At 34.0% G+C, this 144,179-nt stretch overlaps 1 protein-coding gene, 1 long non-coding RNA gene and 1 pseudogene across 2 annotated transcripts; 1 reads left to right on the forward strand and 2 right to left on the reverse strand.

Moving 5' to 3' along the window:
* Positions 1-13,917: 13,917 nt before the first annotated feature.
* Positions 13,918-23,710, reverse strand: LOC141493012 (uncharacterized). The gene is made up of 3 exons (XR_012470100.1): positions 23,614-23,710; positions 21,582-21,660; positions 13,918-21,141 (listed from the first exon to the last, which is right to left on the reverse strand). It is a non-coding gene; the product is annotated as an uncharacterized LOC141493012 (long non-coding RNA).
* Positions 23,711-26,244: 2,534 nt separating this feature from the next.
* Positions 26,245-97,110, reverse strand: LOC141494158 (uncharacterized). Its single transcript, XM_074195284.1, has 15 exons — positions 96,824-97,110; positions 75,837-75,951; positions 75,514-75,687; positions 69,313-69,419; positions 65,036-65,173; positions 64,003-64,133; positions 59,792-59,821; positions 49,129-49,138; positions 48,807-48,879; positions 41,641-41,791; positions 40,838-40,899; positions 38,782-38,878; positions 28,080-28,178; positions 27,279-27,324; positions 26,245-26,385 (listed from the first exon to the last, which is right to left on the reverse strand). Exons 1-14 carry the CDS (start codon positions 97,036-97,038, stop codon positions 27,293-27,295), a joined length of 1,434 nt encoding a protein of 477 aa, XP_074051385.1. The 5' UTR covers positions 97,039-97,110; the 3' UTR covers positions 26,245-26,385; positions 27,279-27,292.
* Positions 97,111-131,770: 34,660 nt separating this feature from the next.
* LOC141493841 (SIN3-HDAC complex-associated factor pseudogene) lies at positions 131,771-132,444 on the forward strand (annotated as a pseudogene).
* Positions 132,445-144,179: the final 11,735 nt, after the last annotated feature.

Below are 144,179 nucleotides of genomic sequence, written 5' to 3' on the forward strand. Positions count from 1 at the left end.
CAGGAAAGTGGACTGCCTTTATGTAAATAAATTCTGGCTTTTTAAATTTATAATGAAAGAAGATCTAAGTGGAATAAAAAAGAGCATCATGGTCATCTACTTCACTCTACAACCCATCTTCTTTTACAGCAGGTTCTACTTACAGGAGGACAGTAGTGAAGAACTTGAACTGTGTGTTAGTGTCTTAGTGAATTGGGGTTTCTGCTACTTTGTTGCAGCTAAGTCCTTTAAGTAATCTTTCTTATACCCATCTTTTGGGAACTATGTAAATAACTTTTATAAATGTTAGATATAAACCAAATCACTGAACACTGATCAAGCTTAGTCATTATAAAAAGAAATATAAGACAGCTATTTGTTAACGTGAAGGAATATCAGTGAGAAATACTACTAGAAATACTAGCCATAGCAATGAGATAAGAGGAACATAAATGACCCAATTTGCAGATAACATGTTGGCTAACTAATAAGACTCCAGAGAATCAGTACTAAAACTGATAAAGATTAATATTTTTGCTGAAGAAGCAGGATACAAAATAAATTTTAATAGCATTTCTATACATTACTAAAAATGAAAAATGGTATAAATTCTATTCAAAGTAATTATAAATTACATAAAATAACCAATTCTTGTCTAGGATATAGGTTAAAAAAGATCACATAGCATTACTTACAAAAATAATTTAAGAACTAGCAATTTCTTTTTTGCTTGGCTGAATATAATGCATGTATTTCACTATACATATATATATATGTATATAAATTCATTGCTCTGAAAATTAGTAAAGAGCTAAAAAATGAAAAAATATAAATATCTTAGGAGAGATCCTAAATCTGCTCTAATTCTGGAACTAAACTCAATAGAGCCAAAAGCACTTCTGCTTAAAGGCCTAGACTAGTCAAGTCTTAGGGTTGTTCTTTCAAAAGGAGACAGTTTTGGTTTTAAAGTGATCCCTCAAGACATAGATTCACATTTCAGTTGATGTAATGACAGATAAGTTGTTAATGTGCTAATGAAGTGCTGGCATCTGGCTATTCCTTTACAAAGGGTGCACAGCTTTCTCTTAATAGAATGGAAAGATGTGATACCATTAGTTGGGATGAAAGTTGGTAACCCTTCTGGAGTCTTTTTATTTATTTTTGGCTCTTCACTAAATTTCAGTGAACTCTAACAAATATTTTAATAAACATTTGAATTCAGAAATGTGATGGTATATTATTTGTAAATTTCTGACAAATATAATTCATAGTATTATTAGAGCTATTTTAGTGATGAAATTCTAGCTTTGAAGTTCAAATTAAAGATATGGAATTATTATGCTTCATAAACCTAACTTCACTAACATAACTGTCTAAAAAATCTATTCAGCAGTCCAGATGTTTTAGGATAAAAATTGATTGAGTAAAAGATGAGTATGAATTATATTTGTTCTATATTCACTTTTGTAATAGAAATTTATAAGAATTTATAAGAAATGTATGAAATATAAAACATTAAGAATTATTCTGGAAACCAGGGCAAATCCAAGATGGTGGCATGAAGACAGGAATTCCTAGAAACTTGTTCTCCCCAAAATTCCAAAAGCCATCAAATTATGAATCTAACCAAAATTGAGAGGGACAGAATCCACAGAAGACTGAGTGATACAAATTCCCAGTCCAAAACAATGTAGAAGTTCCTCAGGAAAGGTCTGTTCCACCAGGACTGGAGGTTGGAAAAAAGCTGCAGCACAGCTGCATCCATAGCACAGCACACCCAGGTGGGGTGTCTGGGTCCGAGGAAGAAGGGGGTGGTTTCCAGACCTCTTGGCCCAGGGATTATCTGGAACAGCTGGAAGTAGTGGTAAGAGAATTCTGACTCACCAGAGTGAGTGTGGAGTGGTGCTCTGGCCTCAGAGAAGCACTGCGGCAAGAACCTGCAGTGGGAGTCGACAGAGCTGGTATAGCCAGCACATCCTGGGCTCTCAGCCCATAGATAGTAAGGGGGTTGAGGGAGACCACAGAAGATTCTCTGCTCTCCCTCTGGGGCAGGACTCAGCTGTTTGCCCACACTCAGATCCAGGTTGCAGTCTGAGCCCCCACAACACCATCATAGCCAAGCAGGGACCATCCTCACAGCTCCAAGGCATAGAGGAGGGCCTGAACACAGGGAAGAGAACAGTCAGAGTCTCTCATAAGACTTTGGAGGAATTAAGGTCCTTGTGGGTTATCCCAAAACCCCACCAAAACCTTGGAAGTGCAGTAAATCAGTCATAGGCTGAGGAAATGAGCAAACAACAGAAAAAAAGTAAAATCTGACCATAGGAAATTATTTTTGTCCTATGGAGGATCAAAATATATACTCAAATGACAATAAAATCGAACCTTCTGTATCCAAAACCTCCAAGAGAATAGAAAATGGGTTCAGGCTATGGATGAGCTCAAAAAAGACTTTGAAAAGCGATTAAAGGAGATAGAGGAAAACTTGGGAGGAGAAATGAGAGTGATGCAAGTAAATTATGAAAACCAAGTCAGAAACGTGGTGAAAGAAATACAAAAAAATACTGAAGAAAATATTAAAAACCAGTTTAGGCCAAATGGAAAAAGCAACACAAAAGGCAAATGAGGAGAAGAATGCCTTTAAAAACAGAATTGGATGATTGGCAAAGGAGATAAAAAAGCTCTCTGAAGAAAATAACTCCTTCAATAGAAAATGGAACTAAAGGAAGCTGATGACTTTGTGAGAACTCAGGAAGAAATAAAACTATACTGAAAAACAAAAATTAGAAGAAAATGTGAAATATCTCATTGGACAAACAACTGACCTTGAAAACAAATTCAGGAGACATAATTAAAAAATTATTGGGCTTCCTGAAAGTCATGACCAGGAAAAGAGCCTAGACTTCATTTTTCATAAATAATACAGCAGAATTTCCCTGAGATCCTAGAAGTAGAGGATCAAATAGAAATTGAGGGAATTCATTAATTACCTTCTGAAAGAGATCCCAAAAGAAAAAACTTCCAGGAATATTATAGTCAAACTCCAAAATTCTCATGTCAAAGAGAAAATACTAAAAGCTTCCAGAAACAATCAGTTCAACTACTGTGGCTCTATAGTCCGGATTAGACAGAACCTGACAGCATCCACATTAAGGGCTCTAGGGCTTGGAATATGATATTCTGGAAGGCAAAAGATCTTAGTTTATAACCAAGAATCAACTACCCAGACAAACTGAACATTCTCTTTCAGGGGAAAAGATGTACTTTCAGTGAAATGGGACTTTCAAACTTCTCCTAATGATAACAACCAGAGCTGAACAGAAAGTTTAATCTCCAAGTACAGGACTCAGATGAGCATAGAGGAGGTAAATGAAAAAGACTAATTATGAGGAACTTAATGATGTTGAACTGTTTGTTTTATTGCATGAGAAGAAGATACTGATAACTCACATTAAGTTTATTATTTATCAGAGCAGTTAGAAGGAGCATATACAGACAAGGTACATGAAGGAGCTGAATATAATGGTATAATATAGTAAAAAGATTGAGTCAATGGGTGATAAAGAGAAGTACTGGGAGGAAGAGAAAGGAGAGGAAGAAGGGACTAAGATATTTCACATTAGAGTGAAGAAAAAGCTTTCAATGGAGTGGAGCAGGGAAAGGCGAGGGGGAATGAGTGAACCTTCATTCCCATCAGAAATGGCTCAGAAAGGAAATAGCATACACACCTAATAGGGTATAAAAATCTATCTTATCATAGAGGAAAAATTAGAAGAAAGGGATGGAAAAGGGGGAACAGGGGAAGGGAAGGGGGAGTAAGTGAAGAAGAGAGGGAAGATCGAAGGAGATACAACACATTTCTGAACAGGGACAGAATGAAAGAGAGAGAATGGAATAGATGAAAGTGGAGGGAAATACAGCTAATGATAACAATTGTGGGAAAAATATTGAAGCAACTTCTGTGGTGGCTATGATGGGGAAGGCAACTCATCCCAGACACAAAGCCATTGGAATCTGAACACAAACTGAAATATATTTTTTTTCTCTCACTATTCTTTAGTTTTCTCATCTTTTGGGGGGAGGGGGGTTTATGATTACTCTCACAACAAGATTATTTTAATAATATAAAATAAAAAATATACCACTAAAAAAAAGCAAAAGAATAAACTAACCTACTTTTAGTGGGGGGGGGAGACAGGATGAAATTCTGGAAAATGTTAAGCCTCTTAGGTCTGCCTATTAAATTCTCCTTCTATGTAAAAAAAGAATTATTCTGATCAGATTCTATTTTCATCAAACAGCCTTCTGATTAATTTCCTGAATTAATCTGTTGGACTAATTCTTCAGTACCTGATCATTCTCTGTTAATTTAGAAAATGATTTATGAATCTCTAAGGCTGAACAAAGGCTGTGTAGCCTCAAAAGACTACAAGGTTCAGTCAACATCGTGTCAGCCTATATACCCAGTGAATTTGGCTCACTGAGCAAAATGTGCATGGTCTTAAGAAAATGTGTTGATATTTTGTTCACATTTCAAATAGTTAAATTCTATAAATATTGTTAAGGGGAATGAAAAGGTAAGACTACAGACACTTAGAAAAATAGTTGCCAGCTGGGTCAGTATCAATATGTGTTTCCCAAACAATCTATTCTCATATTCCTTTCCCAAGCCAGACCACAAGCCTATAATGGGATAGTTAAGTAACTATTAGTCACATATCTCAGCCAACATACTTCATAAGCATGTTTTCTGTAGGGTCACAGAATTGAGGGCCACAGAGATCCTATGTCTTCAGCCAAGCTATATCTGCTAGCCTTGCCAATCTTCAACATATTGTGGAAGCAAGAGATGCTACTATTTTATTTACACTGATGGGATAGATGTTATCTAGCTCCAGCTTCAGAGCTACCTCCTCCCTTTCTCCTGGAAAGCTTTTTTTTTTAATCACCAGTTTCTGTGATTGTACCTTGCCACCACAGAATTTTCTATTCTTTTTGCATCCCATCTTGGATTATCTTTTGTCCTGTCTATGAAGCCTTCTCTCCTACTGCTCCTTCTCTGCTTCTTTACCTGTATTTGTAGTACATGTAATTGTTGAATGCAGATTGTAAGAAGAGAAATATAACAGATACCCTGTAGGAGAGAACATCTATACTTCCAGAGAACCAAAGTGAGCCAATTTCCCATGCATTTTAGTCATGTAGGGGGTTCCTTGTAACCCTGTCTTTAATCCATTTTATCTGCATCCTCTCTATTAATACACTAAGATGTTATCAATTGACAGCAGGCATTCATAGGTGTTAACATAGTCTACTCCAGCGAAAGTTAGCCAATTGGTTTGACAGCTGGATATCAATAATTAACAAGCCTGTTGATCTATTCAATACAGCTCAATAAGCATTTATTAATAAAGTACTCTATGAATTTTCAGGCAATAATCTGGACTTGGAGTCCTGAATACCTGGGTCCAAATACAGCCTCAGATACTTTGTGCAAGTCACAATCTGTTTGCCCAGGAGGTAGGTAGTTGGCTTTATGCATAGAGTGCTGGACCTGGAATCAGGAAAACCTAGGTTCAGATTCAGCCTCAGACTTACTGTGTGCCCTTGGCTAAATCAATGAATTTCTCTGTTAGCTTTAATCCCACTGGAGAAGGAAATAGAAAACCTCTACAGTATCTTTGCTAAAAACAAAACAAAATACCATGGACAGAGTGGACCACAGGATCCACAGGATTACAAGCATTTGGACTCAACTGAACAATACCCATATGGAAAGAGCTAAACTAGGTGAGAAAGATTTATAAGACAAGAAAAAATAACCCTGCCATTAAGAAGCCAATTTTCCCTATTTTTTCCCCCTGTGTTGGATCATAGTTCTAGAGTTGAAAGGGACTACATTGAAATTTTAGTTTAACCCCTCATTTTATAGATGAGAAAATTGAGGACCAAAGAGGTTGTGAATTGTTCAAGGTCAAACATGTAGCAAGTGTCAAAGGCAGTATTTGAATTCAAATCTGCTCCCAGAGACAGGGTTCTTTTTACTGTTGGAGAGGCCTTAGGTTGAATGAGAAAGATTTCTGAATGATAAAGCATGTTAATTACACCTTGTCAGAAAGCTAATAAACTAGAGGAGCAGAATTATGTGTTTTCAGGTAAAACCAATGTGTGATTTTGTTTTGCTTGACTACATTATTTATTACAAAGGGAGAACTTTTTTTATGTATTAGGTGGAGAGGAGGAAAGGAATTAGGGAATAATGAAAGTGTTTTCAAAAAAGGAGGAAGAAAAGAATAAAATTAAATTTTAAAAATTTGCCTCAATGCCCTTTTCTCTACCCCACCTCCTAACTTTGAAAGGTGTTAAGAACTACAACAAATACATGATTATTAAATGATTGCAAAGAAGCAATCTCTCCTCTCATTGAGGTGGTAGCTTTAGGGTGGCAGAATGAGAGATATTTTAAAATTCTTAGCGCATTTTAATACTTTTATTATTTCAGAACCAGAAATGCTAGAAACATATAAAAGCAATTTTAAAAGAATGTATGCTTATTAAAATTAAACACTCACTGGCTTGTGGTATATTATTAAAAACTTTCATCTGTTGCTGCTTAGTAGTAGGATTGCATTTGTAAAGGATTGTATTTATATAACTACTTTAAGATCATAAAAAAGATGTTTTGATGTGTTCACAAATAAAACAGTCTAATCATAGAAACAGCTAATTGAGAGGGACTATAATACTGACTGTTCCACCAGTTTGAGAAGGTATCATTCAAAAAGTTTTCCACTAGAAATGCATATTGTTTTGTTAAAATTCTTTATTTGGAATTCACAAAACTAAATAAGATAAAAAAATTTAAATAAGCAAACTTTCAAATTATGTTTTTACTAATTTTGTAGCATTCATACTTGAAGTTATTAAAGCTGAAAATGGCATTAAGACTTTTGGAACACCCAATATTTTTGTATACAGTCAATGAGTTTTTTTTTTACTTGACTATGCATATTTGTTATAAGGAATTTTTCTTTACTTTCTTTCTTTCTTTCTTTCTTTCTTTCTTTTCTTTCTTTCTTTCTTTCTTTCTTTCTTTCTTTCTTTCTTTCTTTCTTTCTTTCTTTCTTTCTGGAAGAGTTAGGGATAGAAGAGTGTAAGAGTAATAAGAAACAAGCACCTTACCAAGAAGTCAGAACCACCATTGGTGAAACAAAGAAGATCCTTTATTGTAATGTTCTTAAGAATGGGCACACCTGGGCACAAAATCATAGACCTTTGTTCCTGTCTAGAAACACAATTGCAGAGGTCAAAGGTCTATCCAAAGTGCCTAATTCTCTCCCCATGTGAGTCCCCATTCCTTATCAAACCTCCCTTCCTTTCATTTAATGTGGCAACTAGGCCCTTAAGACACATAAAACAGATAAGTAAACCTGACAACTAAACTGGAACCAGTTTGTTCATTAATTTACCCAACATTCTAATATTATGGTTTCTTGCTTTCCTGTTTTAAGTTTTATCTAATTCTTATATGTGAGGAATGTGGGGTGTTGGTCTTCACAGGGAGTGTGTATGGCAGGGGTCCCTACAGAATCTATTACAAAGGGGGAATGGTCCCAGCCAATCGCAAAACTGGGAGAGTTTTCTTAATCCCATTCCAAAGATGTCAAACCCAAGATTAGAAGAAACTAGTCCTTAACCAGTCAAGAGTGACCTAGAGCTCTTGACCTAATGCAACTGAGTTTGTGCACTTAGGTAATTAAATATTATCCCACACACTCCCTTGGACAATTGGGGTTAATCAGCATATCATATGTCGTATGATGGAGGGATCATATTAGGGATATGTCATGGAATGCGTAGACCTCTTAGATTTTAACTCAAACTTTGAGAGTCTATGAAAGTCCAAGAAGGAGGGGAAAGAGTTTCTGAAGACTATACATTACCTGATGTTCAAATGCTACCTCATGCCTCACGCTAGGTGAGGTACATGTATTCTGCAGGATTCGTGAATAAAATCTACAATTTTCTCTCACTCTAGCAGGGTTTTCTTTCATTTATAGATAACATTATGTAAGTTACCCACTTCTTATCACTAGAAGAAGATTCCTTTCTTTATGACTTTCCCCATCCTCCCTGTTACACATCAACCTGTTTTATAGTTTTCATCTTCACTAGCTGCTTATCTGTAAGACATAGACTCTTTTCCTCTGTTTCTCATGACTGATGAAGAAATAAAGAAAATAATTTCTTATTACAATTCCTTCTCTTTTTTATCAAAAATTTCATTTCTACATCTTTCTTCAAATTCTCAAATTTAGTTAATTTTTCACTTGCCCTGTATTTTGTCTTGTAAGTAAAGATTATTTTGCTTATACCATTCTGGTGATGAGCAAGCAACAAACATGAGGTATATCTAAATGGAGGGGACACAAAGATGGGTGACACATTTACAGAATTCAAGGGGAAAGTTATAGAGTTCAAAAGGGAACATTACCCTTAACAAGATTTAGAAGATAAAATGTAATATTAACTTCAGATTCAATTTTTCTTTCTTCTGGAAAACATCTGGTGTCCTTCTGTAACTTTATAGTCTATTCCAGAAATTCTCTCCAGTTCAGGTGACTTGTAGAGATCTTTTCTGAAAAAAAAAACTTCTTAACACAATGTTTTAATGAGATGAAAATTCATATTTTCATCACAAAAGAATAAAATTCTGGAACTTCTTAGACTATGCCAATTTACATTTTGACTTGCCCATTGTGATGCTGATATATATACACACCTAGAAAATTTGGTTCCAAATAGAATTTAACCTAGTTTTGCTTTATCTTTATTCATTTTATACTTTTTAATCATTTATTTAGAGAATGCTACTCCACTTAAAAAATAATATTCCATAAAAGTTCCACTACAAAAGTGAATTAAAGATTGCCAAATTAACTTGAGTTAAAGTAAGGATTCAGTGATTTACAAATAAAAATCCTTAACTGGAAATGAATTTCTCTTTGAAATAATTTTAAAATATACCATAGGTCATGCTTCTTCTGATATATTTAGTTGACCAAAATTCCTTTCCTTCAAACAGAACCTGAAACTTATATTAGAGAATCATCTTGATCTCAGAAAAACTTATTTCATTTCGGTATCCCCCTTAGCAAAAATATTAAAGGATCTTAATTCTTATAGGAACATATAACTGACCAATAGTCTCTAGTCACTCTGAGGAAACTAGACTGTTTTAAATTTTTTGAGATCAAGCCAATTAAGACTGATCTTGCAAAAACCCAGTGGGGTCATAACTTTAGTGGCAGATACAGTATTTTTGTGAGCAATACCACAATTTTAAATTCCCAAATGTTTAGCTTATTTGAGAAACTGGCTGTTATATTTACCAATATTTCTTAATATTATATCATAATCAAAATTATGCATTTTGTAAACTTGTATTTAGGGTTTTCAGATTAGACAAAGGACCAGCTTGTAGAGGATTATCCAATTGAAGAGATAATCAAAAGTTAACATTTACATATCAATTGCTTTCATGCCAAACCCTTACAGTTCTATTGTTACTGATTTAGTTCGATTTTCCACTGAGAAGAGTCATACTCTGACCTGGAAATGAAAGTATAAAAAGAAAATATAGATTTATTAAAAGAAGTTACAAGACAAAAGAAAGTGTGTGGGACAAATGCCACTTAAATAAATTTTGGAGATCTCTCAAGGTATGAAGAGAAAGTTTCATTCATTTCTTAAGGAAAGGGCCACAGTCAATTACAGAGACTGAGGCAAAAGAATCACATTTATCTCAATTTGATTCCCTGAAACCCCACTGATCTACCCTGTTAATGAGGAATGTGGTTTTAACAATCTAGACTCACAAACTAATCTAGGGAAAAGAGCATAAACTTCAAAAAGAAACAAAATTATCTCTTCAGCCCCAGGAATTGAATGGTCATCCAGACTTCAACTGATAGAGTGGGGTCAGTTGACTCTTCAACAATATCCCAGAAGTTGCTTTGTCAAGGGAGGAGGGACACATAGTTAACTATTCTCCGATCTATAATATTCTACTGAAGAAATCTCAGACTTTATTCCACTCAATCCTTCCTCTTTTATTCTGATGAGATTTCTTTAAATTTCTGAGTTGGCCCTTAAATCTAAATAACTCTCTCATCACCTCCTTACTTCCCAGGGACCCTTTTATTGTTTTGTGGGGTTTTTTTAGGTTTTTGTAAGGCAAATAGGGTTAAGTGGCTTGCGCAAGGCCACACAGCTAGGTAATTATTAAGTGTCTGAGACCTGATTTGAACCCAGGTACTCCTGACTCCAGGACTGGTGCTTTATCCACTGTGCCACCTAGCTGCCCCCCAAGGACCCTTTTAGATAAGCCCTATAATCGCCATGATAACAGGTACATTTCCAAAGTTACTGCACCCCTTTCCACTGCAAGTTTTTATACCAATGTCTTTAGAAAGGTCTTCTGGGCTCCAAAACTGATCAAACTAAATTCCTGATTTTGTGCCATGGGATCAACTCCAAGAATAACTAATATACCTAATGATGTTCCTTCAATTATTTTTCTTGCAAAAAGCCATTTCTGTACTTTCCTTGCAAGTCTATACTATCTTATAATCAGTTTCCCTTAACAAATGCCCCAGTTTTTGAATCTTTACAAGGGATACAGGTACCATCATTAATCTCACATGAGTCTGAGGGCACCTATCTCTAAATTGTACAATCCAGAATATATGCACCCAACTTCTGGACATATTCAGACATTTTCTACTCCCCAGCTAAATATCCTGGCCAGTCAGTTATAAACAATAGTCACCCTGAACTGACTCAGTCATATGCCACTGGTGTTTCTCTCCTCTGGATAAGAATCCAGTGCCATAGTGCACCTCTGATCAGGGACTGAAAATCTAAGTCAGACCCACTAATCTCTCTTTCTTTCTCAGCGGCCAATATTTTCACCCAGCCTCCCCTCTTCTTTTCCATAAGGAGAAGGGCATAAAGTAGAGGTGTCACACTTACAGAGTCAAGGGGAAAGTTACAGAAAAACAATATACACATAGGTGAGTGATGGTGGAGATAACTGGTCTAGTATGTCTCCTCTCTTCTCCTTCTCCCTTGGAGGCATCCAATGTCCTTCAGCATCTTCTGAATCTGTTCCAAAAAAGTCCTCTCCAGCTCTGATGAGTACTTGTCTTCTGGTAAAGAAATTGCTTTAACATCTTATTCAGTTCAAAACACATATTTTCCATCACAAAAAATGAGATTCTGGAGCTTATTACAATTTACATTTTGCCTTATTGCCATATTGACACACATATTCACTTTTAACACAAGCTTCCATTAGTGTTTTACTACATGAGCAAACTCACAAGCTTGAGTCAATGTGATCATTCTCATTGGGAAGTTGCTCCATACACATACATTCAACAGTCATCTTTGTTCTAAGACTACCCAGCATCTGGCTTAAAATAAAACAATTTTAACCTTTGCTCTCATTACAATAACAACTCAAACATCCTTAACCAAAATGATTTTTTCCACAAATGTTCCCATTTTTCCTTTTCCTGATATACTTATCTGACACACTCATTTCCTTAAACTAGAACTTGAAACTGTAATTATTCTAAGAATTTCCCATTCTTCTTACCTTAATATCCCTTCTAACACAAAAACTAAGGAAACCTAATCCCTATATTAGCATGTAACTGATAGCAGGTGTCAGAGCCAGATACCTAACCCATCTCTGGCTATTAGATCTAATTCACCTAAAACTTCTTTTTCTAGTTTGCGTAGTAACTAACTATAAAGATCCAGGACATTAAAAAAAATTCCATTACAGATATAAGAAGTATTGAATGTCAGTGTCCAGGCAGAGGTACATGGGTAAGTCAAATGTCTTAGGCTAGATTTATTCTTCCAGGTGAGATATTATCCAAATGTCATTTTGGGGAAATCAAGTCAAAGGGGTCCAACTTCAGCCATACTGAGAAGGCACCCCTTCGGCTGCCCATCCCTTTCACCTGACATCCTTTACCCACTGGCTTCCTTGGCTCCAAGAACATAACATTTACCCAGTAGCATGTCCTTTTGTTGACCATCCTGGTATCTGACATAAGAGAAAATCAATTAATCTAAATGATCTAAAATAGTTGTTTTACCTAGTTAGAACTTCCAGTGACTACAATTCACTAAATTCCAATTATAATCTTAATGGAGTCCCAATCAATGAAACCCTTACCTAAAGCTTAGATTATTCTTCCTGGGTCTTTGCCTAAAATCTGGTTTTCTAAGTATGACTGGCCCTACAGGCCTGTCTCCTACTTCTTACTAGAGACAGCCCTTTGTTTGAAATCATATCTACTCTATCTGTATATAAAGATGGCATATCAGATTCCCCTTGGCTAGAGAAACTTCCTTCTAGTCTGCTGTATCTTACAATAAATAAATAATGCCTCCTTTGGCCAGGAGATTGCATAGAAAATCTTGAATTATCTTGTGTTTAACTTTCTCATATTACATGCTTTTGCTTCAAAGCAAACAATCACAGCTTTGGAATATACATGTAGATCTAAAATATTCCCAATTCACATATATAGTTAGAAACTTCTATATATAAACTCTCGTTTACCTACCAACCATCCTCAGCATACAAATGGTTATTTTTGTTTTGGCAAGGCAATGGGGTCACACCGCCAGACAATCACTGAGCAAAACCTTACTTGAACTCAGGTCTGCTGACTCCTGGGCCTAGTGTTCTATCCTCTGGACCACCTAGGTGCCCCTTAACATACAAATTACTTTTCAGAATTCTTTAAAACCATTAAAACATCTTAGGTAGCTTTAAATTTCCAACATGCATTATCAATTTCATTATAACAGGATAGCAATAAGAGTAATAGAATAACACACAAATTACTAGATTGTACAAAGCAGTTCCTCCATTATTACATTATTCATGAACCCAAAGATCTATCCCAAAAAGGGTCCTACTTTTTCATATTTTCCTTATTGCCCTTCAAAGCAATCACATTAAACCCAGGCTTTAACAATATAGTATTTAAATAACATATTCACAATAGATATCTAAATATTGCAAATATAAACTCCTTGTGGTTACAAAAGAATATCACATAACTGATAAAAACATCTTATTCATCAATAAGTTACCTTACAATAGGGCCCACAATTTCAATTTGTTCAGAGCCCCCATCAGCTGTCTGCAGTAAGAGAGAAGTCCACATTCTTGACTTCTTTAAAATTAAACCTACATTGTTAATATACACTAATCATAAAATTCTTATTTAAACATCTCATTTCATAATATCTCATGTTCTTTACACTTTTGTCTCTTTACCCAAATTCTCAGAATCCAATCTCATACATATGACACATTTAACCCCATTTTAATTACAATTCAACTAACTTCACAACAGCTTAGTTTGATAAAAACTTTAGAATACCTTAGACAGAGAAACCCGCACTCACATTCCAAAAGATCTATCCAAAATAAAAATACAATTGTTAGCATTATTAAACTTAACATTAAAACCAATTAGAGCTTTTTTCCAAAAGAAATCAGTAAACATCCCTAGTAACATAGGCACTTCTCTTCTTAGTTAACCCAGTACCACTTTTCTTTAACCCAAAGGTGTTACAATAAAGTTTAAAGTCTCAAACCACTTAACTCCTAGCAAACGTTACATAGTGTTAAAATAGTTTATAATCCCAAACTAATTTAACAATCTAGGCTATTTAATTCCCCCCATTCTGTACAAATTTTGTCAGAATGTTACAACATTAAAAAACCCTCAGTGTGTTTCCCAAAACTCTAGTGTGTGTGTGTGTGTGTGTATGTATGTATATATATATATATATATATATATATATATAGTATATATATATATATATAGTTTTTTCTAATCATATGTCCCACTTGTGGAGAGGTCTCTTTCCCTTTAAGGGACTTGAGCTCTCCTGTCTATCTCCTCTCCCTCCACTGGCAGGTGGAACTCTCAGGTGGATTTGGTCTTAACAAGATGATGGATGGGATTTACACCATCATGTGTCCAACCCACCAACCCTTCCCCCAACCCAAGGACCCAGGGAGAAAGCATGTATTCTTTCCCAGACACTCGTAAGGATAAAAAAAATCTTTACTCCTAAAACTTCTCAATCTTCCCCTTAAAGGTTCTTTATTCTCCTAAACTCTTCTAAACTTTCCCCAAACCACAGCTTTTCTCTTTAATAAACCCCCACCCTTCCCTTAACTCTTGCACAACTACCACTGGCTCAGTGAGGGAGGGGCTGATTTCCACGTGGGGGGTGCTGCACAACCATTTCCTTCTCTTAGAATGATTTGTAAACCACTTTACAAAGTTCCCCAAAATCCATCTTTGGTATACAAACTCAAACCTGCTCAAACCTGTCTACATGCTTCAACCAATTTCCATACTTAAGTACTTTTCATTAGCTCTTTTTGGCTTTAATTCATACTATTCTGAACTAGAGTCACATAGCTTATACAGCTATATAAACTACAGATATGATTCCACAATACATTTTCCATTCCAAGCTTTTAATAGTTATCATTTCTTGATTATAACTGCTAAAAACGTGGAGAAGGCAGTCATCCAAAAATCCCTTAGCCTAATCAGAATATTCACTTCCCCCCTGTATTGCGATTTTAATGAGGTTTGGATTTGTTCCTGTAAATGACGCTCTCACACAGTTGAAAATGAAAGTATTTTAATAATGCAAGGAATAGATTGCTTACAATAATATTCTATATAGCAAATAATATATATATATATGAGAAAAGATTATTAATACTATAACAAAAGTAGAAGGGAAAGATAAAGAAAACATCACCAATTCGGGGGGGCACCAACAATTAATGAGTTTGGCTGGATAGTTCTGGGTCAACAGCCATGAGTCCTAAGTGGGAGAGTCAAAGGCAGAATGTCTTCTCCATGGGTAGGATTCCCTTTCTTCTGCTTCTTCTCCTTCTTCTTCATCTTCATCTTCATGATGAATGATTGGAGTCTTAGGATATTTATTAGCGAAGAATAAAGGTTTGTTGCCAAATTCAATTGGAAAGGATCCCAGAATTCTTATCATGAACGTAGGAAGTCAGTAAGTGTTATGATGTTAGGAAGATGTCATATGGGGCCACAAGACACAACATAATTAAGGTCAGTACTGTGAGAACAGCCAGTTCTTTTCAGTACTGTTTATGTTTCAAGGAATGGCTAGCTCCTGGGACTCTAAGAACATAGGACATGTTCCAGGGGGAAGGACACATTCTCATACATGCTCGAGTGAACTTACTCATATAAGAATCTTAATTTCTTATACATTTGACCTTAAGGTCACGAGAAATGTATGAGGATGGGACTATGGGGGTAAACTGATTATAACAATTACAAATGCATAATAATAGGAAGAAAATCATTAACAATAATATAGGAATAGCTAAACTGTCAAAATATTTAGTATAAAGAAGTATAGGGAAAAGGCAACAATTTGGGTACCCAAGTCAAATTCTTAATAACATCTGTATCAGGAGAAAAGTAAAAATCATCACCCTGCCAGAGCAAATTCTTTTTTTTTTTGTTTTTTGTTTTGCAAGGCAAACGGGGTTAAGTGGCTTGCCAAAGGCCACACAGCTTGGTAATTATTAAGTGTCTGAGACCGCATTTGAACCCAGGTACTCCTGAGTCCAGGCTGGTGCTTTATCCACTGCACCACCTAGCCACCTAGCCACCACCCAGAGCAAATTCTTATTAACATCTTTATCAGGGGAAGAGCAAAAATAAATCATCACCCCAACAGTGGAGATATGTACTGCATCCACTTGATCAGAATAAAAATCATCACCCTGCCAGTGTGGGAAAGAGATGTTAGCAAGACATCCAGAAAAAGGGGGTTTCTGTGAGACAAAGGCTAAAACAGTACTATTATTAGAGGTTAAATAAATGTATTGGGAAGATACTTCATATAACACTGAAGAGTTAGAAAGAGGATATACAGTTAAGTCACATAGGTTAGAGGAGTATGAGAGAAGGCAGGGCTCCATCTGCGAGGTCATCATCCCACACACAATACCTTGGTTAGTGAAAGTACAGTCCTGTAAAGTATGAGTTACATTGTCTTTATCTACATAGTTGCTATATACATGTGGCAAAGCAAAATAATCATGCAAGACAAAAGGAATCACATGGAAGTGACACGTAATTTTCCATATACAGACTTGATAATATACTACAGTCCCCTTTGGTGTTTAGTTTGTTTCCAATATTCAACCATTCTAGGGAGTACACTGTCCCAAATATGAGTATCTCCTTCTTGTAACAGCCTTTGAGCATTCTCTTTTTGTATTAAAGTGTACATATTTTGCAAAGAACATTTGGTCCATTTAAACAGGGCACTTATCTGGGTATCCACCTGTATATTAGCTAGAATGCTATCATTAAAAACTTGTAAGAATTGGCCTTGGTATTTTAGAGTATGTTGGTGTGGCAGGATCATTGTGGGCAACCAATTATCATTAATTGTTAAAACTTGAGATACATCCTGCCCAGCACTGCACAGTCTGTTGGCCAAGGTCTCAAGATCTATAGAATTTACTATACCCAAACCTGTTCCAGCTCCACCAAGTAGGGTATCATACCAGGCTCTTTTAAATCTATTACAGGGCAATAAAGGTGGGAAGGACACATTATAATAAAGTACAATTTTATGTTGAGCAATATACATTTACACAAGATTTAGGAACTCGTACTACTGAAGGAGGATGCTGATTAGGTGGAGCCTCTAGTAACAATGATATGTATTGTATCCATGTAGTTCAGTTAACTATAGTGGAAGCATTAGAGCAGACTAAATAATGGTATCTATTTTCAGTAGTAACATTTAGAGTTATCTATATTCCACTGTGTACAATTCTTAATTAGTTCTGGTTCCATTGTTGATGGACAACTTTCAATTAATCTGTTACACCCTGAGGCCGGGGATGCAAAGGGAAGAGGAGTAATACAACATGAAATGTTAACTAACGAAGAGATTGTAAAACTTAAATTCACAGAAGGCCCTTCAGGATATAGGACGAAGGAGTCTGATAAAATGTAGCATTAGTGATAGTCCAATTATCAACGTTACAAAAGTTGAGTGCAGGGCAGGTGTAATTTCCCTGTTGTGAAGGAAAAATAGACGACCAACACTTCAGTTGGATCTTGTTCTGGGAGAATATCAACAGGGCTCCTGGAGTCCAAGTCTGTACTGCAGCATAAAACCAGAAGCCTATAAAACACTTAATTGAAAATAAATATTTGGGTTTGTGCAACATGATGCCAAGTGTCATCTCCTGAATAAAAAATAATAGCTGTATTATTATTCCCTTGGGCTATTAATTCAGCTGACCTAGGAGCGTCTGTAGGGTGTCCTTTTTATCCATACTTTGATTCCTGGGATTATCGTCTCAGGTACCCATTACATTTCATCTGAGCTACCAAATCCTTGATCCCCTCTAGGAGTCTTATCACGGGATTGGGTTTTTTCTGTCCATTGTCCAATGAGGTATGGTAATATAACCATCTGACATATCCTCTCCCCAGTCTTACAGGAGTAAGTTTCAGACACATGGGAATTATGCAAACAAACTTTAATTTCTCCTCTATAATCATTATCTGTTACTCCTCCCAGTACATACATGTACCTGTGCCTTATTGGCTAATGCTGGATCTAGAGAATAGCTGACCATAATATCCAGTAGGTAGTTTGACCCCAATACCAGTATTACATAATAATTGACCTTCAGGTTTTATTTCCACATCATGTATTACATATAAATCATAGCCTGCAGACCCAATTGAGGCCCTCCAAGGTTCCCTAGCTTATCATGAAATCTCCACCATTGTATTGTGGGAATATTTGACAGTCTCCTTATTTGTAAGTGAAGAATCATCGTTCTGGACAATGGAGTACCTTCTCCATCAGCCAATGGTCTATTATTTAACTGTCTCAAAACTTCAAATAAATTTTCCTTCCATTTGTTTAGGTTATTATCCCCCAATTTCTTTAATCTTTCTTTTAACAGGCCATTCATCCTTTTCAATGAGGCCTGCCATCTGTGGATAGTAAGGGGTATGATATATCCATTCAATATTATTATATTCACAATAAGCATAAAATTCCTTTTCCTTTAAATGAGTTCCATTGTCACTCTGGATTTGTATAGGGGTTCCATAGTATAAGGAGATGATATCTAAAGTCCTTCAAGTATTCTTTTGGGTTGCCCATCTATATGGGCAAGCAATTAGTATTCCTGAATAAGTGTCTACACAAGTACAAGGATATTGGCACCCTTGATTTAGAGGTAATGGGCCTATATAATCAATCTGCCAAATTTGGGCAGGCAAAGTGCCTCTAGCCAATTCTCCAGTTACAGTTTGAGGTATGGAGCGCTGACTGAAGAGCTGGCATTGGGGGCAGTCCTGAATTATCTGTTTAAAAATATCTAAGTGAATATTAATTCCTCTAGCCAATGCCCACCTGTAAGATGCAAGAGTGCCAAGATGGCCTGCAGTGATGTGAATCCATTTTCCTAGCATCAAATCATCCCTATTCTCCAGGGGCATCATTTGCAGGGATTTTCCTTCTACTTTTGAGAGTCCATCAGCTCAGGCATTATACTCACATTCCACCAAATTAGCTTTCACATGGGCATCTACATGAAACACAGACACATTAGTATATTGGACCCAAATACATTTATCTTTCCACATTTTCATAAGCCCAAACTTGTTTCCCATAAAAATCCCAATTTTTTGCATGTCGCATGGTCATCTAAGTGGTTAGGCCATTTGCCACTACCCAGGTGTCTGTAAAAAATATGACATTGTCTCCCCTTCTCTTGTTTCAATACTTGACATACAGCCATCATTTCTTTCCACTGACTGCTTTCCTGTTCTTTCTAAAATATTATTTGTTACAGCCTTCCAATACCTAATTTGTCCTAAATATCTAACAGAGCCATCCAGTAAACCAAGTTTTTTCTTTTATTCAGGACTCAAGGTATCATATCCTTGATTCCATTTGACTGGTGAAACTGCCTTCTGAGGGGGAGTGGTCAGTGGAGACTGCACTGAGATTCAGATACTTTCTCAGGCAGGGGAGAGATGCCAGATTCTCCTGGTTTAGTTCTGTTCTATATGTACCATTTCCATTTAATTATACTGGACTTCTGTGCATGTCCTATCTTATGAGAGATCAGAGTCTCCATTTATCTAGCTCATAATAGTTATTTGGGGCCTTAACAGAACTTCATGATTTAAAGGGAGCTGTTTAGTTTCTACTAATGTCCAATATGCAGCTAGCAATTGTTCAAAAGTATAGTTCTCTCCCACAGGTAGCAGTCTAATATTAATTTTTTTAAATTGCTCCAATCACTTTTAAAAACATATCTCAATTTAGTACAAATCTGGGTTGCCAATCCCAGAAGAAATTCCAAAACTTATTAGTTGATTCATAGCTCTCTATGTTCTTTCCTACTTTACATTGATTTTAAATCAGTTCTCAAAACTTCCAAAACCAACATCTTATTTATACAAAGTCAAACTTGCTCATACCTTCATTCTACATGCTTTAGCTTCCATAAATTAAAAAGAACCTAACCTTCTCTATGCCTCTTCATTTTCTTTGCACCCCTTTCATTATTCTCTTCACAAGTCCTTAAATCCAGTATTCAGACTACACAACTTGCATTTTCTCTTAACATGCTACTTAAGCATATTTCAGACTTTATTCACCCCTCCTTTCTTCTTCTTTTATTCTGACACATATTGTTCATGACCAAATCCAATGATTTATTTAAAACCTTACTTTTGCACCTAAATAGGCATAGTTCTATTTACAAGTTCTTGGGCAAGATTTTTAAATGTCCCTAATTCCATTGTATAGTTTAAAATTTTGCAGATTGTAATGGTCTTTGTACTTTTGCAAGAATAATTTCTCATCAGGTAAATTGAGAGTCATCCGGCTTAAAATGTACTAATATGTTCTCTGGGAGAAAGGGAACAATCATCACTGAGTACTCCTTTTTTGGGTAATTGACCTACCTTCATCATTGTTTTAACTTGTTTTACCTAAATTTCTTTTCCTCCCAAGCCTGTAATTTTAACAGACATTCCATTTCTAAATATACTAGGATTGCCATCCATCAAAGAGGTCTCGCCCCAATTTCAAAACAAAACAAAGAAGCAAACAAACTTTAGTAACAGTTGTATATCCATTTTTCTAATTTCTAATTAATAATTAATTAATCTTATGAGAGACTGATACTTCCTCTGTCTGATCTCCCTTACTGGGGTTTGGTCCCTACCTACTATTCTCCTTTAAAATGATCTAATGCAGGATACAAGGAGGGGGGTGAAGGGGGGCAGAGCAGTAGGCTCCACGTTCAAGGTCCAAACTTTTTCTTTATCTCCCACTTTTTTATCCAAAGCTTGACATACCTTCTGATACTCGGTTAAAAGAGTCCATCCCCTTCTGCAAATACCATTCATCTCCTTTCCCTTTTCTATGGTAATTTACTTAAGCACTCAGGAAGTTGGGGAGGGTTTCCAACCCTAACTTGGCTTCCCCAATCTTCACACCAGTCAGTATTTTGAGCACAGACCTTTGCTAAAGTAGAAAAGGGAGGGGCTTCCTATTCCTGTACTTCAACAGGGACAGGGATCTCTGCTGTTTTCTTAAATAGAGGCATTTACACAACAAATCCTGTTCATGAGGCCAATTTAATGTATTGTGATTTTAATGAGGTTTGGATTCCTTCCTGTAAATGATGATCTCACACAGTTGAAAATGAAAGTATTTTAATAATGCAAGGAATAGATTGCTTACAATAATATTCTATATAGCAAATAATATATATATGTATATGAGAAAGGATTATTAATACTATAACAAAAGTAGAAGGGAAAGATAAAGAAAACATCACCAATTCTGGGGAGCACCAACTCTTAATCAGTTTGGCTGGATAATTCTGGTTCGACAGCCACGAGTCCCGAGTGGTAGAGTCAAAGGCAGAATGTCTTCTCCATGGGTAGGATTCCCTTTCTTCTGCTTCTTCTCCTTCTTCTTCATCTTCATCTTCATAATGAATGATTGGAGTCTTAGGATATTTATTAGGGGAGCACAAAGGTTTGTTGCCAAATTCAGTTGGAAAGGATCCCAGAATTCTTATCATGAACGTAGGAAGTCAGTAAGTGTTATGATGTTAGGAAGATGTCATATGGGGCCGCAAGACACAACATAATTAAGGTCAATACTGTGAGAATAGCCAGTTCTTTTCAGTACTGTTTATCTTCCAAGGAATGGCTAGTTCCTGGGATTCTAAGAACTTGGTCAAATCACATAGGACATGTTCCGGGGGAAGGATGCATTCTCATACAGGCTCGAGTGAACTTACTCATATAAGAATCTTAATTTCTTATACACCCCCCTTCTTCAAATAGAGTAAGTTTAATAACTTTTATAGAGGGACAATCTTTTTCTGGGGGTGGGGTGATCTTCTATTCTTAAATACTTACATGTCCATAATTTTCTGTAACAACCAGCATTACCAGAATCTTAATTGATAAACTCCTGAAGCTCTGTTACCATATAATTCTGGAAAAAAGGTTAACTATTTAGTTTCCCCTATACTGGCATATCTTGGTAACCACATTATATACTTTAGGATTAACCTGACTCTTTAGTCTTTCTGAAATTTATTTTCTAAGGACCTCTTCTTTTTTTATTCAAATTAAAATAGCATTTCTTTCTGTGATAATATCCATTGTCTCTTTCCTGTTTCGTTAACTTCAAAATAAGGTCCCTTTCTACATTTATTTTACTGAGTCTTCCTAAAGTAACTCTCTCTCTCTCTCTTAGTCCTAATCCCGGTTTTCCATGATTCTAGCACCAAAGAATCATGGAAAACCGGGATTAGAAGGGAATATAAACAGGGAAGGGGGGGCCCTTTCTCATAATGGTAGAATAACAGGGTGAGTAGTTTGGCCTCCATAATCCATTCCTTTTTAATCAAAATAAAAATCCCTCTTCTAAGTGCTCAAGAGACAACCTAGGAGTGAGGAAGGAGGGATCATATTATCTATTGTAACACAGGCAGAAAACTGCCTTAAAAATCCACAACAAAATGAGGCTACCCAAGGAACTCTTTAGGTTAACCTGCAAACTCCTCTTTACCCTGTTTAACAAATCACACAAGTAAATAGACATTCTAAACACATAAAGACAGACAAGGCACAAACAGATCACACAAAATGCAACAAAATTTTCCAAACTGACTGTTTCAAAACACAGGCCAATGACAAATTCCTGATGTCTCAGGAATGCAAAGAGGGGAGATTTCAGTCTCTCTTGTGGCAATCTCTCCCTCCCAAAGGCATACCAAATTCATTCCTCCTCCTATATCTTTATTTTCCCAGACAAGACAACAATACTTAATCATTTTCTTCTTACTTTTACTTTATATTTTAGTCTTATTTACCTGATTTATGGGGGGTGGGGGGGGTGGAGGCTTAGGACAGGGCTCTTCCCATTTTAAATATTGAGAGAGACCTCTCAGGATCAAGTGCCCTTAGATCCAGGTCTGTTACACCCAAATTAGAAGGGGTCACCCCCAACCCTCAGTTACCCAAATGGACCCTCCAGGAATCTAGTGCTCTCAGATTCCAAGGTCTAGGCTTACCATCCTTTGGGTCTCTGTGCACAGAAGTTTAATGACTATTTTTTGTCCTCACTGACAGTCAGGTTCTTGCAGCAGATTTGCTGTTCTCTTCCTACAGAGTCTCTCTGCTTTGGGTCAATTGCACAGAGGGGAAACTGAGGCTTCCCAGAAAATGACAAATTGCCAGAATTTGGCAGTGGCGTTTTTGCCAAGCCCTGAGAGGCCAAGGTCCCCAATGGGCATGTAATCCCAAACAAGCCCCCCAAACTGTGTGGGACAAATGCCACTTAAATTTAGGAGATCTCTCAAGGTATGAAGAGAAAGCTGTATTCAGTTCTCAAGGAACCGGCCACAATCAATTACAGAGATTGAGGCAAAAGCAAAACACCCAAGAATCACATAATCACATTTATCCTCATTGGATTCCCAACCCCCCACTAACCCACCCTTGTTAATGAGGAATGTGGTTTTACAATCTAGATTTGCAAACTAATCTAGGGGAAAGAGCATAAACTTCAAAGTGAAACCAGATTATCTCTTCAGCCCCAGGAATTGAATGGTCATTCAGATTTCAACAGATAAAGTGGGGTCTGTTGACTCTTCACCAATATCCCAGAGGTTGCTTTGTCAAGGGAGGAGGGGCATATAGTTAACTATTCTCCAATCTACAATATTCTATTGAAGAAATCTCAGACTTTATCCCACTCAAAAGTAATAGGAAAGTTAAAAAGAGATTAAGGAAAGGCCACATGAACTGTTAATTAAATTTGCAGGCCAGTTGCTAGGATCAGCAGATGTCTGAAAAGTAAGAGATTGGCCAAGTCCCTCCTGAAATCTCCTTAAATCCCCCACCACCACCTCACCCCACCCTTCCCAGAAGATGTGCTGACCTGGGAGTGGCCCAAGTCCCTCATAGGAGTTTGCCTTTTGGGGGGGGAGGGGTCAAAGGGTCTCAGATTCTGGTATGGATGGTCCCAGGTGTGTTTCCAGTGCCTGCACAACCAGAAGAGAATGCAGTCTGAAGCAGATGGAAGGTTAGGCCATGGCCTAAATAAGACAGAAGGCCAGGACAGCTTATCTTATTTTTTATTTTTATTTTTTGTTTTGTTTATTTTTTAGGTTTTTGCAAGGCAATGGGGTTAAGTGGATTGCCCAAGGCCACACAGCTAGGAGATTATTAAGTGTCTGAGGTCAGATTTGAACTCAGGCACTCCTGACTCCAGGGCTGGTACTCTATCCACTGCACCACCTAGCCACTCCAAAACATATAGTTCTTGACCAGATCCAATGACTTATTAAAACCTTACTTTTATAGCTGTATAAACCATATTGATAATACATGATTTAACTTATCACGTGTTTTTCTATTAATTTGTCCTAATTAAAACATTCCCCTTAAAAGATAAAAACATTCACTAAAAATATGATTTTAACTTCTTAAACTATTCACAACCCAGCAACAAAACATTTTCAAATTACTATATCAATTTTTATGGTGAAGTACAGACATTGATTTACAGCAAGGTTTCCACTTTTCATAGCACATTTTCCAAATTCCAAAGTATTTTAACTTTGAAAAACAGCCACTCAAAAATCCCAGCATCCTTCACTTAAGAATAGGAAAGAGGAACTGACACAGACTCTGTAGCCCAGCTTTAGATCAGAGCATGAGAGGTAAGGGGGAGTGTCAAGGGTGGGGGTGGGGGGGATTCCTCCATGCCTAAGCCCCACAACACTCAGAGAGAATGCAGATCAAAGAAAGGAACTTACTTCTCTTCTCTGTCCTTGGGATGGGCAGAGTCACTCTCTTATGTCTGTATGCTCACATAATTTAAAACTAATTTTACCTTAGGGAATGAAAATAAAAGGAGGACAGGGCATTCTCCAGTCCCAGGAACCTAGAAAACTAGGAATCCAAACTTGGCCAATCAGAAAACAAAATTTTAACAGGCACCTGTTTTATATATGCCTCCAGGGATTTTTCACTGCATCCTTCTATCTTCTGAATTTTCTTTTTTCTTGGGATAGCTAGCACTATCCCAAATTCCTGACATTCTCCTGAGGGCTTCTCTTACCTTCCCCTGATTTTCTCAATGCCTAATTCATCTTCCTCATCCTGTTTTTTGTAAAAGATTCCTCAGGTTCTTGTGCCCTCAGATGCTAACACAATGAAGTCCCCAATCCCTGAAGGATTTTTAACCATCTTCACAACTTATTAGTCCTCCATGCCTATCTTGGATTCGTAACCATTCAAATAATGCTAGTTAGTCCTCTGTTCTTATCTTGGATTTTGTGCACAAAAATTATTATTTTTCCTTCCCTTAGTCTTTTGTTTCACTCATGGCCAGATTACACAATGTGGTCCAAGGATCTTTGAACAGTCTCCAAGCAGGGACATCCAATGGCAATATACAAGTTCACCAAAATCAATGGGTTTTGACTTCCTGTTTTTGATGGTGGTCCTCTCTGACTCATGATGTCTGAATCCTGAATGAGCACCCATTTGTAAGAAATAAGCACCTTACCAAGAACTCACAATTGCCAGTAGTTAAGCAAAGAGGATCCTTTATATAATGTTCTTAAGAATAGGTGATCCCCAAACAATGGGCACACCTGGGGCACAAAATCATAATTTTTTAACCCCTGTCTAAAAACATAAATCCTTCATATCCTCAGCTGGCTGGGTATTTCAGAGTCAAAGGTCTACCAAAATTGCCGAATTCTCTCTCCCCATGTGGGTTCTTCTTCCCCATAATTTGGTGACCAGGTCCTCAAGATGTATAACACAGATATGTGAATCAGACAGCTAGACTGGTGTCAGTTTATTCATTAATTTACTCAACATTCTAATTTTATGGTTTCTTGCTTTCCTGTTTTAAGTTTATTTCTTCTTATGTAAGTTTATCCACTTCTTATCAGTATAAGCAGATTCCTTTCTTTATGGCTTCCCCCCACCTCCCTGTTATACATCAATCCATTTTATAATATTCTTCATCTTCACTATCTATCTGTACTAATAGACTCCTTTCTTCAGTTTCTCATAACTAATGTATGAAAACTAATCACTTAATACAGAAGAAGGGATAATAGATTTTTGTTAATTAAGAAGAGAGCAACAGATGTGAAAATTTTGCATGCATTTTTAGTGAAGTCACTATTGTTAATTTTGTTTTAATTTTATTACAAGGAACCTTTTAATATGAAAATTTAAGGTATAAATAAAACATTAATAATACCTTAAAAACAAATATATATATATATATATATTTAAAAAGCTGTATGCAGTAAAGTTTCAATTTAAATAACAATCATCATTTTGTTTTTATGTGGAAATATTGATATTTATAATAAAAAAAGTGTGGGGCACCTAAGAGTCAGAGAATTTAACTTCAAATTCAAATTCTGACACTCACTACTTTTGATGCAATGGAGACAGAGAGTTGGTTACTATCCCCAATTATTTATCCCCTACTCTCCTATGAAAAAATCATTAAATATTTTGTAAACACAGCTAATTTCAGGATTGTACATTATTTATTTCTTTAAATCAGGTAGTACTTTTTCATTAAAACCTTAAGTATTCTTGAGGTGCTCTGGAAACTGAATCCTCCTTCATATTTGGCAAGTTTGAGGACTCATCATTAGATCTTAATGGAGAAGCCCTACAAGATTTAGATTCAAATTCAGCATTAGATCAGTGGAAAAGGAAGAAGAAAAAGTCAATTTACATTTTATAGCTATCTTTATCTGTCTATATCTATATAACTATATATGTATATACATATATTATGTATATAACACATATTTATATGTATGTTTTTGTGTGCATAATATTTTTTCTCTTAGAATTCATGATTCATTATATTACAGAATTCTGGGAGTGAGAATCATAAAAATAGTCATTGCAACAACTTAGTCTTAAAGTTCCCCAAATACGTTGATGTTAAGCAAATTGCCCATGCTCTTATGGGCAATGTATATAATAGGGATGATTTGAAGTCACATTTTCCCAGAAATCACATATTATACAAGGGTATTTTGAAGCTCAAATAAGAAAGAATCTCACTACGCACAACCCATCTAAAAATATCAGTGTAACTATGAGAAATCTTAATTTACTTTGTCCAGTGCCCAACAGTATTGGATTAACAAAGCAATATTCATGCTGACTGTTATAAAATTTAATGGAAAAAATAGAAAGAAGGTGTAGCTAAATCAAAATCTGGCTCACATTTCCTTCATATAGGCAAATAAAATAATGGGCATGGCTGACTTCATTGTGACCCCAAATAAAAAATTAAATAGGAAATATAGCTCATCATAAGCATAAGCAAAGAGAGCATCATAAATATAATTATAATTGCAGTTAATATACAACTTCTACTGCAGGATACAAAGAAGTATTTTGTGAATAACTGGATTAATTGCTTTAAAATCAACATATATCTTCAGTGAAATAATAATGATTAATATTTGTGGCAGTTATTCCAGCATGTTAAAAATCAATTATAACATAAAATTATAACAGTTTATTTAAGAACAATTTTGGACATACCGTCATCAATGTCCTTAGTTACATTTTTTTCCAACTCTTGTTGCATCTGAAAAAAACATTAAAATAATATTCAGAAAAATGATGTAAAGGAGGAATAAGGAACTTCAAATAATCTATAGAGCTCAATAAATCTTCACATTTTGACAGGGTTAACTAGGAAATTATTGTTTTTATAGTTTGCTAAAATTTCTGAAAAATATTTGACAGATTTCCTCATCTTTATGGACACAATGAGAATCTTGGATATAAAGCCAAGATAGAAGAAGTATAGATAGATAAATGTCAGAATTTGTTGGATTTTGTTTGATTCTTTGCTTAATATGCATCAATATAGCAGCCATAAGAGCTAGAGCAATTTGACTTTTCATTAAAAGAGATATAAAGTTCAAATGAAAGGAATGTTAGTCTGGCTGATCTTTGCCTAGGTCAGACCACACGTGAATATTGTGCTTAGTTTTGGACACCATTATTTTAGGACTGGCTCTTGGACCCTTCAGGATGTATGCCCTCCTGGATCTCCAAATTCAATAGGAACAAACCTGAACTCATCATTTCCTTTCTTTCCTTCTTCTACCTATAAAGCCATTAGTCCTTTCATATTTCTGATCTTTGTTAAAATCAGGCAATCTTCTCAGTCATCTGGGTCTACATCTTTGATACTGTTCCCTTAAACAAATAAGTGTGCGTGCGTGCATGTGTGTGTGTGTGTGTGTGTGTGTGTGTGTGTGTGTGTTCTGAATACATCCACTTAGATATACACTTGTAGAATAAGAGCTAATGTATTTTCATTTCTTTACTTACCCATGTTGTTTGCTGGAATTCCTATGCTTCTTGTATCCTTTAGTTTATCCATCTTAAAGTTTTTTGATCCATTCATGAAAGAAAGTCTAAAAAATACATCTAAGAAATAATGTACAAAAGCTTTCAATTTTCAGTTAATTTTTAAAAAGCAAAATGGTTTTAATCATATCCAGGACTAATTCAATATTAATAATGAATAACAACCTTTTCAAGATATGTAATTTAATATTAATGAAAAACAAATCTATTTACATTAAATCTCAAAATAAAATTTGAAGATTGGAAAACTTCAGTGAAGTGAAAAACACTTTATTATACAACATTAAATTAGTTTACTGGATGCCAGTTCCAACAAAGTCTTAAGAAACTACTAATTAGATTCTTCTTCTGAAAGTCAAGATGGTAGAGTAAGCAGTAAGTTACTGTAACTTCAAATCAAGCATAAAATGGACAACAAAACCAGCTTAAAAAGGTGGAATGAAAAAATATTTTAGTCCAAGAAACCTCAACTTTTTAAAAAGTGCAGGACAGGAAGCATTCCTGGTCCCTGGTCAAACAGGTATTCCCCCTAGTGACCAGACCATTACGTACTTTGGTGTAACCCCAGAGAAAAGAAGAATTCCTTCTTCACTGAGCCTTAGGTCAAACCAGATGCTACCAGTGGGACTCCAGTACTATACCAGGGAAACTGTCAGACCCCTATAGACTCCAGCAACTTCAGTCACTTCTTAATCTCCTCCAGGCAGCACCAAATATAAGAATTTCCCATGGGTCTCAGGGCAACATTATATAGTACCTATCAGTCCATTGTAACCACAAGTAAAAGAAACCAGAGAGAGTACCCCCTCTTTGAATCTGAGAGCAGAAATCAAATTTAAAAGAAATAAAAAGTTCTCCACAATTCTCCCTCAAAAAACAGAGTCAAAAATGAATATCATAGAATGTTATTATGGTGACAGGGAAGACAAAGACACAAGTTCTGAAAAAGATAACGTCAAAACATAGTGGGTAAAAGCCCAAAGAAAAATGGGATGTGGTCTCAAGTCCAGAAAGAACTCATTGAAGAGTTCAAAAAGAAGATTAAAGAGTCATAAAAGAAAGAAGAAAAGTGGAGAAAGAAGTAAATTCCTTAAAAAAGTAGAAATGGGGCAACTAGGTGGCACAGTGGATAGAGCGTCAGTCTTGGAGTCAGGAGGACCTGAGTTCAAATGTGAACTCAGACACTTAATAATTACTTAGCTTTGTGACCTTGGTCAAGAGACAAAAAAAATGTAGAATTGACCAAAGGGAAAAGGGAATACAAAAATCCACTGGCAAAAAGAACTCCTAAAAAGTTAAAACTGGCCAAATGGGAAAGGGAGTAGATTGTGGAATATAACTCTTCAAAATTTAAAATTGGGCAAGTGGAAGCTAATGCCTATGATACATAAAGAATCTATCAAACTATTTCAAAATAATGGAAAAAAATTGAAGACAATGTTTCCTAATTCATTGGAAAAAATGACATGGAAAATAGATCTAGGATAGATAATATGTGAAGCTTTAATAAAAAGGAGGAACTGGACAGTATCTTTTGAGATATAAAGAAACTGCCCTGATGTCCTGGAACCAGAGGGTAAAAATGGAATCCACTGATCACCTCAAAAAAGCAATCCTAAAAGAAAAACTCCAAGGAACAAATATTATCAAATTTTAGAACTATCAGGTCAAGGAAAAATTACTACTAGAAGTCAGAAAGAATCAATTCAAATGTTGGGTTGCCAATTGGGGTTACACAGAACTTGACAGCTCCAACATTAAAGATCAGAGGACATAGAACATAATAATATCTAAGAAAAAAAGAGATAGGACTAAAATCAAGAATCCCTTACCTTGCAAAATTAAGGATAATACATCAAGGGGAAAAATTATCATTCAATTAAAAAAAGAATTTCCTATTTTCATAAGAAGAAAACCATAACTAAACCAAAAATTTGAACTCCAATAGAAGCATAAATTGGTAAAAAAAAAAAAAAGAAAGAAACGAAAACATAACGGAGTCAATAGAACTAAACTCTCTACATCTCTACATAAGTTGATCTTTTAATTCTTAAAAATGGAATGGCTTATAGAATAGCTAGAAAGAATATACAAAGACAGAGTGCTTGGGTACAAGGTGAATTCAAAGAAATGATAAAAAAATTAAGGGATGAGAAATATGAGTGAATGTAATGTAGGCAGAAGGAAGGCCTCATATGAAGAAGCATGAAAAATCTATTACATAGGAGGGGAAGATGGAAGGGGGACCGATGAGCATCACTTGAACCTTAATCTAATCACTATTGACTCAGAGGGAATAATAATAATAATAATAATAATAATAATAATAATAATTGAATATAGATTTTTATATATCCCAACTGGGAAGTAGGATGGGATGATATTAAATAAAGGAGATGGGATTGGGGACTGATAGAAGGAAGGGATAATCACAGGAGGTGTCAGATAGAAGCAAAAACTGATGAGGAGGAAAAGTCTGAAAAGAGAGAGAGAAGGAAGAATAATATGGACAGAAATAGTAATTATAACTGTGAATATGAATGGGACGAACTCTCCTATAAAATGGAAGTAGAGAGTAGAGTGGATCAAAAACCAGAATCCTACAATATATTCTTTTAAGAAATACTCAAAGCAGAGAGTCATATGAGTGTAAAGGAAAGAGGCTGGAGCAGAATCTATTAAGCTTCAGCTGAAGTTAAAAAAAAAGCAGGGGTAGCACTGATTTCAGACTGAGTAAAAGCAAAATAGATCTAATTAAAAGAGATAAGGAAGGTAACTATATCTTGCTAAAAAGTACCATAAACAATAAAGCAAAAGGTAGACTCAAGATACATATATATATATATATATATATATATATATATATATATATATATATATATATACATTAAGTGGTATAACATTCAAATACTTAAAGAAGTTAAGTGAAGAACAGGAAGAAATTAACAGGAAAATTATACTATTGAAAGGGACTACAACTGCCTCCCACTTAGAAATTGGTAATTCAACAAAATATAAACAAGAAAGAAATAGCAGGTAAAAGAATATTAGGAAAGTTAGATATACCAGACCTTTAAAGAAAATTGATTGGGATAGAAAGAAATTTACAGCAGTACATGGCATGTCCACAAAAATTTGTATGTCACAAAATTATAACACCTCAAAATCAAACATAAAAAGGCAGAAATATTAAATTTATTCTTTTCAGAATGCAATTAGAATTCTATTTTTAAAAGGGCAGTGGAAGGAGAGAGTAAAAATTAATTGGAAACTAAATAATAATTTTTTTTCCTTTTTTTTTTTTTTTTGGTTTTTGCAAGGCAATGGAGTTAAGTGACTTGCCCAGGGTTACACAGCTAGGTAATTATTATATGTCTGAAGCTGAATTTAAAATCAGAACCTCCTGACTTCAGGACTGGTGTTCTATCCATTGCACCACCTAAATAATCTGCCCCTAAATAATCAATTCTTAAAGAATAAATGTGTCAAAGAAAAAATCATAGAAACAATCGATAATTTCATTAAAGAGAGACAATAAACCAATATTTATGGGATGCAGTCAAAGCAGGACTTAGGGGAAATTTTATTTCTCTAAATTCTTACATCAGCAAAATGGAAAAAGAGCAAATTCATGCATTAGGTATGCAAATAAAAAAGAAAAAAAAGACAAATTCTATTTCAAAATAACTATAAGCAATATAAAATAGTTCAGAGTCTACCTGCCAAGGCAAACTCAATTATATATTCACTGGAAAATATCAATTGATCACGGGTTAGGTTGTGCTAATATATTGATAATGACAATTCTGTATAAACTAATTAGCTTATTCAGTGCTATACCAATCAAATTATCAAATATTATTTGTTAGAGCTAGGAAAAATAACAAAATTAATCTGAAATAACAAAAGTCAATAAGAGTAAAGAATTTAATAAAATTAATAAAAATTAGACAAAGGAAGGTGATCTAGCAATACCATATCTCAAACTATATTATAAAGTAATAACCATCAAAGCTATCTGGTATTGGCTAAAAAATAGAAGGGTGTATCAGTGCAATAGATTAATTATGAGACACAGTAGTCAAAGACCATGGTAACCAAGTTTTTGTAAACTCAAAAACCCTAGCTTTTGTGATAAGATCTCACACTATTTGACAAAAACTACTGGGAAAACTAGAAAACAATAGGTCACAAAATAGACCATCATCTCACACCATGTACCAAAATAAAGCTGAAATAGGTGCATGATTTAGACATGAAGAATGACACTACAAACAAATAAGAAGAGCAAAGAATAGTTTACCTGTCAGATCCATAGGGAAGGAAAGAATTCATGACAAAACAAGAGAGAGAACACCACAAAATGTAAAATAGTTAATTTTGGTTACATTAAAATACAACTTTTGCACAAACAAAACCAATGCAACCACTATTTAAAGGAAAGAAAAAAGCTGGGAAATAATCTTTATAGCAAGTGTCTCAGATAAAGTCTAATTTATATTTAAAAAGTCATCGTCCAATTGATAAATGGTTAAAGGATAGGAACAGGTAGTTTTCAGATGAAGAAAACAAAACTATCTATAATAAGTATATGAAGATGTGCTGCAAGTCACTTTTGATTATATAAATTTAAATTCAATCAACTCTGAGATACCACTTTATACCTATCATAGTGATTAATATCATAAAAACAGAAAATGATAAATGCTGGAAAGAGGGAAATGTGGGATTCCAATGTATTGTTGGTGGAGTTCTGAAATGATCTAACTAATCTGTAGAGCATTCTGGAGGGTAACCAAACTTTGATATCCTTCAATCCAAAATAACACTACTAGGTCTGTATCCTGAAGTGATAATGAAACAGGAAAAATAATGCACATGTGCAAAAAAAATTCAAAGCAGACCTTTTCATGATGGCAAAATATTAGAAATTGAGGGGATGCCCATCAATCGAGGAATGGCTGAATAAGCTATGGTATATGAATGTAATGGAATACTTTGTGCAATAAGAAATGATGAACAGCCAGATTTCAGAAAAAACCTATACCAAAAAAACCCCAAAGATTTGTATGAACTGATGCAAAGTGGAATGAGTAGAACCAGGAAAACAATGTTCACAGTATCAGCAACATTTTTGTCATGATCAACTATGATTTACATAACTCTTCTCAGCATCACTAAGATGCAAGTCAAGTCCAAAGAATTCACAAAGGAAAGCTATTCTAACTAGATAAAAGAACTGATGGACTCTGAATAGAGAACATAGCACATTTTATTTCATTTATTTTATTTTTTCTAAGTTATTTTTTTCTTTTTAGCTGTTTCTTCTTCCACAACTGAGACTCATATGGAAATATGTTTTACATGATAGCATAATATATATATATAGTATATCAAACTGCATACCATTTTCAGAAGAAAGGAGGGAAGGGAGTGATGGAGAAAAATTTGGAATTCAAAATCTTGTAAAAATGAATGTTAAAATTTTCACGATAGGCAATTTGAGAAAACACTATAAAAATAAATTATAAGTTATAAAATTATAGTTTAACTATTGAAAAAGGTTTTGAAATAGGTACTTCTGGGGTACAGTGGATAGAGCACTGGATCTGGAGTCAAGAGAGCCTGAGTTCAAATCCAGCCTCAGAACACTCAATACTTACTTAGCTGTGTAACCTTGGGCAAATCATGTAATGCCATTGATTGTTTTGCAAAAATCCAAAATAACAGAAACAAAAAACCCAACCAAATAAAACAAATAGGTACTTCCAAAACAGTATATCAAGCACATTGATCAACTTCTACTCTCCATATGCCTCAGTAATATATTATAATTAACTTCTGTGTAAATGTTTTTACTCACTCAACTAGGTTAAAAAAAGATATTAATTATCCTCCTTTTAGATATAAAGATGATAAACAGATTGCCTAATATTTCTCTAACCTTAGTTCTCTTTTTCCTTCATTAATGCTGGCAAAATTTTCCAATTGGGGGAGAAAACATTTCAATGATATGGGCAGTTGGAACACATGTGTTTAATTTACAGGAGAGAGGAATAACCTATGCCCTTAGAGGTGAACAATATTTGTCCTTATGTGACTATTCTGTGTGGGCATTGTTGAAAGCCTGACAAAAGGTGATCATTTTTTTGCCTTAGAAATTAGAAGACTGAATACAACTCAGACCAGGTGGGTAGGGGAAGTTGGCCTCAATCTGTATCAGTTTCCAAAGCACCTAAGTCAATGATCTCTCATGGATCCTTGAGGTAAGTGAACATTTACATATAATCCTTCTTGTTACTGTTTTACACTTGTTCTATATTTCCCTTTATGAAAAATTCAGAAAGAACAATGACTTTTTGTCTAAGTTTAGGAAACCTAGTAATGGATTCAATGTTGTAGATAGTTTTAAATGATCTGTTAACAGTTGATAATATTTATTATAATAAGTATAACTTTAAATGAAATTAACAAATTAATAGACTGGTAAATAATTGTCAGGAAGTCTAGTAACAATCCAGGGCAGGTTCATGGAGTTTTAGTTAGATCTAAGTAAGTTTCTGAAGGAAGAAAGAGATTTGAACAGAGGTCCTGCATGGATACATGGAGGTAGTAACACAGGGCAAGACAATATAGGTAGTAACACATGGCAAGACTATATACAGAACTATCTCATTGAACAGTTTGGCTGAAAAAAAAACAAGTGAGGAGGAGCAGTGTGAATGAAAAATGGAAAGATAGTTTAGAATCCTACTGTCAAGAGTCTTAGAAACCAGGATCCCTTCATCCTTGAAATGTTTGCTGACAAGTGATTTTTTCCTCCTAGCTATTGGAAATTTTTTAAAGTTTGCATTTTATCCTATATCAATTCACTTTAACATCCTTAGGATATATAATTTAGATGTCAACATGCAGTAAAGTGAGCCAAAATCTGACAAGAATGGAGAAAGCAAAAGTATTATCTATTCTTGAATAAATGAATTTTCAAGGAGACATATTTTACACATGTATAATATGTAAAAGTAAGCAATAAGAACTTCCAGTGTATATTGAGGCCCTCATACCCTTCCTAGCAATCTATGAAAACAAAGGTGTCTTGATGAACAAATCTTATATAAAATTTTAGCAATGAGACTACAGCAAGTTATTACTAGGATAATATATTATGATAAGGTAGGATTTATACCAAGTAGGCAGGGATGATTCAACATTAGGAAAATACTCAACATAATTGAAAATATCAATAGCAGATATCAATAGAAATCACGTGATTATCTCAGTAGATGCTGAAAAAGCCTCTGATAAGTACAACATCCTTTCCTATTAAAGCATTAGAAAGTTTAAGAATAAATGGAGTTTTCCTTAAAATAATAAATAGTATCTAAAACCATCAACAAATATATGTAATGTAAACAAACTCAAAGCATTTTCAATAAAATCAGGGGTGAAACAAGGATGCCCATTATCACCATTACTATTCAATATAGTGTTAGAAATGCTAGCTAGCTATAGCAAATAAGAGAAGAAAAATAAATTGAAGGAACCAGATTGGCCATGAAGCAAAGCTTTTACTCTTTGCAGATGATATAATAGTATACTTAGAGAACTCAAGAAGAAACATTTAACAGATTAACAAACTCAGCAAAGTAGCACATAAACCCACATAAATCATCAGCATTTCTATATATTTCTATATATGAGTAACAAAACCCAAGAATGAGAAATAAAAAGTGAAATTCCATTTAAGGTAACTATAAACAACACTAAATACTTGGGGACCTACCTCCCAAAATAAACCCATAAACTGAATGAACACATTTATAAAACACTTCTCACCCAAATAAAGTCAGATCTACATAATTGGAAAATGTCAATTCCTCATGGTTAAGTCAAGGTAATATAACAAAAATGACAATTCTACCAAAATTAAATTATTTATTTAGTGCCATACCAATCAAACTATCAAATAACTATTTTACTGGGCTAGAAAAATAGTAGCAAAATTCATCTGGAGCAACAAAAGGTCAAGAATAGCAAGAGAATTAATGGAAAAAAATGTAAAGGAAAGGTGGCCTAGCTCTACCACATCTAAAACTATACTATAAAGTGGCAGACATCAAAACTGCTTGGTACTGGTTAAGAAATAGAATAATGGATCAATGGATTAGGATAAGTTCAAAAGAAACCACAGTAAATGACTATAGCAATCAAATATTTGACAAACTCAAAGACATCAGATTCTGGGATAAGAACTCACTGATAACAATTGGTGGGAAATGGAAAATGGAAAATAGGGGCGGCTAGGTGGTGCAATGGATAGAGCACCGGCCCTGGAGTCAGGAGCACCTGAGTTCAAATCCAACCTCGGACACTTAATAATTACCTAGCTGTGTGGCCTTGGGCAAGCCCCTTAACCCCATTTCCCTTGCAAAAATAACCTAAAAAAGGAAAATAGTATGGCAAAAACTAGATATATAGACCCATATCTCACACCCTATACCACAGTAAGGTCAAAATAGGCACAGGATTTAGACATAAAGGGCAACATCATAGATAAATTAATAGACCAAGAAATACTCTATCAATTTAGATCTATGGAAAGGAGATAAATTTATGAACAAACAAAAATTAGAGTTCATTATAAACTGCAAAATGAATGATTTTGAGTATTATAAATTAAAAAGATTTTGCACTACTAAAAATAAATATTGCTAAAATTAGAAGGAAAGCAGAAAGCTGGGAAACAATCTTCACAACTAGGAGTTCTGATAAAGGTCTTATTTCTAAAATGTATAGAGAATTGCATCAAATTTATAAGGTTACAAGTCATTTGCCAATTGATAAATGGTCAAAGGTTATGAATAGAGTTTTCAAAAGAAGTTAAAGCTATATCTAGTCATATGGAAAAAATGTTCCAAATCATTATTGATTAGAGAAATGCAATTTAAAAGAACTATAACGTATCACATCTCACACCTATCAGATTGTCCAAGATGAGAAAAAGGGAAAATTATGAATCTTGGAGAGGCTGTGGGAGGATTGGGACATTAATGCATTGCTGGTGAGGTTGTGAATGAATCCAACCATTCTGGAAAGCAATATGGAACTATGCCCAAAGAGCAAAAAAAATGTTTATTCCCTTTGACTCAGCAATTCCAATTATAGTCTATATCCAGGAGAAATCATAAAAAATGGGAAAAATTCCATATGTTCCAAAATATTCATAGAAGCTCTTTTTGTAGTGGCAAAGAATTGGAAATTGAGGGAATGCCCATCAGTTGGGGAATGGCTAAACAAGTTATGGCTCACAAATACTAAAGAATATTGTTCTATAAGAAACCCATAAATAGTCAGAGTCTAGAGAAAGAAGGAATGAGTTACAGGATCTGATGCTGAGTGAAGGGAGCAGAACCAAGAGAAGAATGTACACATTACCAACAACATTGTGAGATGATCGACCTTGATGGAAGCAGCTCCTCTCAGCAGTTCAGAGAGCTAGGACAACAGTATTAGACTAGCTATCGACAATGTTATTCCCATCCAGAGTAAGAAAAATAAAACAAAACAAAAACAAGAAATCAACCTTTCAGAATCTGATAAACACTTCATAAAAATTAACTCATGTATCTCTTTCCCTTAATCCTAATTCCTCATACCAAAAATGATTAATCTGTAAACATGTTTATCAAAAATAATTTAAAAAAAGAAAACAAAGGAGTCTTTTGTTGCTTTCTCTTTTTGGTTTCAATGCAGCTACTCTCTGTGTTTCTGACTTTCTGTTGCCTATTCATTTTTCTTCTGTCACCATCTTCTGTCATGTCCTTACAGAATTTCTTTTCCAAAGTTAAAAGTGTCTGAACACAAACTGAACAATCTAGTCTGTAGGAAGCAGATACTTAAGATTTTTTAAAATGATATTTATAAGATTTTTTCTTCAATTTTAATTTTATGTGGTGGACACAGTAAATAAATAACTGAAGGTTTTTAGAGGCAAGGGATGAAAGTTTGAGTGACAGCTTGAATGGAGAACTGTGGCCATGGGATGGAGAAAACCTGAAGTTGAATCTCATCTTTTATACATTATTGGCTGTGTGACTATGAAGAAATCACTAAACTTTTCAGTCCTTCCATCTATTCTCTGAAACCACTAAATTTAAAAGAAAGTGCTAACTTGAATCAATAAAGGGAGTTTCCTCAAAGCAATAAAATTACAGTCTAGTCTCCAAAAAAGAATTGTGGCATGGGTCTGAGTCATAGAGAAAACATCTGCATAAGCAATGTAATAATTCAAAAATCAATCTATTTCCATAATTAATCATCATGTTCCATCTCATATATATATGTGTGCGTATGTAATTCTTTTCTCTTTCTCTTTCCATTGAACTTTACTTTCTCTCTAACACCTCTCCTTCCTTATTTATCTCCTACTGTGCTCCTTTATTATATTCTATTTTTCTGATTTTTGTTTAAGTGAATCTTTTAACAGGATCTCTTGCTTAGTCCTCTTAGTGGCACTAAGAATTTATGCACCTTCTTATATTCCATTTGATGATAGATTCTATGCCTCCCAACTCATTTGATGATAAATTATATGCCTCCCCCACAACCCTCAACCCTCTCACCCCAGTTGGTAGATAAATCTATCTATATAATATAATTTTACCTTCAAATTGTTCCATTGAAATACTGTCTCTTGTTGTTTGAGTCATGACTGAAGATATAAACCTAGGACATCCTTTGGGGAGACTTTCAGAGGCAGACTTATCAAAGGAAAAACTCAACAAGTTAGGAAAACTATTGTAGAAAGTATTCCTGAATGCTTTTTACTAGGAAAGAAGTTTCTAACTTAAAGAGAAATTAGGGTTCCACAGAAAATAAAATGTTTGTTTAAAACATTTTCTTCAAAGCAAAAATCTCATGTTTAAACTTTTCTAGTTTACTCTTTTATCTTTATCTTTAGATGATATAGCACTGGTAAATGTTGTGGAGTACATTGGAGTACATATTTTCATATAGAAATAGCTTCATTGTGAGTACTAATACAATTCTAAAATAGATATTATTTCTATGACAGTTAAAATATTTTAATGCATTTAAAATACAATTTCCATGTGCCAATAACATGGGACAAGAAAATAATATTTGGGGCCCAAATGTACTATATATATATAACCTCCTTAGAAAAGATAGCATAGTAGATAGAGCATGATTCATCTTCATGAAATCAAATCTATTTCAGATAATCACTAGCTGTGTGACTTTGGGCAAGTCACTAAATCCTGTTTGCCTCAGTTTCCTTATCTGTAAAATGAGCTAGAGAAGGAAATGGACAACTTCGCCAGTACCTTTGCCAAGAAAACCCCAATGGGGTCATGAAGTTACGAAGTCAGGACTAGTGACATTAGTCATGGGTAATAATACTGAACATGTAAGCTGATCAAGGTTAATTAGAGTCATATATATGTATATGTTGTGTAACCTCTGAAAAAAAAAGAAGAGAGGACTTGACTTTCTAGAAACTCCCTAATGACATTTCTTCACACATCACAGAAACAGAAATTTTTAGCTTAATTATATCATCTTTATCTATTGTATTGGATCATTCATTATTGATAGTAGAGTATTCAGTACAATTACCATCTTCTTCCCTAGAGGTTTCCCACACTTGGGAAGACATCATGACTAATGTCTTTAATACATATGATGGCCTCTAAACTTCTAGTGGATTGTGATTTTTTTAATCCATCTTCCACCTGATTAAATAACAGTCTCCAATCTACATTTTATATACATTAATAACCATAAGCATACTCATTGTTCTTTTCTTGTCTTCATACTTCATATTCTGTCTTTGATTAATTCCAACATAAAGATGAGAGTTAATCCCTTCAACTCTGTCTATCTCATTACAAGAGATATTTTGTGCAGCCCAGATTTCTGACCCTCCTTTGCCTGAAGACATGGAAAACCAACTGGAAAACCATTATTCTAAAAGTCTGGCAATCTATGATATAGCTCCATTTAAATACCTCCTGAGAACTGTCATTTTAAAAAGTGACCTTGGCATGTTATCATCTACGCCCCCAACCCTTTCAAACTTCCTCATTTCTATTACTGATATCTATATTTTTCCTCAGCCTTAAAAACCCATAAAGTTTTGTCCTTTACTTGCTACAGTAATCACTACATACTGCTGAATCTTTCTCTAAAATAAACTAACCATTCTTATTTCCACATTCACTCCAGTTTATTTTATCACCTCAGGCCTATTAAAACTACATCTTTTTACAAACTCAAGCTATTTTTCTATACTGATCACAAAAGCTTTTATAAAAAGCAAAATTATATTATCTTGTATAAGAAAAGATAATGGCTCCTTGATGCATATCAAATCACAAAACCCCAAAGCTATTATTCAAGGTCTCAATTCACACAGTCTTATTTATAGAAAATAATTGTTATTTTTCTATTATAGGTCCTTTGTTAAAGGTGGCTCTCAATGTAATTTTTTTTTTAGGTTTTTACAAGGCAATGGGGTTAAGTGGCTTGCCCAAGGCCACACAGCTAGGTAATTATTAAGTGTCTGAGAGTGGATTTGAACCCAGGTACTCCTGACTCCAAGGCCAGTGCTTTATCCACTATGCCACCTAGCCACCCTCAATGTAATTTTAAAAGTAACAATCAATATTAAAGTTTCTGAATAACTTAATAAATGATACCTCTGAATCCCAAGGTAATTCTGTATCATCTCCTTCTTCCAATCTTAATTTTGACATTATATCTATAATATATAGGTAGAAACACATTAATAAATGAATATGTGCTATTGAGAGCATGAAAACTATTCAAATATGTCTATCATTGTTTCAGCAAAAAGTAAATGAAAATGTCAACAGAAAAATTACAACTGACAAAAGCAGATTAAGAGAAATACAATATTTGAATTAAGGAGTCATGTAGAAAGTAGGATCCTTTAAAGGAAGATGTTAGGAGCACTAAGTGATAATTTTATACAAGTCTATATAATCAATTTTTTGAAACAATATTTTAGGAAAAAAGGAGAAAGATAAAAAGCTGGTGGCTTGTCCAAGGCCACACAGCTAGGTAATTATTAAATTTCTGAGGCTGGATTTGAACTCAGGTACTCCTGACTCCAGGGCTGGTGCTCTATCCACTGCGCCACCTAGCCACCCAAAAGTTGTTTAAATTTAACATATTCATAAGATCAAAACACATTTATAGATTTAGAATGGCACTTTGCAAAAAAGAAAGCTCTGCTAATATATTCTACAACTTAAGGGGTAGCACAGCATAGTAGATCTGGGATCAATTTTAGATGAGTTCAAGTTCCATTTCTAATATATTGGCTTTGTGACCATGGGCAAGACATTGAACTTGTTAGTGCTCAAGTCTGTATGGTAGGAGAAGAAACAGTAGGAACAGTTACCAATCTGTATTTCCTCATTGTGAATTTCCTTCAATGATGAAATCATGGGTCCTATTCAAAAAAAAAAAAACTTACCTTTTCTGGCAGTACGATTGCCTGAGTACAATTCCCTGTGAGTCTGAAATTCTTTCAGAATATTTGAAGTTTCATGACTTGTTTGTTCTCTAGGACCATTGCCAATTAATATGCCATCCTTTTTTCCTTCTTCTGACTCTACTGATTCTTCCTATAATTAATGGGGATGAAATTTTCCAAAAAATTTCTTTAATCTATTGTTAGCATAAATTATCAAACCTAGCTAACATACTATACACATCAGATGTTAATAGATGTGTTTTTCCAGTCGTTTGTTTTAGACATTTGACTTATCCGAAAAACTCTTCTCCATAACTAGAGATATTAATTTATGGCATTATATATTCTAATAAATGTTTTAATTCTTGTTTCAAAGTCAAGTACTAGGAACTGAGAAAAATGAGAAAATAAACAGTTCTTATCCTCAAGTAATAATATAGAAAAGAAGAGAAGATTCCCTCTGGTTGAAGGGAATAATCATGAATTCCGAACCTTTATTTGAGGAGGGAGACTGGTTCAGACATCTCCTCATTTCTCACCTGGCTGCACTATGTTGGGACTTCTCTGTCTTCTTCATCCATCATGTCCCGGTTTACTTCCACTAACCCCCAAAGTCTTGGTATCTTTTCAGGCTGTGTATTTTCTTCCACACTTTAGATTGTAAACTTCTTGAAAAAAAGGGACTATTTTTCTTTTTTTAAATACTTATATCCCTGGTACATAGCAGTTGGACTGGAATACAGTAGATATTTAATCAATGTTTACTGAGATATAATTATGAGGAAAGAAGAATTGGTGGAATGTATTAGAAAATTGCAAAAAGCTAAAAGAGTTTAAAAGAACAGGTGAAATCTTTATAAAGGTGTTATCATCTTTTTTTTTAATTTATTTTTATTAACGATACTATTTGAGTTTTACATTTTTCCCCCAATCTTGCTTCCTCCCCCCCAGAATGCACTCTGTCAGTCTTTACTTTGTTTCCATGTTACCTTGATCCAAATTAGGTGTGATGAGAGAGAAATCATATCCTTAAAGAGAAGTCTAAGAGGTAACAAGATCAGACAATAAGCTATCTGTTTTTTTCTAAATTAAAGAGAATAGTCCTTGCACTTTGTTCAAACTCCACAGCTCCTTATCTGGGTACAGATGGCACTCTCCTTTGCAGACAGCCCAAAATTTTTCCAGATTGTTGCATTGATGGAATGAGCAAGTCCTTCAAGCTTGAACATCACTCCCATGTTGCTGTTAGGGCGTACAGTGTTTTTCTGGTTTGGCTCATCACACTCAGCATCAGTTCATGCAAATCCCTCCAGGTTTCTAATAGAACAATAGTGTTCCATGACATACATATACCACAGTTTGCTAAGCCATTCCCCAATTGAAGGAAATTTACTGGATTTCCAATTCTTTGCCACCACAAACAGGGCTGCTATAAATATTTTTGTACAAGTAATGTTTTTACCCTTTTTCCTCATCTCTTCAGGGTATAGACCCAGTAGTGGTATTGCTGGGTCAAAGGGTATGTACATTTTTGTTGCCCTTTGGGCATAGTTCCAAATAGCTCTCCAGAAGGGTTGGATGAGTTCCCAGCTCCACCAACAGTGTAATAGTGTCCCAGATTTCCCACATCCCTTCCAACAATGATCATTATCCTTCCTGGTCATACTGGCCAATCTGAGAGGTGTGAGGTGGTTAGGTGGTATCATCTGATTTGGTCTTTGAAAGAAAGCTAGAATTTCAGAAGACAGAAAAGAGGGCAAAAGAAGATGTTCTAAACACAGTTTCATGAGAAAAAGATCAAGACACATTCATGAAATATAGATAGATACATAAACAGGAAATATATTTAATATTAGTTTCATTTAAGAATGCTAATATTCTAAATACTTCAAGTAGATTGATTAATAACATTTTTATTTTTAAAAATATAATGTAACATAACATGATGATATGATATGATATGATGTTATGATTAATGATATAATTAATATGATATGATATAATATAATCTGATATAATCTAATATACTATAAAATATCATATAATATAAAATGCAATACAAAATCTCATATCATATAACATCATAGAATATAACATAATATAATATACATAATGGAATTTTGGAATTTGAGATTTCTAATATTTTCCTTACTTCTTTATGAGGTCATAATTCAAAGTTAGCTAATAATATATACCACATATTTTTTAAAAAGTTTCAAAGATGCAAGATTACAATAAGATTATTATTTAAATTCTGATTTAAATTCTTCTGTTGCATTAAAGAACTCTTCAGCAGATCAAAGAGAGGAAAAATTAAAATTGTTCATAAATATAAAAGAAATTCCATTTCAGGGCTTTATAAATCTTTACAAATCTCATATCTACAGCTCAAGGATTAGAACTGAAAATGTACTGATCATCATCAGCAAACTGTTAAATTGTTTAAACTTTTTTGAGATGTATGCTTTCAATTGAAAGAATGGAAGAGAGCAACTGGTCTAGGAAAAGCTGTGAAGGTACAGTCAAATGGTGGATATTTTATCTATCTATCTATCTATTAGTTTACTTTTATATTATATACTGTTTATTACTTTTGAAGATATTTAAGGCAAGAGGGAACCATGGGAAGATTAAAAGAGCACAAAAAGTTACATAAGAGTTGCTTTGGAGAGTGGAATAGTGAACTGATAAGGGAGTTATGGTGATGTTTGTGCCTCCTTCTCAAAGAAGACCATGACATCAGTGAGGTGGATGTGAGTGAAAAATGATAAGTACTAAGTAAGACACTAGCCTTACTTTCTCCTCCAGAGTTATCTGGGTCCAGTGCCCAAATCTGAATGACCATGACTGGAGATGGCCCTGGATGTGAAGCAATCAGGGTTAAGTGACTTGCCCAAGGTCACACAGCTAGTAAGTATCAAGTGTCTGAGGACAGATTTGAAATCCTGTCCTCCTGACTCCAAAGGCCAGTGCTTTATCTACTGTACCACCTAGCTGCCTTGGGAGTTATGATACGATTGCTTAGAAGTAGTAATAAATTTGTAGTGGTCCCAATCAGAATGATTGCATGATTTTCTGATTTTTAATTGATTTCCTATTTAAAAATATGTATTTTATTTCAGACACTTAAAAAGCATTTAACTAATGGGACCATTGGTTTTACTGAACAATCTCCTTACTACAGAGTTGCCAGAAGTGTATACATGAAACACCAAGTAACCGACAATTTGTTTTCAAAGTCTTAAGACAAGGAACTATGAAATTGGAATGCAATGTTTATAAAATAAAGAAATATAGCTCATAATTCCCAAATTATCTAAATAAATTATCTAAATAAAACTCAGGAGTTTCTTCAAAGGTAGGAGATCTGAACAAAAATAATGGCTAGAAAATAGAACGTGCAGTCAGGAAGATATGAGTTCAATTTCTGTCTCGGGCTCTTTCTAACTGTGACATCTGGGGGCAAGTCATTTAACTGCTGTTTGTTTCAGTTTCCTCATCTGTAAAATTGGGAAAATAACAGCACTTCTCTCTCAGAGTTGTTTTGTGAATCGAATGAGATCATAATTATAAAATACTTAGGATAGTGTTCAACACATGACAAATGCTATATGTTATTATTATTATTATTGTTGATTCCATATAGCCCATTATTAATATTTCCTATTCACTTAGGAAAAAAAGTAAATGATATCAATTCACTCAACTCATATATATTTATATCTAACTTACTCTAGTAAATGAAATGAGAGATAAAAATAGATTTCTATCTATAAGTAGCTATAAGATCTTTACATCAATAGTAATAAAACAATTTGATAAATAGAGGAAATGTGGTGTAACTTGTGATATTAATGGAGAGTAAAATGTTAACAATTATGATATCATGAAATAAATAACATTTGACCTAGGTCTTCATGTAGATGATTTATAATCTACAGTTTCAATAGGTAAATGGTGGAGGACCTTTGAGAAGGAAGGAACTATATGAGTAAAATCTTGGAGGTTAGAAAGGCATAATCAGAGAAGAATAGTAACATTTCTATGGTGTTTAGGATGACTTTAGGCAAGCATGAGAAGGTTAAGTTTAAGACTGATAACTCTTGTAGTATAAAATCATAAACTCAATTATTAAATTAGATATTTAAAATTAAGATAATTAAATAAATGGGATAAAACTTTTTCATCAGTCATGGAGGATTATGTTTTATCAATAATTCAGAAGAACTATTAGGAACAATAGATTTGATTATAGAGATTTAGAAAAACATTTATTTTTCTAACAGAATGGGAAAAAGTTGGAAAAATATTTCAAATAAGTATATAAATTAAGTTGGATAAATATATAGAGTCAATCCTCAACATACACTTGTTTTAAATTTTGAGCATTTGCGTAAGTAACTTAGTAGCCTTCCTTTCACTTTCATATTGACATCCTCTATGCACAGTGGAGAAAAAAACAAACAAAAATGATGGGTATGGTGCTACAAAGTTTCTGGAACTGCCAGTATCTACTAGGAACTTCACTAGTCTTGTTCATCCAATCTTTTTAGATTAAAGAACTTCCCATGCATTCATTTGCATAATTTCACTGGTGGTCTTTAAAAATCAAACTTCCACTTAACCCCATTTGCCTTGTAAAAAACCTAAAAAACAAATCAAACTTCACTTACAATTACACTCCCAAAATGTAGGCAAGTCTCAGAGTCCTTTGAACAAGAACTTTATAAAAATATATTTCATTATCACATAGAATATTTAAGAAAGTAGATTATGATACAAAGAAAATATAAAAACATTTTAAAGTCAGAAATTTTAAACACCTTTACAGATCATACAATAATAAAATTGTAATCAATACTGGGATCACAAGATTATAGAGCATAGAAAAGATCCTTATGAAGCATTAGTATATATTAAAACATAGTGGTAAGAACTAGAATATAAACACAAGCAAAAGGAACTGTATAAGAAAACTGTATAAGTAAACATTTCATTTTCAACTGCGTGAGAGCTTCATTTACAGGAACAAATCCGAACCTCATTAAAATCACAAAACAGGAACTTTAATTCTTTATTTTATTTTAAGGAACTTTAAATTCTAATAAAAAAGCACATAAAAAGCTGGGAAAAGGGGGGTTAAAGAAAGGTATCTACCCAGATGGCATGGTAGAAAATAAGTCTAACGACTTAGGGTCTAAGCTGGGTTAGAAATGGCATTTTCAGCAATCTCTAGCTAAAGATTACAGTGTTTCTGAGACACTAATGTATTGTTGGAGTTGTGAATTGATCCAGCCATTCTGGTAGAAATATAGAAATATACCCCAAAGGTTATAATACCACATACCAGTGATCCAGCAATACCAGTACTAGGTCTATATCACAAAGAGATCATTTAAAAAAGTGAAAAGGACTCACATGTACAAAAATCTTTATAGTACTCTTCTGGGGTGGCAAAGAATTGTAAATTGTGGAAATACCCATTAATTGGAGAATGAATTAACAAGTGGTGCTAGGTGAATGTAATATAATACTACTGTTCTGTAAGAAATGATGAGCAGGTAGATTTCAGAAAAAAATCCTCAGAAGACTTACATGGAATTGAACACAGTAATAGCAACATTATGTGATGATCAACTCTGATAAAACTTTATCTCGTCTCAGTAATACAGTGAACAAAGACAATTCTAAAAGACTTGTAATGGAAAGTGCCATCCACATTCAGAAAAAAAGAACTATGGAGTCTGCAGGCATACTATTTTTACTGTTTTTATTTACTGCTTTTTCCCCCCTCAATCTCATAGTTTTCCATTTTTTTTCTGATTCTTCTTTCACAACAAGACTATATGGAAATATTTTAATGTGATTGTGTATGTATAACCTGTATCAGATTGCTTGCTGTCTTAGGGAAGGATGAAGGAAGGGAAGGAAGGAAGGAGAAAATTTTATAAAAATGAATGTTGAAAATTATCTCTATATGTAATTGAAAAATACTACTACAATAAAAAAAGAAAAAAAGAAATATTAATTTTTGGGTGGCCCCTTTTGTTCAATGTATACATTCAAACTTTTGAAATTTCATGCCATTTCCTAAGGATTTTACCTCCATAAAAATTAAACTTTGACTATATCTGATATATCTCTAAATTCAGTAAAATACCTCAAAATGGAGCAATGATTGAATTAAAAAAATTGAATAAAAGTATTATGATTGTCAAAAATGTTCCAGCCTCCAAATAATCACAGAAATGTGAATCAACACACTTCTATTATATCAAATAAATTGTCAAAAATTGTGAAAGTTATAAACTGGTATGGCTGTGAGCAATTTTTGTAGTACAATGATTTTGGAGGACAACATAAAAAAGGCATACAACTGTTCATATATTTTGATTTCATTGCTATGATTTCACTATTATGAATTCATCCTAAAAAGAACACAGGAAAGAAAAGAGAACCAACTTGTAGAAAAATATTATCTATTCTATTTGTTAATAACAAAAAACTGGAAAAAATCTCAATACTCAACATTTGATTTCATTGCTATGATTTCACTATTATGAATTCTTACTAAAAAAGAACACAGGAAAGAAAAGAGAACCAACTTGTAGAAAAATATTCATTATCTATTCTATTTGTTAATAGCAAAAAAACTGGAAAAAATCTCTAAACTCAACATTTGAAGAACAGTATATTTTGTAAAGGATTGTAGTTTTAGAGCTACAAGGGACCTTAAATATCACCTAGGAAACAAAGTCTGTTCCATGGTCAAATAATAAAGAGTGGCAGTCCTGGAATATGAACCCATGTCCTCTAACTCCAAATCTAATACTCTCTGAAATATACAGATAAATAAAAAAGCATACAAGAAAATATGGGAAATGATAAAGAGATATCAGTAGAAAGTAAATTGTAAGCACATTGATTCATCTGATTTTTCATTAAAAAAGCATAGTTAGACATGATGAAACAAAAAAATCCTAAAGCTTGACACAGATGAAGTTTCTTTGTTTTTTAACTCCTTTACTGCCAAATGTTTTGAATTCATTTAGATATTCTTTAAAATTTTAATGTTTTGGGGTTTTTTGGTTGATGCTTATGTTTGCAATAATACACAGCAAGGCATTCATCAAACTAGAATTTAAAACTAGAAAAAAACACTTTACCTTAGTAACAAAATCTAACTCTTCTTCTTCTATGGATAGCCAAGAATCATCAACCTCGAATTTATCAGAGAGTCTTTTAAAAAGAAAACAAAAATGAGGCTTATATTTTTATTTCTGGAAGATAATCATCAAAAAAGACTTTTTTAAATTCTTATCAGGTTCTTTGCCACCAAATGATGCATTACAAAGTATAACTTATTGGAGAGCAGGGTATGTAAATTACTTATACTCCAAGCATCAAATGGCAGAGAAGAAAATATTATAGAAGCTATCAGTAGGCCTATCCTCCAAAGTAATTTTACTTCCTCTAAATTTTTTATACGTTTCTAAATCTGACAAACATGGAACATTAAAAATCACACAAGCACAGAAAACCTGCAATGTATTTGTGGCATGTCATTATTCTCCATACCTTCATTACCATTTTCTGACAAACACTTTCACATTGAATCTTTCATTTTTCTTCCACAGATTCCAACTCTAGATATTACTTGTATTTGCTATTGTTCAGTCATTCATTTCAGTTGTGTCTGACTCTTTGTGACCCTATATGGGGTTTTCTTGGCAAAGGTACTGGAATAGTTTGTCTTATCCTTACCCAGTTCATTTTACAGATGAGGACTGAGCCAAACATAGTTAAGTGACTTGTCCAGAGTCACAAGATAGTAAGTGCCTGGACTCACATTTGAACTCAGGAAGATGAATCTTCTTGATTCCAAACACAGAAAAATCCCAATTGCTATGCTGTCTAGCCACCCTCTGTGTGAGTAGATTACTCTAGTCTCAGAAAGGTATTAATTACATGTATTTATTACATTCCTAGATGTAATATAATCACTGATCAGCTAGTTCAGGTAATACTGTATAATAGAATAGGAATTATCTGCATAGGAAATTAGACATACTCATGATGCTGTGCACCTTTTTTTTTTTCCATGGATTGCAGCCAAGAATTCATTATCCTCCAAACCTGATCCTTGGTTGGATATAGGAGGGCAAACACACAGAGGGTGGTGATATTCAGATACAAAATATTGGGGGAATATGATAAAAGGAGAAGGAGGAAATACAAACAGAGAGAACATGGAGGGTAATAAAGAGTTGGTCATTATAACTTTCAATGTGAATGGGATGAATTCTTATGTTTTAAGTGAGAATTAAAACGTAAGAAAACAACAGAGTGCATTAAAAATCAGAATTCTATATGTTACTTACAAGAAACTCATTTGAAGCAGAGATACATACAGAGTAAAGGTAAAAGGGAAGTGAAAAAAGCAGGGGTAGCAATCCTTATCTTAGACAAAGCAGCAGCAAAAATAGATAGTGTTAAAAGAGGTAAGGGAGGAAAGTATATCCTCCTAAAAAGTAATGTCAACACTAAATAGGTATGCATCCAATAGAGGAGAAGTTGAATGAGTTACAGGAAGACATAGATAACAAAACTCTACTGGTGGGAGACCTCAAGTGCCCACTATCATATTTAAATGAATCTAACCATAAAAATAAACAAGAAGGAAGTTAAAGAAGTAAATAGATTGCTGGAAAACCTAAATAGGATAGACCTATGGAGGAAATTGAATGGGGACAGAAAGGAATATACTTTATTTTTGCAGTACATGGGACTTACATAAAAAGTCCCCATGTACTAGGGCATAAAAACCTAATAATCTATTGCAGAAAGGAAGAAATAGTGAATACATCTTTTTTCAGATCATAATGCAATAAAAATAATATTCAATATTGGGCCAGGTAGATATAGACCCAAAACTAATTGGAAACTAAACCTCATTTTAAAGAATGAGTGACTCAAACAACAGATTATAGAAAGAATTATTTCAACTTAGATAATGAAAATAATGAAGCAATGTGCCAAAACTTATGGGACACAGCCAAGGCAGCTGTCAGGGGATTTTTATACATTTAAATGCTTATGTGACTAAATTAAGGAAAGAAAAACCCAATGAATTAAATATGCAACTAAAAAAATTAGAGAAAGAACAAATTAAAAATTCCTAATTAAATAGCAAATTAGAAATCTAAAAATTAAAGGAGAAAGTAATAAAATTGAAAGGGAAAAAAATTCTTGAACTAATAAATAAAATCAAGAGTTGGTTTTATGAAAAAGACCAGTAAAATTGATAAATCTCTTGTTAATTTGATTTAAAAAAAAGAAAGAAAAAAACAAATTGCTAGTATCATAAAAGAAAAGGTGAACTCACCACCAATGAGGAGGGAATTAAAGTAATAATTCAGAATTATTTTGCCCAACTCTATGCCAATAAATTTGATAATCTAAGTGAAATGGATGAATATTTACAAAAATATAAGTTTCCCAGGTTAAATGAAGAGGAAACTAAATATCTAAATAATCCTATCTCAGAAAAAGAAATTCAACAAGCCATTTTTGAACTCACTATGAAAAAAATCACCAGGGCCAGATAGATTCAAAAGTGAATTCTATCAAACATTTAAGGAACAATTGGTTCCAATTCTATATAAACTCTTTGGAAAAATAGGTGAAGTTGGAACTCTGCCTAAAACTTTCTATGACACCAATATGGTGCTGATACCTAAACGAGGAAGAGTTACAAACAGAGAAAGAAAAATTATATACCTATCTCCCTGATGAATAAATATGCAAAAATATTAAATAAAATGTTAGGAAAATGATTACAATAAGTTATCACTAGGATAATACTTTAGTACTAAATAGGATTTAGCCCAGGAATGCAGGGTTGGTTCAATATTAGGAAAACTGTTAGCATAATTAATTATGTCAATAACAAACCTATCAGAAACCATATGATTATATCAATAGATGCTGACAAAGCTTTTTACAAAATACAGCACCCATTCCTACTAAAAACACTAGAGAATGTATGAAAAAATGAATTATTCCTAAAAATAATAAGCAGTATCAATCTTTAACCATAAACAAACATGATATTCAATGGGGATAGGCTAGAGGCATTCCCAGTAAGATCAGGGGTGAAACAAGGATACCCATTGTCACCACTACTATTCAATGCTGTATTAGAAATGTTAGCTTCAGCAATAAGAGAAGAAAAAGAAATTGAAGGAATTCAATTGGGGAGGAAGAGACAAAACTCTCACTCTTTGCAAATAACATGATGGTATACCTTGAGAATCCCAAGAAATCATCTAAAAACTACTAGAAATAATTAGCAACTTTAGCAAAGTTGCAGAATGTAAAATAAACCCTCATAAATCCTCAACATATATGACTAGCAAGATGCAGCAGAAAGAGTTAGAAAGAAAAATCTCATTCAAAGTAACTTCAGACAATATAAAATACTTGGGAGTCTGCCTGCCAAGGCAGACTCAGATACTTTTTGAAAACAGTTACAAAACACTTCTCACACAAATAAAATCAGATTTAAATAACTGGGCAAATATCATCTACTCATGGATATGCTGAGGTAATATACCAAAAATGACAATTCTACCAAAATTAAACTACTTTAGTGCCCTATCAATCAAAATTCCAAAAAGTTACTTTAATGATTTAGACTAAAATGTAAGTAAATTCATAAGGAGAAATAAAAAGTCAAGAATTTCCAGGAATATAAAGGAAAAAAGTGCAAAAGAAGGTAGCTTAGCCCCTATGAGATCTAAAATCATATTATAAAGCATCAGTCATCAAAACTGTCTGGTATTGGCCAAGAAATAGAATTGTGGATCAGTGGAATAGACTAGGTACAATACCAGGAAATGATTATAGTAATCTGCTGTTTGATAAACTCAAAGACTCTAGCTATTGGGATAAAAGCTCTCTCTTCATAAAAACTCTTTCTTCGATAAAATCTGTTGGGAAAATTGGAAGTTAGTATGGCAGAAATTTGGATTAGATGAACACCTCACATCTTATACTAAAATACAATCAAAATGGATACAGGTTTTAGACATATAAAACAATATTATAAGCAAACTAGGAAATCAAGGAATAGTTTACCTATCAGATCTATGGAAAGGGAAGCAGTTTTTGACCAAGGAAGATATGGAGAACATCATTAAAAACAAACTAGATAATTTTTATTACATTAAATTAAAAAGCTTTTGCACAGACAAAACCACTGTAATCCAAGATCAAAAGAAATGTAGTCAATTGGGAAACAAGTTTTGCAACTAGTATTTCTGACAAAGGACTCATTTCCAAAATACACAGAGAACTGAGTCAAATTTTCAAAAAAAAAAGACAACTCATTCCCCAATTGACAAACGGTCAAAGGATATGCGAAGGCTATTTACAGATGAGGAAATCAAAGCAATCCATAGTCATATGAAAAATTGCACTAAATCACTACTTATTAGAGAAATGCAAATTAAAGCATCTCTGAGGTACCACCTCACAGTTCTCAGACTGGCCAATATGACCAGAAAGGACAATGGGACACTAATACATTTTCAGTGGAGCTGTGAACTCATCCAACTTTTCTGGAGAGTAATTTGGAATTCAGCTGAAAGGGCAACAAAATTGAGCATACCTTTTCATCTAGCAATACCACTACTGGGTCTATACCCAAAGTGATTATAATAAAGGGTAACAACATCACTCGTACAAAATATTCATAGCAGCCCTGTTTGTAGTGGCAAAGAATTGGAAATTGAGGGAATGTCCTTCAACTGGGGAATGGTTTAATAAAGTGTGGTATATGTATGTGATGGAACACTATTGTTCTATTAGAAACCAGGAGGGATGGGAATTCAGGTAAGCCTAGAAGGATTTGCATGAATTGATATTGAGCAAGATGAGCAGAATCAGAAAAATATTATACTCCCTAACAGCAATGTGGGGGTGATGTCAACCTTAATGGACTTGCTTATTCCATCAGTAAAACAATCAGGCACAATTCTAGGTTATTTGCAGTGGAGAATACCATCTCTATCCAGTGAAAGAATTGTGGAGTTTGAACAAAGACCAAAGACTATTAACTTTAATTTTAAAAAAGCAACTGTTACCTTATTATGTAATTTTGCTATCTCTTATACTTTATTTTTCTTCCTTAAGTATATGATTTCTCTCTCATCACATTCATTTTAGAGCAGTGTATACCATGGAAACAATTAAAAGTCTAACAGACTACCTTCTGTGGGGGGTGAGGGGAGGGCAATGAGATTAGAGGGAAAATTGTAAAATTCAAAATAAATAAATATATTTAAAAGTTAAAACACTATTTGAATGTTACTATTTTTATTAATAAAAGAGGATAAAATACAGAAAAAAATAAGAATTTCACAACTAAAAATACCTACATATATTTGTTCATTTCAAAAAATTTCAATCATGTATGAGGTGCTAAAACTCACTTTTCATTTTATTGCTGATTCATTTTTTTAACAATAAAATTTATTATCATAAATTTTGAGCTACTAGGTCTCTGAGAGACTCTCTTTTCCAACCTAGAACGGACTACCACTGAGCAATGTCAATTGGTTTGCCCACATTTACTTGGAAAGTATAAGGGGTGGAATTGGAAACCAAATTCTCTGACTTCAATCTATGTTCTTTCTGATATAGTGTGCCTGGTATAGTGTTCTTTTAATTTAAAATATTAAGCATAATGAAATAATTTCCAACTGCTTAGCACACAGCATTGTATCATCAGCCCTATCCTAAACAGACTGTGAATATAGTGGCTCAGTTCTAGTGTAGAAACTGAAGACTCTGACTTCTGGTCAGGATGGCACTGTTTTAAGCTCTGCTGACTTTCCCTCAGAACTGACAAGACTCAAGACTCTTAACAGATTTTTGCTTTGACAGAACACAAAAAGATCAGAGGGGAACATCTTTTAGCAAGGCCTATAACAAGGGAATTTGGGCATAGAGCAGAGACCCAGTCACAGGAAGCAGTGAAGCAGGGGACAAACCTGAAAACTCCAGAGGTAGGAGCAAAAGTTTGGCTGTGGGAGGGAAAGTCTTCTTAGTGTGTCATAAAGAAAGCTGTCCCAAGGGTGGCTAGGTGGCACAGTGGATAGAGCACCGGCCCTGGAGTCAGGAGTACCTGAGTTCAAATCCTGCCTCAGACACTTAATAATTACCTAGCTGTGTGGCCTTGGGCAAGCCCATTGCCTTTCAAAAACCTAAAAAAAATTCAATTGGACAAAGAAAATAACTCCCACAGAAACACAATTGGGCAAATGTGAAAAAAAAGGTAACAACTACTTTAAAAATAGAACTGATCAAATGGGAAAGAAGATGCAAAAGCTAAATGGAGTAAATATCTCTCTGAAAAACACATTTGGATTAGTGGAAGCTAATAACTGAATGAAACACTAAGAATCTGTTCAACAAAATCAAAAAAACAACAAAAAATAGAAAATGTAAAATATCTCACTGGTAAACCAAATGACATGGAAAATTAATTGGAGAGACAATACAAGAATGATAGGACTACTTGAAACCCTTGAATAAACTTAGAACCTGGAATCCATTCTTCAAGATATTGCTAAGGAGAACTGCCCTGATATATCCTAGTACCAGAGGGCAAAATGCTCATTGAAAGAATCTATTGAACACCTACAGAAAGGGATCCCAAAATGAAAACACCAAGGAATATTGTAACTAAACTCCAGAATTATCTGATCAAGGAGAAAATCCTGAAGGCAGCCAGAAAGAAGCAACTCAATCCTGCACAGTCAGGATTACATGAATTTTAAAGGATCTAAGGGCCTGGAAGAGTGAATCTAGGATTATAACTAAGAATCATCTATCTAGCAAAACTGAGCCTTCTCTTTCAGGGGAAAGGATGAACATGTAATGAAATAGGTGTACTTTCAAACTTTCTTGATGAAAAGATCTGAGAGGGGGGGGGGGGCTAAGTGACGCAGTGGATAAAGCACCAGCCCTGAAATCAGGAGTACCTGGGTTCAAATCCTGCCTCAGACACTTAATAAAAACCTAGCTGTGTGGCCTTGGGCAAGCCACTTAACCCCATTTGCCTTGCAAAAACCAAAAAAAAAGATCTGAGGTAAACTAAATATTTGCTATCCAAACAGTACACACAAGAGACTTGAAAAGGTAAATATTGGGAAAAGATTGCTATTCAATAACATTAAATTGGTTACATCCATACTTGGGTGGGAGATTCTTATAAACTTTTGAAAATTATAGCTCTATTAGAGGGAATATAGTTGGGCTGATATGTCCATGCTTGATATGTCCATGGTTTCAAAGGAATGACTTAATATTTCATTAAAAAATGGAGGGGGCTATAAAGAGACAGGAGGAAGGAGGGAGGTTGAATGGGGTAAATTAAATTACATTGCATAAAGAGGTATAGAACCTATGGCAATAAAAGGAAAGAAGAAAAGAGGTGGGAAACCCTGAACCTTAATCTCATCAGATTTTGCTCAAAGAGGGATTAACATTTAAACTCAGTTGAGTTTAGAAATTTATCTTACCTTTCAAGTATTATGAGAGGAAAAGAGGGGAGGGAAGGAAGAAGTGTTAGAAGGGAGAGAGAGAAGAAGGGGGAAAGGGAAAAGGTAACAAAATGGGAGGATGGTGGATAGAAAGGAGGAAGAAATATATTGAGGGAGGTAGTATTCAGAAGCAAAACACTGGAAAGAAGAAAGAAGGTGAAAAATACAAATGGAAGGGAGATAGCATGGAGGACAATATGGGATGAACTCTCCCATGAAATGGAAGTAGATAGCAGGGTGAATTAAAAATCAGAAACTTCCAATATGCTGCTTACAAGAAACACATTTGAAGTAGAAAGACTCACATAGAATAAAGGTAAAAGACTAGAGCAGAACATATTATGCTTCAGTTGAAGTGAAAAAAAAAGCAGAGATAGAAATTCTTAATTAAGATAAAACAGTTGCAAAAATAGATCTCATTAAAAGAGATAAGGCAGGAAACTACTTCTTCCTAAATGGTACCATAGACAGTGAAGTAATTTCAATACTAAACATGTATGCACCAAGCAGTATTGCATCCATATTCTTAGAGAAGAAGCTAAATGAGACACAGAAAGACACAGAGAGCAAAACTCTACTAGTTGAGGACCTCAACCTCCTTCTCTCAGAATTAAAAAAATCCTAATGATAAATTAACAATAACATAGTTGAGGAAGTGAAGAGAATGTTAAAAAAAAAAACTTAGATATGATAGACCCTCCAGAGAAAATTGAGTGGGAATAGAAAGAAATATATATTTTTTCTGCAGTACCTGACACCTACACAAAAACTGACTGTATTAAGGCATAAATAGTTCATATTCAAATGCAGAAGGGTAGAAATATGCAATGCATCCTTTTCAGATCATTATGCAATAAAAATCATGTGCAAAAAAGGCTATGAAGAGCTACATAAAACTTATTAGAAACTAAATAAACATTTTAAATAATGAGATCAAGCAAAAAAATAATAGAATAAATGATTTCATCCAAGACATTGTCAATAGAGACAAGGCTATGAAGAGCGACATCAAACTTATTAGAAACTAAATAAACATTTTAAATAATGAGATCAAACAAGAAATAATCGAATAAATGATTTCATCCAAGACATTATCAATAAAGAGATAAGTTACCAAAACTTATGGGATACAGTCAAGGTAGTTTTTAGGGGAAATATATCTCCAAATGCTTATATGAATAAAATAAAGAGGAGATCAATGAACAGAATGTACAACTAAAAAGTTAAAGAATAAATTAAAAATTCTCAATTAAATATCAAATTAGAACTTCTGAAAATTGAAGATGAGATTAATAAAATCAAAGGTAAGAAAATTATTGAGCTAAAAAATAAAGTCAAGAGTTGGTTTTATTAAAAATACCAATAAAATAGAAAAAAACTTTTGGTTAATTTAATTTAAAAAAGACAGAAGATCAAAAATGAAAAAAGTGAATTTATCACAAATGAGGAAATTATAGTAATAATTTGGAACTATTTTGCCCAACTGTATGCCAATAAATTTATAATGTAAGTGAAACAGATATTTTAAAACATATAAATTGCCAAGTTAAGAGAAAGTTAAATACTTTACCTCATCTCAGAAAAAAGAACCATCAATGTGAGCCATCAATGAACTCCCTAAGAAAAAATCTCCAGGATCAGATGGATTCACAAGTGAATTCTACCAAACATTCATGGAAAAATTAGTTCCAATTCTATATAAACCATTTTTAAAAAAAGGACAAGAAGTTCTGCCAAGTTCCTTCTATAATATCATTATGATGCTGATACTTAAAACAGTACAAGTCAAGACAGACAATGCAATTTATAGACCAATTTCCCTAATGAATATGTATGCAACAATTTCAAATGAAATATTAGCAAAGTGATTATAGCAAATTATCACTAGGTTAATATATTATGATCAAGTAATACCAGGAATGCAGGGTTGTTTCAATATTAGAAAAACTCTCAACATAGTTGACTGATTAACAACAAACCTAACAGAAATCATATGATTATCTCAATAGACGCTGACAAAGCTTTTCATAAAATATAGCACCTAGCCCTATTAAAAACACTAGAGAGCATAAGAATACATGGAATGTTCTTTAAAATAAGCAGTATCTATCTAAAACCATCATAAAGCAGTATTGAATTGTCAATAAGCTAGAAGTATTCCCAAAAAGATCGGGGTGAAAAAGGGTGCCCATTATCGCTACTATTAAATATTGTATTAGAAATGTTAACTTTAGCAATAATAGAAGGAAAAGACATTGAAAGAATTAGAATTGGTAATGAAGAAACAAAACTCTCAATCTTTGTAGATGATAATGGCATACATAGAGAACCCTAGAAAAATCATCTTAAAAACTACTGGAAACAATAAGACTCAGGAATATAATATAAACTCACATAAATATGCAGCATTTCTATATATTAGGAAAGATAGAAAGAGAAATCCCATTCAAAACAACTTCAGACAGCATAAACTAATTGGGAGTGTACCTGCCAAGGCAGACCCAGAAACTTTATAACAGCAATTAAAAAACACTTTTCACACAGATGAAATCAGATGTAAATAACTGAGCAAATGTTAATTGCTCACAAGTAGGCTATTAATATAATAAAAATGAAAATTCTACCTAAATTAAATTACTTATTTAATACCAACCAAACTTCCCAAACATTACTTTGGTGAGCTAGAAAAAATGGTAACTAAATTCATATGGAGCAACAAAAGGTCAAGAATATAAGGGAAATAATTAAAAAAAAACTGAAAATGAAGATGGCCTAGCCATACCAGATCTAAAATTATATTTTAAAGCTTAAGTCATCTAAACTGTTTAGTACTGGCTAAGAAAAAAAATGGTAGATCAGTGGAATAGATTAAATGCAAAAGGGACAGCAGTCAATGACTTTGGTCTTCTACTGTTTGAAAAAATTCAAAGATTCAAGCATCTGGGATAAAAATTCACTCTTTGTTAAAAACTTCTGGGAAAAATTAGATGAAAATATGATAGAAACTAGGCATAGACCAACATCTCACACCCTAAGATAAAGTCAAAATGGGTATGTATTTAGACATGAAGTAACATTGTAAGCCAATTAAAAGAATAAGGAATAGTTTACTTGTCAGATCCATGTAAAGGGGTGCAGTTTATTACCAAAGAAGAGATAGGGAACATGATAAAAAAAACCAAACTGGGCAATTTTGATTACTTTAAATTAAAAAGCTTTAAAAACCAGTGCAACCAAGATTAAAAGAAATGCAGTAAGTTGGGAAACAATTCTAAAGCTAGTGTTACTGATAAAGTACTTATTTCTAAACTATACAGAAAAGGGAGTTTAATTTCTAAAAAACAGTCATTTCCCCAACTGATAAAGGATCAAGGATATGGAAAAGCAATTCTCAGATGAGATAAAGCTTCTCAGACTGGCCAATGTTGGAAAGGATGTGGGAAGATTGGAACACTAATGCATTGTTGGTGGGGTTTTGAACTGATCCAAACTTTCTGGAAAGCAATTTGGAATTATGCCAAAGGGCAGTAAAATGTACATACCCTTTGATCCAGCAATACTGGCTCTATAGCCTAAAGAGATCATGAAAAAGGGTAGAAATCACATAAGTACGAAAATATTCATAGCAGCTTTTTTTTGTATTGTCAAAGAACTGGAAATTGAGGGGATGCCATAAATTGGGGAATGGATGACCAAAGTGTATATGTATGTGATAGAACACTACTGTTCCATCAGAAAAAATGAGCAAAAGGATTTCAGAAAAACCTGGAAAGACTTGCATGAATTGATGTTGAATGAAATGAGTATAACCAGAAGTACATTATACACACTAACAGCATCATGGGGTGATGATCAACCATGAAGGACTTTTTCATTTCAGTAGTACAATAATCAAAGTCAATTATTAGATGACTTGTGATGGAAAATACCCTCCATATCCAGAGAAGGAACTGTGGAGTTTAAATAAAAAACAAAGCTTACTATCTTCAATATTTAAAAGTTTTCTTATGTATATGTAAATTTTTTTCTTCTAATGTTTTCTTTCTTCCTTTTGTATCTGATTCTTCTTTCACAGCATGATCAATATGGATCTATGTTTAGCATGGTTATAAATGAAGAGTCTATATTAAATTGCTTTCTGTCAGTGAAGGGGAAAGGGAAGAGAGAGGAAAAAAAATATAAAACTCAAAAGCTTGCCAAAAAACACATTTAGTAAAAATTACCATTACATGTAGTTGGAAAAACAAAAAAAATATTTTATAAGAAACTGAAGACTCAGATTTGATAGTAGTTTTTAGTATCTTTTGTGAAACATGTTAAGAATGTTAAGAATCAGTTCAAAGATTCCCTCTCCAAAAGCAAATAAGGAATAGAACTTTCTTCATTATGTAGGATAGAGATGTTTCAATTGCCCTGGTAAGTCCTGGTAAAATTATTGTACTGGTGGAGGAAAGTGATCTAGAAGGCAGGATGTTAGGACTGACAAAAGTATTATGTCTATGGCTTAGTATATGGGAAAATAATTTAATTGAAAAATTAGAGTTAAATAGCAGTCAAAATGATAGGACAATAACATCACTTTTTGACTTTAAATATAGATTTTCTTATTCAATATGTTATGAAATATTTATTCAAAACTTTGGATTCAAGGGAGGAAATGTACAAATATGAGAATTAATTGGAAAGGAAAGTGACTTTTAAAAAAATAGCTAGATTATGCTTTATTGTAAATTATAATGAATTTCTTAACTTGCATGTATTATTATTTCAAGTGATTTAAACTGTGTAATAGGTTGGCTATTTATGACCTAAAGAAATTGCCAATTATGAATTAAAATTTTGCATGCACTTATGAAGAAGACAAGTCAAAGAAGTCTTTGAAATTATAAAATGCACAATTAAAGGAGGATTTGTTTGTCATGCTATAGACTAGTATTAATGTGGTACCAAATATTTTCTGAGGGAGGTGGGCAATAGATGATGAATTTCATTGTAACTGAAATATTCACATTCTGAATAGAAAAATTAATTCTAATAAATTATATTAAAATTATTTATCACAGAGATATGTTCTACAATAGATAGAATTTCAGATTTCATCATATATTTGTAAATAGAAACAAAAGGACATTGAGATTCAAAGAGATGAAAGAGCTATATAGTTACTGAGTCAGGACAATACAACATGGTGCTAAATTCTGTGGGTTACCTATCTACACTATAGCACTATCTCAGTTGAGAAGAATATCTTTTACTCTTTGGCATTTGTCACTTAGTGGTTCATGGCATTATCCATGATGATTTGTGCAGGAAGACAAAATAACACATTAAAAAATTTTGGATAAATAGTGGCTTTTCTACTATAATCCTGAATTAAAATATCAAAGTAATCAATAGAATAACTAGAGAGTGCTCAATCCTAAAGTACCAGAATAGTCATATATATGTGTATATATGTATATACATATATGTATGTGCATATACATGCAAAAACATGTAATTTGTATCTATATGTAAAACATATATGTATATATATATATATATATATATATATATATATATATATATCTTTTAACAGAATTGAGTTCTTCACAATTATTTTGTACAAAGGGATGCAAGAAGTAATGGCAAGAAATAAAGATGTTGGTTCCAGGGAACAAAAAAGGACTAATAGCCCCATGACCAGGCCTTCAACACATTCATTCTTCACCAATTTTGAGTCTAATAATGACTTGTGATGTCATTACTACTATACTTACCCATCAAATGAATTTTAACAATTTTTTGATCAACAGAAAATAAGGAGGAACAAATAAATGTCTTATGGTGGAAGTTGAGTATTTGAAGGAAAGCAAATATATTTTAAAATATCAAATCATTATAATGAATTTTTGTTCTTATTCATATACCTAACTCTTTTAATCTTTTAAAACATTAGCATTAATACATTAACATATAAACTAGAATTTTGTCTTGAATACAAAATATTATTCCTTACTATATATTTCATAAATTCAGTGTTGACATATAGATATCTTACTTGAATAGATTTATAAATAGTTTTATCACTAATATATCATGCTGTCCTATTGTACTTATATTTAATTCAGTGTTCTAGACTATTACATTTTCTTAACAGTTAAAGTCTTAATATAATTATTTTTATTGAAATTAATTAGGGATTTAAAAAAGATTGTGCTTAAAATTTTTTGTATGCAGTTTACATGATAAAAATAAATACTTATTGAAGATTAGAACTTCAATACTTTTTTCCCTTATATGATAGTCAGATCAATTTTATGTATATAGCTAGAGATAAAATATTTTGCAAATGAATAAAATGAGAAAAAATGAGATTCAGTTGTCACCTGACTAATTATAGACATTTAAAATATTTTACTGGAAAAGGACATTCCTAGGCAGTAGAAAGATAATTAAAACTAAAATTTTTTCAAGCATTGTGATTTCTTATTCTTCTATGGAAAGGTTTACATAATTCAACCCTCTTTCTGAAATATAGTGTAATGTACAGTAGTTTAAAAAGTACATGATAAATTTCTTTTTAGCTATGAGAGCATAAGAAAATCATCTAAAGCCTTTTGTTTCTTACTTTCACCAAATGGGAGTAACCAGAGTACCACAGCTATCTTTCTCACTAGATCATGGAAAAATTGATTTGAAAAAAATATATATTATAAATAGGATATGAATTTATTATTACCAGCCCAGATAATTAAGATTCCAAATGTTTCAAATGGAAGAATTAAATGCTAGGAGTTAAGTTAGAAAATGGTCTCTTCTGAAGTTTAATTGCCTGAATCAGAAGGTACTCAAGTTTTGCTAAGGGGATGTTAAAGTTGGATATATGCCAATATTTATAAAACCTGCATTATCTTTCAAACTTGCTCCTCTATTCTTGGGTCCCCCTAACTCTTTTTTTATAAACAGAAACATATTTAAACATGCATTAATGAAATGTGTTTAATCAACAAATTCAATCTTTTGTAAGGTACACATTGCACAAGTGGATATTTTGCTAGTTTTGTGAAAGATATCATAAATTAGCCTGGTCAGTAGTCTCTCTCCCCCTAACTCTTGTGACTTTTTTTATACTCTTTAGTATCTTTAGTATCTATGAACTATTTTAAATACAGTTCTATAAAGATGAACATTTAAAAATTTTGGAAACACTTAAAGTGTTTATATTTCCCAAAGCTTGGCTAAAAGATTTATGTATATCCCCCCAAAAGAAAAATGATTGTGATGTCCTACTATTTGTCTTTTGATATTCACATACCAGATCAGTCCATCTGTCCATGTATGTGGAGGATTTGTGTGTGTGCACATGCTACAATTATAAGGGGTCCTTAAATGGATTATTCATTTTCCCATATTCAGAAATGAGAAACAAATAATATTTCTAAACATGATACATTTTAGAAGAGTTAAAATTTTCATATAATTTGGTTAACTATATTTAGAATCATACTGAAAGTTGAAAATTATTATTATTGCAAAGAAAGAAATGTTTGGCTAAAGCAGATAATAATAACCCACATTGACTTGAAACTGTTTTTACTAAACAGTTTCAGGATAGTGAACCTATAAGGATGATGAAGTAACTAACCAAAAATAAACCAGTTCCTATAGCTTTAAAATATAAAATGGAAGTTTAAAAAGTATATATGAATTTTAAGATTTCTCTTTCATTATTTTTAAATTAACTATTTCTTTTTGGGTTAATCAGTCCTACCTTCTTTTTCCATGGCAGGTTCATCCAAAAAAGATCCAGTAGCAGAAGCCTTGTTTGCACTGCTAGGTAGGGTTGACAAGGATTGATTAAGTTCTCTCTCTACTGCACATTCATTAATAAGTTGACGATGACTGTGTGAAAAATAAAACATAAAATATAATAAGTCTACATCAAACAAGATAAAAATTATATGCACAAGGTCTTTGTGTGTCTCAAATCAAAACTAGATTATCAAAACAATAAATAATTTTTGGTGATAAAGACTGCAGAGAATAATTATTAAATCTAGATGTAATATACTTGTCTTCAGTCACAATTCTGTAGAATTGTGGGGTTAGAAGTGAAAAGATCTTTTTTGATAATTTACATTACCTCTTTATTTTATAGATTAAGTAACTGAAACCCCAAAAAGGTAACAATTGGCCATATGAAGTGAAAGGTTCATCTCTCCTCAAGTCCCTTGACTCCAAATTGAGCACTCTTTCTTCTACTTCTGTAAATTCTAATGTTAACTATTAACTATTTATGATTGATTCTTTTAAAATTATTATTCATGTGAAGGCATCCAAGACATATGGCAATTTTTCCCTAAAACTATTTTAAGTCTATTATAATTAAGAGGTGTCAACAAAGATTAAAAAAGGAAAAATCCAAGAAACCCTCAAAAAAACTGCCTCTTTAAATCAGATATAAATTATTTATCTTTTGTGAATCTCAAATAATAAAATGTATGTCAGATATTGAAAAACCTTAAAGAAGTATTAAAAATTTATTATAATAATCATCATTATTATTAATTCTGCAAACTGCAATCTCACATTACCTGATCTACCTGGTATGCTGTCTCTTGAATATGTACTACTGAATTGAGTGACTTAAATTTGCCAGTTTCTTCTTAGTGCCCTTAAGGATGCTTTCCAGGGGGTTATTCTATTAATTTACTTTGAAAGTCTCACTCAGTCTCAATTGGTGGGAAGAAAAACTATTTTAAATACAGTTCTATAAAGATAATTAGAATTATGTTAGTACTTACATAGGAAAACCACTGACAATAGCATATTCTTCAGCTGTCCATCCATATTTATCTTGGCAAAGGAGATCAGCAGAATATTTAAGAAGAAGACTGACTATGTCTGTTGGGGCACCACTGACAGCGATCATGAGGGCTGTTCTACAATAACAAAGAAACAAGTTGCATTTAAGAATATAAATAATTCCCATTTAATCTGATGTTTCTTGATTTTCAATAAAAGAATACTTCACATTCTTTAGTGTTACTATGCATGTGGAACATGAATACTTAGTGTTACATATGGATAGCATAACAAATTGCAATTAAGGCCGGAAATGTAGGAAAGACTTTTATGTTTGTTTTTGTTTTTTTGTTTTGTTTTGGGGTTTTTTTGGTCCCATTAGAGTTTTAGTAGGGCCTGTCAAATATAAAGATTTATAATAAGACAAGCAAAGAACATGTTGAAACCATTTGTGTGCAACAATTAAGGAAGTTCAGCTACCAACTCTACACAGAGTTTCCACTCATTTAGTAAAGCTGAGGCTCTTTGAAAATTATTAGATTAGAAATAATCTTGGCAATCCATTAAATTCCTATTCCAATGCTCTATCATGTTATGGAGGTCACCACTGGTTGTCAAAAGGCTATGCAGAACAAGTTGTTTTAGGTCTTAACAAACAGGAAAGTCTTTGAATAAGAATACAGTAATGAATTCTGTTGTTTAAAGATAACCCTATGGAAGTAATGAAATGTTGATCATCAAAAAGCTAGTTTCAGTGGATGTGGAAACAACCCATTAACTCTGAAAGGCAGTTTATTAAGATGTTGTATGACTATGAGCTGCACTAGTAGAGGGAATATCCATATTGATAAAACACCTGCTGAAGCATATGCTGAATGATTCATGGGCTTTCTGCCTGAAGTATTATTGACTACTTAGTGATGACTCTGTTAAACACTGAATTAGTGCTCACTGGTGAAATCATGAATAATTACTTTTCTTGGATAATTTAAAGGTATTTTGAAATATCAATAAACTCTTTCCAGAAGTAGAAATATTTACTCTGTTTAAACTTTTTTTCCTTGAACCTAACTATCCTATACCAAATATAAAGAAAGGCCCCAAAAAGAACCAGTTAAGTATATTTGGTGGGAAATAGGGGATATGAGAGAAATTGAAACTGATGGACTCATAAACTTTCATATTACTAGTTAATATTATTTTAGTTAATTTCTGTTCCAGGAACCATGATGGAGGAGTAAACAGTAAATGACCACAATTCTACCATATTCAACTCTGAAAAAATTAAATCAATCATTAGGAAATATTTACTTATTCAGTTCCATGTCAATCAAATAATTATTTGATAGTTGGAAAAAATAATAAAATTCATCTGAAAGATCAAAAGATTAAGAATATTCAGGGAATTAATGAAAAAGAAGCCACAAAGGAAAGTGACCTAACAATATCAGATCTCAAACTATATTACAAAACAGTAATCATCAAAACTATTTGGTTCTGGCTATGAAATAGCATGATGGATCAGTGGAAGAGAGTAAGGTATACAAGACACAGTAGTCAATGACCATAGTGATCTAGTGCTTGATAAGCTCAAAGACCCTAGTCTTTCAGTTAAGAAACTCACTATTTGTTAAAAACTGTTGGGAAAACTGAAAAACAAAAGAATAAGAATGAAGTGCAGAAAAACATCTTGTTACTGTAACAAGATAAGGTCAAACTGGGTGCATGATTTAAATATAAAAAGTGATATCATGAGCAGATTAGAAGAGTAAAGAATTGTTTCCCTGTCAGATCTAAGGGGAAGGAAAGAATTAGTATCCAAACAAGAAATAAAGAATATTAAATAATGTAAAAATGGATAATTTTTATCATATTAAATTAAAGATCTTTTGTAACCAATGAAATAAAAGATTATAAGGAAAGCACAAAACTGTGAAATAATCTTCACAGCAAATGTCTCTGATAAAGGTCACATTTCTCAAATATACAGAGAACTGAGACAAAATTTAAAAAATACAAGCCCCAATCTATGGTCAAAGGAAATGACTAGAAATTTTTCAGATGAAGAAAATCACAATTACCTATAAGCATATGAAGAAGGACCCTAAATCACATTTTATTAGAGAAATACAAAGTAAACTGTGAAACACCTGAGATACAACCTATCAAATTGTCTAATGTGACAAAAAAAGGGAAATGATAAATGTTGGAGAGATTATGGAAAAATTAGGACAGTAATTCACTATTGGTGGACTGTGAACTTATTCAACCAAACTGCAAACCCTTTGATGCAAGAATTCCACCACTAGCTCTATATATCCAAAGGGATCATAAAGAAGGGAAAGGAACCGACATGTGCCAAAATATTAGAAATTGAAGGGATACCCATCAATTGAAGATTGACTGATCAAGTTATGGTATGAAATTGTAAAGGAACACTATTATGCAATAAGAAATGATGAACAGGTAGATTTCAGAAAAACTTGAAAAGATTTGTATTTATTGACACACATAGTGAAATGAGTAGAACTAAGAAAATATTGTACATAGTATCAGCAACCACAATGAGCTATGAATGATTCAGCTCTTCTCAGAAAAACCATGATTCAAGACAAGTATAAAGGACTCAGCATAGAAAATGCTATTCCTCCCCACTCCCTACATTCAATGAAATAATGAATTCTGAATTTAGATCAAAGACTAATTTTATTTACCTTATTATTTTTGTGTTTTCCCTTTTTCCTGTTTCTTCATTCACAACTGTGTCCAATATGAAAATATGTTTTTCCTGATAAGAAGTCTACCATTTTTGGAAGAGGGGAGGGATAAAAATTTGGAATTCAAATCTTGTGAAAATAAATGCTAATAATTGTCTTGACTTGCAATTGAGAAAAAACAAGATACTATTAAAAATAAAGTTAGTATTCCTCAATGAGATCCAAACAGTATAAAGGGAATAGTCTAAGAATCCATACTGAAAAACAGGACAAGTAAATATTTCCAAGTTTCCAAGGTGTGTTTCAAAGGGCAACCTGCAATTGGTCTATCTATGATTTTGTAGATGTATGTATATATTGAGAGAGAGAGAGAGAGAGAGAGAGAGAGAGAGAGAGAGACATGCACATTGTTGGCTGTAAAGGTACTAAAAAGAACAATGCATTCACTAAGTTACAAATTATTGGGAAAAGGAGATCCAATTGAATTTCATTTGAGAAAGTACACAACACTTTCAAAGATCCAACTGTGACAAAAGCTCATTTTATAGACAACAATATTCTCTCAGAAATGCTAGTTGGCCCCAGTAAATTTTTAAAAATCCCAAAACAAAAAAAAAGTTATTAGAACAATGAAAATTGCACATAATTTCAAAGGTCATGGAGATATATATGGTAAGTATGAGTAGGTTCAGGCAATAAGGACTTTGATGTAATAAGTAGTTTGAGTGGCATCATGAAAGACATGTATGAACAGAAAAAGAGGTCGGCTAAATCTTGTATTAAAAATAACAGCTGAGGAAGCTAGGTGGCACAGTGGATATAGCACTGTTCCTTGAGTCAGGAGGGCTGAGTTCAAATCCAGCATCAGACACTGAATAATTATTTAGTTATGTGACTTTGGTCAAGTCACTTAACCTCATTGCCTTGCAAAAATCCCCACTCCAAAGAAGAAAATAAAAGCCAGAGAGCACTGGTGATGCACAGGTCATCAAATATTATAGGAACCAGCAGAAATCTTCAGGATGTTTCCTGGACCTTCTATGAATAATTTAAGGAATAAGGACAAAAATCATGTAGGATAAGGGGAGATTAAAAAATTAAAATCTGAATTAGTGGCATGATCATTGTTCCATCAAATTATTTCATCAGATTATTCTTATTTTTATTCATATTTATTAATATGCATTATCTTAAGGGACTTCAAAGGAGAAAGGAACAAAACCCACATATTACAATTAACATGGGTGATAAGATTATTTCATAAAATGAATCAACTAAATGCTAAGAATACAAAATTTCTATAAGATAATATTAGTAACAAAAAATTAAGAAAACTTCTAATAGTAATCACCAATAAATGGTGGTTGGCATACCTATAACTGTTTTCTCTGTTGCAGTCATAAATAATAGTTTTTCTTTCAATAGTTGAACAGTTTCACCCTTTCCCAATGATTCAATCCCAACAACTTCAATCATTGTCATTCATTATGTGTTCTGTGACTTAAATTCTTATTCCACTAGAATCTTTTCTTTTTAATCTCAAGTATTAATTAATGTACCGTTTAGTCTTATCCATGGCATTCACATTAGCTCCATTCTTTAATAAAAATTCTACCATAGCTTGGTTATTTTCTGTGACTGAAACCAAAAGTGGTGTATAACCATCCTGTAAAATCAAATAAAAGACATTGTTATGGTATGGAAGTATTATACATACATACATACATACATATATATATACACTTCAATTCAGTTAACATTTATGGACCTCTTGTGAACTTGTTAATGACATGTTAAGGAAATTTGAAATGAGAAGACCAAGGCAACCCTCCCTCATTTAAATCTAATTCACTTGTATGCCATGGCATCCCTTCCCTGATGTCATGGTCTTCTTCAAAAATGAAGGACCAACAGCAACAACCATAACCTGTGTGACCCTAAGCAAACTATTCCACATCTCTGGATCTAAATTTCCTCATATATAAAACAACTGAATAAAACAATCATCTTTGGGATTCCTTCCAGCTATTAATCTGTGATCAGGAGGTAGAAAACCAGGATCTCTATGAGATTGCTTCATATGCATTAATGAGCTTCATTTCATGACCAATCAATGTCTGCAGACAGGCAATCTTAATTCCTCAGAACTCTGCCAAGCTAAAGCTATAACCTAGTCACTTTTGAAGTTGACAAGTTCTCCAGGTGTGTACAATCAGTCTTAGAACTAAACAGTCTTATCTTGAGATAGTTAAATCTAGAAGAAAGTCATTCTCCTGGAATTTTCCCTTTTTTCCCAACCCTTCTTATGTATATTTTACGTTTTATCTCTCTTCAAGTAGCAGTGACTAAGATAAATCTATTATTAAAAACCATACACTAATCTGTAATTCAAGAAAGGAAATGTCTAGTCTTTAGGTAAAAAGGAAAAAAAATCCACATACCCTTAAGAATTTGTTCATGTAAAAATTAAGTGATTTTGGGGTGGCTAGGTGGTACAGTAGATAGAGCACTGGCCTTGGAGTCAGGAGTACCTGAGTTCAAATCTGGCTTCAGACACTTAATAATTACCTAGCCGTGTGGCCTTAGGCAAGCCACTTAAGCCCATTGCCTTGAAAAATCTAAAAAAATCTAAAAATGGCTAGGTGGCATAGTGGATAGAGCACTGGCCTTGGAGTCAGGAGTACCTGAGTTCAAATCTGGCTTCAGACACTTAATAATTACCTAGCCATGTGGCCTTGGGCAAGCCACTTAACCTCATTGCCTTGCAAAAACTAAAAAAAAGAAAATCTAAAAAAATAAAAAAAATAAAAATTAAGTGATTTTGTAGTTTTAAACTTAGTAGGAAAAATTTTTAAATTTAATTATGACATTGTAACATGACAAAGTAACATCATGTTATCATAAAGGTAAATAATGTAGAAAAAACATTGTAAGCAAAGATTTAGAGGAACAATTGCCTTCGAGAGAGAAGATCTAATATGTTATGGAAAGAAAATTCTGAGAGACAGCTGTGATAGAATTAAATAGAGAGCTAAACTCAAAGTCAGTAAGACCTGGATTCAAAGCCTGCTACTGACACAGATATAAACTGACTGAGTGACCCTGGGAAGTCACCTAACTTTTCAGTATTCCAGCACACTTCCAAAGACAGAATTTCCTTTTCTTTCCAATTAAATGTTAAGATAACTTTCATTATTCATGTTTGTAACATAATGCGTTCCACATTTTTCTCACTCACTTCTCTGGCCCTCTCCACAAAACAGCAAATGACCCAATATAGGTTTTACTTGTACAAATATGTTAAATGTATTTCTGTATTGATCATATTGTGAAGTAAGAACCAGAACAAAGGGATAAAACCATGAGAAAGAAAAAATTTAAAATATCAAATTTTTAAAAGTGAAAAGAGTATGCTTTAATCTGCATTCAGACTCCAAAATTCTTTCTTTGGATTTGGATGGCATTTTCCATTATAAGTAAGACAGTGTTTCTTAACTTTTTTGTGTCATGGACTCCTTTACAAGATAATGTTTTTAAAGTACCTAAAATACATAGAATGCAAAGGAAGTTAACTGTTGAAATAATTATAAAGTTATTGCTTTTGAAGTCGATAGATCCCAGGTTAAGACACACTTAAGATCCAAGATTATCACCACTATTGTACAATATTGTATTAGATGTTAGCAGTAGCAAAGAAAAGGAAAAGACTTTGAAGGAATAAGAATAGTTCATGAAGAAACAAAACTCTCCTTCCCTGTAGATGATGTGACATTATACTTAGAGAAGCTTAGAATATCAAATAAAAAACAACTTGAAACACTTAACAGCTTCAGCAAAGATGTAGAATATAAAGAAGGCAATCCACCTAAATTATCAAACATTTTCATATATTATCAACAAAGTCCAGCAGTAATTGATAGAAAGAGAAATTCAAAATAACTATACAAAATATAAAATACTTATGAATCTGCCTGCCAAGAAACTATATGAACACAATTACAAAACACTTTTCACATGCAAAAAAGTCAGATTTAAACAACTGGAAAAAATGTCAATTGTTCAAATGGATAAGCCTAGCTAATATAATAAAATTGTCAATTCTGCCTACGCTAAAGTACTTATAATAATCAACCACCAAAAATATTTTATCGACCTAGGAAAAATAGGGAAAAAACTCTTCTGGAAGAAAAAAGAGTCAAGAATATTAAGATAATTAAGGAAAAAATTGCAAAAGAAGGTGGCCTAGCTGAATCGAAAACAATATTATAAAGTGGTAGTCATTAAAACATTTTGATCAGGATAGTGCAGTGGGCTAGATCATAGCCCTGAAGTCAGGAAGACCTGAATTCAAATCCAATCTCAAATACTTAATAATTACCACACTGTGTGATCTTGGGCAAGTCACAACCCCATTGCCTTACAAAAAACAAAACAACAAAAACCTCTTTGATTCTAGCTATGAAATGAAAATTGTGATCAATGGAATAGGAAAGGTACAAATGAAACAATAGTAAATGACAATAGTATGCTACTGTTTAAGCCTTAAGACTCCACCTTCTGGGATAAAAACTCACAATTTGGCAAAAACTATTGGAAAAACTGGAAAATAATATGGCAGAAACTAGGCAAAGAGCAACATTCTCACACCCTATATGGAGATAAGGTTGAAATGGGTACATGATTAAAACATAAAGAATGATAAGTCAATTAGGAGAGCAAGTAACAGTTTGCCATTCAGTTCTATGAAGAAGGGAGAAAACAATGTGAAACACCACATTGGAAAAACAACTAACTTGGAAAATAGATTTGGGGGTGGCTAGGCAGTACAATGGATAGAGCACCGGCCCTGGAATCAGGAGTACCTGAGTTCAAATCCGGCCTCAGACTCTTAATAATTACCTAACTGTATGGCCTTGGGCAAGCCACTTAACCCCATTGCCTTGCAAAACAAACAAAAAAAAAACTTAAAAAAAGAAAATAGATTCAAGAGAAATAATTTTTAAAAATTTTAAATTTAAATTGTAAATTTAAAAAAAAAAGTCATGACCAAAGAGAGAAACTGGACTTCATCTTTCCAGAAATTACCAAAGAAAACTGCCTTGATATTCTAGAAGCAGAAAGCAAAATAAAAATTGAAGGCATCCAACACAAGAGATGTCAAAATGAAAACTCCTAAGACTATATAACCAAAGTTCAGAGCTCACATGACAAGGAAAAAATATTTCAAGCAGCCAGAAGGAAACATTTCAATTATCCTGGAGCCACACAAAATTTAGTAGCTTCTACATTAAGGGACTGTAGGGCTTAGAATATGATATTCCAGAAAACAAAAGAGTTTGTATGATGACCAAGCATAGCTATCCTCAAAATTGAGCATACACTGTCTTTTTTTTTTTTTATTTTTAAAGGCAATGGGGTTAAGTGGCTTGCCCAAGGCCACACGGCTAGGTAAATATTAAGTGTCTGAGGTCTGATTTGAACCCAGGTACTCCTGACTCCAGGGCCGGTGCTCTATCCACTGCGCCACTTAGCCGCCCCGAGCATACACTTTCAAGGAGAAAGATGGGCATTGAATGAAACAGGGGAATCTCAAAATTTTCTGATGATAAGGTCAGAAGCTGAACAGAAAATATGATTTTCAAATATGATTCTTAAGTGAAGCATAAAAAGGCAAGCAAGAAAGGTAACCATAAGGGTCTTAATGATGTTGAACTGTTAATATTTCTGCACAGAAAGATGATACTGATAACTCGTGAAATTCCTCACTTATTAGTGCAATTAAAAGGAATATATATATATATATATATATATACACACATACACATATATGTATGTATATGAGACAGGGCATAGATGGGAGTTGCACATGAAGGGAAAATGTATTAAAAAGATGGACTTAAAGGGTGAGAGAGAAAGATACTGGGAGAATGGGAAAAGGGGAGATACAGTGGGTAAGTTATTTCATATGAAAGCTTTTGAAGTGCAAGAGTGGGGATGTGAGAGGGTATGAATGAGTCTTATACTCTTCAAAATTGGCTCAGAGAGGGAATAACAAATACTTTCAAGGGTTATAGAAATATATCTTACTTTAGAGTAAGTAGAAGGGGGTATGAAAAAGGGGGGTGTAATAGTAGGAGGGAGGATTGGGGCAGGGGGAAGTCAGCAGCAACACTTGAGGAGGGACAGGGTGAAAGGAGAGAGAGAGAGAGAGAGAGAGAGAGAGAGAGAGAGAGAGAGAGAGAGAGAGAGAGAGAGAGAGAGAGAAAATAGAATAAATGGTTGGATAGGATGGAGGGAAACACAATAATAAGTGGGGGAAAATATTGAAACATATTTCTCTAATAAAGATCTCATTTTTCATAATAAAATTATGAGGCATTTCCCAATTGATAAATGATCTAAAGATATGAACAATTTTTGAGATTATCAATGCTATCTATGGCCATATTAAAATGTCCTAAGTTATTTTTGATTGGAGAAATGTAAATTAGAACATGTCTGAGGTATCAATTTATATCTATTAGCTTGGCTCATAGACCAGAAAGGGAAAATGACAAATGAGGAGACATTAATGTAATGTTGGATGAGTTGAGTAATTTGAAACTATGCCCAAAGCATTCTAAAGTCACGCATACCCTTTGACCTAGCCATGTATATATGAGAAGAGATGGCAAACAGGAAGGATATTTATAGCAGCTCTTTGCTGATGACAAGGAACTAGAAATTGAGGGAATGGCTGAATTGGAGTATGTCATTATGACAGAACTCTATTCTGATGTACAAAAGGATGGGCAGGATGCTTTCAATTAAACCTGAAAAGACATATATGAGCAGATACAAAAGGAAATGTACAGAATACAAAGAAACAACAATATTGTAAGATGAAATGACTTCTCTTTTCTAAGTATTGCTGTAACCCAAGACAACTCTAAAGAACTTTTGATAAAGAATGCCTATTCATCCCCCCAAAAGAGGTGATGGTGTCTGACTACAGATTGAAACCTACTTTTTAAAATTATTTTTGATGTTTTTTGGCAGGTGTACATTTATATTTATTTTCACATCATGACAATTTTGGAAGTGTTTTGCATTACTACACATTTTTAAACCAATATTACATAACTTGGTGGGAAGAAGGAAGAGGATTTGGTACTTAATATTTTAAAAATGATCGTTAAAACTCATTTTTACATTTAACTGGGGGCAAATAAAATAAAATATAATTGAAATCTACCTTTAATAGTAATTGTGAAAAAATAAAATTAAAATTAAAAAAGAAGAAACAGAAGATCCTAAACCTCCTATATTAAAAAAAAGAATCCTTGATAAAAGATTAAATCAGAGCAAGCCCTGGTCCAAATCAGGAGGGGTTTCCTCCTTAGGATTTCCAATGCGAATAAATATCTTTCCATGTTCCCCTCTACCCATACCAATTAGAAAATTCCAAAGGTCAATGATCTTTGACTATAGAATTTTTAAAGTTATTTTCATTAAAGAAATGCTTCATGGAGTGGCTAGGTGGTGTAGTGGATAGAGCACTGGGCCTGGAGTCAGGAGTACCTGAGTTCAAATCCGGCCTCAGTCACTTAAAATTACCTAGCTGTGTGGCCTTGGGCAAGCCACTTAACCCCATTTGCCTTGCAAAAACCTAAAAAAAAATGTTTCCATGATTAGAATTATAAAACATATGAACTGGACATTACCTGATTACACATTAAAGCTCATAAAGATATTTTAATATACAAGAGGTGGGCTTCTACCTTGTTTTTTGCCTCAATCTCACTTTTATGCTTAAGTAGCTTTGCAACTATGGCCATATTCTGACCAGAGGCAGAATAATGAAGTGCAGTGTTGTTTTTGCTGTCTCCAAGATGAGGGTCTGCACCATGATCAAGCAGGATAGTAACACATTCCTCCTGTTGACATTGCACTGCCTGTCAATGTAACAAAAAGAGATAATATTGTAGTATAAAATTCAGTATACTAAAACATCATTAGCGATATTTAAACAAGCAAAGCCTTTTTTCTTAAAGAAAAAAATCAAAACATATTTCGTGGATCAAGAGAACTAACTAGTGCATACCTTAATTAAAGGAGTTCTATTGTCATTGTCACGAATGTTTAGTTGGCACTTTCTCTCTACCAAAAGAGATACAACATCTGGATATCCATTAGCACATGCTAGATGTAGAGGTGTCCTAAAGAAAGAAGAGAACTATGTCATTGTTTGATAAGGTATTACAACTATCAAAATTGTACAATTACTTGTTAGTTTATTTTCTAACAAAATGCAATATTATTCTTTTACCTGAACTGTAACTCACTGCCAAAATAAAGATAAATTGCCACTATGGTAATCTGAAGAAATATAAAATATGTATTAGCTCATATTGCTGGCTATATGATGGACAAAATTACTAGAGAAGATGCATACCTTAACAAGTATCCTATTCCGTAGTCCAGATGATAAAGTTTAAAATGAAGTAGATCATGAAGAAAGGTAAACTATTATTATATTTGCTTTTTATACTTTTAGAAGACTGGTGTCCTTTTATTCTTTTATCTGACAGTTGACTATTCTTTCTAAATAGATATAGGCATAATAGTGCTTTCACTGCCTGAAAAGTTTCCTACTATGGTAAAGCTAGGAGGCCCAGACTCCCTTTCATATACATAATCACATTAATTCCCACTGTTTGACCTTTGAAATTATTGGAACCATATTACCTTTTGCAAAAGAAGGAGGAAGTGAGAACCACCTGAATCATACTTTCATCAGATTTGGCTCAAAGAGGGATTAAATCACACACACTCAGTTGTGTTTAGAAATTTATCTAACTTTTCAAGTGTTATAGAATGGGAAAGTGGAGGAGGGAAGGGGGAATGAAATAAGGGAGGCAAGGGAAAGGGGAAAGAAAAGGGAGGGGAGTGAATAAAAGGAAGAAACACATTGAGGGAGGTGGTATTAAGAGGCAAAACACTGTGGAGAAAGGATAAGGGGAAAGGAAAGGAAAAAATATAAATGGAAGGGAAACAGAATGGAGGGCAATAAAGAGTTAGAAATTATAACCAAATGTGAACTAAATGAACTCTCCTAAAACCAGAAGTAGATAGCAGAGTGAATTAAAAACCAGATTCCTACAATATTCTACTTAAAAGAAAAAAATTGAAAAGGAAAGAGAGACACACAATAAAGGTAAGTCTGGAGTAGAATATATTAAGCTTCAGTTGAACTGAAAAAAAAGCAGGGGTGGCAATCCTTATCTCAGACAAAGCATTTGCAAAAGCAGATCTCATTAAAAGAGATAAGGAAACAATATCTTCCAAGAAAGTACCATAGATGATGAAATAATTTCAATACTAAACATGTATGCACCAAGCAGCATAGCATCCAAATTCATGAAAGAGAAGCTAAATGAGTTACAGGAAGACATAGGCAGCAAAACTCCACTGCTGAGGGACCATAACTTTCCTTTCTCAGAATTAGATCAATCTAACCATAAAATAACAAGAAGTAAATTAAGGAGCAGAATAGAATGTAAGAAAACTTAGATAGACCTCTGGAGAAAACTGAATGGTGAAAGAAAGGAATATCCCTTCTTGAGGTATGTGGCACCTACACAAAAACTGACCATGAATTAGGGTATAAAAACTTCATAATCAAATGCAGAATGGCAGAAATAATGAATATTTTTCAGACTGTGATATAATAAAAACCATGTGCAATAAAGGGTCTTGGAGAGATTGACCTAAAACTAATTGGAAACTAAATGAGTCAATTTTAAAGAATGGGTGGATCAAACAATAATAGAACTAATAATTTCATGTAAGATTTTGTCTATAAAGAGACAACATACTACAACTTATGTGATACCATCAAGGCAGTTGTTAGGGGATATATTATATCTCTAAATACTTATATGAATAAAATGGAGAAAGATGAGATCAATGACCTGAGCATGCAACTAAAAAAACCTAGAGAAATAACAAATTAAAAATCCCCAATTAAATACCAAATTAGAAATTCTGAAAATTAAAGGCAAAATTAAAAATCTAAGGAAAGAAAACTACTGAACTGACATATAAAACCAAGAGGTAGTTTTATGAAAAAGACAATAAAATTGATAAATCTTTGGTTAACTTGATTAAAAAAATTAAGAAGTAAACCATCAAATTACTAGTATCAAAAATGGAAAAAGGTGAAATCACCACCAATGAGGAAATTAAAGTAATAATTTAGAAACTATTTTCCCCAAATATATGTCAATATATTTGATAATCTAGGTGAAATGGATGAAGATTTTGAAAAATATAAATTGCCCAGTTTAAAAGAAGAGGAAATTAAATTCTTTTTTTTTTTGCAAGGCAATGGAGTTAAACAACTTTCCCAAGGTCACACAGCTAAGTCAGTATTAAGTGTCTAAGTCCAGATTTGAATTCTAGGGTGGTATTCTATCCACTGCACCACCTAGCTACCCTGGAAATTAAATTTTGAAATAACCCTATGTCAGAAAAAAATTCAATAAGCCATCAAATGACCTCCCTGAGGAAAAATCTCCAGAGCCAAATGGATTCACAAATGAATTCTACCAAACATTCAAGGAAGGATTGTTTCCAATTCTAAATAAATGATTTGAAAAAATAGCTGAAGGAGTCTGCCAAATTCCTTCTATGTCAGCAACATGGTGCTGATTTCTAAACCAAGAAGAGACAAAGCAGAGAAAGGAAATTATAGACTAATTTCCCTAATGAACATGGTTGCAAATTACAGACCAACTTCCCTAATGAATACAGATGCAAAAATTTTAAATAAAATATTAGGAAAGTAATTACAAAAAGTTAGGTATCACTGCTGACACTTAAACCAAGAAGAGTCAAAACAGAGAAAGAAAATTATAAACCAATTTCTCTAATGAATATGGATGCAAAAATTTTAAGTAAAATATTAGGAAATCAATTACAGTGATTACTAGGATAATACACTATGATCAAGCAGGACTTATACCAGGAATGTAAGGTTGGTTCAATATTAGGAAAACTATCAGCATTATTTACCAAATCAAAAACAAAGCTAACAGAAATCATATGATTATTTTAATAGATGCTGAAAAAGTTGACAAAATACAGCACCCAATCCAACTAAAAACACTAGAGAGCATAGGAATAAATGGATTGTTCCTTAAATTGAAAAGCAGTATCTATCTAAAACTAACAATAAGCATTATATGTAATAGGTAAGCATTCCCCATAAGATCAGGGGTGAAACAAGGCTGCCCATTATCACCATGATTATTCAATACTGCATTAGAAATGCTAGCCTTAGCAATAAGAGAAAAAAAAGGAAATTGAAGGAATCAGAATTGGTAATGAATTTCTTTCTTTAAAATTTATTTAAGGCAATGGGGTTAAGAGTGACTTGCCCAAAGTCACACAGCCAGACAATTATTAAATGTCTGAGGCTGGATTTGAATTCAGGTCCTCCTGACTCCAGGGTTGGTTCTCTATACACTGCACCACCCAGATGCCTCCAGAATTGGTAATGAAGGAACAAAACTTTCACTCTTTGCAGATTATATGATGGCATACTTAGAGAACTGTAGAAAATCATCCAAAAAACTACTGGAAAAAATTAACTTTAGCAAATTCTCAAGTTATAAAATAAACTCACATAAATCTTTAGCATTTCTAAATATTACTAACAAGCAGCAAGAGATAGAAAGAGAAATTCTATTTAAAATAATTTCAGAAAACATAAAATACTTGGGAGTCCCTCTGCTAACGCAGACTCAGAAACTTTATGAAAACAACTATAAAACACTTTTCATACAAATATAATCAGATCTAAATAACTGTGCAAATATCAATTGCTCATGGGTAGACCAAGCTAATATAATAAAGTTGACAATTCTCCCAATCAAATTACGTATTTAGCACCATACCAATTCAAACTTCCAAAAAATTACTTTAGTGAACTAGAAAAAACAGTAACAAATTCATATGGAGAAATGAAAGGTCAAGAATGTTAAGGAAATTAATTAAAAAGGAAGGTAATTTAGCCATACCAGGTCTAACATTATGTTATAAAGCATCATTCATCAAAACTCTCTGTTACTGGTTAAGAAATAGAGTAGTAAATCGGTGGGGTAAATTATGTGGGAAAGAGACAATAGTTTCTGGGATAAGAATTCATTACTTTGCAAAAATTGTTGGGAAAACTGGAAAATAGTTTGGCAAAAACTTGACATAGACCCATATCTCACCCTACACCAAATATGATCAAAATCAGTACAGGATTGATACATAAAGGGCAATACCATAGACCAATTAATAGATTAACAAATTATCTATGGAAAGAGGAGAAATTTATGACAAGACAAGAATCAGATTATTTTATTTGTTTAAAATTTAAAAAAGGCTTTGCACTGATAAAACCCATGCTTCCCAGATTGGAAGGAAAACAGAAAGCTTGGAAACCATTTTCGCTGCTAGGGGTTCTTATTAAAGGTCTAATTTCTAAAATATAAGAGATCTGAATCAAATTTATATGGTTACAAGTTATTCCCTAATTGCTAAATGATCAAAAGATAAGAACAGGCAGTTTTCAAATGAAGAAGTTAAAACTAGAATCATATGAAAAAATGCTGCAGATCATTACTGATTAGAGAACTGCAAATCAAAACAACTATGAGATACCGCGTCCCACCTACCAGATTGATTAAGATGACAAAAAAGGGAAAATAATGTTGGAAAGGTCATAGGAGGATGGGACATTAATGGAGCTGTGAACTGATCCAATCATTTTGGAGAGCAATATGGAATTATTTTCAAAGAGCAATAAAACTGATAAAATAATTAAAATAAAATAAAAATAAAACATATCCTTTGATCCAGTAGTATTAATACTAGGTTTATATCCAGAAGGAATCATTACAAATGGGAAAAGTCCAACATGTTACAAAATATTCATAGCAGTTCTTTTTGTAGTGGCAAAGAATTGGAAATTGAGGGTAAATCCATCAATTGGGGAATGGTTGAAAAAGTTATGATACATGAACGTTATGGAGTACTATTGTTCTAAAAGAAATTTTGAATGGTTGGACTCTAGAGAAGCATAGAATGAATTACAAGAACTGATGATGAGCAAAGGGAGTAAAACCAAAGAGAATATTGTGCACATTAACAGCATTATAAGTTAATCAACCTTGATGTGTGCAGCTCCTCTGAGCAGTTCAGAGGTCTGGGACAACCTTGAGAGTCATGGACAATGCTATCCACATTCAGAGGATGAAAAAGAAAACAAAACTAAGAAAACCTACAGAATCTGTATGAACTCTATGTTCACTTTTTTAAAATTTCTCTTATGTTTTCTTTCCTATCTCATGGCTTTCTTTCTTTTCCCTTAGTCCTAACTTCTGATACAGAAAATGACTAATCTCTAAACATGTTAAACACAAATGTAAATGAACAATGTTAATCAGACTGTTTGCCATTGAGGGGAGGGGGGTGGGTAGAGAAGGTGGAAGGAAATTATATAACTTATAAATATGCATATACATGTGAATGAATGTTGAAGAAGTTTCATAACATGTAACTGGAAAAATAAAATATCAATTCTGAAAAAATTCTATTGTGTGATAAACCCAAAGATTCCAGATTTTGGGTTAAAAACTCAATCTTCAATAAATACTGCTGGGAAAACTGGAAGCCAGTATGGCAGAAACTAGGCATAGACCGACATCTCACACCCTATACAAGATAAGGTCAAAATGGGTGCAGGATTTGACATAAAAGATAATATTATTGGTCAAGTAGGAGAACAAGGAATAGTTTACCTGTCAGATCTATGGAAAGGGGAGCAGTTTATGACCAAAGAAGAGATAGAGAACATTACAAAAAACAAACTGGATGTTTTGATTGCAGTAAATTAAAAAGATTTTTCACTGCAACTAAGATTAAAAAGACTGTAGTAAGCTGGGAAACAACTTTTACAATTAATATTTCTGACAAAGGAGTCATATATATATATATATATATATATATATATGAAATGAGTCAAATTTATAAAAGAAAGAAAACCAATTCATTCTCCAATTGACAAATGGTCAGAAGATGTAAAAAGGCAATTCTCAGACAAAGAAATCATATGTGAAAACTTGCTCTAAAGCATTGTTGATTAGAGAAATACAAATTAAAATATCTCAAGAGATACCACCTCACGCCTCTCAGATTAGCTTAATGCTTTGTTCATGAAGTTGTGAACTGATCTAACCATTTTAGAGAGTAATTTGGAGTAAAAATGTGCATACCCTTTAATCTAGGAATAGCTTTACTAGATCTGTGTTCTGAAGAAATATTGAAAAAAGGTAAAAATCCCACATGTACAAAAATATTCACAGCACCTCTTTTGTAGTGGTAAAGAATTGGAAATTGAGGGGATGCCCATCAGGGGAATGGCTAAATGAACCTATTGTTCTGTAAGAAATCATGAGAGACAGGATTTCAGAGAAACCTGGAAAGACACACATGAACTGATGCAGAGTGAAATGAACAGAACCCAGAACATCATTATATATATATATATATATATATATATATATATATATATATATATATATATATATACTAAGAATAACATGGGATGATGATCAACCATGATGGACTTGTTCATTTTAGCAGTATAATAATATACAATTTTAAAAGACTTGTGAAAGAAAATAACCATTCATATCCAGAGGAGTTGAAGATCAAAGCCTATTATCTTCAATTTTTAAAAGTTGTCTTAAGTATCATGTCACTTTTTTTCTCTCTCTAATGTTTTCTTCTGTTTGAATCTGATTCTTCTCTCACAACATGATCAATATGGATGTATATTTAGCATGGTTATAAATATATAGCTTATACCAGATTAGATTACTTTATGTAATGGAAGGAAGAGAAATTGTAAAAATTGTAAAATTGTAAAACTTAAAATTTTGCAAAAAAATTGGGGTACTTAGGGAAAAAAGAATGAATAAAATATTTAATTTAAAAAAAAGAAAAGGGGGAAGTAAATGAAGTCTTTCATTATGGAGATTATGAAGGCATCTTTAAAAAAATTGAGCTTCCCTAATTCACTTTACACTAATTTTCACTTTCATAATACAGGTTTATTCCATGCTCATCAATTATGATTAAAGTAAGATTTTTTTTTATTTGTCAAAGGGACAAAGAAGGTAAGAAGAGAGAGGTAAAAAAAAAAAAAGGACCAGAGAGGATAGAGATATACCTGAGAAGGAGTCGGCAGAGAGAGGAGAAGTAATTTTAAAATGTGTTGATGTTCATTTGTGAAATTGCTTAAACTGGAAACTGAGTTAAAAGAAATGAAAGAAATCAAAAAGGAAGAAAGCAAAGTAGCATAAAATGCTAATATTAGGAGAAAAGAAGGTAAAAGAAAAATTCAGCCATCATTTTGGTTTAGTGGCACCATGGAAGGAGAGTAATTTGGTTGTGCATTTTTAGAAGAATATAACCATGAAGGTAGAGGGGAAAGGGGAAGAGTCTGTGACAGTTTTTAATCTGAGTTCACATGTAGCAGATGTTTGCAAATTCAATGTTCATCATCCTGGGAGCTTTTCCTTATAAATGAAGTACAGTTAATTTTAAAACTAGTGACTAACTGACCTATTGTTCAGGATCCAATGGCAAATACTCTCTTCTTTGGTCAATAATGAACACATTTAAAAGTATCTAAAGCTTTAAAAAAGGAATAACATTTTTTTAATTATCACAGCAATTGGTTATAGGATTTTTTTTAAATTTAGATTTAAATAATGTTCATATTTAAGCCAATGACTACTCACACTCTTTTCCATTATCTTTCCTACATTTAAGTGATTTTAATAATCATATCAGCAAAACAGGATTAATAATAATGGCAATACATTTATTAATTCTTTTTATTTTTAGGTTTTTGCAAGGCAAATGGGGTTAAGTGGCTTGCCCAAGGCCACACAGCTAGGTAATTATTAAGTGTCTGAGACCAGATTTGAACTCAGGTACTCCTGACTCCAGGGCCGGTGTTTTATCCACTATCCCACCTAGCCGCCCCCTAATACATTTATTAATTCTTAATTAATTAAATTAATTTTCATTAATAATATAGGTAGGTCCTGTTTTATGGTTTACAAATTACACTCAGGGAATAAAAACCATATGAAAACCATGGGAAAAAGCTATTAATCTCCAAATGATGGAATATTCATCAGAAGGTGATCAATGAGCATAACCAGTCAACCATGAAATCATGAATCCCTCTGATTTCAGTGAGCAAAAACCTAGTATCTTTAAGATATGGGGCTGTTCTTATTTATTCATTCCTTCATTGACTCTGTCAATGGAATACCAACATGGACCCATATGCACAAGTAATAAGTCTTGGCTTTTAAACAAATAAAGATACTAAGAAAAACACAATATATAGCTTATCATGTTTAATTTCAAAAACTACTGAGTGACTGATAAAGATAATGATATGAAAAATATGGGGGAAATATATAGCAGGACAGGATTTTATTACTTCTAAGAATACATATAATTATTTATATTTTTTCACCAATTAAGAAACTATACAAACTTCAATCCATGAAAGTGAATAATGCACTTCAAACCATCAAATTTCCAGTAAGGATTCCATAGTTTTTCCAATATTTAACAAGGAAAATAGTCTTTAATGCATTCCACATGCATATTTGCCATGATGCAATTTTAAAGATTCTATTGCATGTATAGTTTAATAAACTCAGCATAATTAGATGAATGAAAAATTAGACATAATAATCAAACTAATTTATAGAGCTTGAAATAATAAGAGTAACAAAATTCATCTGAGGAAATAAAAGACAAGAATATCGAGGAAATAAAAGACAAGAATATCAAGGGAATTAATGAAAATAAAATGCAAAGAAAGGTGGCCTAGCCATAACAGACGTAAAACTATATTATAAAATAGCAGTCATCAGAATGGTCTGGTTTTGACTAAGAAATAAATGAATCAGTGGAACAGATTAGGTACAATACAAATAGTACTAAATGACTATGGTAACCTACTGTTTGATAAACCCAAATACCTGACTGGTTCTGGGAAAAGAACTCACTACTTTACAAAAACTGCTGGTAAAATTGGAAAGGTGTATGGCAGAAACTAGGCATAGACCAATATCTATCCCAAGATAAGATGGAAATAGTACAGGATTTAGACAAATGGTGATACCATAAGCCAATTAGGAGAATAAAGAATAAATAATCTTATGCCAGATCTATGAAATGGAGTTACTGATAAAGGACTTATTTCTCTTTTTTATTTATTTAAGGTAATGGGGTTAAGTGATTTGCCCAAGTTCACACAGCTAGGCAATTATTAAGTGTCTGAGGTCAGATTTGAACTCAAGTCCTCCTGACTCCAGGGCAGATGCTCTATCCACTGTGCCACCTAGCTGCCCCTAACTTATTTCTAAACTATATAGAGAACTGAGTCAAATGCATAATAATACAACTCATTGTCCAATTGATAAATGGTCAAAGGATATGAACAGTTTTCATGTGAAGAAATCAAAATTATTTAGTCAAATAAAAAATGCTTCAAATCATTATAGATTAGAGAAATGCAAAATAAATCATCTCTGAGGTACCACTTCACATCTATCAGATTGGTTAAAATGGCAGCAAAAGCAAAATTATCAGCCTTGGAGGAGATATAGGAAAACTGGAACACTAATGCTCTGTTGGTGGAGTTGTGAATTGATCCTTAATCATTCAGGAGAGCAATATGGAACCACAAATTAAAACTGTACAAATCATTTGATACAGCAATACCACTATTAAGTCTATATCTCAAAGAGATTAAAGAAAAGGGAAAAGGACCTACATGTACAATGTTATTTATAGAAGGTCTTTTTATAGTGACAATGAATTGGAAATTGAGGGTATATTCATCAATTGGGGAATGACTGAATAAGTTATGGTATATGAATATTATATAGTATTATTGTTCTGTTTGGAATCATGAGTGACTTGACTTCAGAAAAGCATGGGAAAACTTTCATGAATTGATGCTGAGTGAAATGAGCAGAACCAGAACAATATTATACACATTAACATTAACATTGTGAGATGATGAACTATGACCTACACAATACTGCTCAGCAGCTCACTGATCAAGGACAATCCTGAGAGACTTGTTAAGGAAAATGTCATCCACATCAAGAGGTAAAAAAACTATGGATTCTGAAAGTAGAGCAATGTACACTATGTTCACTTTTTAAAACTTCTTTTATTTTTTCTCATGTTTCCTCCCTTATTTCTAGTTCTGTCATAGTTTGACAAATATAGAAATATGTTAAACATGATTTTTACATGTACAACCCCTATCAGATTGTTTTGTTACCATGCAGAGGGAGTTGGGAAGGGAAAGTGGTGGAAATAAGTGGAACTCAACAGTTTGCAAAAGAATGAAATTTGACATCTTTGCATATAACTGAAAAATAAATAAGAAGAAATAAAAATGAAAACTAGCATTGAATCTTTCAGCATGACTAGGTTCAAGTCATACTAGCTGTGTAAACCTGGACAAGTCATTTTACCTCTAATTTTACAGAAAAGATTTGGCCATAAGAGTGGTAAAGGTAGTTCCCTATACCAATTAAACCATAAATCCTTGTCCATATAGCATGAGAAACTCTAACATATGCACTTAATTAGATGATTATATCAGGTATGCTGAAAAAATAATGAAATTGATTCTATAAACTACACATAAGAACCAGTCTCTTGAATATAGGTCATTTGGGAGGGCTGGAGATGTAAAGGACTTGGAAGCAAACCATAGGAGAAGTTGATTACTAGAATCCTCTGCTCTATACTGGATACAACAGTTTGAGTTGAGAGTAAACATTTGCTGTTCCTAGTCTAAGACATTCTTTTCTCCTGACTATAGGCATTTTTACTAGATGTTCCCCATGTTAGGAATTCTTTCCTCTGTCCTCTCAATTTTTTGTCTTTTCTGGCTTACCAAGCTCCCTGATAAATGCCTTCTACCAGGTTTATTCCAATCTCCCTTAAAGCTGATGTCTTCCTCTGTTATCTAGTATGTAGTTTCTTGTTGGTACACAGCTATTTTCATTTTGTCTACCCTCTTAGAATGTGATTGTCTTAAGAATGGGGATTGACTTTTACCATTCTTTGTATTCCCAGCTCTTAGCATGGTGATAATTACATAGTATACACTTCACAAATGTTGGTCCTCACACACAGCATTCCATCTCCTGATACTGTGTGTTCACTGACGCCTCCAGGCTGCAATGCTGTCCCTCTCCTCACCTTTACCTCCTGGCTTCCCTCAAGCTTCAGCTAAAGTCTCATCTATTACAAGAAGCTTTTCTCAGTTTCCCTTAAAACTAGTGCTTTCCACACTTCTGCCCAAGATGGTAGAGAGAAGCCAGGCACTGGTTTAATCTCTCCTGGCTATCCCTCAGAACTGACATCAACCACTTAACAGATTTTGAATTGATAGAACCCACAGAAGAACAGAGGGGAACAACTTCTGGCAAGGTCTGTCATGGGGGGAGAGTGTGTGCACACCAGTGCAGAGAGCAGAGACCCAGGCCATAGGAGGCAGGGTAAAGCTGGGATTTACCAGAGAACTGCAGCAGAAGGCTTTTCAGTGTGTGCAGGGGACAGAAAGGGAGAAATCCAGCAGCGCTGCCCAAGAAACCCATCTGACCAGTTCAACTGGTGTGGAAGGACCAGGCCACAGAGACCCTGGGTTTCCAGGGGAACCACCTTATTCCCAGCAGAGCCTCCAGGATTCTTATGAGAGGGACTGGCTTTCTCCAATACAAATACAGAAACAGTCCCAGGAGTTCGTACCTTGCCCCAGGACTTGGGAGTAGGCAGCAGATCTTCCTCATCACTGATTACTTTCTAGCCCTGATTGTATAAGTTCCGGCCTAGGTAGTGGACCACTGAGACCTCCAACACAGACAATCCATAGAAAGCTTCTGGCATTCTTTACTGGTTGGTCCAGTGAGTAACACTCTAAAGTTCCTAACTCCAGTAAGCAAGGTTTCTAGGGATTTCAACACTGAAGTTCTGCAAACCAGTCCCTTCCCCAAAGCAAGACAATAGGGAAAGAGTCCAAAATAAAGAAAGGTCAGCCCTAAGCAAGGTATATTAAATGTTACCTTGGAGATAAGGCTAAGAAAAGGAGGACAGAAGAGCACCTCTATGTGAATCTTCAAAGGAGAATATGAATTGGTCTCTAGCCCAGAAAGATTTCTTAGCAGAGATCAGAAAGGAGTTTAAAATAAAAATCAAATGGAAAAACTGAGAAAAGAAAAGAGAAAATTAACATCTTACAACAAAAAAAGACATAAGAAAACAAAATCCTTTAAAAATCAACTGGACAAATGCAAAAAAGAAAATAATTACCTCCAAAAGACAATTGGAGGGGCAGCTAGGTGGTTCAGTGGATAGAGAGCATCAGCCCTGGAGTCAGGAGGAGTTCAGTTCAAATCTGACTTCAGACACTTAATAATTACCTAGATTTCTGACCTTGGGTAAGTCACTTAACCCCATTGCCTTGCAAAAACACAAACAAAAACAAAAAAAGCCAATTGGAAAAATTTAAAAGGAGAAAAACTTCTTCAAATCTAGAATTCACTAATTGGAAAAGGAGATGTAACAGGTAAATGAAGAAAAAAAATTTTTACAAGGCACTGGGGTTATGTGATTTGCACAGGGTCACACAGCTAGGTAATTATTAAGTGTCTGAGACCACATTTGAACTCAGGTACTGCTGACTCCAAGGCCAGTACTCTATCCACTGCATCACCTAACTGCCCCAGAAAATTCTTTTCCAAAAAAAGATATTGGAATCTATGGAAACTAATGACTACATGACACACTAAGAATGTGTTAAAACCAAAAACAGAAGAAAATAGAAGAAAATGTAAAATTCATCATTGGTATATCAACTGACCTGGAAAATAGATCCAGAAAAGACAATTTAAGAATCAAAGGATTACTTAAAACTGTAAGCAAAAAAAAAACCCCAAAAAATCCATACTTAAGGGAATAGTTAAGGAGAACTGCCCTGATATCCTGGAACCAGAGGGAAAAAATGATCATTGAAAGAATACATTGGTCCCCTCCTGAAAGTGAACCCAAAATAAAAACACCAAGGAATACTGTGACCAAGTTCCAGAACTATCAAATCAAGGAGAAAAATCCTGCAAAAGGCCTGAAAGAAGTAATACAAATACCAAGGAACCACAGTCAGCATTACACAGGACCCAGCTGCATCAACATTAAGTGACCAAAGGAACTAAAATATGATACTCTGAAGAGCAAGTGACTTAGAATTACAACCAATTCATTGTCCATTATCTCTTTCAGGAGAAATGATGGAAAGAGATAACTGCAATATTTCTTGATAAAAAGACCAAATATAAAAGAATATTGGATCTTCAAACAGGAGACAAGAGATACATGAAAAGGTTAAACAGGGGAAAAGAAAAAACTATTATTCAGTAAGATTAAACTGTTTACAAACCTACCTGGGAAGAAGATTTTCATAACTCTTGAGAATTGTAACTATGTTAGAGGGAATATACTTAGGTTGAAGGTATGGACAGTCCTGGTATGTCCATGACTTGGATGGAATGATTTTTTTTTTAAAAAATCATTAAAAAGGTAAAATAGTAAAGGGATAAAATCACATTGCATGGAGAAGTATAAGGGACCTATTGCAAAAAAGAGAAAGAAGGGAGAAGGTGATAATTACCTGACTCTTATTCTCACCAGATTTGGCTCAAAGGATTAACAGACACACTAAATTGAGTTTAGAAATTTATCTTAACATTCAAGTATTAGGAGGTGAAAGTGGGGGAGGGAAGGAGAGACTGATAGAAGGGAGGGAAGGAAGAAGTGGAAAAGGGAAAGGGAAAAGAACAGGGAGGGGATGGATAGAAGGGGGTAAACACATTAGGGGAGGTGATAAATCAGAAGCAGAAAATTCGGGAGGAAGGGATAAGGAAAAAGAAGGAGGAAAATACAAATGGAGGGAAGATAGTATGGAAGGGAATGAAGAGTTAGTAATTATAACTTTGAATGTGAATGGGATAAACTCTTCCATAAAAGGGAAGTGGTTAACAGAGTGGATTAAAAACCAGAATCCCACAATATGCTGCTTACAAGAAACTCATATGAAGCAGAGAGAGAGACATTACAGAGTAAAAGTGAAAGGTTAGAGCAAAATATATTATATTTAAGCTGAAGTTTAAAGAGCAGGGGTAGCCATCCTTATATCAGACAATGCAGCTTCAAAAATAGAATGAGATAAAGAAACTATATCCTCCTAAAAGGTTGCACTTTATTGGTGCTATCTCAACTCCCCTTTCTCAGAATTAGATAAATCTAAGCATAAAATAAAGAAGAAGACAGTTAAGGAGGAGAATAGAAGATATGATATGATAGATCTTAGGTATGATAGAATTCTGGAGAGAATTGAAAGGGCATAGAAAGGAATATTCCGTTTTTGTTGGAGTACATGGCACCTGTACAAAAATTAACCATATATTAGGACATTAAAGACCTCAAAATCAAAGGCAGAAAGGTAGAAATATTGAATGCATCCTTTTCAGATCATGATGCAAAAAATATCCTGTGTAATAAAAAGTCATAAAAAAGATAAGCCTAAAAGGAATTGCAAACTAAATAAACTAATTTTAAAGAATGAATGAATCAAACAACAAATCATAGGAAGAATTAATGACTTCATCTAAGACAATGACAATAAGGAGACAACAAAGCAAAATTTAAAGAATTTTAGCCAAAGCAGTTATGAGGGGATATAGTACATCTCAATGCTTATATGAATAAAGTAGAGAAAGAAGAAATTTAAGGCAGGTAGAAATCAATAAACTGTTAAATTTAAAAATGTTAGAGAAACAAATTATAAATCCCCAATTACATATCAAATTAGAAATTCTGATAATTAAAAATGAAATTATAAATTAAAACAAGAAAAATAAAACTAAGTGTTCATTTTTATGAATGAAAAGCAATAAAATAAATAAGCCTTTGGTTTATTTGATTAAAAAAAGAAAAAAATAAAATTACTAGTAAATGAAAAAAGGAGAATTCACTATCAATGAAGAGGAAATTAAAATAATTAAGAACCATTTTTTAGCAAATGTATGCTAATAAATTTGATATTCTAAGTGCAATGGATGGATATTTATAAAAATATAAATTACTCAGGTTAAGAAGATGTGATAGCTTTTTTCCTTCCTCATGGATATGATTTCTCTGACATCACATTCAACTGAGATCAATGTATAACATGGAACCAATATAAAGACCAACTGAATACCTTCTGTGGGGGGGAGGGGGAGGGAAGCAAAAATGGGGGGAAAACTGTAAAATTCAAAGTAAATAAAATCTCTCTTTAAAAAATAAAGTCAGGAAGACTTAGGTTTAAAAAAAGATGAGATAAATACTTAAATAAACTTATCTCAGAAAAAGAAATTCAACAAGACATCGATGTACTCCCTATCAAAAGTCTCCAGGGCCAGATGGATTCACAAGGAAATTTTACTAAAAAGTCAAGGATCGGGGCGGCTAGGTGGCATAGTGGATAAAGCACCGGCCTTGGAGTCAGGAGTACCTGGTTTCAAATCCGGTCTCAGACACTTAATAATTACCTAGCTGTGTGGCCTTTGGCAAGCCACTTAACCCCATTTGCCTTGAAAAACCCTAAAAAAAAGTCAAGGACCAATTTGTTTCAATTCTATATAAAATATTTGAAAAATGTAACTCTGCCAAATTCCTTCTATGACACCAATATGGTGCTAATACCTAAACCAGGAAGAGTCAAAACAGAGAAAGAAAATTATAGACCAATTTCCCTAATGAATCTGGATGGAAACATTTTAAATAAAATATTAGCAATGTGATTACAGCAAGTTATCACTTGGATAATACATTATGAACAAGCAGGACTTATACCAGGAAAGCAAGGTTGGTTCAATAGCAGAAAAGCTATCAGCATAATTGACCCTATCTATAACAAGCCTAACAGAAAACATAAGATTATCCCAATAGATGTTGAAAACTCTTTTGACAAAATACAGCCCTCATTCATACTGAAAACACTAGAGAGCATAGGAATAAATGGACTGTTCCTCAAAATTATCTATCTGAAGTATCTGAAACCATCAACATTCATTATATGTAGTGGAGATAAGCAAGAAGCTCTTCCTAATAAGATCAGTGATGCAACAAGCATGACTGTACCCACCATTAGTAAATATTGTATGAGAAGTGTTAGCTTTAGCAATAACAAGAAAAAGAAATTGAAGGAATGCGAATTTGTAATAAAGAAACAGAACTCTCACTCTTTGCAGACAATACAATGGTATACCTAATGAACTGTAGAAAATCATCTTTAAAAAAACTACTGGAAGCAATTAGCAACTTTAGCAAAGTCACAGGATATAAAAGAAATCCACATAAATCCTCAGCATTTCTATATATTACAAACAAGATACAGCAGGAAGAAAGAAAGAGAAATCACATTTAAACAACTTCAGGCAAAATACTTGGGAGTCTACCTGCCTTAAATTTATAAAAACAGCTATAAAACCCTTTTCACACAAATAAAATCATATCCAAATAACTGGGCAAATATCAATTGCTTTTGGGTAAGATGAACTAATATGATAAAAATGATAATTATCCCTCAATTAAATTACTTATTTAGTGCCATACCAATCAAACTTCCCAAAAATTACTTTAGAAAAAATATTAATTAAATTCATATGGAGGAACAAAAGGTCAAAAATATCAAGAGAGTTAATTTTTAAAAATGTAAAGGAAGTCAGCCTAGCTATACCAGATCTAAAATTATATTATAAAGCACCAGTAATGAAAACTCTCTGATACTGGACTAAGAAATAGACTGATGGATCAGTGGAATAGATTGAATGCAAAGGAGACAGCAATAAATGACTGCAGTCATCTACTATTTTATAAACCCTAAAATTGCAACTTTGGGGATAAACAATCACTATTTGATAAAAACTACTTGGAAAACTAGAGGAGAGTGTGGCATAAACTAGGCAAAGACAAACATCTCACATCCTAAACTAAGATAATGTCAAAATGGGTGCAGGATTTAGACATAAAATATAATATTATAAGCCAATTAGGGGACCAAGGAATAGTTTACCTGTCATATCTATGGAAAGGAAAGCAATTTATGACCCAAGAAGAGACAGAGAACATTATAAAAAAACATAATGGATAATTTTGATTACAATAAATTAAAAAAGGTTTTGCCCAAACAAAGCCACTGAAATCAAAATTAAAAGGAATATAGTGATTTGGGAAACACTTTTACAATTAGTGTTTCTAACAAAGGACTCATTTCTAACACACATACATACAAATATATAATACATATAAACTGAGTCAATATAAAAAAAGTAATTCCCCAACTGATAATTCTCAGACAAGGAAATCAAAGCTATCTATAGTCATATGAAGAATTGCTCTAAATCATTATTGATTAGTGAAATGCAAATTAAAGCATTTCTCAGGTACCACCTCACACCTTTCATATTGGCCAATATGACTAAAGAGATAAGGATCAACGTTGGAGGGGATGTGGGAAATCTGGGATACTAATCCATTATTGGTGGAGTTGTGAAGTGATCCAGCCTTTCTGGAGAGCAATTTGGAAATATGCCCAAAGGACAATAAAAATGTGTATACCCTTTTATCCAGCAATACCATTACTGGGTCTGTAATCCTGAAGAGATCATGAAAAAGGGTAAAAACCACATGTATAATAATATTCATTCATAGAAGCTATTTTTGTAGTGGCAAAGAACTGGAAATTGAGGGGATGCCCATCAACTGGGGAATGACTGAACAAAATGTGTTATATGTTTGTGTTGTAACACTATTGTTCAATAAGTAATCATGAGGCATAGTATTTTAGAAAAACCTGTAAAAACTTGCATGAATTGATGCTGAGTGAAATGATCAAAACCAGAACAACATCATATACACTAACAACAATATGGGGAGATGATCAACCATGATGGACTTGTTCATTTCAGTTGTACAATAAACAGAATTTTAAGGGATCTGTGATGGGGAAAAAACCATCTAGATCCAGAGAAGGAACTGTGAAGTTTAAATGAAGACCAAAGCTAACTATCTTCAATTTTTAAAAGTTGTCTTATTGCATTATCTAATTTTATGTCTCTAATGCGTTCTTTCTTCCTTTTGGATATGGTTCTCTCTCACAACATGTTCAATTTTGTTTTATGTTTAGCATGGTTACAAATGTATATCCCATTGCTTTCTGCTGGGGGGGGAAGGGAGGGAGAGAGAAATATAATATTGTAAATCTCAAAACCTTTTTTAAAAATGATTTTTAAAAACTACCATACTTGTAAATGAAAAAACAAAATATTTATAAAAACACCCCTTCCCCCCCCCCAAAAAAAAAGGGCCTTCTCTCAGAGACAACTCCCAATTTATCCTGCTTTTTTCTTTTTTGCATATTTTTTGCAAGGCAATGGGGTTAAGTGACTTGCCCAAGATCACAGTCAAGTTAGTATTAAGTTTCTGAGACTGGATTTGAATTCAGATCCTCCTGACTCTTGGGCTCTATTCACTCTATTAGGGAATATATTACATCTCAATGCTTATATGAATAAAATAGAGAAAGAAGAGATCAATAAACTGAGCATGCAACTAAAAAATTTTAGAGAACTGACAAATTATGAATCCCTAATTAAATATAAAATTAGAAATTCTGAAAATTAAAGATGAAATTATAAATTAAAACAAGAAAACCATTGAACTAATAAAACACGGTGCCATTTAGCTGCCCCCCTATATTTATCTTTTATGTATTGTGTTTATACATAGATGTTTTTAACACACATTACCTTAGAAACTTTCTCTTCTCTCAAAGGTATTTCAACATATATATGTTAATTCTCCCTTCTAACACTCTCACTCCACGATTTCTCAACTCTCTCATTTCATATAACCTACTTCTTTATATCCTATATCATCCACTTACAAAGATAGTTAATACCTTAGATCACTCACAAATGTACCACTGTGATACTTACAAATTCTAAATTTCTCATGATCACAATAAAATGTCATTTCCATTACTAATCTAAACTATTTTTCGTCTATACTAGGACCTCTAATCTGAGGCCATCACTCCTATACTAGCTACAGTCTTCTTTCCCCATCTTGATTTCTTTGTGAACCATTCAATGTTTATTCAACTCTACACTATCTTCCCCCTTCAGTCCCTTCCCCCTTTGCCATATTGCCAATTGTATCCTGCCAAACCTCAAGCTTGAATCACTCCTGCTATATGCTGCCTTGGCTCCTATATACATGCTGCTAAATAAATATGAAGAAAATCATACAACTGTGTTCACTAGGTCCACTACTAATTTATGTTGCATATAACCCTCAACTGGGCTCTCCCTGCTGCAAGGTAATGCCTTTATAGTTTTTTTCCCCTAAATTAATTCACTGTCCCAATTACCACAGCAGATCTAAATATTTTTCATCCCTCCTCAAACTTCCCATGGTTCACTATGTACCTTCTCAGTTAAAAATCTTGCTTCATAGTTTACTAAAACAATTGATGTCATTACCTGAGACCTCTCCCTTTTCCTCCTCCTCATCTAACATCATCCAAATGCCTTCTGTCACTAGCTCCTCCCTCAGTCATCTCACATGAAAAGGTCATTCTCTTTGCAATGAAAATGCTTCTACATATACAAAGGGAGAGTATTCTATTTCAGAGATTGCCCCTCTATTCTTCCTTTTCTCAATTATCTTCAATCTTTCCCCACCAATGGCTACTTCCCTCCTTGCCTAAGAACATTCCCATATTTTCTCTACATTCTCAAAAAACCTTTATTTGATACATCTGTCTCCCCTATAAATCCACATCTCTCCTGTATTTGGGGGGGGGGGCAAATACCACCAGAGGATCCTTGACAACAAGTATCTCCTGTCATTGTCTTTAACACTTTACAGTCTAGATTCCAAACTTTCCAAAGATTCTAGTGGTCTCTTCATTGTCAAATCTAATGATCTTTTCTCAGTTCTCATCTTTATTGACTTCTCTGAAGCCTTCAAATGCATGAGCCTCTTCTCTTTGATAATCTCTCCTCTCTAGATTTTGTAACACTATTCTCTCCTGGCTCTCCTCCTAAGTATCTGGTCTTCTTTTTCTCAGTCTCCTTTGCTAATAATTAATTACTCCATTCGAACTAACTCCTAAAATACAGGGACAATCTCTGCTCCTCATTTCTTTGGATCTGTTGTGGTGAGCAGGTGCCTGACATATGGAGTGGATGCTTAATTAAAAGCAGGAATGACTGCTCTGCCTTGGCACTTTTACACTTTACATACATGTAGTAGCACGTGTCAACTGGGGCAGTGAGGTGGGCACTGTTGATAAAAGTTCTGGGTCTCCAGGCAAGAAGACTCATCTTCCTGAGTTCAGGTCTGGACTCAGATATTTACTAATTATGTGACCCTGGCGAGTTACTTAACCCTGTTGGCCTCAATTTCCCCATCAATAAAATGACCTGGAGAAGGAAATGGCAAAGCATTTCTGCATCTTTTCCAAGAAAATCCCCCAAATGCCTCCAGGGATAGCCGGACTAGGATAAATGAAAACCTCAACATTTCACCAGAAGAAAGTGATATTTGCTCCCGTGTCTCCATTGGTAAGTTAGTCGGATCCAATAAAAATAAAAATGTTAGTGGATCCTAGCTAAAAGTAAAGTTTTTCATTTATTAACAGGGGACAGGCAGAAGAGGAAGGTAATGCCATCCTGCCCCTACCCTTCAAGGGAGGTGCTGCCCTGTCCCCAAATTAGCAGATGCCCAAGGAGCAAAGTCGAGCGACTGAGGGGAGGAGCTTCATGTTGTGGGAAGGGGCTTCCCTTCTCTCGCTCCTACCCTCCACCCCCTTACCGATTCACTTTATCCAGATCGTTCAGGCCCTGCTTCTTCAGTAGCAGCAGGTGCTGCACCTTGGCCACATCGCCAACGGAGGCGGCTTGGTGGATCTTGCCAAGGTCCCTGTCTCTGAGCAGGTAGCCGGTATTGTGCCGGGGCCCGTTGTCCCTCCGCGGAGCAACTGAGTCGCAAGATGGAAATCGACCTTTCTTTTGGAAACATTTCTTCATCCTGGGGGGCCTCTCATTAGGCCTCTCGACCGTTTCCAGGCTCCAGAATAGTAGTAAACTTGACCGGGACCCCAGGTTTACAGACTGCGTGAGGACACAATGGGGGCAAACCTAGCAACGCCGAGACGGGGCTTAACTGCAGTTTGTCAGATCCCAGTGTCTCCGCAGGGACCCAGGGACCAGTCACCCACTGGGCTCTGTTGCTTAGCATTGTGAAGATGGGCGAAGCACGTCTCTGAGTCTCAGTTTCTTCTTTTGTAAACTGAAGACTTGTACCAGTTAATCTCCCAAACCTGGAATTATATGAAGCCGAAAGAGCCCAGACTGAAAACGACTACCACGGGGCACCTACGGATCCCCGGGACAAAAGGCATCCAAGTTCTCTCCTCTGATTCTCCGTCCCCTTGATGGCCTTCAGGAGAGGCTTTGTATGGGACAGGGAGCTTAGTCCCCAGTGGGGAGTTGGCCTCAGCCAGGAAGACATAGGTTCAAACGCAGCCTCTGATCCAGTGTGAATGATGAGGAGAGAGCTACAGAAGTTCATGGGAAAAGATGTCAGTTTTAGTTGATCCTTAGCTACTAAAAGAGCTAAACATGCCCTAAGGCTATGCCAATAGAATAATAGTCACAGGATAATTTAGTTCTGTCCAATGCTTCCTTTCCCTTCTTTTCTCTTCTCCCCCCTTTCTTTCCTTTTCTCTCTCTGCTCCCCATTTTCCTTCTGCTTTTGCATTTGCTGGATAACAAGGGGTTCAGTATTGAGTGCAAGGCCAGGAATCAGGAAGACCTTAGTTCAAGTTCAGCCTCAGAGGCTTACTAGCTGTGGGTCTCTGGGCTAGTCACTTATGACTCAGTTTGCCTCAGTTTGCTCACCTGTAAAATATGGAAGATAATCATAGCACTATTCTTATTATTGGAGGGATTCTCCACAGAGGTCCTGTCAAGTTGGTGAGGGGCTTCCCACCAACTAGATTTCCCATTACTCAGACACGAACTCAACTAGCTAGATTTCTGCTAGGGCTTCTAGATTTCCTTTGCCTCTCATATTTCTTTCCTCTAGTGTTTGTTTTTGCTTTCTCAGGATTTTATTCTTTCATTCTGATTCTTTCTTCACAATATGCCTAATATGGAAATATAATTGCCATGATTGTACATATATAAACCTTTATCAGACCATTTGTTTTCCTGTGGATGAGTCAGGGAGCTAGGGAGAAAAATGCAGACCTCAAAAATCTTACAAAAATGAATATTGAAAATACTCTTAATATGTAATTGAAAGAAAAAAGAAATCCTGTCTTAGGGAGTGTCCTGAAATATTGAATGTTAAGCAACTTCCCAGAGTCACCCAGCCAGTATATCTGTATCAGCAGCAGGCCTTGAATCTAGGTCTAACTGACTTTCAGGATAACTCTCTTTCCATTCTATCACAGCTTCTCAATCTTCTTTGCATAATATATTAGGTTTGCTCCTAAGAATGCAATAGTTCCACCAAATATTTGCTTATAATGCTTTTCTACATATAAAACTTTACTTGAGATAAAACAATGCTAATTTATCATGCAAAAATATCATGATTACATCAATTATTCTTACTAAGTATACAATTACAAAGACTTTTTATAAGAAAGAATTCTTAAGTGTATGTAATGACTACACATATTTCCTTTCCAGAACTAGTGAATAAATCCTGATTTTTAAGACAAGATTTAACTTGTCACTGTAGGTGAGAGATAAAACAAAGTACACAATAGGAGGGTTGGGAAGACAGGGAAAATGCCAGGACAACTTTCTTCCAAGTTTGACTACCTAAAAACAAAATTTTCTTTCATATTGAGATTGGTTGTACAAACTCAGGGAAATGGGTAAGAAGAACTAATCAATTTTGAAACTGGGAGATAACCTTGAGTTTAGCAGAGTTCTGAGGAAATAAGATTGGCTACTTGCAGACAATGATTAATCATGAAATGAAGATAGCAAGAAAGGAAGATAGTCATGAAATAATATGAAACAATCTCTTACAGAACATGGCTTACTATCTCCTAATCACACATTTATAACTGGAAAGAATCCCAGAGACTATCTCATTCAGTTATTTACATGTGAGGAAACTAAGGTCCGAAAGTGAAATAATTTGTTATAATCCTACAGGTTGTGATTGTGGTTATTTGTCCTTCATTCTTGAAGAAGACTATGATAATCAAGAAAGTGATGCCACAACATGCAAGCGAATTGGATTTAAATGAGGAAAATCTGCACTTGTCTTCTCACTTCAAAATTCTTTGTATTACATTTCCTTAATACATCATTAGCTAGTTCACAATATGTTCTTAATATGTCTTAAACTGAATTGAAGCATACTCTTACATACTCTAACAATACTTACATACTCTAACAATATCTTTAATATGATTTAGCAGGGTGTCTATAATAACAGATATGGAACTTTTTAAATTAAAAAATGGATCAAATGTGAATGTCACAGATAAGACTAAAAGGTACAATAATTAAAGCTTTTAATTTTAATAAAGTTTAATAAAATGTTAATAAAAGGTTCTAGTGGAACAAAAACAACTAAGTTCATGGATCATTTATTGAACAACAATAATTGAAGTTGATTATCATCTGGAAAGGGTGAAAATGTCTTCAAAAATCAACTATGAAAAGAAAAAACTATTATTTATGATTCTGTAACAAAGAAAGCAGTTCATGTGGATATGCCAATGACCATTTATTGGTGATTAATTTTAGAATTTTTCTTTATTTGATTTTAAGTAAGTAATATTATTCCATAGAAGTTTTATGCTACTGATTTAGTTGATTCATTTTATTAAATGATTTTGTTACCTATGAGTATTGAACTGTGTTTTCTGCTCTTTTCTCCTTTAGTTTTTCTTAAGATTGTTATGATGAAATAATTTGATGAACCCAAGAAATTGTCATTCTGGCTACTTATGTCACTTGTTCAAATTTTAATCCTTCCATGTCTTCTCAACCTACATGATTTTTGTCCTTGTCATTCCTTAAATTTTTCATACAGGATCCAGAAGACACTGAAGCCTTACAGTTGTTCATTTAATATTTGATGATTTGTGCAGCACCAGTGCTCTCTGACTTTTATTTTTGAAACAAGATTAAGGTCACCTTTTTTTCTCTGTTCATCCTGTTCTTTGATAATAATGCCTTTCATACCACTTCAAAGTCATTATATTCTGAACTTACTTATATGTACCATGCATATTCCCATGGCCTTTGAATCTTATGATATCTTAATTTTAGATTTTTTAAAAATTACTTTGTTCAGTTAGCTTTACTAAGAGAATATTGGTGTTTATCAAATGAGTTTTTGTTGCAGTGGGATCACTGAAAGTGTTGTATAGTTTCTCAAATGAGATGCACTTGCAGCTTCTTTTCTCAGTAATTAAGAGCCCAGTGTATTGTTCTTCAATTCCTTTCCAGTCAGTGTGCATGTATGTGTCTATACACATAAATACATCCACAAAGATGTAGATAGACCAAGTAGGTGAGACTGCTCTTTGAACTACAAAGAATCTGGGAAATATTTACTTTTCATATATTTTTTCAATGCAGATTCTTAGACCATTTCTTTTTGACTAAGTTTGGATTTCATTGAGGAACATTTTTCTGATTCCTGGGCTAGATGCAATTAGCACATTGTTATTCCAAAATAGGAGTATTTAGAAATACTTGCCATCATACACAATCTCTACTCTAGTTGGACTCTGTGTGGGACATACTACATAGCATTTACTAATGTCTTACATAAGCATATGCCTCTTTGAACGAAGTTATCCCAGTATCAAACATTGTTGCTGACACTGTGTATAATATTTTCTTGGAACTGCTCATTTTGCATCAATTCATACAAATTTTTGCAGGTTTTTTTCTTAAATCTTCCTGTTCATCATTTCTTATTGCACAATAGTATTACATTACATTCTTATACCACATCTTGTTTAGATGCTCTGTAATTGATGGGCATTACCTCAATCTCTAATAATTTGCTATTAGCAAGTAATAGATTATTGTTTGATTTTATTGACCTATGTTCATTCAGATCATGGTCTGACCAGAATAAAAGTCAAAATTAGTTCAAATTTGAAGGATGAAGATGAAAAGCAGCAGTGATTATAGCAGCTATAGTTTTTATGATTAAGCAAAATGGCAAATGGACATATCAATTAACCAGTTCACAAACTTGTGTTAAGAATTGCTATACATTAAGTACTAAGCTAGGCAGTGGGCAAATGTAATTTCTTAGAACTTTAATAAATACAAAACAGTTGCCCTAAAGAGGAGGCCAAAAATACCAGAGATTTGCATCAGTTGGAAACATGATCACTGCCCAAAAGAGAATCTTCTGGCTAAGATTAGCTCAAACATCGAATACAACACAATTTGTAAAATCAATAAGGAAGAGAATAGAAGATGAAGACACGCATTGCTTCATAAAATAATAAAAAATAGCTGAGGAGACAACCTGTAGATTCTTTGACATGAAGCCTAAATCCTGGAAAAATTTATCTATTGAATTGGAAGAGTAACAATGAATAGATGAGAAGCAGAACAAAACTACCTTTTATGCCTATTTTCATTGACACAAAAAGTGGAATATTTAGGTTCTTTCAGCTCAGTATCTTATGTTCTATATGAGGTAAGAGCAATGGTCCTTCACAAATATGATTCAGGTAAAACATAAAGATACTTTGAAGATATTTGAAAGAGGGAAAGATTTTAAAAGAGTGAGAAAAATCACCTAATGAAGTGAAAATATACAAATATTGAAGAGTAAATAAATTGGATTCTCATTGAGCTAAAATTTCAAAACATGTTTATGACATCTATGTGAGCCTTCACTTCTGAATACTAACTTTATTCTTAATAGTATTTTTTCTCAATTGCATGTCAAGAAAATTATTAGCATTTGCTTTGATTAGATTTTGAGTTCTGAATTTTCTTCCCTCTTCTAAAAATGGTAGACAATTTGATATAGGTTATACATGTAATTTCATGGAAGATATATTTCCATATGATTCACAGTTGTGAATGACAAAACAGGTAATAAAGGAAAAAGCACAAAAAATAGAGGGATAAAATATGACTTAATCTGCATTCAGAATTCATCATTTCTTTATATGGGGTGAATAAGTACTTTCCTTGATGAGTCCTTTATACTTGTCTTGGATCATTGAGTTGCTGAGAAGAACTGAGTCATTCATAGTTCATCTTCACCCAGTGTTACTAATACTGTGTACAATATTTTCTTGGTTCTGTTCATTTCACTTTGCAGCAATTTGCAATATGCAATTATCTTTCCAGGTTTTTCTGAAATCTGCCTGTTCGTTTCTTGTTGTACAAGAGCATTCCATTGCAATCTTATACCACAGCTTGTTCAGTCATTATCCAATTGAGGGGCATCTCCAATATATTGCCACATGTAGTTCCGTTCCCCTTTTTAAGATGTCTTTGGGATACTGACTCAGAAGGGGTATTACTGGTTTCACAGTTCGAAATTACTCTCCAGAATAGCTGGATCAGTTCACAACCCCACTGATAATGCATTAGTGTTCTGATTTTCCCACATCTTCAAACATTTATCATTTTTCTTTTTTTTTTTTTTTCAGAAAATATTGACTTTCTGACTTCAAGAGGTCTTGAAAAGGGGGCTGGAAGACTTCTGAAAGGAAAAGGCCTCACACTGTAGCCGCTGACTACTTGAGTTTAGTTCTGCCTATGAGGAATCATTATTCAGACTCAGGAATCCAAGGGTGGAAATAAAACAAAAATTTATTAAAAAGAAGCTGCAATATAAAGGAAGGGATGGCTGGGGGGAGAGAGAAAGAGAGGGAGAGACAGAGACAGAGAGAGATAAAGACAGAGAAACAGAGACAGAGAAACAGAGACAGAGACAGAGACAGACACAGACACAGACACAGACACAGACACAGACACAGACACAGACACAGACACAGACACAGACACAGAGACAAAAAGAGAGAAAAAGCCAAGCAGTGTTGGCTGGACCACAGGTCAGAGAAGACTGGGACCCTGAGCCAGGGTCCAACTCAGGTTTTTGTGTCTTGCCTCTCATCCAGAGGGCAAAAGTTGAACTCCTTCTTAGTGGACCTGGAATTAGGTAGAGGGTGAAGCCTAAGGAGATCAGGATACAAATTTTAAATTAAACAATAAATCAGTGGTAATGGGGATCTCCACCCAATTTGAGCAAATTACAAATTGTTTCTGCTAAGATTAGTTCTCTACTTCTAGTTGATTTACATCTCAAGAGTAGGTGGTAGTCAGTTTATGTCTCCACCCAACTTCTACACTCACAATGCTCTTCATCTTTCTCCTGCATCATTCCCCCCTCAAAATTATTCAGGACCCAGATTCTTCTGGGCTTTTCAGAGTCCATTTGGAGATGAATATATTACATCAAGGGCTTCGTTAAGGCAGGGTCCAGAGAATGATTGGGTAGCACAGCTGCTTGACATCCTGCAGAGGCTGGTCTTGGAGCTATACAGCTAAAAGAAACAAAACTGAAGGGAAAAAATTAAGCAAACAAAAACCAGAGATATTGTAACAGAAAAGGCTATTTAACAGAGGTCCAATAATTAGGAAAAAAACTAGAAGGTCTATTAAAGGACAAGAATTCTATTTTATGATCCTAAGTCAGTATCAAAATACCTTTTATAAGAACATGGGTTCCAAGACAACACAGATTCATTGATGGATGCCACATAAGTTGTAAACAAAAGCTCAAAAATAATTTAAACAAAGTACTGGAAAAGCATTTTAAAAAGCTGCACATGACCAAAAAGTAATTTGCAATAAAATTTTCTATTTTAGCTTTGGTCATGTTTAGAATGAACAAAAATTCCAGTTGAAGAATGGATCTCTCTCTAAAGCAGTTAAAACATATACCAATAGGCATTATCCTGATCCACTGACTCAATTATGATGCACCTGCAATGATCATGACAATTTGCTATTATAGAGCACAAAAGCATGTTCCTTTATGAAGTCATACAGACAATCCTTTTCAATGAGCCAGGTGAAGAATTCCTTTAAGATAATCCTACCCCAGTTGAGGCTAGGGCCGTTCTTTCAAAGGTCACTTACTTCATCTGTAGCATTTAACATCAGACCCCATAGGACTAATGCATTCACTGGCATATTGTGTTTCAATTTTAACATAACTGATGTCAGGCAGATCAATTATAATAACTGTAATATAGTAATTACCTATAACCAGAGCTTCAAGTGCCTTCAGCACTAAAGAGAACCAAGAGTGTACTACAAATGCTAGGCAATGTTAATACATTTTCTTATTTTCAAATAACAGATGTTAAGAAAATTTTACTTTTAATCACATTTAAATATATATGCACATATTCATATATATTCTCTTCCATAAACATGTGATAAGAGACAAAGATTACAAACTTTCTTCCTTTAACAACAAAAGAACTTGTAAGATCATTGGCAATGTATTATCAATATCAATTTAACATCACAACAAATCAGATTACAAAATTTAGTACAGTATTTCTCTTTTCCAAAAGAAATGAGTAAGTACAATAATTATATATGATTCAGTATTCCCAAATTCCTTGACATACAATCTATCCCAAGTATACTTTCCTTTTTTTTAATTTTTTTTTTAGGTTTTTGCAAGGCAATGGGGTTAAGTGGCTTGCCCAAGGCCACACAGCTAGGTAATTATTAAGTGTCTGAGGTCGGATTTGAACTCAGGTACTCCTGACTCCAAGGCCAGTGCTTTATCCACTAGCCACCTAGCCACCCCTGCATGACTCATTTCTAATGCTGATTTTCTTTTTCCTTTCTTCTTTGTTTTTTTTTAATCCTTTTTGAACTCTTCTAACAGGTCTTTTTGCATTTGAGAGGAATTTGAAAACCTACTTGAGGCTTCACTTAAAGGCATTTTGTCACTGCTTGCCTCTTCAAAGGAGAGATTTTTATCATCCCTCTTAGAATATTAGCTTTGTGATAGTTACACTTTGGTACTGACTTTGCATTGCTATCTGGGTTCAGTCCACATGATACTGGTTTTCATTCACCCTTCTATCTGCTTCCATTTTATGAGTTCAGCCTATTCATATTCATTGTTATGATGACTCTGTATTTCCCCTTCATTCAATCTTCCCAGTTTGTATTTTGCACTCTTTTCACCTAATTTCTCCTCAGCAGTGTTTTGCTTTTGACTACTCCCTGCATCCCCTCAGTCTACCCTCCCTTTTATCAGTCCCCCTCTTTTGTTTTTTCCCCTTTCCCTTTTTACTCCATTTTTTAAATTTACTTTTTATTTTCCTGTCTTCCCTTTTCTTTCCCCTTTGATCCCTGCTTCCCATCAGGGTAGGATAAATTTCTAAATCCAGCTGGGGGAATGTAGGCTATTCCTCCTTGGAGACAAATCTGTTGAGAGTAAGATTTACTCAGTGCTCCCATCCTTTCTACATTTCCTCTACTATACTGGGTCCTTTGAGGCTCTTCATGGAGTATTATTTATCCTCCATTTCCTCAACCTTCTTATTCCAACATCCCTTTTCTTTTTCCACATTCTAATTGTTTTATTTCTGTCCTGTACACAATTCTCCCAAGGAAGTATATACCTTTTAACCATTCTGACAAAACTAGAATTCTCAAGAGCCATAAGCATCCATACATCATAATCAATTTATATTCTCACAATCTTTTCCAACTTTGCAATATAAAGACAATCCTCAAGAGCTAAGAGTTTGATCAAATTACAGTCAGTTTGTAACCACACCTTAGCATTCCAGGACTAGGACTTTGTTTTGACTTGCTGAGTTGAATCTAAAAGACTCTCCCTGTCTTCCTAGCTCTCCTGTCTTCAATGGGCTATATTCCCATTTTCTCAGGAGGAAAATTTTTTCCTAAAATTCCTCTTAAGATAGCTCACTGAAAAGTAGTTTCAATCTTTTGTCTTTGTCTTTGATTTTTTTGTGCCTTCTTTTGCTTTAGGATTTGTTTAGAAGCTTCAAAGTTGGTTTTTTTCCCATACAAAGTTCAGGAACTTCCTAGCTTTACATCATCATACTGATTCATTGCAATAGTATTTTTAAAACCTAGTACTTTTTAGTGATATGATGAAATATTGGTGAATAAAATTCTATTTTTTGGAACAATGGTTTTGAGTAAACAAAATAATCACAAAATTTCTATTTCACAAGTAATTTTCAGATTAAATACATTATAATCATAAAATGTGGATTATTAAAAGCTAGTTATTTTATAAAATTGATACTCATTATACTTTTCAATTTTTTTCTTGTCTTTGGAAGAAACTCCACAAGTCAAAGTTTAACAAAGTAACAAATGCTTCTCAGAACCTAAGGTAATTCAATGAGCTATCTGAGGAATTTCAACATACATTATTAGTTATTCCTTTTAGATGATAGATTCATTCTTGTATCCTTTGTTTTTAATATAGTAAAGAAAAAGATACTATCAAACCAATAAGACAGATTTCCTTGCTGAACCTTCAGCCCCAGCCCCAGTACTCCCAGAGTTGCCCAGTTCTTCCCATGGATTCATTTCAAAGTCTTACCAGATGATGTCTGTTCTTCTGGATGTTAATAAGGTAATTATAACTGCTATAGTTCTTATCCTTCAGTCCTTCATGAAGATGGCAAGGATTATAGAAAGTTCTCAACAGTCATGTCAAAAGAAAACTCAGGGAAATTTACGTATTGAAGTTAAAACATGTATAGGTCCAGACAATTCATGTGTGAACTATTAGTAGGAAGAAGGATTAGAAGGGAGTGAAGAGGAAGAACAATGGGAAGATAATGGAGATGAAGTGGTAGGCAGAGGAGGAAGAACCTGAGGAAGAAGAGGAAAGAGATGAGAGGGAATTGGGGCAAGATGGTAAGGATGCTATAGGCAGAGAGGAAGAATTAGAATATGTAGATACAGAGGAATGAAGAAATTTTGGGGAAAAAATGATGGAAAAAGTGTGATTGGGGCAGCTAGGGGGTGCAGTGGATAAAGTACTGGCCCTGGAGTCAGGATGACCTGAGAAAAAGTGTGTGATTGAGGAATGAACAGAATTTTCTCTTCAATAAAATCAGTTAAAATGATAAGAATAGAGTTAAATGTAAGATAAGTAAAGAAAAGCAAGTATGAACATTCCTACAGAATTCCTTGTCAATTATAATTGATATTTATGTCTACTTATATGCAGATTTACATGTCACATCTCTTTTTTTTAAAAACTTATTTTCATCAATATGCACATGTATATTTTTAAGTTACAAAATTTCATTACACTCTCCTTTCCCACTCCCCTCCCCTCAGTGCAAAGTCGGATTAGCTTTGTACCTACATATTTTGATACATATATTTATAGATTAGTAATTTTTGGTATGAGGAATTAGGATTAAGGGAAAGAGATACATAAGAAATAATTTTTATAAAGTGTTTGCAGGGGTCTAGCCTCCGCAGGGTCCTTGGAACTTGACAGGAGGGATAGAGTTAGTGAAATGAGTTGAGTCAACAAGTGGCTATAGGCAGGAGCAGGTTGACTGTCAGCTGCTTAGATTTATTTTTATAGTCTTAGAATCATATGAAACAAGCAAACTAAAATCATTTCCTTGCTTACAAAAGTGTACAATTTTCATCATTAATCATATAGTTCATATGGTTACAAGTTTGATCATGTAATGTTTACAAGTGTGATTATCAAGCATGTAGTTCATTTTCTTGTCCCTGCTCAGACTGTGATGACCTCAACCTGCCTGTTGCCTAGTTTGTTGCTGCATAGTAAAGTTATTAATTAAACAGAACTTTCCTTATAATAATCTTTGATAAAATTTAATGGAATGCTTCTATGTTTTTGTACCACATATGTAATGTTTTCAATATGCTCCCTTAACAACCTATAGTGAGGGTAGTTATGTTTGTCCACCTGTCCATTGACTCCTTCAATTTTTCCATTCGGCCCTAGTTGGTAGATGCTACGGTTTCTATGACTTTTTATTCTTTCCCAATAAACTAAGGCTGTTAGAGTTCACATATTGGTTACTTATACTAACTGTTCTCTCACCATCTTTATCATATATTCCTGTGTGTGATAAGGGGGGCAAAACTGTTAATTTCCCTGGAATTCAATCTGACCCATCTTGTATCTGGTTTCCCTGTATATATTCTGACATCTCCCTGGAACTCTCAGTGCTGTGTCTTCCAAAGATTTCATAATGCTGAAGCCTTTTGTATGTCTCAGGGAGAGGCAATCCTGTTAAATTTGGACAGAGTTCACAATCTGTTTTATTCAAGGAATTTCTCTAAAATCCTTCCTTTATAGTCATTCCACTATTAGGATGAGTAAGTTTTGCAATCAATAATAGACCTATAAATATGGGTATACATGGAATCCCTATATATATTGAAGAAGGCAATGTTGTTCCATCAGGCAGTATGACTGCCCTGAGTCTTCTTGCCGCAACTGTGTCAAACAGCTTAGAGACCCTAGCTCCCAACAAGTGTTCATCTGAAGGGGTTTTTTGCATGTTTTTTTTCTTCCTCTTGTCACTTCTCTTAAGAAACTAATTAACTAAATATAAAAATAATTTTCTTTGGTTTAGAAACTGCATTTTTCTTAGAAGTGCAGAACTTAGATTTAGAATGACCCTTGGAGATTTATCTAATCCAATCAATGCTTTAATTTTAAAGTTTTAAAACTTAGTTGTTCTGTTATTGTAGGTAATTTAATACAAGAAGAATATGTGGAAAATAATTTGGGACATAACTTTATTTTCATTTATTCAAACTATATCTACTATGTATTTTATTTAAGTATGTGGAATTAATAAAAATGTGATTTTAGGTTGATCATGAACTAAAATATTTCTGATAATAGAATTATAAAAAAGAAACTTTCAGTAATATGTATATTTGTTCTTATTTAAAATACATATGTACTACCCCTAATATTCTATTTTTGTAGCAATGAGAAAAAAAATGATTGCTGAGTTTATTCATCAGACCTAAATGGATTTTCTTTATTTGTGATAAATTTTCAACTTGCCTCTCCTTGTTCTTCAGATGGGACACTGATTCTTTTGGGTAATAATTAACATATAGGAGAACAATTTAAATCAGAAATTAAATAATTGTAATCCTGGATCTTTGAATTTTTTTTAAAAATAGATTTATTTTCCAAAATTTTTTTCAGATGTTAGCTTACTTTTAAATGGATTTCTGACTAATTTCAAGAGTTAAAATTTCTTACCAGGATAGTGATTAATGCTGGCATTTTATAAATTTCTTACATGTTAAGGAAGTTAATTTAGACAACCTGATCATTTAATTATTTTTCCCTTAGTAGGCAAAATAATTGCAATAACAGCATTTGGATGCATGTGACAGAGTACATTAATCCAGAGTTCATTCTTACAGTCATTAATAGAAAAATAATAACCTGAAATTTCAAAATCTGGGAATGTATATCGTTAGATTAGTATACTAAATTCTATCAATGTTAATTGATGCCATTAGATGCCATAATAAAATCTTAGCACTAATGATCAAAGTGAATCTATCTGTAACTGAAAAATTGAATCCTGAGTGCATTATTCCCAAAAGTAGTTGAAGACATTCTGTGACTGTAACTTACTACTCAAATGAAGAAGTCCATTTTACATTTGAACAACTCTGTTAGATATATTTTTCTTAGGTTGAGCTATAATTTAACTTCCAATAATGTGCACCTAGAAATCTACTTGAAACAAGTACAGCCCTCCTTCATTCTAATCCTCTAAATGTTTAATGGCTAGTATACTAACATCCCTTAAGCTTTGTTTCTACAGATTAGATCCCCTAAGCAGACCTTCTTGTGATATGAATCATGGATGACTTTGAAGGATTCTTTGAATTCCTCTGAAGGCACTGCAATTTTCCAGTGTCCTATCTAAGCATAATAATACAAATGTGGTCGGACCAGAACAGATGGAGGATTCTTATGTCTCCCACTAAGGATGCCTTACATTTGCTGTAGTCAAAGATCACATTAGTCCTTTGGATAACCCCATCATATTAAATTTATAAGCCACTAATAAATATTTCTAAGTCTTTGTAATGAACCCCTGAAAAATATTTTGATTTTTTTTAAATCCAAGTCCAGTATTGTATAATTTTCCCCTTTTAAAATGTAAGTTGTTACCACAGTTCATTGCTCTAATCTATTAAATTATTTGCAGTCTTAGTTCTGTGACTTAATTCATCTGGATCCTCCATGCATCTACAAATGTGATAATTCATATTCTATTTATCATTTCATCCTGATAGTCAATTTAAAATTTAAATTTAAAATTTTTCCCAATATATGTAAAGATAATTTTCTGTAATATTTTAATTTCTATATTTTTCTACCTCCCCTCCCCCTATGACAGCAAGAACCCTGATATCAGTTACACATGTGCAATCATGTTAAGCATATTTTAGCCATATTGTTAAAGAAGAGTCAGAACAAAAGGAAAAAGCCATGAAAAAGAAAAAATAATGAAAGAAAATTTTAAAATGTGAAAATAGAATTGTTTTTTGCATTCAGGCCTCCATAGTTCTTTCTCTGAATGTGGATGGCATTTTCCATCACAAGTCTTTCTGAATTGTCTTTGATGATAAGACTGCTGAGAGGAGCTTTGTCCATCATGTTTCTGTTAATATGTTCATGTCTTCCTGGTTCTGCTCACTTCATTCAGCATCAGGTCATGTAAGTCTTTTCCTGGTTTTCTTTCCTGCTCATGATTTCTTACATTATATCAATGTTAATCAATGCCATTAGATGCCATAATAAAATCTTAGCACTGATGATCAAAGTGAATCTATCTGTAACCCAAAAATTGAATCCTGAGTGTATTACTCCTAAAAGTAGTTGAAGACATTCTGTAACTGTAACTTACTACTCAAATGAAGAAGTCCATTTTACATTTGAATAGTATAGTATTTGAATAGAATAGTATTTGTTCACATTAAAATAGCACAATTTTTTTAGCGATTCCTCAGTTGATGGTCATTCCCTCAATTTCCCATTCTTTCACACTACAAAAAGAGCTGCTATGATCAACCTTGATGGGAGCAGCTGCACTCAGCAATTCAGAGAGCTAGGACAACTCTATTAGACTGGCTTGGGACAATGCTATCCCCATCCAGAGAAAGAAAAGCAAAACTAAATGAAACAAAAGACCCTTCATAATCTGAATGAATACAGCATTCATTTTTTAAAAAAAATTTCTTATGTATTTCTTTCCTATCGCGGGGTTTTCTTTCTTTTCCCTTAATCCTAATTCCTCATATTGAAAATGATTAATCTGTAACATGGTGTGTATGTACAATATTCACTTGATTGAGGGAAGGGGGGTGGGAAGGGAGAGTGGAAACTAATTATATAATTTTAGAATATGCATATGCATATGGATAAATGTTGAAAAATTTTCATAACATGAAACTGGAAAAATTAAAAATCTCAATTGGGTAAAAATCCTGAAAAGTAGGTTGCTGTGCTATAGCAATTATTCTGAGGCTTCATTCAAAAATTTTTGCATGAAAAACTTCAAGAGATTCCTAACTTCACATCACCATCCTGACTCATTTGCAATGCTAATTCCTAAAACCTACCACTTTCAGTGGTATGATAAAATATTGATGAATAAAATTATATTTCTTGGTGCAATGGATTTTAGAAACAAAATAATCTCAAATTTTCTATTTTGCAAATAATTTTCAAATTAAATACATTACAATATAAACTTCAGAGAAATGTGGACTGTTAAATGCTAGTATTTTATTTAAATTGATACACATTATAATTATCAACTATTTTTCTTGTCTTTGGAAGAAATTCTGCAAGTTAAAGTTAAGCAAAATAATAAATGCTTCTCAGAAGAGTAGGCTATTTGAGAAATTTCACACCTATTATTACTTATTCCCTTTTGATGATAGATCATTCACGTACTCATTATTTGTTTTTAATTATAGTAAAGAAAAAGAGTAGCATTCTAAACACTGAACACAGAACTTTTGGGGGGGACACTATCAATCTAATAACAGTAAAGATATGACAGATTCCTTTGCTGAGCTTTCAACCCCATCCCACTCCTCACTTATCAATCCCATCTCCTCACTTTGTCAAGCTCTTCCCTGGATCCATTTCAAAGTCTTTCTACATGATGTCTGTCCATCTAGACCTTAATAAGGTAATTCTACATATAATTTCATATATATATATATCTATATATGTATATATAAATATATATATATATATATATATATATATATAGTTATAATGCTATAGTTCTTTTTCTTTCCCTATTTGTTTACCTTCTAACAAGGATTCTAGAAATGGAAGTACCCAATATTCACATCAAAAGAAAACTCAGGAAAATTTACATATTGAAGGTAAAACATTTTTGGATCCAGATAATTCATGTGTAAACTATCAGGAAGAAGAAGGATTCGAAGGCAGTCAAGAGGAAGAAGACATGAGAAGATGATGAAGTGGTGGCAGAGGGGGAAGCAACTGAGGAAGAAGAGGAAAGAGAAGAGCAATTTGGTCAGGATGGTCAGGATGCTATAGCCCTGAGAGGAAGAGTCAAAATATGTAAATACAGAGGAATGAAGTCAAAATGAAGACAATTTTGGGAAAAAAAGATGGAAAAAGTAATAGGATAATGAACAGAATTCTCTCTTCAATAATATCAGTTACAATGATAGAAATAGGGGCAGCTAGGTGGAGCCATGGATAGAGCACTAGCCCTGGAGTCAGGAGGATCTGAGTTCAAATCTGACCTCAGACACTTTCTAATTACCTAGTGGTGTGGCTTTGGGCAAGCCACTTAACCCCATTGCCTTGCAAAAACCTAAAACAAACAAACAAAAGAACAATGATAGAAATAAAGTTAAAAAGTAAAATAAGTAAAGAAAAGCAAATGACGACCATTCTTACAAAATTTCCTGTGTCAATTATAACTGATATTTATGTCTACTTATTTGCAGACTTATATGCCACTTCTCTTAAGGTGAAAAATAACAAATTACAAAAAGTAATTTTCTTTGAGTTTTTACCTAATCCAATCAATTCTTTAATTTTAAAGTTTTAAAACTTAATTGTTCCATTATTCTTCTTGTGTTAAGTCACCTATAATATGTGGAAAATAATTTAGGACATAACTTTATTTTCATTTATTCAAAAATGTCTCTACCATCTATTTTACTTGTGTGTAAAATGAATGAAAATGCAATTTTTGGTTGATCACAAAATAAATATTTCTAATAATAATAGTTGTAAAAAGGGAAGCAACTTTGAAAGGTTCTAATAATATGTATATTTATTCTTATTTAAAATGTATATGTACCATCCCTAATATTCTATTTTTAAATCACTCAGAAAAAAATGATTCCTTGGTATATTCATCAGAACTTTTGTCATTTTAACCTTTAGTTTTAAAAATCTGAAATGGAGTTTCTTTATTTTTGACAAATTTTCAACTTGTCTCTCTTTGTTCTTCAGATGGGACACTGATTCTTTATGATAAAAATTAACATAAAGAAGAACAATTTACATCAGAAATTAAATAACATTTGAAATCTGATATCCTTGATTTTTTAAAAAAATAGATCACATTTCTAAAACTTTTTCAGACCTTAGCTACCTTTTCCAATTGTTTTATTTTTCCTATTACATGTTATGAATATTTTTCAACATTCATCCACATTCAAATATATATTTTTAAGTTACATGATTTTCCTTCCACCCTCTCATCTCAGCTCCATCCCCTCAGCAGCAAGCAGTTTAGTGAATATTGGATATACACATTCATGTTTAACATGTTTAAAGATCAACTGCTTTTTCTTTGAGGAATTAAGATTAAGGGAAAAGAAAGGAAGCTATGAGATAGGAAAGAAAAACATAGGAGTATTTTTAAAAATGTGAATGTAGCATTCATTCAGATTCTGAAGGGTTTTTTGTTGTTTGTTTTGTTTTTCTTCCTCTGGATGTATATAGCATTATCCAGAACAAGTTTCTTAGGGTTGTCTTAACTCAATTAACTGTTCAGAGGAATTGCATCCATCAAGGTTGATCAACTCACAATGTTAATGTGTGGAATTGTTCTCTTAGTTCTGCTCCCTTCCCTCAGCATCAGATCCTATGATTCATTCCATGCTTTGGTAGAGTCCAGTCATTTATGGTTTCTTATAGAAAAATAGAATTCTATAACATTCATGTACCATAACTTACTCAGCCATTCCCCAATTGATGGACATCTTCTCAATTTCCAATTCTTTGCCCCCAAAGAAGAGCTGCTATATTTTGGAGCATGTGGGACTAATCCCATTTTTTATGATTTATTCTGGATATAGACCTAGTTTTGGAATTTCTGGATCAAAGAGTATGATCAGTTTTATTGCAGTTTAGCATCCCTCATAATTTTCCCTTCCTGTCCACCCTCTCTATGCTTCAGCTGAGTCCTGTATGTGAAGATCAAACTATCTGTTTAGCTCTGGTCATTTCAACATTGAAAATGTTCTATTTCATTGAATGCCCGTATTTTCTCCTGAAAGACAATGTTCAGTTTTGCTGGGTGGTGGATTCCCAGTTGTAATCCAAGTATTTTTGCCATTCCAAGCCTTATGAGCCTTAATGTAGATGCTGCTAAATCCTGTGTAATCCTGTCTGTAGCACCACAATATTTGAATTGTTTCCTTTCTGACTGCTTGAATTGGGTGTCCTGGAATTTGACTATAATATTCCTGGGAGTTATTTTGTATTGTAGATCTTTCAAGAGATGATCAGTGGATTTCCTCTATTTCTATTTTACCCTCTGCTTCTAGGATATCAGGACAATTTTCCTGGAGAATTTCTAGACTCTTTTCCTAGTCATGACTTTCAGACAGTCCAGTGATTTTTTTAATTATTTCTCATGGATGTGTTTACCAGTTCAGTTGTTTTTCCAGTGAGACATTTCACATTTTCTTCTAGTTTTTCATTCTTTTGGTTCTGTTTCATTGTTTCTTGATTGCTCACAAAGTCATTAGCTTCCCTTAGCTCCATTCTACATTTAAAGGAGTTATTTTTCTTGAGAATTTTATCTCCTTTTCCATCTGATCAGTTCTGCTTTTTAAGGTGGTATTCTCCTCCTTGAGCTTTTGGATAGCTTTTTCCATCTGACCTAAACTGTTTTTTTAAGGTTTTTTGCAAGGCAAATGGGGTCAAGTGGCTTGCCCAAGGCCACACAGCTAGGTACTTATTAAGTGTCTGAGGCCAGATTTGAACTCAGGTACTCCTGACTCCAGAAATGGTACTCTATCCATAGTGCTACCTTGCTGCTTCTAAACTGGTTTTTAAAATGTTTTCTTTGGTATTTCTTGTATCTCCTTCATCACGTTGCTGACTTAGTTTTCATGATTTTCCTGCATTGCTCTCATTTCTCTTTTCAGTTTTTCCTCTACCTCCTTTACTTGATCTTCAAAATCTTTTTTGAGCTCTCCCATAGCCTAAATCCAATTCAGAGTTTCCTTGGAGATTTTAGATACAGAAGCTTTGGCTTTGTCATCTTCTGAGTGTGTGTTCTGATCCTCCATGGGACCAAAGTAATTATTTATGGTAAGATTCTTTTTCCTCTGCTGTTGACTCAGTTTTCTAATTTTGAACACATTTTGCAAGCTTTGGAATGTTTTGGGCACATCTCCCCAAGGACCTCTCTAGGTCTTATGAGAGACTCTGACTGCTTCCCTTGCCTGTGCTCTGGTCTGTGGATGATCACAAGCCATCCCTTCTTCTGTAGAACAGTGAGGAGGGTCCCTGCTATGGAAGTAGGGGGTCTTAGACTGTGGCCTGAATCTGATTATGGGTCAAGCAATAGAGTCTTTTTCCAGGGATAACAGAGAGACCATAAACCTTACTGTCTGGTGCTTGAGCACTCTGGAAACAGCTACTGCAGGTTCTGGGGGTTGACCTTCCAAGTTGTCCTTTGCAATTCCTGGGCTGAGAGGTCTGGAAATGGCTCCTGCTGCCATTGACCCAGGTAGCCCCCAAGGATACAGGTGCCTCATGGGTTTTTCCAAGAAGGCCAGAGTTAGTTCTTTTGGGCACAGTGCAGCTGTGTTTTGGCCCCTTCCAACCCTGGAGGAATAGACACTACTCAAGGGTCTTCCAAGTTGTCTTCAGTCAGGAAATTGACTCATTCAGTCTTTCTGTGGGTTCTACCACTACAGAATTTGGTCATAATTTTAAGGCATTAGGGGTGTCAAGTGAAGAACAGAGGTCTTAATACAATGGTTGTAGATATGACCAAGAGTCTTCTAAAAGTCACGAGGGCTTATAGAAAGTTATCAAAATTTGTTTGTCCAAAGAAGTTAATTAGTATTGTATGTTAATTTAATGATGGCATGCTTGCCTGGGTTCTGGGAAGTGGAAGATGTTCTCAGAATTACCTGGTCAACAATGGAGCGAAACAAGAAAATGTCCTTGTTCACACTTTCAACCCAGGAGGGATCTATTTTCTTTTATCCTTCACTTATAAGATGTCCTAAATATTTTACCACCTTTTCAGCAAATTACAACTTCTCCTGAGACACTCTGTCCCTTCTGCCCCAAATAATTTAATAAATCAACAGTAGCCTGACCTACTTTTTTATTACCAATCAAGAAGAGATCATCTACATATTGGATGGCAGTGATACCTTTGGGTTTGGAGAATCCTTCCATAACTTCTTCCAACACTTGCCCGAACAAATTTGGGGACTCTGTATACCCTTGCAGGAGTATACACCATCTATATTGTTTTTTTCTACCAGTATCTGGGTCTTCCCACTCGAAAGCAAAAATGCTTCTGCTTCCTTCAACTAAGGGACAGCTCCAAAAGGCATCTTTCAGATCAGTTACACTGAACCAAGAACCATCACCTGGGATCCGTCCCGTGATAGTATAGGGGTTGGGAACCACTGGATAGGAGGGCAAAACTATTTTGCTAATTTCTCTCAGGTCTGGACCACATGATAATTCCTGTCCTTTTTTCTTACAGGGAGGATTGAACTGTTAAATGGCAATAAACAGGGTTCTATCAATTTTGTTTTCAAGAGTATTTTAATCACTGATTTCAGTTCCCTTTTTCCCCTCTAAAGAAATAAGATATTGTCAGACTCATACCACAGTGCCTGGCTCCTCCAACTGAATTTTAATAGGAGGCATGTTAACTTTTCCAGGATTGGTGGGATTGTCCCAAATTTGTGTGTTTATCTCTTTCTCTTCTTGTTCTGTCATTTTAAAGATTCTGTTTGGGACCATCAAAGATACCTGTGGGACTAATCCAGTGGATAATTTTGTTATCTGATCTCTTCCTAACAAATTTGTTCCCACCTCAGGGCACAATAAAAGCTGCCCTAGGGATTTTGTATTTTTGTATTTTAGTTCTATGATTTTTAGTCACAGGGACAGAGAAATTTTCTCCCTTTACACCTGATATTATCATTACTTCCAAGGAAAATGCAGTCCCTTGAGGTAATTTGGTAATAGAAGTTCTGATTGCTCCTGCAGCAATCAAAAAGGTCATAGCCTTGCTCATCAGCCCCACCCTTAAGTCTATCAAGGGTTCAGGGTGGGATTCAACTGGGAGCTACTGACACCCCTAGTCCTTCAATTCCATAAGAGCACACACCTGCTGGTCCTCTTTCTGTTTGGGCAGTGCCTAGAAACATGTTCCACAAGTCCAACAGGTAAGAGGTTCCCTAGCCCCTAATCTTGTCTTCCGGAACTACTCAGTCTTTCCCTTCTGGTTGTCTTGGTAGGGTTTGTCCTGGGATCATCTGTCAGGCCCATTAGACTGTCCCTGTCTTATGGCTTGTATAAGAATCCTAGCCATCCATTTCTGTTGTTTATCATCTCTTCTAATAAAAACTTTAGTAGCTTCCTTCAGGAGGGTCCCAAGGGGCATCTCATTCCATAAATGTATCTTCTGTAACTTCCTGGCTGTATCCAGCCAGGCATAGGTCACAAAACGAATTTTCAGTGGATTTTCCCCTTCTGGACTATAGGGATCTACCCCTGAATATTTCTGGATCCCTGCCTTTAGTCTCTATAAAAATGTTTACAGGGATTCATCTTTAGTTTGCTTAATCTCAAAGGCTTTCAATTTTGGGTCTTTGGGACTGCATTTTTAATCCCAATTATTATTAACTCTCTTAAATCCTGCATATGGGCTTGATGTACTGGATTGTTGTCCCAGTGGGGGTCCTGTATAGGAAATTCGTCTTCCCCGATCATGTTTCTTTCTTGTAAGGTGAATAACATATTCATAATATGCATGAGCTTTCCCGGGATATATAGACTAGGCCCTAAAAAGTGATCTACCTGCTCAGCCAGTCCCATGGGGTCTTCCATTAGGTATCTTAATTCTTTCTTAAAACTCCTTCTGCCCCAGTCATGGGAGCATTCACAAACCCAACCCAAGAGGAACTTTCCTAAGGAGGTATAACTTGGCCCTGGGAGAGTCTAAATCAGGAAAGGGATAGTTCTCTAAGACTTTCTTTAGCTGTTTCAATTCTCTACTTAAATGATGGTGTTCACTCTTGGGGGGAAATGTCTATCAGTGGGGTTTGTTTTATTTTGGGAGGGTAGAGGAAGAAGGGGGGGGTTGGGGTTGATGTCTCAGCTAAAACTGCTGCTGATGCACCTAATGGTGATGATGCATAAGGTGAAGGAAGTCAGGAGGGGGTCCCATGGGTGAAGTGGGACCTTTCTTTCCTCCTTTTTCTCTTCCTGTGTTTTACTTAGGAATAACTGGGTATCCAGGAGCCAGAGAGCTAAATATAGCAAACCCCCAGGGTTTTGCGGGTCCCTGTTATTCACAAATAAATTCAACCTTTGAAATACCCAATCCTCGGTGGAGCCATATTTGGACCAAATTACTCCACCACCCAAATTTTTATCCCCCCCATATAAAACAACAATACTTAATCATCTTTTTCTTATCCTTGCCTCGATACTTTGGTAATTGGCCCCAATCTTGCAGCCAGCTGCCTAATGGACTATCCTTGGGTATGTCCTGATCTTTTGCTGCAGCTTTCACTTTAGATTGTTCCTTCCTCATAATTTACCATGAGGTCTGTCGCCAGCCACCTCCAAGTCTGTGACTCAACAAATCGTCCTGGTCTCCCGACTAGGTTCACAGTGGGAGTCATACACCCACTAGCTGTCAGTATAGAGCTAGGTGTTCTGATGTATCAAATTCCCCTTTGACTCACCAGATTACTTACCTCTGGCTTATATGTGTATAAATTGCCTGAGTGCAACTCCACCAGCCGGCCGGATTTTCCTTCGGGGAGTTCCTTGGATCCATTCCTGGTTTTTGCTTTACTGAGTCACTCTGCTTTGAGTTGATTGTCTCAGGGAGTGGGAGACTCCATGATCAGCATCAAGGACTGTTGGAATAAAACTCTGAACAGGCACCTGCCCTTGAACTAGTTCAGGGGTTGTCTCTCCCCAAGACCATTCTAAAAAATCCCCCATATCTGTGTGGGGTCTTGAGACCCTAACCCAAAGATGATTGCTCAGAGTTCTCTCAAAATAGCAGCAAAGAGTCAGAGTTTATTGTCATTTCTTGAGAAGTGCGGCAGTCCCTTACTGCTGGAACAGGGAAAGCCGGATTACAGAGGCTAAAGCAAGTTTATAAAAGCAAAAACCCCAAAAACCACAACCCACACCCCCTCCTCTCTTCTGCTGGCCTTTGAAATAATTGGTCTAGCTTGATGGTCTGAAGAGAAGGGGAGTTTGCTTGGATTGCTATCCTTATTTATACCTTATGTGGTTAGGGTGACATAACCTGAGATCTGCATTGTTTGCTGTCTCCTGATTTCTGAGAAATAGAAACTGAGGTCTATGGCTTGAACTAATTTAGCACTATATCCCTGAAAAGTCAGCATTTTTGCTCCTCACATCAATGTTGATATGGAAGCAAATACCTACTTCTTCTGGTGAAATGTTATTGAGTCTTTCATTCATGTCTGACTATCCCTGATGGCCTTTGGGGGGTTTCCTTGACAAAGATATTGGAATGGTTTACTGTTTCCTTAGGGGTTGGGAAAATTATGAAAGGACAAATATATGCCCCAAATATCAATTAAAACATATTTTAAAATATTTTAATGCTTCTTCTAGATTAAAAGTAGCCAAAGTTGGAGCTCTATTAAATGATTGGAGTTGTAGCTACTATAGTAATCTTAGGACTGGAAGGGTCAAAGGGATCTTGGAAAGATCAACTAGGCCAATCCTAGGACTAATATATAAATGATGAAATTAAGACCCAGAGTAGGTAAGTGGTTGGTTCAAGGTTACACACTTCATGCTTATCTTGAAAGCTATTTTGTTCAACAAAGAATATTATAGTTGGGGAGACAGCTAGATGGTAGGGTAAATGGAATGCTAAACCTGGAAGTTGAGCTTCTATTAGCCAGGTTTGTGGCTAGTAATACAGTTCTCATACTCTGCAAAACTCAAGGGTATTTTCATTTGGAAAGCTATTCTATGTGGCACATTAGACTCCAAATCCAGAACTCTTGTCCACTGTCTACACCAACATGTCTTTTAAATGGAAACACCTGAATTTTGTCTAGACAGTGCCCAGAGGGGAGTATGGGCCTCAGAAGGGAAGGTGATGGGAGAAGGAGGAAAGACTTTCTCTGTCCCCACCCCACCCCCTCACTGCCTGCTGCTAAAAAGGCACTATTCATTGCAATGTAAAGTTGTCTTGGGGGGAGCCAGGGGCATTTAATAGCTGTTGGCATCAAGCCTGGCTGATTTGTTTTATATCTGTATGTGCAAGGAGCTACTCCGACCTTATCCAGTATTTTGTATTCCCGTGACAAATCTGAGTACTTTGCTTCGCTTTCTCTAATTCCTCACTCAATGAGATTCTTGTACAATTTGGTACCTGTCTTTTCCTTGTACTTTAACGGTAAACTGGTTCATAGAAGAACAGATCCTTAGCTTCCTCCTGAATTTAGATTGGGGGGGGGGCACTGCCACAGTCTGGGAAGTGGACAGAATGATCACCTCTTATTCTCTATTTCCTATTGAGAAGGAAGTATGCTTTTACCTTTTAGAGGAAGGGTTTAAAGAGATTGTGTCTCTCTATGGGATACTGATAACTTCTGAGGAAAGGGGCAGAAGAGGCCACATCTTCCTGGGGGTCACTGTGGGAATTCATCCAATAACATTTTTAAAAGTCTCCAAATTCTCTCTGACCTATTTTTCCAAACCTGCTGTGCATTAGTGCTTCAACACTGAATACAAAGCTTAAAAATAAACAACAAAAAAATGATCCAGTACAACTGGAAAAATATGCATATTATATATATATATATATATATATATATACGTTATATATATGTACATATATATAACGTATATATATATATATATATATATATATATATATATATATATGTTCCTGATACTTCTACATGATGTATCATAGGCATTGATCCTTCTTGTCAACCCCTACTTCCAACTCTCATTTGTACTTAACATCATTTAGTCTAAGGAAGTTCCACAGTAGCTTTGATCTAAGTCTTATTAGCATGTAAACCTAATTAACACATCAAATTGCTCCAAATGACTTCAATAATTTTAAATAAATTGCAGTATTTAAGATGGCCTCACTTCAGTTAGAAATCCAGAGCTTTCTTACATCAACATTTAATTGCTCCCCCAAACCCTATAGTTTTAAGAAAACTTATTCCAGAAAATTAGATTTATCTGAAAAGAGTATATTTTTAGTTTTATATGGTTATCCTTTTGCTGGAAACTCTGTTCATAGCCTTTGGCCATTGATCAGTTGGGGAAATGTTTCATATCCTAATAAATTTATTCCAGGCCTTTATCAGAGACACTTGCTATAAAAATTGTTTCCCATCTTTGTTTTCCTTCTAATGTAGGTTGCATGGGTTTTGTTTGTAAAACAACCTTTTAATATAAACAAAATTAACTACTTTACATTCCACAAAACTCTTTCTCTTTCTTCTTGAATTCTTGCCCTTCTCATAGATTTGACAAGTAAATTATTTATTGCTCTTTCAATGTGCTTATGGAATCCCCTTTTATGTCGGCATCATGCATTCACTTTGAACTTATCATGGTACACAGTGTTACATGTTGGTCTGTACCTAAAATGTATTCTATTGATTTCCGGTTTTCTGAGCATATTTTGTCGAATATTGAATTCCCCAAAGCAAGGATCTTTGGCTATATATCACACATTAGATTACTGTGGTCATTGACTACTGCATCTTGCATATCAAATCTGATAGATAAAAAGAAATGTAGTAAACTGGGAAACAATCTTTACAACTAATGTTTCTGACAAAGGACTCATTTCTAAAATATACAGAGAACTGAGTCATATTTTTTTTTGAAAAAAGCCATTCCCCAGTTGACAAGTGGTGAAAGGATATGCAAAGGCAATTTACAGATGAGATCAAAGCAATCCATAGTCATATGAAACATTGCCCTAAATCATTACTTAATAGAGAAATGCAAATTAAAGCTTCTCTGAGGTACCACCTCACACCTCTCAGACTGGCCAATATGACCAGAAAGGATAACAATCATTGTTGGAAGGGCTGTGGGTAATCTGGGACACTATTTCATTGTTGGTCAAACTGTGAACTCATTCAACCTTTCTGGAAAGAAATTTGGAACTTTGCCCAAAGGGCAACAAAAATGTGCATACTCTTTGATCCAGCAATACCACTACTGGGTCTATACCCTGAAGAGATGATGAAAAAGGGCAAAAACATCACTTGTACAAAAATATTCATAGCAGCCCTGTTTGTGGTGGCAAAGAATTGGAAATGAAGTAAATATCCTTCATTGGGGAATGGCTTAGCAAACTGTGTTATATGTGTGTCACCGAACACTACTGTTCTATTAGAAACCAGGAGGGATGGGAATTCAGGGAAGCCTGGAGGGATTTGCATGAACTGATGCTCAGTGAGATGAGAAGAACCAGAAAAGCACTGTACACCCTAACAGTAAAACGGGGTGATGATTAACTTTGATGGATACACTTATTTCATCAGTGCAACAATCAGGGACAGTTTGGGGCTGTCTGCAATGGAGAATACCATCTGTACCCGGAGAATGAACCGTGGAGTTTGAACAAAGTTCAAGAACTATTCCCTTTAATTTAGAAAAAAAAACTGCTATCTTATTGTCTGATCTTGTTATCTCTTATACTTTATGTTTCTTCTTTAAGGATATGATTTTTCTCTCTCATCACACTCAATTCAATGTACAACATGGAAACAATGTGAAGACTGACAAATTGCTGTGGGGGGTAGGGTGGGGGAGGGAAGTAAGATGGGGAAAATTGTAAAACTCTAAATAAAATCTTTTCATTAAAAAAGTTGTTTTCATCAATTAGCTTTTGTACTTTCTTTTCCATTTGGTCAGTTGTTCTCTTTAAGCAATTTTAAAAGCAGTTTTCCTAGCTGTTGAGTCTGTTTTCATAATTCTTTTGTATCATTTTCATTTTTTCCCAAATTTTTTTTTCTATCTCCCTTACATGAATTTTAAAGCTCTTTTTTGAGTTCTTCCTTGAGTTCCTTCTTGGCTTGATATTAATTTGTGTTTTTCTTAGGGCTTTTATCCATAAGAATTTTGACACTGTCATCTTCTTAATTTGTGAATTGGTCTTCCTGGACATCAAAAATACTTTCATTTTTTTCACTGAAATTTTATTTTTATTTTTCCAGTGACATGCAATGGAACTTTTTCAACACCAGTCCATTTTCAAATTTACGAGTTTCATATTTTTCTGGTAATAGTTGTCCAGTGACATTTGTGTTTAACATAGTTACATATTGGTCATGTAGTGAAAGAGGAATTAGAACTAAGGGGACAGAAATCATGAGAAAAGAAGGAAAAATACCATAAAAGATATTTAAGTCAGTGAAAGTAGTATGCATTCAGACTCCATGGTTTCTTTTTTCTGGATGTGGATGGCATTGTCCAGAGGAGGTCTGTCATTCCATCCATCATAGCTGGTCATCTCACAATGTTGTTACAGTTTATGTTGTTTTATTAGTTCCATTCACTTCATTCAGCATCATATAATTCTTTTCCATCCTTCTCCAAAGTCAAACCACTCATGACTTCTTTTAGAACAGTAGAACTCCATAATATTCATATAGCATAACTTATTCCACCATTCCCCAGTGGTTTGGCATCCCGTAAATTTCCCATTCTGTGCCACTACAAAAAGTGTCACTAGACATGTTTTAATTTGTGAGATTCTTTTCATGTTTTATGATTCCTTTAAGATACAGACCTAGTATTCCATTACTGTGTCAAATAATCTGTCTTTTTGAAATAGCATTGTGTTGTATTGTGAGCTTTTAGTTGTTTTTCTTCTTTGAGGTTTCTATTCTTTATTATAATTTATATAGGAATTTTTTCCTTTAAATCTCTCACTCTAGAATCTTTACAAGAAAATTCATTTATATTTTAATATCACCTTTGTCATTGCTTATTTGAATTTTGATAAATGAGAAATTTATGTTTAAAACTTAATCAAAATCATAACTATTTAAGAACTTGAACATGGTGATGATGGTGATAATGATTTGTCATGGAAGGATGGATGGATTGACTCATATTTCACATTGTCTCATCTGGACACCCATACCCCAGGTAATTATCTCTCCCTCTGCCTTTTACCTATTAGACTAAAATTATAATAACAAAAACCAAAAATAAACTTTGCTTAAAGTTTTTCAAGTATGAGATTAGCAAAAACTAAATTAAAAAAGGAAAAACTGTGTTGTGCTTGAGAAATTGTTCAGAATTAGGTATTCTAGTTAAAATTTATACTCACATATATTTTCCCCTAGACTTGTACCTATAGCCTTACATGGAAGCTGTTATGAGTATATAGATTAGTTTTTACTCTGAATTTGAATTCTAGTGAGCATTTTTTTTAGGTTTTTGCAAGGCAAATGGGGTTAAGTGGCTTGTCCAAGGCCATACAGCTAGGTAATTATTAAGTGTCTGAGACCGGATTTGAACCCAGATACTCCTGACTCCAGGGCCAGTGCTTTATCCACTATGCCACCTAGCCACCCCCTCCATTACATCTTAATAACTCCAAAGACATAAGGTTGAAACTTAAGGATGATAGCATTGGTCAAGAAAAGTACTGTAATTTCATTCTTTCTCAAATACTTGAAAATTAATTTGAGATATTTTCTAAATCCCAAATGTCTAGACTACTCACCATTAATATAAGTTTTGATGCTTAAATGGCTTTTGAATTTCATCAATCAATCCACCAGCATTTATTAACTATTTTGTACTAGGCATCAAAATAGGGAACTCTTCACCAGAACAAATTGCAAGACCTTTTGATTCTATGTAATTCTTGTTCATATTCCCCATCAATCACCCACATGAGGGGTCTACCCTACATGTGTTAGTTTTTTTTATTATTGTGTAGATAATGTTTGATAGTCGGCATGAATCAATTTTTTCCCCCCTTGAATAAATGATAAATTTTTAGTATATGTAAGCTTCAAGCAAACAAAAAAGGAAATACATTACTTGCAAATTTAAGCATTACAAGTGAAGAAACTGAGGTCAACAGGTTAAATGATTTTTCCACGATCACACAATTAGCAAGCACATGATGCTGGATTGGAGCTAAGGTCTTTCTGAGTCCTGGGCCTGCATCTTAAACAATGGAAAAAGGATTGGGGGAAGAGTAAGAAGAAGATGAGGGGGAGGAGGAGGGGGAGAAGGAGGAGGGGAGGGGGAAGAGGAGGAGGAAAATGGGGAGGGGGAGGAGTTGAATAGGACTATATTATACTCTAGGATTTATTCTAACTCTAGCCTTGGGGCATGTTTAACTCTTTAGTAGCTAATGAGCAAGGAACACTGACATCTTTTCCCTATGAATTGCTCTAGCTCCCTCCTTCCCACCCTTAGTAAAGCATCAGAGGCTGGTCTTGAACCCAGGGCTTCCTGGCTCTCCCCTCCCTGGGACAGGCTCTGGTTCCCATAGGAAGCATTCTTGCCTCTCCTGAAGGTGATCAAGGGGGAAGGAGCATCCATCAGAGGAGAGAACCTAGAGGCTAAATTAAGAAAGAGAAAATTATTGTAAATAATTTGTTTATTCAAAGAAAATCTCAGATTCTTTTCAAGTTCTCTTTATCATCTCCATTATAAAGTCCATCCAATCCCATTCATTTGCCATCATTTGTTCAACCATTCCCCAATTGATGGGCATCCCCTCAATTTTCAATTCGATGCCACTACAAAAAGAGCTGCTCTAAATATTTTTGAACCTATGGGACTTTCCACATTTTTTTTTGTGATTTCTTTTGCATATAGGCCTAGTATTTGTATGTTATTGCTGGGTCTAAAAGGTCAGTTTTATTGCTGTTCCATATTGTTCCACAAAATGGTTGGATTAGTTCACATGCCATCCAAGAGTGCATCTATGTCCCAATCTTCCCACACCCTCTCAAATAATATTGATCATTTTCCTTTTTATCATCTTAGACAATATGTGTGAGCTGGAGCCTCATAATTGCTTTAATTTGTATTTCTCTAATCAATAATGATTTTGATCTTGTTTTCATATGTTTAGGTATAGCGTTAATTTTTTTTTTGTTTGAACACTGCCTTACTTTATTTTTTTGCATCAATTTCCTTGGTATTCCTGACGTTTTGTTGCTCCTGGTGAATTGTGTTACTCTTTTTTATAGCTATATAAAATAGTTTTTGGTAATTTGATTGGTAAGGCACTTAAGAAGTAATTTAATTTGGGCAGAATTGTTATTTTTATTATTTTAGCTCTACCTAACCATAACCATTTGATGTTTTTTCCATTTGTTTAGACCAGACTTATGTGAAAATTTTTTTGTAATTGTGTTCATACGCTTTCTGAGCTTGTTTTGGGTAGTAGGTTCCCAAGTTTATGTTGGCTTAATTACTTTCAATGGAATTTCTCTTTCTATCTCTTGCCTGGGACTTTGTTGTGTATCTAAAGAAATGCTGATAATTTATGTGGATTTATTTTATATCTTGCTACTGTGCTGAAATTGGTAATTGTTAATTCAATTGTTAATTCAATTAGTTTCTTTAGTTGATTTTCTAGGGTTGAGTATGTCATCAGATCACCTGCAAAGAATGAAAGTGTTTCCTTCCTCATTGTCAATTTTAATTTTTTTTTTTGCTAAAGCTAACATTTCTAAGATATATTGAAGAGTAGTAGTGATAGTAGACATCTTTATTTCACCCCAATCTTACAGGAAATTCTCCTAGTTTATCCCCATTACATATAATATTTGTTGATAATTTTAGATGCTGCTTATTATTTTAAGGAAAACTGCACCTATTCCTACACTCTAGTATTTTATAGGAATATAAGTTGTATTCTTCCATAGGCTTATGATTTCTGTTGGATTTTTAGTGATGTTAAATCATGTTGACTATTTTCCTAATATTAAACCATCCCTGCCTAGCTGATGTAAATTCTACCTGATCATGATGTATTATTATCCTAGTAATCTCTTACTAAAATTTTTTAAAATATTTTTGCATTACTTTTCATTAGGGAGATGGTTCTATAATTTTCTTGGCCTGTTTTTGTTCTTCCAATTTAGGTACCGGCACCGTATTGATGATAAAAGGAATTTGATAGAACTTCTCCTTTTTTAAAAATAGTCAGTTTGAATTGGTATTAATTGTTCCTTAAATGTGTTTGGCCTGGGCTGCTGCCTAGCTGCAGTGACCTGGTTTTGTTATGGTTAGAAGCCTCCCTCTGGCCTTCCTGCTCCCCTTGCCTAGTTGGGCTCCACTTCTTCTTTTTCCCGAAGAGACAGAATTTCACTTCACATCCTACAGGATATCTAGTCAAAAACTTGATTTGGTTTTTTGGGTAGGATCAGTACATACCTGTGGAAATGAAGGAAAAGCTCTGGGGAGGATGCAAGATTCATGCATAGCCATCTTGACTCTGCCTGAAAAGTCCAAATTCTTGAAAACAGATTAATCATCAATGTTTTCTATTTAAAATAGACTTAAAACAGAATTTCCATAAGTTAAAAGAAAGGTGGCAAAACAGGTATGAATGATGAATATAATGAAAGAGTCTGGTTTTCATATGTAGTTTGTAGAATCATCTCTATAACTCTTTCAAATACCTAATATAGCACTCCAGTTAGACATGAATGTTAACATTTCTAATGGAATATGCACTAGTTTCATTATGATAGGGAACTCCCTTTACCACTGAAGATCCCTATCATCTCTGAGATGTATAAGTTAGAAAATTGGTTAGATCCATGACAGATTAAGTGACTTACCCCAGGGTCAAAGAGCTAGTGGCAGAGGTCTGACTTGAACCTAGTATTCTTATAAGTTTCCAGGCTTACCATGCAGCCTCTCTTGAGTTTATAAAGAAATAAATACAATTGGAACTTGAAACAAGGAGTCACTGAAATTTAAAATGTGAAGGTTAAGTTCCAAATCCATTTCTGAAAGAGATTGTTTTATGCTTTTTCTGAAATATTGAAAATCTATGGAATCTTGACTAGAAATTTGATGGTTCAATGTGCATTATTAACTTCTGAAAACTGAATTTTGTATTTGTGGGAAAATATACAAATAATTATATGTGTTCATATAAACAATGAAACCCTGTTCTAATGGATTTTTTCACATCAATTCCAACAGTATACATTCATAAACTTTCAAAATCTAATATAAGTTTTTCTTAATATCGTTTCTTGTCCTAAAAGTCAAGAAACTCAGATATTAGGATGTTACTTTTGCACATAGGTCCATGTCAGTGTACCAGACTTCCACAGACAGAGCCAAAAGAGGAATGAATAAGGGAGAAAAGTCTCATAATTTAAAGCACCTGAGGTAGTGGCTCACTGAAATGGCTGAAACTAGAGGCTTTTTTGGTTGGCTCTCTATCCTTCTTATGATGTGTATTCTGCAATTTGCAGATTCATAGCTTTGTTTCTCCACATTTATAGGGTTTTTAGACCCTGAGACTAATTTGTGTAACAGGAATACAGGATCTAGCATATGACAAGATTTTATTGAAGACTAGTAATCATGTTTTGTTGATATGATTAAATGGAAATGAATATGGACCACCAATGGTTTAAAATACAAATATTATTTAACTAGGGGAAAAATAGAAATCCTACAACCAATCTCTATGACAGTTAAAAAACATACTAGTCCCCATTTCCAGGTTCAGATACATTTAAATGTCTTCAGAAATGACCAAAGAAGATAACCCTTGCTTGTGGAGTCTGAACAGTATGTCAGCTGGGTAATTATCCACTGTTTTTAGATTAACTGTATTTAATCAATAAGGAGACACCTCCAGAATGACCATCATTGAATTTGCAAACCTCAGGTAAATGTGAACTCAGATTGAAAACTGTCCCCCTTCTCCCCCCCCACCCCACCCGCCTTCCTTTCTGGATAGATTCTTCCCTAAAATTCCCAGCAGCCAAATTGCCATCCCTCCATAGTGCCACACAACAAGAATGATGAATCTTTCTCTTTCAACTTTTCTCCTAATATGAGCATTTTATGCTGCTTTGCCTCCTTTTCTGATTTCTTTTGCCACTTATATCTCAGTTTCCTGTTTAAGCAATCTCATAAATGTACATCAAGTCATTTTTTAATTATGTCCACCAAATCCTTTCCAGGAAAATACCTCTCCACCTTGGTTCTTTTATCCTGTCTCTCCTTTCTTTGTCCCTTTTGTGAATAAAAAAAAAATCCTACACTAATCATAGCTGATAAGCATGAGATACAGCTAAATTAAGAAAGAGAAAATTAGTGTAAATTGAATAAGCAAATCTCAGATTCTTTTCAAGTTCTCTTTATAGTCTCCATTATAAAAGGTTTCATTTCCTCTCCACCCATTTTCTAATTAAACTTTTTCTTTAAGCATATGGATTCAATATTTTCAAGAGATGCAAAAATATCTTTTGTTGAATTACTAATTGAAGACAATTTTGTCTTTTCAAAAATATTTTTCAACTTTGATTGGAGTGTTGAGTCTGGAAGGTCAGGAAGGTGTGAACTCCAATACAGCCTCGGACACTTTCTGGTTGGATGCCCTCGAGCGAGTTATCTAACCTATTTGTCTCAGTTTCCTCAACTATGAAATGAGCATAATACTAGCACCTAGGGTTTTTACAAGTATCAAATGAAATATTAGTAAAGTGTTTAGCATAGTCTTTTGGATATATTAGACCCTTGATTACAAGCTAGTTATTTTTCTTCTCAGTCTACATCCAAGCCCATCTTCACTGCAGCTCGTAGTTTGGAAAGAAAGAAATATCCTAAACATACTGGAAGGAGGCATGAGGAAAAATATAAAAGGGTAGTTCTGAAGAACAAGAAACAATGAAAATTATACTTATCTACATGAATATTGATACAGACACATTCATTACTTGATGAATACTTGCTTTTGTCCAAGATTTTCCCTCCCCCAGTACATATCATAACCTCTTTACAAGTTGGTAGATGTCTGCCTAGGGGCAGCTAGAGGGGTGAGTGGATAGAATGTCAAGCATGGAGTCAGGAAGACTCATTTTTTGTGAGTTCAAATCTTACCTGAAACACTTACTAGCTGGGTGACTCTGTGCAAGTCACTTAACACTATTTGCCTCAGTTTCCTCAAAATGAACTGGAGAAGGAAATGGCAAACTTCTAAAGTATCTCTGCCAGGAAAACCCCAAATGGATTCCTGGAAAGTTGAACACAATGAAATGATTGAACAAAAGACGGTCTTTGAGATATGCAACTGATAAAAAAATTTTTCCTCCTTTGACTCACCAAGTAGCAATGTTATGAACCTAGTGAGATTGGTTTGTGGACAGCAGACATAGCAGGCTCTTCCTTGAGACCTTGTGAACATGGAAGAACTGCCCAAACTGGCCTCCTGCTGAATTAGCCTTCCACAACCCAGAACCTCTGCAACTTTACAAGGCTGCATTGCGGTAAGACTTTGTTGAAGACACTCAGATGGGCATTGGTGCTAGGACAAATGCACAATATGCAAATACAGAAATGGTCTTCAGGCAATGTACCCTTATCATCCCAGCTTCCAGTGAGGAAGTCCTGAGGTCCTTGATACAGTGAGCTCTGCAGTGGGTGTCTGTGTTGAATCTGGCATCTGTGTGGGGGGCCAAAAGCCAGTCAGGAGAGCAGGAGAGGCCACCTGTCCATGGGGAGGTGACCCAGCCGAGGGCAGAAACTGATCAATCCTTGGCCAGTCTTCAGGAAAATCTGAATCTACTAGCTGTTCTCTGGACACCCCTGCCCCCGACCCCCAGGTAATTATGTCTACCAAATATCCAGCAGTTAAACTAATGCATATTTTGTGTTAATTTTAGATTACCATAGTAGTAACTTATCTTTATTTTGGCAGTGATTTACAATACAGGCATAATTAGAATAATGTATTTCATGTTAGAAATTATACTAAACTGAGGTAACAACTGCTGAATTGCAGTAGACAATTTTTCTGGTGCAGAAGGAGTAGGCTAAGAAGGACATGGGTCCAGCTGACATCTAGGACACCTTGCACTCCCTATTGAACAAGAAGAATTCCTCCAGGAAGGCTACTGTCAAGAAGACAAAATGTTTGGTTTCCACAAACCAAAGATGTCCAGAAGCATAAAGGGTTGCTATATTTGCAGAGCCAAGTCCTCCAGTTCTCATTTCACTGACAGTAAACACTATGAGAAAGATTTCCAGAGCTGCTTTGGGTTGCATGAAATTCGTTCAGGAGACACATGTAATGCCTGTGTGCTTCTGGTGAAAAGATGGAAGAAGCTACCAGCAGGATCAAAAAAAAAAAAAAAAAAACAACTGGAATCACATGGTAGATGCAAGGGCTGGACCCAGTCTAAAGACTACATTAAAACCAAAGAAAGTGAAAACTCTTTCTGGAAGTAAAATAAAGAGCAACCAGATCAACAAATTGCAAAAGGAATTCAAAGGCCACAATTCTGATGCTCATAGCACCACTTCAAGTGCCTCCCCAGCTCAATCCCCTTGTTAGTCTGATGATGGCTCAGATATGGAGATCAGCTCTGGGTCTAGGAGAACATCAGTTTTTTCCTTTTTAGATCTTACATACTGGAAAAGACAGAAAGTATGCTGTGGGATTATCTACAAAGGGCGTTTTTGGGGAAGTCCTAATAGACATATATCTATTCAAGCTCTGTTGTGGAAATAAGAAAGCCGCTGCAGTAAAACCAGAGGAGCAGAGATCAGAATGTCTGCCTGTCTCCAGTCAGGAGGAATGGTGACTAATGTTTCGCAAGAAGGGGGACTGAAAATAAGAACAAGAAAGGCAACATGATGATCCTTTTTTTTTTTACTTGGACACTTGCTATTCTGCCAAAAGACAATTTTTAGAATGGTTTTAAGTGGATTTTATTTTTCTTTCCACTTCAACAAACTCTGAAGCCAGTGTCTATCTTACTAAAAGGTTTGTACATAATATTTAAGATGCTACATATTTTATAGGAAAGCTGAATGCTGCTGTAAAATGCTCTTTGAGTTGTTTGTTGGTTTGGTTTTTTGATCCTTTCTTAATGCATAAACATTGAGAAGAGTGTAGAGGGCAGAAATGAGATTTTTGTACATAAAACAATGTGTAATTTAGTCTTTCTCTACTGAAAAACAGTGATTAGACATGTTTAAGTGAGTGATTACATTTGGTTTCTCTTGTGAATGCAAATCTAACAGATCAGTAAAAAGAACTTAAGTACCAGAGAGACATTTGAAAACAATTCTGAACCATGAAAATCTTGCAAAGGTTGATGATTCATACCTTTACTACTGAGTGATTAAGCAGGACACATTGTACCTTCTAGTGCAGATGACTTAGAGGGGTTAGCATTCCTTAAATTTAAGATGAAGAGAGACTTTTTTCATGTGTGTTGCTTACTCCCTATTTTAGTAGTCTTAAGACAATAGTAATTTATGTGGAATGGCTAAAAAAATAAAGCCACAGGTCCTCCTGGAGCAAGTTTTTGGGAAGAATGACTAGGCTCCTCTTCCTTTTCATACCATAGAGGTATCACTGCATGGGTAGAGAATACACTGTAAATACTGATTATTAAAAGAAGTGAAACATTTTAATGAAACAATGATGCCTATCTGCAGGATTGTGCAAAATACAAGGGTTAATGCTTCTGGGCACATTTCCTAGGAAATTTCACATCTGTAAATAATTGACATTATTCTTCTGTATTATATATAATTTCTTATAGGTTGCTTAGTGACTATATCAGAAGACCTGCATGATTCAGTTTTAACTCTGGATTATTTCAGTTGGCCTTTGTGTAAAGGTTTCACCTACATAAGTGGGCATTTAACTTGTTTTAACCTCTTGGGATATACTGCAGTGCATTGCTACAAGTTTGTATCTTTTTTTTAACGTTTATTATTAACTTCCATTAGAGGAAGTAAAAGGTGTTGGGATATAGAATCGGTATGTTTTTTATTTCTATTTCAAGCTTTCCAAACATTGCGATGTTATGGATAAAATAAATGCTGCACATGATGTTTTCAGTTATAAAATGGTTTCAAGAAAAACATTTCCTGTTTGAATCCACTACGTGTTCATCCCACTGACAAAAACTTCTTTAATGAGAGTGTTCCAAATTTTGAGGGTAAATTCAACATGTTCTACCAAATCAGGGCAGAAAGGGAAGATAAGAAGAGGAGTGTTTTGTTTATCTTGTACCATAATGTGGTGCTTACTTTTAAGACTGGATTTTAAGAATGAAGAGTGAGCCATTTTTTTACAGGCCCCCTATAGTTTTTTAGATTTCAACCATTAGTCAATACACTCCTCCTCTTGGAGAAAAGTATACGTATTTCATACTCTCCATGCACATTACTGTGTGATAAAATGGATAGATTATCTATGTAGAGCTACAGTATTTGAAGTGTATGTATGAGTCCTATCCATTGTCATTTTCTTCCTGAGTTATTTTTGAAATTTTTTTGTACATTTTAAATGGCTGCAGTATGGTAGAATATACTATAATATAGATCATCTCTACTTCTGTATTTTTTATTTGTTTGTTTGTTTATTTATTTATTTCTGAACCTCAACCACAGTCATCTTCACCCTCCTTCACCTGTACCTTTGTCTATAGTATGTAGTAATGTACTTTGTATTAATGTATTAGAAATCTTCCAATGTGTTTTGTAATTTTTATACTGTTCATATACTTATATAATCAAAACTTTTCCTAGGATACTGAATAAATTTAGTCTTATTTAGAAAAAAAGAAATTATACTAAACTGGAGCAGCTAGGTGGTACAGTTGATAGAGCATGGTCCCTGCAATCAGGAGGACCCAAGTTCAAATCCAGCCTCAGACACTTATTACCAAGCTGTGTGACCTTGGACAAGCCCCATTGCCTTGGAAAAAAATCCCCAGCCCCACCGCGAAGAAAGAAATCATACTAAGAAATAATTGTACAATTTTGATTGTTGTAGTATGCTATCAATCACATAGCTTTATCTTCTTTCTATAGGAATGCTTTGTACAATGCCTGTGCTATTGTCTATCCAGATGTTATTTAGTAAAAAGAAAATGACAGATGAATCTAAGAGAAAATGCATAGTGAACATCAGGGATAATGATCATTTAACTTCTTTAATGAAGTTATGCATTAGTTCATAACTACAGTAGTCAATCAAATGTATTTTGCTTCTTTGATTTGTAGAGTTTACTAACTTATTAAAATATCACTAATGCTATTTTAGCATACTAAATTTTATATTACAATATTATCTCTGTCTCTGTCTTATGTTGACAGGCCATACAGTGTGAACAAGAAGAATGCTTCATTTTCCTTCTTCAACACTGCGCAGATCCTCATTTTGAAGACTTTGAAAATCATACAATCCTATACTATGGTGCCTCTGGAAAGAACAGGGTCACAGAGGCAAAGCTGCTATAGCATAAATATAAAAAAAATGAGGAAAAGCCTATCTCTTGTATACTCAAGTATTTTATGTGCTAAAATGTGTAATCAGGTACTGTCCAATTCACATATTTTATAATTCATTTATTCATAGAAGCATTTATTTAATGAAAATAACTTAAAATAATTCTGTGGTCAAAGTTCATGGTCTTTGGACTTTTCTGTGTTTGTATGTGTGTTTGTTTGTGTGTGTGTGTGTGTGTGTGTGTGTGTGTGTGTGTGTGTGTGTTGGGGGAGAGAGACATGGGATGAGATATTGCATTCTCATTGAAACTCCTAATCAGGAAATTCCTATTATCTTCAATCAGTGTCTGCTCTATGATTTAGTCTTGTTTTTGTTTTTGTTCTTAGGTTTTTGCAAGGGAATGGGGTTATGTGGCTTGCCCAAGGTCACACAGATACGTAATTATTAAGTGTTTGAGGCTGTATTTGAACTCAGGTACTCCTAACTCCAAGGTTGGTGCTCTATCCACTGTGCAACCTAGCCACCCTCTATGATTTACTCTTAGGGGAGAGATTCTTTTTTCTAAGTTACAAGTTCTCTGAATTTAAATGTTTTTTTTTCCCAATTACATTTAAAGATTATTTTCAGCATTTATTTTCTGTAAAATTTTTATTTTGACATTTTTCTACTTCCCCTCCTTAAGATAGCAAATTCTCTGCTATTGATTATATGTGTACAATCATGTTGAACATATTTCAGTATTAGTCAAACTATTAAAGAAGCATAAGAACAAAAGGGAAAAGTCATGAAAAAGAAAAAAATAATAAAATAAATTTTAACTTTCTCTGAATGTGGATGGAATTTTCCAACACAAGTCTTTTTGAATTGTCTTTGATGACTTTACTGCTGAGAGGAGCTCAGTCCATCATAGTTGATCATCACTGATGTTTCTGTTAATGTGTACAATATTTTCCCTCATTCTGCTCACTTCTCTCAGCATCGGTTCATGTTAAAAGTCTTTTCTGGCTTTTCTGAAATCCATCTGCTCATGATTTCTTAGAGAATAGTATTCTATTACATTCATATCACAATTTCTTTAGTTATTCCCCAGTTGATTGTCATTCCTTCAATTTCCAATTCTTTGCCACTCCAAAAAGAGCTACTATAAATATTTTTGTGCATTTGTCAGTGCTTTTCCCTTTTTTTATTTTTGATCTCTGGGATCCAGACTTGGTAATGGTATTTTTGGATCAAAGGCCATGCCCACTTTTACTGCCCTCTGGACTTACTTTCAAAAGTACTCTCCAGAATAGTTGGATCAGTTCACAAATCTTCCAACAATGCATTTATGTCCCAGTTTTCCCACTAATCAATAACTAAATTAATCACTCTCATTGCTTAAGACATCCTGCTGCATAAAACTAAACATAATAAATTTAACAATCCCTAAACACCCTGATACCTCATAGCTTTTATAATTTGCAAGTCTAATCACTAAGAATTTAGAGTAGTTTTTTCAATGACTTGAAATAATTTTAATTTCATCTGAAAATTGCCTGTTCATATCCTTTTATTTATTGAGAAACAACTTGTAGTCTTATGAATTTGACTTAGAAATGAGTCATTTATCAAAAGTGCCAGCTGTGAAAACTGGTTACCAACTTTATGCATTCCTTCAAATCTTGGTTGCATTGTTCTTATTTGTGCAAATACTTTTTACTTTAATGTAATCAATACTCTGGTTTCACTTTATTATATTCTCTATCTCTTGTTTGGTCATAAATTTCTTCTCTTTCCATTTATCTTGACAGAGAAACTATTCCTTGCTCTCCTAATTGGCTCTTGGTAACACCCTTTATGTCCCAATCTACCTTATCTTAGTTCCAAGCCTAGTTTCTGGCATACTCCTTCCAGTTTTCCCTACAGTTTTCGCCAAACAGTAAGCTCTTATGCCTAAAGCTGGTGTCCCTGTTTTTAAAACACAAGTTTACTATAGTCATTTACTGTTTCTTTTGTACTGAATCCATTAATCCCCTTCTCTTTTTCTAAGTCATTATCAAATACTTGTGATGATTGTCATTTTTAGTATAGTTTTAGATATCTGGTATGGCTAGACCACCTTCTTTTGCATTTTTTTTGACAATTTTCTTGATGTTCTTTTATAAATTTCACTCAGTTCTCTATATATTTTAGAAATGAATCACTTTGTCAGAAACACTAGCTGTAAAAATTATTTTCCAATTTACCACATTCCTTTTGGTCTTGTTTACAATGGTTTTATATGTGCAAAAACTTTTGAATTTAATGTAATCAAAATTATCCAGTTTGTTTTTTATAATGTTCTCTATTTCTTCTTTGGTCATAAACTGCCCCCTTTACCATAGACCTGACAAGTAAACTATTCCTTGATCTGCTTATAATGTTGTCTTTTATGTCTAAATCCTACACCCATGTTGAACTTATCTTGGTAACGGGTGTGAGATGTTGGTCTAATCCTAGTTTCTGCCACACTATCTTCCAGTTTTCCCAGCAATTTTTATCAAAGAGTGAATTTTTATCCTAGAAGCTGGACTCTCTGGGTTTATTAAACAGCAGATTACTATAGTCATTATCTCCTGTCTCTTTTGCACCTAATCTCTTTCCCACTGATTCATCACTCTGTTTCTTAACCAGTAACAGTTTTTATGACTGATGTTTTATAGTATAGTTTTAGATCTGGTGTGGCTCAGCTGCCATCTTTCACACTTTTTTTCTCATTAATATCCTTGATATTCTTGACCTTTTGTTCTTCCATATGAAGTTTAGTAACTTCTTTAATAATGTAAATAATGTTAATATTATTTAATATTCTAATATTAACAATATCAATAATGTAATATTTCATAATGTAAATACTAATGATAATGTAAATAATGTAAAGATTTTTCAAAACTTCAAAATTTATGATCTTAGATTTATCATCAATCTATGCAAGTAACTTTGTGTTCCATTGTTAAAATTACATATCATGAAAGGCTTTTTAAATTAATAATAATATTTTGTTAGTCATCAAGATTTAAAAGTTTTCTTCTTTTACAATAACTTTCAACTTTGAAAGATTTTGTACATTAATTCTTAGATGTATTTTTATATGCCTTCTTTAATGAATGGATTAAGAATCTTTTAAGATGGATTAATAGATATAAGAAAGGCTGGCATTTCATTAGGCAATATGTTTATGGAAAGAGAAACATATATTATTAACTATTATTTATACAAGTGTCCTACTCAGAGTATGTATACAGAACATTTGTTTCTAATCTATTACTTCTGTGGTAAGTATATAATATAAATCTTTCCTGTTTACATATTGCCTGATTTTGCAAATAATATAACTAATTAAGAAATCAAAGACATCATAAGCATTTGTAGTATAACCAAATTAATCACTCTCATTGCTTCAGACATCCTGCTGCATAAAACTAAACATAATAAATTTAACAATCCCTAAACTTGATTAGTTGTTGTTTCCTGGTAACTGTTCCAAAACATTGGTTTGAATGGAATGCAGGTATGATACTAGGGAATGTCTTTCCAAGAACTATAAATGAAGATAATTGTCTTATTCAAGTTTATCTGTTTGTTAGTTTTGTTTCAGTAGATTTGTTTGACCTGTGACATATACAATTATCTCTTCCTAATCTTTATAAGTTCTGTTAATTTTATTAATCCCTATGAATTTCTTTATTATTATATTCCATCTAGCTCTGAGATAACTAAATGTTTTATAGCAAATTCAGCATAGTGAAAATTATTGGAATAATACCTGCATATATTTTTTTTAGTTTTTGCAAGGCAATGGAGTTAAGTGGCTGGCCCAAGGCCATGCAGTTAGGTAATTATTAAGTGTCTGAGGCCGGATTTGAACTCAGGTAACTCCTGACTCCAGGGTCGTGCTCTATCCACTATGCCACCTAGCCACCCCCTATATTTTGTTCTTATGCTTTCTTTACTTAATCATAGTAGCTTATAGATTAAGGATACAGGTCTCATTTACTTTTATTTTCCTATGCAATATGACAGTAAGGAAGAGAACTTTTTAAATTTTCCTACTTCTTTTGAGACAGTTCTGGTCAGTGGTTTCACACACAAATTTTTAGGTTTTGTTTGCTCTGTGTTTTGAAATAATCAAATTGATTCTTTTGTTTCTTTTTTTTGGTTTTTTGAAAGGCAATGGGGTTAAATGACTTGCCAAAGGTCACACAGCTAGGTAATTATTATGTGTCTGAGACCAGATTTGAACTCATGTCCTCTTGACTCCAGGGCCAGTGTAGCTGCCCCAAAGAAGACATCCTTAAATAAGACCCAGATGTGATGAAGTTCTTAGAGGCACTTATACCAGGCTTGAGTACCCAGGATTGGGTAAGGTCTTTGTTGGAACTAGAAATTAGGAGAAGGTTTGAATTGAATATCTGAGGCAGGAAAAGAAAGGAATAACTCAGACTGCATATGGCCAAGAGTATTTTCTTTTCAGAAGCTGTGAGTATTTACTATTGACCCAGGGTGTTAACATAGGTTAGAAAAGTAGCAAAATGTAAACTTAATTCTATTTTCCTATGTAATTATGAACCTTAGGATCAGTTAGCCTGTGTGACATTATATTGGAGTTTTATCATTCTGTTGATATTATCAAATAATAAAAATTACAATTATCACTATTTTCTTTCCTTGAAATCTTTGTTCTAATTAAACCATCATAAAGCCTAGAATTGTAAATCTATTATATCTACAAGTTTATGTGTTTATTTAAGTGGAGAAAGAACATATTATTGCTAGGTTTCAAGGCATGAAGAACTGGGTTCAAATTTCATTGTGCACCAAATACTTTTGAAACATTATATATGTTCATACATACATACTTGTATGCATTATCTGTACACTTTACACAAATATGTATGTAGACACAAAGCAGATGTAGAGAGACAAATCACCAGAAAAAAAAATCTTAATCACCTCATGGTGTTAGACTTTGATCAAAGTAAAGAATGTCTTTTTCCACCGTAGTCTATTGATAACACATTGATGATTGGTTGAGATCTGGATGGTGTGAATCTGAACCATGCCCCTGAACTTGCCCTCTAAAAGGGAACAGAGACATTGAGACTCCTCAGTGTGATGTCAGTGGACATCTAAAGTAAATATCAGATCCTAGAAAGAAAATGTGACCAAAATGCTGAACATAATTTCATTGGGTAAGATGCAAAATAAAATAAAATAAAAATTTCAGATGAAAAATAAAATCCTTATCTTTCAACCATGTCAAGTTAAATAGACTTCTTATGATCATATCCTCTACATATTATATATGTAGAGAAGCAGAGAGATAAATATTATTCCTTTTTAAACTATATCAACCATTTTTCCTTTTGTAGTGTAACTTTACTGACACATACCCACTTAATATCTTTTAATTAAAAGTTTTGTCCAATGTCAAGCTTTTTTATTACCTAAGTCCTCTTCTAATAATGATTCTATCAAAAAAAAGTTCTAACTCAGAATACAGGAAAGATCAAAATACTTCTTTCTCTCTTACTTCCAAATTTACTGCACAGACAAAAGAAGGTTCCATGAAAATAATACACAGACACACACACACACACACACACACACACACACAAACATACAAAAATATATATTTGTATGTTTGTATTTTATCAGAATTGAATACTGGCATCAGACGCTCCTTCCTTTCCAAATTATAATAGTAAACAGAATTTTTCTTAACTTTGATACAAAAAATCTTCATAATAACAAAATGTGGATTTAAAAAAGCAAATGAAATCAGATTCTCTATGAATGAAGACATATTTCAGTTGTACCCAAATTCAGGAATTGCTTTAACACTTCTTGCCCATTCTTGGAATTTTTGTATTATATTTCAACATTGCCAGCAATTTTGTTTTCTGTTTTGCTCATTGTAAGTTGATGTCATTTTGTATTTACACTGTCTGTAGCTTAATGAAGTATTAATATTTGACATTATTCAAAGTCGAATATGGCACTGATTTTACTTCTAAAGAAAAAATGTTACATTCACAAAAAGGGAAATGATAATGGTAAAATTTTATTACTATGTTAACAAAATTATTTTATTTGCACATGTAATTATGATAAGCTCTTGATTCTCTTAATAATAGCATTACTTTATTAGATCAATATATTTTCTATTGAATGACTAATAGTCAAACTATAAAGTTTCTACATCTATTAGCAATATCTTAGCCTGTCCACAATTTTAAAAGATCTTTTGAATTCTGTGTAGTATCTCATTTACTTCATTTTCCTGAATTTTATTTTAAAGATACTATAAGGGGTGGCTTTGTGGCGCAGTGGATAAAGCATTGGCCCTAGAGTCAGGAGTACCTGGGTTCAAATCCCGTCTCAGACACTTAATAATTACCTAACTGTGTGACCTTGGGCAAGCCACTTAACCCCATTTGACTTGCAAAAAAAAAAGATAATGTAAGAGTATGAAATAAGTTTAACCACAGAACTTCCTAAAGGTTTCTTCGAGTTATTCATAAATAAAATGTTATAATTTCATGTTAAAATAATTTTTAATATACTGGGAAAACTTCCAGAAATGTCATTCATTAAAATATATGGATAATATAGATATAATATAAATTATCTTTTTCTTATTGCTCCAGCTAATGCTGAATTTCAATCTAGCTCTTCTCTATTATTGTCTAATGAGGATTCTTCAAAAATTCATAATCAACTTTCTATAACAAATCCAAGATAAGTAAACACCTTAAAGGAAAAGTACATAATTTAAAGAAATAAATAATGTGCATTTATCAAATGGAGTTGTTTTTACATAACTTTGAGTGGTTTTCCATTATATACATATATATTATATATATATATACATATATAACATATATATATATATGTATAAACACATAATTTTCCTAGCCTCAAAGTAGAATTTTAAAAAGTTAAGTTATATGTAAAGTTTTATTTTTTTAAGGTCTTACTGAAAAATCTAAGTGGAAGACATCATTAATGATATCTACCAAGAGCTCAAATGAGAAGAAAGTATTTATAGAAATCACAGTTTTAAAATTTTGCTGGCCAAACAATTATCTTACACATCAGAACATAAAAGAGACATTAATTACTTTATGATCCTCTTACCTATCCTTGATATTAGTGCTATGTCAGAATTGACAAAGATCCAATCAGCAAAAAGACTACAGTTTCCTATTTTGACTTGATATTTTATATTATCAGATACAATAGACATACAAAACACTGTGATTTCTCCCTTACCAAGATGTAATAAGGATATGAATTTATTTAAGTCTCTTATAGAGATAACCATACCAGGTTGCTGCCTTCTCAGAAAGGTCTTTGTCTAATTGTTGACATTAGTCTAAAAGCCAAACTTGTAGATGCAATCAGAGGGAGATCAGGCTGTTTCATCCTGACAAGAGTTTGCCTTCAGACTTATAGCTGGAGAGACCCAGACATGGAGGAGTATAGAGGTTAACATTCACATTTACAAACTCCAATTCGAGGCTGATATTTTTGATCAAAAATGGAAGATTAAAGAAAAATCTCCCCTTTACATTTCCCATTTTGATCAAAGAGGCAATCTAATCATCTTTAGATCAACAAAATAACAAAATAAAGATGCAAGGGAAATGATGAACATATTGGAGAGAGAAAATGAGGATGGAGAGTTGCCAAGAGATGAGGATGGAAGGTAAGGTTCATAACAGTACATATAAGTAGGTGATCTATTTGCAATGTAAAAAGGCAAACCTCAGGGGTGGCTAGGTGGCACAGTGGATAGAGCACCAGCCCTGGAGTCAGACTACCTGAGTTCAAATCTGATCTCAGACACTTAACAATTACTTAATAATAATGATTTGTGTGGCCTTGGGCCAGCCACTTAACCCCATTTGCCTTGCTAAAACCTGAAAAAAAGGCAAACTTCAGAAATAAGGAGGGGGGCATTTCTTTTTTTGATAATGAATAGCCTATACAGAAGAGAAACACAAAACAGTAAAGTAAAATTTCAGGTCACTTTCTTCTGGAGCTATCTGATGCAATTCTGTGGCTTCAGATGTTCTAGGAGTCCTCTTCAGTTTGTTACTTTTAGAGTTCTTCCATTACAATTAATGAATTTAACACAAAGTTTTAAACTTATATTTTCATCACTAGAAAATGAAATTCTGGATCCTCAAGGATCATAAAAAAATTACAAAAAATTTGTAATTTTATTTATCAATTGCCAAGTTTTAATATACAGAAAACTCAGCTATAACTAGAAATTAAAAATGTTGTTTTATTTTTGACTTTATTCATTTCCATTATTTGGAAAATTTAGATTCCACTAGCTTCAACAATATCAGTATATGAATTCCAATACAAAAGTGAATTCATTAACAATTGCCAAATTTATTTGAACTTGTAGCATAAACATTTGATAATCAGTTTGGAACAGTATGTATTCAGTAAGTGACTTACAAATCAAACAGTTTTAACATTTTACCTTAGTTTAAAAAGAATAAAAATAGCTGAAAATGGATTCCTCTTAAAATATCAACCAAAAAAATTAAATAAACCGCAGGTCATCCTTCTTTGGATCTATTTCATCGTCTAACATTCCTTTCCTTAAAACAAAATTGAGACAGTTATAACACAAAATCTTAATTTGATGCCACAAAACACCACTATTTACTTAAATATTCCCTTAGCATTTCAAAAAGCTAAAGGATCTTAATTCTCACAGGAACATGTAACTGACAACAGATGCCAGGGTTATACACTTGCCTAGCTGGCTACTCAAATTTGATAGTTTAAGGAAAAATGGCATGAAATGATAATATTTTTGTACTGATAATCTGACATATTTTCAAGAATTTATCATAAGTGCAATGACCCTAAGATAGGATAATTTTCCATGTTTTTTTAAGATGTCAGCTTCCAGGTAAGGCTAAGTGGATGAATAAATGCTTTGAGCCAGATTTGAAATCTTCCAGGTAAGACATTTTCAAATGTCATGTTTGGAAAATAGAGTTAGGAAAATACAGTCTTAGA

The sequence above is a fragment of the Macrotis lagotis genome, chromosome 7 (genome assembly GCF_037893015.1).
Source record: "Macrotis lagotis isolate mMagLag1 chromosome 7, bilby.v1.9.chrom.fasta, whole genome shotgun sequence".
NCBI classification, from domain to species: Eukaryota; Metazoa; Chordata; class Mammalia; order Peramelemorphia; family Peramelidae; genus Macrotis; species Macrotis lagotis.

Excerpts from the sequence above, each read along its gene's own strand:
- LOC141494158 (XM_074195284.1), bottom strand. The coding sequence starts at position 97,038 with ATGAAGAAATGTTTCCAAAAGAAAGGTCGATTTCCATCTTGCGACTCA. Across the intron at positions 65,174-69,312 it reads GCCATGGATAAGACTAAACG|AACAGCCCTCATGATCGCTG; the intron begins GTACATTAATTA and ends TTGTTATTGTAG. Across the intron at positions 59,822-64,002 it reads ACCTGCCATGGAAAAAGAAG|GCTATAGAGCCAGTATTGCT; the intron begins GTAGGACTGATT and ends TGATCTCTTTAG.